At 42.2% G+C, this 144,179-nt stretch overlaps 3 protein-coding genes across 5 annotated transcripts in view; 2 read left to right on the top strand and 1 right to left on the bottom strand.

The window, feature by feature from the left end:
- The window catches only part of nms (neuromedin S), a 19,748-nt gene extending 2,138 nt beyond the window's left edge, over positions 1 to 17,610 (bottom strand). Inside the window, exons 1-7 of the mRNA XM_033022121.1 lie at positions 17,453 to 17,610; positions 13,574 to 13,632; positions 13,389 to 13,439; positions 10,786 to 10,845; positions 10,620 to 10,649; positions 10,483 to 10,530; positions 9,560 to 9,634 (exon numbers count right to left, since the gene is read on the bottom strand). Coding sequence (XP_032878012.1) covers positions 9,560 to 9,634; positions 10,483 to 10,530; positions 10,620 to 10,649; positions 10,786 to 10,845; positions 13,389 to 13,439; positions 13,574 to 13,632; positions 17,453 to 17,588 — 459 coding nt within the window. The 5' untranslated portion in view covers positions 17,589 to 17,610. The remainder of the gene's footprint in view (positions 1 to 9,559; positions 9,635 to 10,482; positions 10,531 to 10,619; positions 10,650 to 10,785; positions 10,846 to 13,388; positions 13,440 to 13,573; positions 13,633 to 17,452) is intronic.
- Positions 17,611 to 46,907: 29,297 nt separating this feature from the next.
- On the top strand, positions 46,908 to 101,548 carry chst10 (carbohydrate sulfotransferase 10). 2 transcript variants are annotated; one of them, XM_033022569.1, is made up of 6 exons: positions 46,908 to 47,017; positions 64,577 to 64,685; positions 68,911 to 69,005; positions 87,885 to 88,119; positions 97,616 to 97,721; positions 97,943 to 101,548. In XM_033022569.1, the coding sequence occupies exons 2-6, from the start codon at positions 64,610 to 64,612 to the stop codon at positions 98,478 to 98,480; spliced, it is 1,050 nt and encodes a 349-aa protein (XP_032878460.1). In that variant the 5' UTR covers positions 46,908 to 47,017; positions 64,577 to 64,609; the 3' UTR covers positions 98,481 to 101,548. The 2 variants fall into 2 exon arrangements, with proteins under 2 accessions (XP_032878460.1, XP_032878459.1); XM_033022568.1 differs by having other exon boundaries at positions 46,908 to 47,021.
- An 11,514-nt stretch (positions 101,549 to 113,062) lies between these two features.
- On the top strand, positions 113,063 to 138,343 carry lonrf2 (LON peptidase N-terminal domain and ring finger 2). Of its 2 annotated transcripts, XM_033022565.1 has the most exons (12): positions 113,065 to 114,023; positions 121,609 to 121,727; positions 121,825 to 121,947; positions 122,250 to 122,408; positions 123,440 to 123,647; positions 123,993 to 124,083; positions 124,313 to 124,427; positions 125,689 to 125,810; positions 128,150 to 128,308; positions 130,062 to 130,224; positions 133,176 to 133,325; positions 136,921 to 138,343. In XM_033022565.1, exons 1-12 carry the CDS (start codon positions 113,297 to 113,299, stop codon positions 137,083 to 137,085), a joined length of 2,301 nt encoding a protein of 766 aa, XP_032878456.1. In that variant the 5' UTR covers positions 113,065 to 113,296; the 3' UTR covers positions 137,086 to 138,343. The 2 variants fall into 2 exon arrangements, with proteins under 2 accessions (XP_032878458.1, XP_032878456.1); XM_033022567.1 differs by lacking the exon at positions 122,250 to 122,408 and having other exon boundaries at positions 113,063 to 114,023.
- Positions 138,344 to 144,179: the final 5,836 nt, after the last annotated feature.

Below are 144,179 nucleotides of genomic sequence, written 5' to 3'. Positions count from 1 at the left end.
AACAAAATACCTGCAATGGATAAGGCTATGTAAAGGCACATTTTGTAATAATGAATATTATGGCATAACATTAAGAAATAAAAGTGGAGATGCAATGGTGTATGCACAAAATGTCAGTAAGAATGAAGCTGCTGTGCGTGGTTTTTAAAGATACGAGAAAAAGAGTGGATAGAAATAGACTAGCATTGATTATCTCCCATCGTGATGAGTGTGAGGGAGTCTAAATGGACAATATCCAGAAGAAGAATGAAGAAGAAGAATTTCCTTTATTTTCATTCAGACCTTACGGTCTGAACGAAATTTCGTGCCTGCAGTCTGATAATAAACAACAATAAACACAAATTAACATCCACCACAGTGAGTCCTCCAAGTTGTGAATGAGGCAAAGTCCTGGTGATCTTTTAAAAGATAGGCGTTGTTTACACTGTTTAAATCTCCCCCTCTCTAAAGCTGGCTGGAATAATGTCCATCATAAATTCAATACACGGTTGAGTTTATTATGTAAATGCTAAATAGAAGATGAAGAGACTAGATTGGACTTAGGTTGGACCTAGGATCTCAAGAGTACACTTAGCTCTTCCTGGTCAATCTGAAAGTACATCCTTCATTGTCTGAAGAAGGGTTAACCATCCCAACGTGATAACATAGGGCTGAACAGGAAGACCAACAGATTGCATGCAACTTATTTGGCAAGGGACTGGAGAAAAATCCCTCTGGATGAATTTCCGACTTTAAATAGAGGCCCTATTCTATTGGTGCAGGATGTTAAAGATGCCCTGAATATTATCCCTGGAATTGTTAGCCAACATGTACCCATTATTAATCGCCACAAAATAAAGAAAATGTTTTTCTCATTGTCTGTAGCTTCTTATAAAATGGCTGCTCATTCCCCCCAATAATAGTAAACTATCAGTTAAAACTATTTGCATTTGTTTGTAATCAAGTAAAAGTTAAAAACTCTGAAGACTTGTTATAGTAGGTTCACAGACAAAATATGATAACAGGTTTTAGGACAGGTTTTAGACTAGCCCAAAAAGCAGCTGTGACCGTGAATCTGTGCAGTAAAGAAAATCATTGTTGCAGGAGAGGCCAGATTTCAGAAACAGTTCCTTCCAAAGAATATGGAAGTGGAAAAAAGCAGAGAGAAAGTCTCAGAGCAAGAAATAGTCGTAGAGATGCCCAGACTGTTGGCGAGTCAGGGTGAAAGAGAACCAGGGTGTTTTGGAAACAGAGAAACATGTGAGCCAGAGAGAGAGATAAAGTTAGAACCTGTTAAAGTTAGACATTAATGTGAAACTGTAATGCAAGCAACATCTCTGATGGAGAAGGCGTTAAAATTGGAGAAGTGCAGAGTTGACAAAAATTATAGAATTAGAGGAAGTTATAGAAATCAGAGAACAAAATGTAATGGAGGGTTTGAATTTGAACATTGAATTTGAGGCATTGCTTTGGAAGAGTTAATATTGGATCATGAGCACAAGGGAGATAAGTTGACAGGATTTGAATTAATTGCACCAAATACTGTATACACCTGTGCAAAGAGAGTGTTGAAATATGGCAAGGCTTTTATATGTTTAATGAGAAGAATGGGAAAACAGCAGCTAAGACTTCTTTACATAATGCGACAGCAGGGAATGAAAACCAAACTGAGATAGAATCATGTATTCGAGTTGTAGATAACACAGGCAATGAGCTGGAACTAATATGCAAGGGTAGTGAATAATAAATTTGTGTATTCTAGGTCCATGAAATGGTTAAATAATTGATTAGATGAAATGTGCAGTCGGCAGTAATTACTTTCTTAAATGACAAGATATTGAACAGGTTGCAGAATATCCAACAACTAAATGTAATGTAAAACTTAATTTAAAGGAAATTATTCAAGTGAACATTCGGATTACATCAAACTTAAAAGGCAGACTTCTGTTATAAGGCACATCTCATATTTCAGAGACAATATCATTGTTAAAGATAAATAGCAATGTGAAAAAGAAATTCATAAGATAATTCAAACTAGTCCATATTTAGAGCACAAGTTTAGTTCCCATCATCATATACTTAGTAAAAGTCTGATCTTGTACATGTGTATATGTGTGTGTAGATGTGGTTGTCTTTACATCTTCGCAAAAACACTACGCGGTAACGATGACATTTTTACATATTCCGATTGACATTATTCCCGTCAAGGCTGCGATCATCTTATCTGAACATTTAATGCTTTATTTCTCGACTTATTCTTGACTCATTACTGGTTAAAAGTCTTAGAAAGTCAAAAGTCATTGAAATTAAAACTGATGACGTCGCAATGGCTCAGCTAGCAGAGACCAGCCTCAATGAAGATTTCATCCTATATTTGACACGTTATTCGTGATTAAAGGCTTAAAAATGCCAACTTTCACAAAATGTTTAAATATTCCGATTCACATTTTTCCCCTCGAGGCAGAGATCACTTTTGCTGAACATTTTATGCTTTATTTCTCGACTTATTACTGATGATAGGTTTAAAAAAATCAAAATAACTTGAATTTCAAACCGACCAGCTTCAACTGATGGCGTCACAATGGCTCGACTAGCAGGGGGAAGGCGAATTGCTATTGCAACACGCAGGGCAAGTGCAATTGGAATTTTTTTTAAAGAGCACTGCTGAGGGAGGCAAAGGGAGTGCTGGAATCTTACGTTCGGGAACGGCTTGAGTTGGAGGACCACGCCTCCCGTGGGGGCTACGGGTAGGGAAGGGGTGTGTTGGCGGAGCACTTGGTCTAATTACAACTTAAAAAGCAGCAGGTTTAGTTTGATTTATTCACCTATCATTTGGCAGACCAGTGTGTCTTAACTTCTGTTAAATAGATTTATATCTCAGCTGCTGATAATTGTTACTCATTATTAACGCTGGAGTTTAAAAGCACAGTATGCATTTACTAACAAGCAGAATAACAATCAAAAAGTCAGTTTGATTAACTGGCTTGGCTATCTATTGGGAGAAGGATACAGCTCAGGGACTGGAACTCCAACTGGTACATTGGGAAAGGCTTCTTGCCCCAGGGCATTGAGACTATTCTTTTTTGAACCTTTGTGAGAATCTGGGCAATAGTGTAACTTGGTTGGAGGTCAGTAGGGAGTAGGAATGGCCATTGGTCTGCGGTGTATATGGCACACTCCTGTTCCTCCTGGCCAACAAGTATCCCCAATATAAATCTACAATCACAATTCACAAAGCAGAAACATAAAAATAATTAAATTACTAAATTATCCCCTGAAAATTGCTTGGCCATCTTTTCCCTACCCCATTTTAATTCTGTTTGTGAGCGGGCGAGAAATGATGAGCTGGAGCTAGGTTTGAGATTTAACACCTCCGTCCAAATCTTGATTCACCGATTTTTGCTGAGATACAATTACCCTAGTCATGTCCTGTCAAGTTTCTTGTCATATGCACAAGTATGGCAAGGTACAAGTACAATGAAAATCTTGCTTGCAGCAACATCACAAGCACATGGATGACGCACAAAACATACAGTATACATAAATGGAGTCTGAACTTGCAAATGCTGGTTGGAATAATTATTTCAGTGACAAATAATATACATTGTACAAAATAAAGAGGGACAGAGGATATACAAGAGAGAAAGAGAGAGAGATGCGAGGGGTGGACAGGTAAATTAAAATTTGTTTTTTAAATATCGTCAAAGCTGAGGGAATAAGATCTTGTTGGTAAAGATTCTTTTTATTAGCATCTGAGAGGTTCTTTGTCTGCAATTATGGGGAAAACAGATCAGCTTAGAGCCTGGAGCATTGTATGGAACTATGATAGACACAAAATGTTGGTCAGGCAGCATCTCTGGAGAAAAGGAATAGGTCAAAACCCCTCTTCAGACTCAAAGTTATGGAACTATGAATGTTGTGAACATTACAGAGCCGTGGTTGTGAGAAGAACAGAACTGGTAGCTCAATGTTCCAGGATTTTGATGTTTCAGATGTGATAAAGATGGAGGTAAAAGAGGTAGAGGAGTTGTATTATTAATCAAGGAGAATATCACAGCTGCACTTAAAGAGGACATACTGGAGGGTTCATCCAATGAGTCAATACAAGTAGAATTTAAAAATAAGAAAGGTGCAATCACTCTAATGGAATTATACCATGGGCTTCCCAACAGCAAGCAGGATATAGAGAAACAGGTAGAATTTGTTAGGTGCATCCAAGAGGGTTTCTTGAAAGAGTATGAGAATAGTACAACTAGAAGAGAGAACGTATAGCACCTTGTATTGGGAAACGACCCTGGCCAGGTGACTCGTATTTCAATTGAAGAGCATTTTGGCAACAGTGATCACAACTCATTAAGTTTGAAGATAATTAGGAATCAGAATAAGTGTGGACTTTGTGGGAAAGTACTAAATTGGGGGAGGACTAATTATAACATTATTAGGCAGGAGCTAGAGAGGGTAAATTGAAAGCTGCTTTTATTTGATAAATACACATCAAACATGTGGGGGTTGTTTAAAGACCAACTAATCAGAGTTCAGGACCAGAATACAGATAGACAGGGTACACAAAATTGCTGGGGAAACTCAGCGGGTGCAGCAGCATCTATGGAGCGAAGGAAATTGGCAACGTTTCGGGCCGAAACCCTTCTTCAGACCTGAAGAACCCCTGAAGAAGGGTTTCGGCCCGAAACGTCGCCTATTTCCTTCGCTCCATAGATGCTGCTGCACCCGCTGAGTTTCCCCAGCAATTTTGTGTACCTTCGATATTCCAGCATCTGCAGTTCCCTTTTGAACAATACAGATAGACAGGGACTGATTAGATTTAGTCAGCATGGTTTTGCACGTGGAAGATCACGTCTTACGCATTTGATTGAGCTTTTTGAAGAAATAACCAACAACATTGATGAAGGCAACGCCATAGACATTGTCCATATGGATAAGCAAGGCTTTTGATAAGGTGGGCTGCTCTGGAAGGTTAGATCGCAGGGGATCCAGGGAGAGTTAGCTAATTGGATACAGAATTGGCTTCATGAAAGGAAGCAGAGGGTAGAAACATAGAAACATAGAAAATAGGTGCAGGAGTAGGCCATTCGGCCCTTCGAGCCTGCACCGCCATTCAATATGATCATGGCTGATCATCCAACTCAGTATCCTGTACCTGCTTTCTCTCCATACCCCCTGATCCCTTTAGCCACAAGGGCCACATCTAACTCCCTCTTAAATATAGCCAACGAACTGGCCTCAACTACCTTCTGTGGCAGAGAATTCCAGAGATTCACCACTCTCTGTGTGAAAAATGTTTTCCTCATCTCGGTCCTAAAATATTTCCCCCTTATCCTTAAACTGTGACCCCTTGTTCTGGACTTCCCCAACATCGGAAACAATCTTCCTGCATCTAGCCTGTCCAACCCCTTAAGAATTTTGTAAGTTTCTATAAGATCCCCCCTCAATCTTCTAAATTCTAGCGAGTACAAACCGAGTCTATCCAGTCTTTCTTCATATGAAAGTCCTGACATCCCAGGAATCAGTCTGGTGAACCTTCTCTGTACTCCCTCTATGGCAAGAATGTCTTTCCTCAGATTAGGAGAACAAAACTGTACGCAATACTCCAGGTGTGGTCTCACCAAGACCCTGTACAACTGCAGTAGAACCTCCCTGCTCCTATACTCAAATCCTTTTGCTATGAAAGCTAACATACCATTCGCTTTCTTCACTGCCTGCTGCACCTGCATGCCTACTTTCAATGACTGGTGTACCATGACACCCAGGTCTCGTTGCATCTCCCCCTTTCCTAATCGGCCACCATTCAGATAATAGTCTACTTTCCTGTTTTTGCCACCAAAGTGGATAACGTGACATTTATCCACATTATACTGCATCTGCCATGCATTTGCCCACTCACCCAGCCTATCCAAGTCACCTTGCAGCCTCCTAGCATCCTCCTCACAGCTAACACTACCCCCCAGCTTCGTGTCATCCGCAAACTTGGAGATGTTGCATTCAATTCCCTCGTCCAAATCATTAATATATATTGTAAATAGCTGGGGTCCCAGCACTGAGCCTTGCGGTACCCCACTAGTCACTGCCTGCCATTGTGAAAAGGACCGGTTTACTGTCTGCCAGCCAGTTCTCTATCCACATCAATACTGAACCCCCAATACCGTGTGCTTTATGTTTGTATACTAATCTCTTATGTGGGACCTTGTCGAAAGCCTTCTGAAAGTCCAGATATAACACATCCACTGGTTCTCCCTTATCCACTCTACTAGTTACATCCTCGAAAAATTCTATAAGATTCGTCAGACATGATTTACCTTTCATAAATCCATGCTGACTTTGTCCAATGATTTCACCACTTTCCAAATGTGCTGCTATCCCATCTTTAATAACTGATTCTAGCAGTTTCCCCACTACCGACGTTAGACTAACTGGTCTGTAATTCCCCGTTTTCTCTCTCCCTCCCTTTTTAAAAAGTGGGGTTACATTAGCTACCCTCCAATCCTCAGGAACTACTCCAGAATCTAAAGCGTTTTGAAAAATTATCACTAATGCTTCCACTATTTCTGGGGCTACTTCCTTAAGTACTCTGGGATGCAGCCTATCTGGCCCTGGGGATTTATCGGCCTTTAATCCATTCAATTTACCTAACACCACTTCCCGGCTAACCTGGATTTCACTCAGTTCCTCCATCTCATTTGACCCCCGGTCCCCTGCTATTTCCGGCAGATTATTTATGTCTTCCTTAGTGAAGACAGAACCAAAGTAGTTATTCAATTGGTCTGCCATGTCCTTGTTCCCCATGATCAATTAACCTGTTTCTGACTGCAAGGGACCTGCATTCGTTTTAACTAATCTTTTTCTCTTCACATATCTATAAAAGCTTTTGCAGTCAGTTTTTATGTTCCCTGCCAGTTTTCTTTCAAAATCTATTTTCCCTTTCCTAATTAAGCCCTTTGTCCTCCTCTGCTGGACTCTGAATTTCCTTCCCCACTACCTTCAGAACTACCTTCCCTGATTTATTTTTTTGCCAAACTGGGATGAACAATTGTTGTAGTTCATCCATGCAGTCTTTAAATGCCTTCCATTGCATATCCACCGTCAACCCATTAAGAATCAATTGCCAGTTTATCTTGGCCAATTCACGTCTCATACCCTCAAAGTTACCTTTCTTTACGTTCAGGACCCTTGTTTCTGACTTAACAATGTCACTCTCCATCCTAATGAAGAACTCAACCATATTATGGTCACTCTTGCCCAAGGGGCCACGCACAACAAGACTGCTAACTAACCCTTCCTCATTACTCAATACCCAATCTAGAATAGCCTGCTCTCTCGTTGGTTCTCTACATGTTGGTTTAGAAAACTATCCCGCATACATTCCAAGAAATCCTCTTCTTCAGCACCCTTGCCAATTTGATTCACCCAATCTATATGTAGATTGAAGTCACCCATTATAACTGTTTTACCTTTGTTGCACGCATTTCTAATTTCCTGTTTGATGCCTTCCCCAACTCCCCTACTACTGTTAGGTGGCCTGTACACAACTCCCACTAGAGTTTTCTGCCCCTTAGTGTTTCGCAGCTCTACCCATATCGATTCCACATCCTCCAAGCTAATGTCCTTCCTTTCTATTGCGTTAATCTGCTCTCTAACCAGCAACGCTACCCCACCTCCTTTCCCTTTCTGTCTATCCCACCTGAATATTGAATATCCCTGGATGTTCAGCTCCCAGCCATGGTCACCCTGGAGCCATGTCTCCGTGATCCCAACTATATCATAGTCATTAATAGCTATCTGCACATTCAACTCATCCACCTTATTACGAATGCTCCTTGCATTGAGACACAAAGCCTTCAGGCTTGTTTTTACAACACTCTTACCCCTTATACTATTATGTTGAAAAGTGGCCCTTTTTGATTTTTGCCCTGGATTTGTCTGCCTGCCACATTTCACCTTGCTACCTATTGCTTCGACCCTCATTTTACACCCCTCTGTCTCTACGCTCACACATTTAAGAAACCCTTTCCCTTTAACTCCATCCTCAACTATCCCATTCGACACCCCACCCCCCTTATTCAGTTTAAAACCACCTGTGTAGCAGTGGCAAACCTGCCTGCCAGAATGCTGGTCCCCCACCTGTTAAGCAATCCGTCCCTTTTGTACAGTTCCCCCTTCCACCATTACACCATGTAATAGTGGAAGGGTCAGGAGGGGTGTGCCTCAGGGTTCGGTGCTGGGTCCATTGCTGCTTGTGATTTATATTAATTTGGTTGAAAATGTACAAGGCATGATTAGTAAGTTTGCAGATAACACTAAGGCAGGTAGTATCGGAGAGAGGGAAGATGGCTATCAAAAAAGGCTCTTGATCAACAGGGCAAGTGGGCTGTGAAATGGCAAATGGAGTTTAATGCAGATAAGTGTGAGATGTTGCATTTTAGGAGGTCAAATCAGGAAAGGGTTTTAGAGTGAATGGTAGGACCCTGGGATGTGCTGTAGAGCTGAGGGTTCTAGGAGTACAGGTACATAGTCCCCTGAAAGTGGTATTACAGGTTGATTTACGAGGATGTTGCAAGGACATGAGCAGCTGAGCTATAGAACGAGGGTGGGCTGGCTAAGGATGTTATTCCTTGGAGCGCCGGAGGCTGTTGGCTTTGAGAGGTGCATAAAATCACAAGGGGAGTAGATTGGGTGAATTCACAGTCTTTTACGCAGGGTGGGGGAATCAAAAGCTTGAGGCCATATGTTTATGGTGACAGGGATAAGATTTAATACAAACCTGAGGGCTACTTTTTCACTCAGAGGGTGGTTAGTATCTGGCACAAGCTGGCTGAGGGGGTAGTTGAGGCAGTAATGTAAAAGCATTTAAAGGACACCTGGACAGGACACCAAGGATAGGAACGTTTTGAGAGGGATATGCACCAAACGCAGGCAAATGGGACTTGCTTAAGTGGGGTGTTTTGGTCAGCATGGACAAGTTAGGCCAAAGGGCCTGTATGCCTATGTAAATAGAATGGACGGACGGTAAGATTAGGGAACAGAATTTTGGATGAGGAGAAATTGTAAATTTGGGTCCAACGTAAAAAGGAAGCATTTGTAAATTTTAGGGACATGAAAACCAGTCAAGGTCTATGAAGAATGTAAATAAAACAGGAAATAACTCAATCTATGAAGGGAATGGATGAATGACATTTTGGATCAGGACACTTCTTCAGACTATTCTGCATATCTTTTGTAGTTCAAGAATACAACATTTTATAGTTGGTTTGATTTGCACTGCATTTTCTTATTTTATATTTGATTTCATAAGCACTCTCCCATTTGTAATTTAACGTCAAAATTGAGATTATTCACATTCAATCACTATCCTGATTTTGAACATCACTGAAAAATGTGCTCCTACTCCATTGTCAAATCAGACTGATCTCATTCATGATTAATACAACATAGCTTTGTTGCAAAGTTAATGATTATGTTGTTATTAAAAAGCCATGCGACAAAATTTATATACTGCAGATTTGGGCAAACAAAGTCAAGGCATGTAAAATGAAGTTTACAAAGTAAGGAAGGAAAAAATGCATACTGAATAAAGAGTTCTATCCATTCTTCTTTCCGAAAGTTTTGGTGCAAGGTGCAGTAAGGGATGCACGGCAGATAGCTACATCCAAAAAGAAAAAAAACAGAAAATATCAATAGATTAACATACAAAATAGTATCAGTACTATTACTATGGTACAAATACCAGTACTAATGTTAGGACTATTTTGATCAGACAATAAATCTCTGGACATAATTATCCCAACAATAGATTCTCTAAAATATTTTATTGAAATCCAACTCTTACTTAAATCTAAACTCCACTCTTGTATTTAAATATTTTAACTTACAGATACTGGGGAAAATATATATAAACCTCTTTAAGCTAATTTGTTTCTTAAGGATTTAGAATACAGTTCTTTAATACCGATTATAAACTTGCACTGGAAAGTAAAATCATTTAATACCTTCCAGAAGAAGCCTCAAGGCACTGAATAAATATGGAGAGGTTTGGCCGGCTAGGAATTTATTTCTTGGGACATAGCAGACTGAGGAGTGATCTTATAGAGTCATAGATTTGTCCAGCACAGAAAACGGCCCTTCACCTCAACTTGCCCATGCCATCCAAGTTACCTCGTCTACACCAGCCACACCTGCTTGCCATATACCTCTCAATCTTTCTTGCCCATATGCCTATCCAAATATCTTGTAAATGTATAAAATGTAAAAATCATGAGGGGCCTAGATAGAATCCCCACAGCTCCCCCGCCCCAGTGTTAGGGAATCAAGAACTAGAGGACATAAGTTTAAGATGAGAGGGAAAACATTTCATAGGAACTTTAAGGGCAACTTTTTTTACACAGAGGGTGCTATGTATAAGCTGCCAGAGGAAGCGTTTTACCGGGATAATATTCATAATAAGACATATTTAAATACTGCAATTGTTTCATTTTAACTGAAAATAGTTACCGTGTTTTTCAGATGTGGACTTTGTGTTTTGGAGTAATGAAATAAAAACTGCATCAAAGAAAAACAAGATTTTAATAATATTCAGCAATACATACAATTTTCATTATTTTAATCTTTAAATAAGAAAGTATACTTACTCTTTTATACATGGCCTCATTATCATCACTCTAGAGAATAAAACAATGTAATGTTGAGTAAGTAAATAATTAACAGTAACATTTATGTGACTTTTATATTTAATGAAAACTAGTAAGAAAAAAAATGATTTAAATTATTTCAGGGGGATTAATGCTAAATACTCACCCCAGTTCTAGGCACATTTTGTCGGATGGCATTGCAAAAGTCCATAACAAATTTAGTCATCTGAAAATGGAAATAAACATTCCCAATTAACAAACTCATTATGGAAATTTTACTGTTCCAATGACATCTTGGTTTTGTGGGCTCTCATCTCTTTTACCTCAAATGCTGTCAATTTGGATATCTCATGTGGTGCATCACTGCCATTTATAACAAATCATCTTTGATTTCAGGATAAAACAGATCAATTAAATATCCTTTCCTTCTCCTTCCTTCTCAAGATACAAGCTCTTGCTGATCAAAGGAGATATATCTAATAGCCGAGACCTAGTACTTTTAGTGATGACGAAACAAGGAACTGCAGATGCTGGTTTACAAAAAAAGTGCTGGAGTAACTCAGTGGGTCAGGCAGCATTGCTGAAGAACATGGGTAGGTAACTTTTCATGTTGGGACTCTCAGCCGAAATATCGCAACCCGAAGCATCTCTTATCGATGTTCTACAAGGATGCTGCCTGACCCGTTGAGTTACTGCAGCACTTTTTGTCATCCTTTGGTGCTGCACATTCATGGAAATAATTGTTAATATGTGGAGGATCCAGCAACAGCATCAGAATAAGAGAAAAGCTTTCTTTGCTCTGTCCAAACTATACACTTCAAGTGTCACTGATCAACAAACCATTTTGAATTTTGTCAGCACCTAGCTATTTCTAAGTGACATTATGTCACTTTTAAGTGACATTCCAATGAGTTACTGCTTAATTAAAAATTGTGATGAAATTGTACCGTCCCCAACAAGAGAGACCTCATAGGTCCACAAGTTAATTGCTGGTAGATGTTAGTGCTATCATCTTGTTCTTGCCAATAACCTTACATTTTTATGACAATTTAGTACCAAGCCTCATTACAGGCTTGATGCAAACATACAACAAAAGGCAATTCCATTGTCTAAACAATGAACTACAGATGCTGGTTTACATAAGAAAAAGATGCTGATTAATACACAAAAGAACACAAAGTGCTGGAGTAACTCAGCAGGTCAGGCAGCATCCCTGGAGAACATGGATCGGTGACATTTCGGGTCAGGGTCTTTTTTCAGTCTGAATTCCATTGTGGTTGTTTGCGAGATCGAGACCGAATTTGACCGTGTTGGCTGCCCTGGTAAAAACTGGACATCAAAGGGAAAACACTGCAGTGGCTGGTGTCATACCTCGCACAGTTGTCAGAGGTCCATCGTCCCAGCCACAGGACATCTCTACAGGTGATCCTCAGACTAGTTATCTGTGGTTCAAGTATCTTAAGGCACTTTACCTTCCTTACATTATAATGCCACAAGTGGAGATGTAGTACATTCAGTTTTCTTGATTTGTAACTCCTCAGAATATGAAGTAATCAATGCCCATATGCAGCAAGAGCTAGACAACAACCAGGTTTGGGTTGAATAGAGGCAGGTAACATTTGAGTAACACAAGAGCCAGGCAAACACCTTCTCCAACAGGAGAGTGTCCGATCACCAGCCCTTGAGTTTACCATCACCAAAGACCCCACATCCTGCCGACTGACCATTGACGAGGAACTCAAAGGACCATTCACATTAAACCATTGGCCACAAGAGAAGGTAAGATATAATGTGTCCAGCAGTGTGCCACTAACTTCCTGACTTCCCCAAAGACTTTCTACCACCTACGAAGCACAAGTCAAGAGTATGCCCAAGTGGCCATTATGATAGATGCGGTAAAAGGCGTAAGCATCAGAAGACGTTTTGAACATGGTGTTGTCAAAGAAAAAGAAAAATTGTTGTCAGTCTTGTGCAGCCTTGGCCGAGTGAGTAAAATAGTATTTAAAGTTCAGGACCTCAAGCCTAGAACAAAGCTCAGCCTTTGAACCATGGACTACAGACTTAGAGCATCTCAATGCTCTGGAGAGATACTACTAATCCCATCGCCGCAAAATCCTCCAAATCCATTCATAGGAAGACTGAACCAGCGTCTGGGTCTTCTCTCAGGCTAATATATCAAGTTTGAGCCCCTAATTTCAATCGATCACCTCCAGTAGACAGACCGCATTCTTTACATTCTCAATACCAGAATCCTAAGTTAGCTGTTCTGACCTACATCAAGGTAAGAATACCAGAGAATAGAGGGAATAATTAAAGGTCATTCTGAACGCATTGTTGAAAAGAGTCTGAAACTGAACCATCTCCTGAGATTCCTACCCATTATTGTATTTAGAATAGCATTGAAATCTCAAAACCCTTCTTTGAGTGCGCCCACAAGCTCAGCATAAATGAAGGAAATGACACATCACTTTTCAAACTACTGCACACCTACCCTATCAAGCAAACCTTCCCTTATTGGAAATGTTTGTGGAACCTACAGTGGCTTTGTCAGCCATCTCAGAACGCACAGAAAAGGAGAGGAAACAGGGTATCTATAAAACAAGGGGCCGCCTGAGAGAAAGTGAGAGATTAATGATGAGAAACAAAATGTCCTTATTGTACTGCAATATCTGCCTGGAAGAATTCACTAACAAACAGCTCATCGATTAAACAAAATAATTAACTTCTCATCTATGTCTTCAAGAGATAAAGTTAAGATTGTTATTTTACCTGAGGCTGTATCTGAAGTGCTCTCAAGTGAGTGAGACACAAAGCCAAATTCTGCAGAGGAGAAACCAAAACCACAAGTACATTTAAATTACATTGCACAGCCCTGGAGAGTGTAATTTATTGGTGAAGTGAGGCAATATCAAATCTAACATCCACTAAACAATAACTTAAGTCATCAATATTACCTCTGCACTGTTATTGTCCCATTCGTCAGAATAATCTTGAAAGTAATGATGTGGGGATCCTGTCAGCAGGAGAAATAAGAATGACAGATGCAAATCACTAAAGAATGTGCATTTAACATTAAAATACAACAATATATGGAAACGTGGATGCTAGTGAGTAACCATCATTAAAGAAATTATTAGAAGTCAAAGATACCTCATAAATAACCAAAAGCTTTCATTCAGGCGGCATAGCTCTCTGGTAGCCCTTTTCAGGGCTCCTGCAACGGCGACTTCTCCCGCCCGAGTTGCGGGGTTGAAGAGCTCCTGGAGCGGGGCCTACATCACCGCCCCGCGCGGCTTGGAATGCCTGCGGGACTCTGCGAGCGCACGCCGGGGGCTCTAACACCAAGAACCCGGTGTGCGACCTTGCATCACCCGGCGTGGCTTTAATGGCCGCGGGACAATCGCCATCGCCAGCCGGGGGCTTTGACTTTGACTCTGACATCGGGGGGGAGAGTGCAGTGGAGAGATAAGTTTTTTTTGGCCTTCCATCACAGCAATGTGATGGATGTTTATGTAAATTATGTTGTGTCTTGGGTCTATTTGTTTGTAATGTATGGCTGCAGAAACGTCATTTCATTTGGACCTCAAGGGGTCCAAATGACAATAAATTGAATTGTATTGTAATTGTATTGTATATAGAGCCACTGCCTCACAGCATGAGGAATCGCAGGTTAGATCCTAACCTCAGGTGCTGTCCCTGTGGAGTTTACATATTCTCCCTGCGACCACCTAGATTTCTTCCAGGTGGTTTGGTTTAATCCCACAGATGTGCGCGTTTGTAGGTTAATTGGCCTCTTTAAGTTGCCCCTAATGTGTAGGGAGTGGATGCAAAAGTGAGATATCATAGATACCACACTATGATATCCAGTGAGATATCATAGATAATGTAATCAATGGTCAGTGTGGATTCATTGGGTCAAAGGGCCTATTTCTGTGCTGTATATTTCAATTAATTCAATTTGAAACTGCAATAAACATCGACAGGTTCCAGGTAAATGAGGCTGGGAACCTTTGGGGAAAATATGGTGAAGAAGTGAGACTATATTCTAGGGCGAGACCAATAGGATTTTGGATATTTAAAAAATCTAATGATTTGGGGATCAGGTTTCAAAATGGATTTGAGGTACAGGATCAGCCACGGTTCTAGCGAATCAAAAATAGAAAATACTGGAAATATTCTGCAGGGCAGGCAGCATATGTGGATAAAGAAACAGAGTTAACGTTTCCAATTGAAGACCTCACCTCAGATCTGGGCAAGAGAGAAACGATTGTTGAAAGTTACTGGGAGCGACGGGACTATCCCTATTCCATTTTACATAAGCAACAATGATAATTAAGAATCACCTACTTGAAACTACTTAGTGACTTCCTTGTGTACCTATTTTATTTGGGCCATTTTGTATGGTGGGTTATTTAAAATAGTTTTCTTTATCTTCAGGAGATTCAGAATGTCAGACTTCAGTGGAACCCAGTTTTTTTCCCCAATGGGCCTTTTCCCCTAGAAGGGCCGAGATGGCCTGTTTCCGTGCTGTAATTGTTATATGGTTATATGGTTATATGGAAGTCCGTTGACAATGAACATTGCAGGAAACATGGACTTCATACATGTATTTAGAATGTTTGGGGTGCAAGATGTTGGTATTGCACGAATCTTTAGGGACAGTGGCATAGTGGTTACACAATAGCATTAAAAAGTATGGATGCAGAGATGAGAGTTCAAAGCCCAGCAGAGCAGTTGGATAGTTTAAGTAACTAAATAAATGTGGATATTTCTGAACAAGTAACTTTGAAATCACAGATTTCTTAGATACAATAGTGGCATTTTAGAGACTTTCAGATAGGCACATGGATATGTATGAATGGAGACACTTAGATTATGTGCAAGCAAGAAGATGAGGTTAACTTGGCATCATGTTCGGCATGGACACTGTGGCCGAAGGGTCTGTAGTGTTCTATGTTCTATCTAACAGGCATGCACTTCACTAACAATGTAGATCTTCATTAAAGTGGTAAAATCCTGATTAGGTCTTGAACCCAACACTACTATCTCCGAAGAGAGTTTTATTACTAGGAAAATTTGACACTAAATTGGTTACATTGGGAAAATTATATAAATTCTAGCATCCTTAAACTGCAATGGTATTAAATGGGTACATTTCCATTGAGGAAGTCACCTACACATTCACGATTAGCAATGAAACCTTTAAAAAGGCCACATCATTAATGCCTTCAGGGCATGAGCATTCCTGATTTGTTTCCAACAAGATGCATGCACCCAATAGCTTCAACAACAGAATGTCATGATAATTTCAGTGAAAAAGTGGGAACATTTGTTTAAAATCATTTCCAAATTGATTATTAAAGTGAGAAAAATTTGCTCATTTATTATATCTTCCTATGTCATAATAATTTCACACAAAATAACTCCTTGAAAAACTACTGAGTGGAACAAATGATTGAGAAACTCTTCAGAACCTGGAAACTCCACCACAACAATCCACTTACCCACATCTAATGTATTTGTTTGTACACAAGATGGTACAATGTATATTTGGTATATTTGGTGAATAATGGTTCATCACACTGGTCCCATGATTGATGCATAATAGTGAGACCCTTCTTCAGACCTTCAATGCCTTCAGAGGCACTTTCATCAATAACTAATTATAAGCAATTCTGATGGAAGCATATACCCAGTATTTGCATAGTTTGGTATTACATTTAATGCAAAGCTGTTATAATAAGTTATGAATATAGTTTATGACAACTATCATAGCTTTAAAATGAGTAGCACTTATCTTAGACTACTGTAATAAGGAAAAAGGTTTAAAGGGAACCTGAGGGAAACAGGGTTTTCCACACGGGTGGCAGGTTTATGGGACCAGCTGGCAGAGGAGGCAGTGGAATCAGCCACAATAGTCGTGTTTAAAATACATTTTTCCAGCACATGTGTAGGATCATTTCGAAAGAATGGGCCAAACGGAGGAAAATTGGACGAGCATAGATAGGCATCTGGGACTGGACGGGACGGCACGGACGAGTTGTGTAGCGGCTGGTGCTGCACAACTCTATGAATCCAGGAAATATTACACTCGCCCAGAGGTTTGGTCACGTTCTCATAACCTCCCGCAATTTGACGGGTCAGATCTATAAAGCAGACGGCACAACCCTTAAAAAGTGAAACCCTAATCGTTTAAACACGGATATAATGTACTTTGGATTGATGGCAAAACCTCGCATCCTTCTGCTTGCCAATCCATTCCAAGCTCGTTTCTATCTGACATAACATCTACAATTATCGCCTCAACGAATTTTTATATTTAAACAGTTTTCCGAATTAAAGTCCCAAAATATTTGCACATGGGATTGGATCTGAGTACGGATGGGACTTTCAATATCAAGCATTAACGTCTTGTGTGGTACAACGATCAGCTTAGGTCCGTCTTCCCAGCGCTACGAATACTCTAGCGTGTCCAAACTTTAATAACATTCCGAATTTAGCCATGAAAGCTGTATTACTATGAACAAATTACAGTACAGGGGCTCATGCGATCCTGCCACACAGAAATGTCACAAATCAAATGTGAGTAATTAGGAAAGTTATACATTAACACTTCAATCTCAACAAAAAAATAGTGTGGGTGAAAGAGTGGAGTGCCTGTTTATTCTGTTATACCTGAAATCGTTGTGCAACCAAGACAAAGTAAAGTTTGACTTTTTTTTTTGTCGTGGAATATTTGCGTTTTAAGAACAATTTGGAATTTAAAATAAAACAGACTGCGACGTTTGACTGCGCACCCTAAACATTTAATTATAACTTTAAAAGCGACGCACCTGAACTTAAGGGTAAAGTGCACAGACAGCAGGCAACCAGGAAAATGTGCTTTGGCGAGCTGCTCTTCATCCTGTATGTCGGTGGTTTCTTGTTGGTCCCGGTAGTCCGTGTCTCGCCGGAGCGTTCGTTCAGCATGGTGTCACTCGCAGCAGTGTTGTGATCGCGCAAAACTCAGCGGCGAGCAAAGATCCTTTGGCGGCGAGATGCGAGAACCCTTCAATTTATAGGATTTCACTTCCTGTACCTCGGTTTCTCATCAACGCCTAGCGGGCATCCCAAATGCCGCGTAAATGTCACACTGCTTTCTTATTTATAAAGCAATATCCCCGCTGATCCACGGCACGCTTCAAAAAGTCGTTGCCTAAAAAGTTAATAAGTTTAGAATTTTTTTTTACTGCGCAGAAGGGAGTTTAATCAAATGCCATACAACATTGCACTTTTATGAGTCACATGAGTTTTGTTGTATAATGATGTGACTACACCACTTTTCCACAATCCCGATGCATTTCCAATCTATTCCATTCTCCCAAAGAAACAATAGGATACATTTAATATCGACGTACATGTGAACACCAAATGCATTATTTAATGTGATCTACCCACAAGGCACAGACTGGACAACAATTAATATACAGGTAAAAACAAAATACTCAGAATATTTCTGAATAAAATGAAGATTAAACTATTCGGGTTAATTATTCTCGACTACAAATTTAGGGGTAAAGCATTTGGGGAAAAAAAACCACGAGCCTTTAAAAAAAACCTGAAGTATTTTAAGAGGAGGGAAAAGCTGATTTTTTTTAAGGAATCTTCGTGAAATAATGTTTTACCTGTTTCCTCACGGAAAACAAAAATCTTCTCAAATAACGACTCTACTACAAATAATGGCCTTTAAAAAAGTATCAGTCACGTGATTAGTAAAGTAAAGTAAAGGTATTAATAAGCCGGAAAAAATGATACAATTCATAGGAAAAAAAACGGAAGAGGTGCCTAAAGAAACAATGGATGCTGGAATTATCATCTTCATAAGATCATTGTGGTCAAATTTGCACCTATGGTCCAGAGGTCTAGGTTACTGATCTGGAAACGTGAATTCAAATCCCATCCTAATTCCTTTGAAACTCAATTCCATCCAAGTAAAAAAAAAACAGAGAAACATAGAAACATAGAAATTAGGTGCAGGAGTAGGCCATTCGGCCCTTCGAGCCTGCACCGCCATTCAATATGATCATGGCTGATCATCCAACTCAGTATCCCGTACCTGCCTTCTCTCCATACCCTCTGATCCCCTTAGCCACAAGGGCCACATCTAACTCCCTCTTAAATATAGCCAATGAACTGGCCTCGACTACCCTCTGTGGCAGAGAGTTCCAGAGATTCACCACTCTCTGTGTGAAAAAAGTTCTTCTCATCTCGGTTTTAAAGGATTTCCCCCTTATCCTTAAGCTGTGACCCCTTGTCCTGGACTTCCCCAACATCGGGAGCAATCGTCCTGCATCTAGCCTGTCCAACCCCTTAAGAATTTTGTAAGTTTCTATAAGATCCCCTCTCAATCTCCTAAATTCTAGAGAGTATAAACCAAGTCCATCCAGTCTTTCTTCATAAGACAGTCCTGACATCCCAGGAATCAGGGGAAAGGTTTGAAGGAGACTAGAGGGACACGTTTTTCACTCAGAGAGTGGTGGGTTTTTGGAAAGGGCAGTCAGAGGAAGTGGTAGAGGTAGATATTTCTTTCAAAAGACGTCTGGACAGGTACAGGAAGGGTTTAGGTCCAAAATCACGCACGTGGGACTAGCGCAGGTAGGCATCTTGGTTGGTATGGACGTGTTGGGCTGAAGGTTGTTTCTGTACCGTATGATGCTATGATTTTAAATATATATATAGATTCTAGAATGATTTCTGCAGGTGTGAGGGTAACAAATGTGACCTCATTATTTATGGAAGAAAGGAGAGAGAAAGGGGAACTAACGATTCTTTAACAATTAGTCTGACATTCATTGTAGATAAATGCTGATGTTTACAAGAAAAGAATGCCACATCAAAGATTCAGAAAGTATACTAGAGAAACCGCAACATGAATATCGGAAAGGCTAATCACTTTAGACTAATCTCTTAGATGAGTTTCTTGTTTCTTCTAGAGAAAATAAAGGGAACCAGTATATTTGTAACATATATTTGCAGAATGTTTTTGCAAAGGTCCCATACAGAAGGGTATTAAAGCATATAAAATAATAACATGGACTGATAATTGGAAGAGCAGGAAACGTTGACATTCACTTCCATTGATGTCCTTGTGCATAAATCAAAGGTGCAGCAAGCAGTTAGGAAGGCAAATTACTTTATGGCCTTAATCAGAAAAAGATTTGAGTGCAAGAATAAGAATAATATATGACAATTATAATGGCTTTGCTGAGACTTCAGCAGGAGTGTTGTGAGCAAAATTGGCCAAAATAGAAGGAAACCTTTGGTCAGTTAGCTTAACATCTGATGTTAGAGAGGAGTGATTAGAGAACAGAGATCTAGTTTAGAAGAATGAGAAGTAAGTTCTTTGGGACATTGCAAACTATTAAAGTATAGATTTAGGGAGGATATTTCCCCTTTATAACTAGGTGTAACCGTGTCAAAATCAGGAGTAGACCATTAAAACAAAAAGCCAGAAGTAACCACTTCACTTGGAAGTTGGTGAATCTTTGGAATTTGCTTTCCTCTAGGGCTACAGTGACTCAGTCATCAAACGGATCAAAATAAAGGTCAATAGATTTCAGCATATTCAAGGAATGAAGGGATATGAGGATAGGGTAGAAAATGGTGTTTGAGGTTGAAGACTAAACATGATTTGGGTGGCACAGTGGCTCAGAGGTAAAGCTAATCAGTGTGGAAGATCACATTCTTCACATGAATTAAATCCGGATTCGAGATTTTAGTATAACTTGAAGAGGGTTACAATATAATCTTTTATGTAATTAGAATATTCACTCTGAAACTACCAAACTCAGTCTGGCAATTAAAATCTAAATGTATCAAAGTTAATTTTTCCCAGACAAAACTGGAAGAATATACAAACAGAGGACCGTCACAGCTATTAGTTTCATAATTACGGAGATTTTCACTCATTATATACTGCTACTGTATCTAAGACTTCTTCTGTGAATCAGTACTTACTCCCAATAGAGTTTATGTGAATAATATCTGATGACAGTTGGATAGAAATCTTTGTTGCACTAATAGCTTATTCTTATTTAATCGCTTGATCCTTGGAGAGTTGAAGAATAATCATTGTCAGAAAATTAAAAATAACGCCTACAAAGAAAATAAAAACAGTGCACAATGTACCTAATCATAGAATATTGAATCTATGCACAATTCCAAGTTAAAAGTGTTCAGCATTCATTCTGATCAATTCTACATCAAAACAAGAGTGCCTTGCTTATGTATGGGCTCAACCCCCTTATCATCTCTGCATTGCACCCTTGTTTAAGAGGGAAGGGTGACAAACAGGAGACAACTTTCAAGGGGGCAGTTAGCTCAGCATCTATTGTTGGGAAGATGGTGCCATCTATAATCAAGGAATATATAGTTAGTTGTTGACAAAAGCTAATGCAATCGAGGCAATATGTTTATATGAAAAGGAAATCATGTATGGCAAATTTACCATAGTTCTTCAAGGTTATAACAAACAGAATCAATAGAGGATAATCTTTGGATCTGATGTATTGAGATTTCCAGTTGGCATTTGATAAGGCATGACATATAAATAAAAAGGGATAAATGTATTGACGCAGATAGTGAACTAGTTATCACAGAGACAACAGAGAATTGGAATGAATGGTCTTTTTCAGACTGGAAAGACAAAACTTGTTGACTGTCATTCATTTATTTACTACCTATGTTAATGGCATGGAGGATAAACAGACTGTAAGACACCCAAGTTTGTTGATGATTTAAAAATCAGGCAACGATTTGACAAATGGGAGTTAATATAACAAAGTGTGAGGTTGTGCACTTTGATTAAAAGCCAGATCATTGTAAACATGGAGAGAGGTTGCAAATGAGTAGAGTACGGAAAGAGTACGGAAAGAGTACGGAAAGAGTACGTAAAGAATGCAGTGAGACAGTGAAACTGATTTGACAAAGTTAATCAATTGAAATGATCTGGGTAGAACTAATAAACAGCTTCTTAATGATGTACTAATTTATTTTCAAGGCCTCATGGGACCCAAAGTGATGGAAGTGAATATATAAAGTAGATTTTGAAGTGGGCAAGAACAGGCTAACTTACCTTGATGGATCCATACTAACCTAATTCCCTGACATGGACCAGTCACAGAAGAGAAGAAGAAATGAAAGTAATTGTTAGCATGTCTAACAATATCATCTATTAACAATATCATCTATTAACAATATTATCTGTTCAAGATGTACTTCTGTCTGAATGTCAATCAGGTCATTTAAATTACAATTAAATTTTCCTCAAGAGGAATGCGAATATTCATTTAAAATCTAACAAGGAGTATAGTCCCAGATCATTTATTCAAATGTGAAAAAAGGATGTAGTTATACTTGTAAGAAACAGATTTTCAGTCCTTTACTGAATGTTGTAGTTGGTATCAATGATTGGAGGATACTAGAGACGGCAGATGCTGGAATCCTGGGTGAAAAACAAAACTGCTGGAGGAACCCAGTGAGTCAGGCAGCACCTCTAGAGAGAAATGGACAGAAGACCTTTTGGATTGGGACCTTATTCGGACTAATGGTGTCGATGGGAAATAACTAGTAAAATGAGGCGAGGGGTATGATTCAACATGTAGATTATTGAAATAATGTGTGTTGTGTAATGTAAGGAGCTGTCTGGAATAATGCTATGTTTTGACCGATTCATGAATATAGGTTGGAATCATTCCAATGGGGAGATCAATGTCATTAGTAATAAATTAAAGAAAGTCTAATTAGAAGAGGAGACTCAGTATTGGGTGGAACTACTGAGCAAATAGGTAATGAATCAAGTATTAAGACATTAACTTCAGCACATTCACAACAATTTGAAAGGAAATTACATAGCTCTGAATATATCTTCGGTGAGGGGGAATAAAATAACAAATTACTAAGATATGCACATTATTATACACTGAAAACTTTGGTGGTGTACAATGATAGAATAGATAAATTATCAAGAGTGGAGTTCCTGAGCTGCGTCACTCAACCCTTCTCGGCTCTGAGTTCCTTCTCTTGAAGTCATAATATGTGTTCAATTTTCAGCACAAACTTCCACAATGCGCAATGCAGAAGTACATTGAATCCTCCAAGGTAGACAAAAATGCTGGAGTAACTCAACGGGTGAGGCAGCATCTATGGAGCGAAGGAAATAGGCAAAGTTTTGGGTCGAGACCCTTCTTCAGACTGATGTGAGGGTGGGGGGTGGGGGGGTGAGAAGAAGAAAGGAAGATGCGGAGACAGTGGGCTGAGGGAGAGCTGGGAAGGGGAAGAGAAAGCCGGGACTACCTGCAATTAGAGAAGTCAATGTTCATACCACTGGGGTGTAAACTGCCCAAGCGAAATATGAGGTGCTGCTCCTCCAATTTACGGTGGTCCTCACTCTGGTCATGGCCCAGGACAGAAAGGTCGGATTTGGAATGGGAGGGGGAGTTGAAGTGCTGAGCCACCAGGAGATCAGGTTGCTTATTGCGAACCGAGCGGAGGTGTTGAGCGAAGCGATCGCCAAGCCTCCGCTTGGTCTCACCGATGTAGAGCAGCTGACAACTAGAGCAGTGGATGCAATAGATGAGGTTGGAGGAGATGCAGATGAACCTCTGCCGCACCTGGAAAGACTGTTTGGGTTCCTTGAGTGGAGTCAAGGGGGGAGGTAAAGCGACAAGTGTAGCATTTCCTGCAGTTGCAAGGGAAAGTGCCAGGAGAGGGGGTGGTTTGGGTGGGAAGGGACAAATTGACCAGGGAGTTACGGAGGGAGCGGTCTCTGCGGAAAGCAGACAGGGGAGGAGATGGGAAGATGTGGCCAGTGATGGGATCCCGTTGGAGTTTGAATCCTCCAATATTTGTTTCGCTTATTGGCTAAGGTGAATTAAATTAGTTGGAGAGGAAGAACAGAATGGTATCCAAGGATAATTTTAAGGATGCTTGTTATCATTAATTTAAGGCCGTTTATTGATTTTTAATTTATTATGTTAAGGCAATTTAGTGACAAGATTGGGATTTATTGCTGATTGTTAGTTGGCTTTGGCAGGCGAGGGCCTTTTGCTGAACTGCATTGGCCTATTTACCAACAATTAATTATCCCTATTGCTTTGAATAAAATATGACTAACATCGATAAAGATTCACCAGTTTTCCATAAACTCTAAAGCATTGTTCATTTTTTTTAACTGAAGAACGCAATATTTTTCTGTTTCTTTGATTTATCAGTTTCCATTGGACATGAGGTATCAGTGTGTTGGCCCTTCTCTGCCTGGTTTCCAAGGTTTGAGTGTTTCTCCTGTGTCCAATAGTCTAAAACTTGATGCAGTTCTCAAGATGTCATTTGACTTGATTACTGTACAGTTTCAACATTATACCTTCTGATTTAGTGGCTTCGGATATATCAATGATTCCAGGAAAGATTACAGATTATCTGGACAGAATTAAGTCGAGTTCCGTGCAAAAATGAAAATTCTTCTTTCAGTATTGAAAGTGACGTCTGCTGTTATCAATTTACAATTACGGTAAAATGTTCATTTTAGTTTAGAAAATTCTTTGTCAAAATAATTCCCATTGATAAAAAATTATGTTCTCCCAGAACAAAAAACATGTTTCCACCAATTTTTTTTCTTCAGTGGGGAAGGGTAATGAGAATGGTGGTTCCTCTGACTCTCAGTCTTGGAGCCATGTTAAGGGGCAGTCCCACTGCGGCGACCGAATCTGCGAGTTTAGAAGAGTTTGCCCTCGACTCAAACTCGCAGCATGGTCGACACGTGGTCCTAGGATGTCCTATGAGGTCACTGGACCTCTCCTTCATGCTCGATGGAAATTTACGCTTACTCGCGGCCTCAGTTTGGTCGAGGAAAATTTTCAGCATGTGAAAAACTTTCCGCGAGTAAAATTTGGTCGGCATGGTTCTTTTGAACTCGTAGTGCAGTGGAGTGGGGTCGCTATGTAGTTACAGGTAGTCGAGGGCAGCCAAAGGTAATCTCCTTCGCCGACCAGGCATTTTAATTGGCTCATTGGAGTTTTCAAAACCAAGGAAAACCGACCGGTAATGTAAAATGTCCGCTAAACTTTATTATGTTGTCTGGCTTCTTAAAAGTGTCTACACTCCTTCTCCCCTCCTTTCTCCCCTCCTTCTCTCCCCTTCACTCCTCTTTTCTCCTCTCTCCTTCTCTCCTCTTCTCTCCCCTTCTCTCCCCTTCTCTCCCCCCCCCCCTCTCCGCGCTCTCTAAAGGACTTACCGTACACTGTGTAGTCGACTTCTACTTTCCTCTTCATCGCGGGTGTGAATTTCAGACAGCGCTCCCCCGCTTTCCCTGGCCCCCACCTTTGCGATGTGTTTGTGTGTGTGTGTGTGTGTGTGTGTGTGTGGGCAGTCGATCCAGCTCGCGGTTTCAACGCTGACGGTCGATCCAGCTCGAGGTTTTTCAGGCGAGTGCCCTCGAGCTTGTAGGTCAAAGACAGTCGCTGAAAGGTCGCGTCAATGGGACAGGCCCTTTATTTCACTACTGATCACCCGCAGTAACAAGTAACCAAATGATGCCATTGTTAAGGACTACTGCTCTGCGGCAGCAATTAATTTTAATAACTTTGCCATTCTTGTGAAACCTATGAGCAGTAGCCGTGAAACCACAGATGTGTCCTATTCTGTAGCTGAGATGTTAATGGAAGAGAGCAATGATCAGCAATTAATTGGACATAAAGATCAGTGCGCTGACTTTGTGATTTACTGCCTCTCTCTGAAGAGAAGTGGGGTTTTCCTTGCATTTAGACTATCCGGACCAGTATCCTGAACCCCATTGGCATGTCTAAGTTGCAAATTGGGAGGTCATGTTGCAGTTGTATAAGCCGCTTGTGAGACCTCATTTAGAGTATTATGTTCAGTTCTGGGCACCATCTTATAGGAAAGATATTGTCAAGCTTGAAAGGGTTCAGAGATTTTCAAGGATGTTGCCAGGACTAGAGGGTCTGAGCTATAGGCAGAAGTTGAGTAGGCTGGGACTCTAATTCCTTGGTATGCAGGAGGATGAGGGGTGATCTTATAGAGGTATACAAGATCATGAGAGGAATAGACAGGTATTTGCACAGAATCTCTTGCCCAGAGTGGGGGAATCGAGGACCAGGTGGTTCAAGGTGAAAGGGATAAGATTTAATAGGAATCTGAGGGGTAACTTATTCACACAAAGGATGGTGGGTGTATGGAACAAGCTGCAAGAGGAGATAGTTGGGGCTGGGACTATCCCAACGTTTAAGAAACAGTTAGACAGGCACATGGATAGGACAGGTTTGGAGGGATATGGACCAAACGCAGACAGGTGGGACTAGTGTACCCGGGACATGTTGGCTGGGGTGGGCAAGCTGGGCCGAATGGCCTGTTTCGACACTGTATCACTCTTTGACTCTAAATCAATTTTGTTCAATTACATTGAATTAGATTGCATTGATTCCTGGAGGATTTTGCCAATGTATTTATGGTATTGTATAGTGTGGAATGTTCAGCATTACTCTGTCCAGTATCCTGTGTTATCTGGATGCATTTTTGCCAAGGGTTCCCCCAGAAGAATCTCCAGGTTTTACTGTAGAACATAAAGTACTAGAGTAACTCAGCAGGTCAGGCAGCATTTCTGGAGAACCTGGACCCAAAACTTTGTCTATTCCATGTCCTCCAGAGATGCTGCCGGAGATGTTGAGTTACTCCAGCACTTTGTGTTCTACACAAGATTCCAACATCCTTGTGTATCTAGGTTTCACAGTGTTAATTTAACATTACAGTTCAGCTTCTTATTCATTTGGTTGCTTGCCATGACTAGAGCCCTACCACATTAGGTCAACTTTCACCTTCAATCTGATGGTGTTGATGCCAGATTATTATAAAACCTTCCTGTTGTTCAACCCATTGATTTTGACAGGTGACAGAAATGAAAATAATCCTCACACCATTTCAATATTTTTTTTTAGTGACTACAAAGATGGGAACTAACAGGACAGATTGGGTTAGAATGATAAGTTTGTCTCCTCTGGCCACAGGGATGGCTATGCAATTTTATTTAGACCATAGACCATGAGACATAGGAGCAGAATTAGGCCATTCAGCCCATCGAGCCATTTATTCATGGGTGATCTATTTTTCCCTCAATCCCATTCTTCCCATAACTTTTCACACCCTTACTAATCACGAGTCTATCAATCTCTGCTTTAAAAATACCCAATGACCTGGCCTCCACATCTGTCTGTGGTAATGAATGCCACAGATTCACCGCCCTCTGGCTCAATAAATTCTGAAGAAGGGTCTCGACCTGAAATGTCACCCATTCCTACTCTCCAGAGATGCTGCCTGGCCTGCTGAGTTACTCCAGCATTTTGTGTCTACCTAAAGAAATTCCTTGTCATCTCCATTCTGAAGGTACGTCCTTTTATTCTGAGGCTGTGCTATCTGGATCCAGACTCTCCCGTTTCTGGAGTCATAATTTCCACATGCACTCTATCCAGGGCTTTCATTATCCAGTGGGTTTCAATAAGACCCCCCCCCCTTCCCCCCCAATCCTTCTAAACTCCAGCAAGTACAGACCCAGAGCCTTCAAACGCTCCTTATAAATTAACCCAATCATCCCAGAGGTTATTCTCGTAAACGTCTTCTGCACTCTCTCCAAATCCAACACAAAACAACAAGGGCAGAGTCCCCCTAGTCCTCACCTTTCACCTCACCAGCCGTCACATACAAAAAGTAATCCTCCGTCAGTTTCGCCACCTCCAACGTGATCCCACCACTCGCCACATCTTCCCATCTCCCCCCATATCTGCCTTCCGCAAAGACCGCTCCCTCCATAACTCCCTTGTCAATTCTTCCCTTCCCTCTCGTACCACCCCCTCCCCGGGCACTTTCCCTTGCAACCGCAAGAGATGCAACACTTGTCCCTTTACCTCCCCCTCGACTCCATTCAAGGACCCAAGCAGTCGTTCCAGGTGCGACAGAGGTTTACCTGCATCTCCTCCAACCTCATCTATTGCATCCGCTGTTCTAGATGTCAGCAGATCTATATCGGTGAGACCAAGCGGAGGTTGGGCGATCGTTTCGCCGAACACCTCCGCTCGGTCCGCAATAACCAAGCTGACCTCCCGGTGGCTCAGCACTTCAACTCCCCCTCCCACTCCGTCTCCGACCTCTCTGTCCTGGGTCTCCTCCATGGCCACAGCGAGCAGCACCGGAAATTGGAGGAACAGCACCTCATATTCCGCTTGGGGAGTCTGCATCCTGGGGGCATGAACATCGAATTCTCCCAATTTTGTTAGTCCTAGCTATCTCCTCCCCTTCCTCAGTCCCCCTGCTGTCCCCTCCCATCCCCCAGCCTTCGGGCTCCTCCTCCTTTTTCCTTTCTTGTCCCCCCCCCCCCCCCCCCACCCCCGATTAGTCTGAAGAAGGGCTTCGGCCCGAAACGTTGCCTATTTCCTTCGCTCCATAGATGCTGCTGCACCCGCTGAGTTTCTCCAGCTTTTTTGTGTACCTTCTTCAGATATGGGGCCCAATAATGCTCATAATATTTATTTCAAATGTGGCCTCACTAGTGCCTGATAAAGCCTCAGCATTACATCCTTGCTTTTTATATTCTAGGTCATTACAAACGACAAATGCATTCAAATGTGTTCAGGATGGATGAAAAAATGGATCAGGAACAAAAGCCGTCAACTTTGGTTATGTGAAATTCATTTGCTTATCAAATGACGTTGAAGCAAATGAGTCAATTAAATATCATCAGGCCAAAGCTTGAAATCCATGCCTGGATTCATTTGTCATCTCACTGCTTCACTACCTGAGAGGGAGAAATAGCAGTAGGTGTATTACAAACTGTGTTCCAAATTGTTTGTTTCATATAAATTAAGGGACACATCTTTGTGCTATTGGTCTTTTATACGTTTGTTTTTGGAGGAAGATAAATAAGACTGGATAACATGTGGTAGTGTGACATTTGCATCCATTTGCACCAACTTTGATTTTATTTGACAAGCCTTGCTTCAGACAGAGGTGAAAATGGATGCATGGAACTTGTCTGCCCAGTAAAAGTAATTAAATTGAGTGCATCACATTATTTTTCAGGGAAGGTGAGTTCTTGACCATTCTCCAATGACTGAACGCTGGAACGTTACTTGTCAAGGTATCAGATTTGTTCATAGAAAATAGAAAATCTGTAAATGCTGAAAACCTGAAATAAAAACAGAAATTGCCAGAAACTTGGCCGTTCTAATGAAAGGTCATGGATCTGAAACATTAACTTTGCTTCTCTTCCCATAGATGCTGCTTGACTTGCTGAGTGTCTGCAGCATTTTCTGCTCTTATCCAAGAATAATGAGATGAGGTTGTGAATGGAGAGAATCTGGATCTGGAGCAAGCGGAGGAGAGAAGATGATCACTTACAAATTCATGATGCACGGTCTCCAAGGTAACTAGATGGGAAGACTATTCTTAATGCTTAAATCAATATATATCTTGAAAAGGAGACAGGCAAGAGAGTGAATGCAGCAAACAGATATTTAAACAGAGTTCATAGGTGCTTGAAAAGAAAGGTGTTGCCTAGATTGTAAAAAGTGACACAGGAAGTACAAAAATAGACAGAATAAATGCATGGATGTTTGGCTCAGTCTCTTTATCTTTACTTTCATTATCCATTGCAATCAAACAGTATATATTTGTTGAATCACACATCAAAGGAATTTAATATACATGTCCAGATGGGGAAGTAATCTGTTGTAGCAAAATAATTGAGAACAGAAATTGGGTTATTTTCAAACCAGCTTTGAAAATGGAGTTATTTATTAAATATTTCACACATGGACAGCTTTTTGTTTAATGGAAAACAGGAGCTGTTGCCAGTGAGAAATTTGAACAAAATGAAAGGTTCAAAATTTTCAAAGAATATGATAATGGGACGTTGTCTCTGCAGAGATGGTTACTTCTACTATTGTGTAAGGAAGTATTGGCAACAGTTTGTTAACTCCTTGCTGATCATGAGTGGGATATCGTTAGTTAAGAATGTCAAGGGTAATGGGAGAAGACAGGAGAATGGTGTTGAGAGGGAAAGATAGATCAGCCATGTTGAATGGCGGAGTAGACTCGGGCTGAATGACATAATTGTGCTCCTATGACATGAACTTAATGCCTTTCGCACAGCCAGTTGGCATTTGGGACTCAATGGTGCTACTTTTGATGTGGAGTCTTGATCCTGTAAAGCCCCGTGCTGTCTGGACAAACAATGGAACATAAACATTTGACTTATTACAATGCAGCATCCTCCTGCAGTTGATGAGTTAATGATCCTCAGCCCTCGGCATCAGTCGTGCATAAAGATAATTTTGCAAAGACCAAAGGCGACTTTGCTGTGACAAAATCCATTGCCATGATTGATGATCTGTCCCATTTTACTTATTCTGTTTAAGACAAACACTTGCTAAGCCATGTGAGGGCAACTAAATGTCAACTGTGGTGAAAAAGGAGATGCTTTCTCTGAAGAGCATCAGTGAATCAGTTTAACCAATACTGATGGCAATGTTGAGCGAGGATTGCTTTTATAAACAACCACGGATTATTAAACTACCTGTCTTCATATTCTCAGCTACCCTGAAGGAATTGGAAAGCATGTCCAGACCTCTTGATTACTAGTCTACTGACTTAAACACTAAGCCACCATACATCGTTGCACTGGCTAAAGGTAAAACAGCACATCATTTTCATCATGGCTATCGAAAGCACTTGAAAGGATAAACGAGCAGTAGTTTGACGCACAATGCTCAAGTAACACTGAAGAGATCACTGGAGAGATGGAATGGGTGACGTTTCGAGTCTAGAACCTTCAGTCTGAAGATGGGTCTTGAACTGAAAAGTCACCCATTCCTTCTCACCAGTGATGCTGCCTGTCCCACTGAGTTACTCCAACATTTTGTGTCTATCTTTGGTGCAAACCAGCACCTGCAGTTCCTTCCTACACAATGTGGGCGCTGTCCTGTGCACGGCTGCCCTGCCAGCAGTTGTCTGTCTTTTCACAGTTTTATTTTTATTTTTAGTTAGTTAAAGTGTTTTGTTTGGAGGTCTAGACTTTTTATGTGGGGGTTGGGGGGGAGGGGGGGGAAGGGGTAAACTGCCTTTCAGGGTCCCTACCTGGTCGGAGAGGCAGCTTTTCTCCGGGCTGCAGCTACGACCCGTCCTCGCGGCCTACCAGCGGGCCTGGAGCGGCGTTTCCTGTCGGGGATCGCCCAGAACCTCAGCTTCGGCGGCGGCACAGCGCTGGAGCGCTATCGTGGAGCGGGCGATGCCTTCCCTGTGTCGCCGCGCTGGAGCTCCGGTGAGCTGAGACCACCGGGAACAACATCGCGGAGCTGCGGGACTGTGGAGCGGGCAGCTGCGGGCGGCGGCGCTGAACTTTACACCAGGAGCCTGGGATCTCGCGACGAGATCGCCAGTTGTGGAGCTCCAACCGGCGCGGCCTTGTCGGCTTCGGAAGCCGCGGCCTCCAGTACGGAGGCGGCCGTTCCAGGGTTCCCATGCCGCTGTGAGGACTCTCACGACGCCGGAGCACCACCACCTGGCGAGAACGGCCAGGAACATCGGGCCTCCGTAGAGGCAACTGTGGAGGCCTCAATAGGCCCGACTATGGGTGAACTGGGGTTGGGAACTGGACTTTGTGCCTTCCCTCATGGTGGGAGCCATTGTGGGGGGATGTTCTTTGTGTTTAAGACTCTCATTGGTGTTATGTCTGTATTCTTTTTTTGTGTGCTGCAAAATGGCAAAAAGCATTTCACTTCACTACACCTCGGTGTATGTGAATGTGACTAATAAAATACCTTTGATACCTTTGATACCTTTGATACCTTTGAATGTGCAGTAGTTTTCCTGACAGTGACTTCAGTGGGATTCAAGGGATTTTTTAAAATGTGTTATAGTCAGGGTCTCTGATCAAATCCAAATTTTAACAAGGAAAGTACACTGAAAATAAAGTTGTTAATGCACTATTTAAAAGACAATATTGAATTAATTTGAAAACAATTTTGTGAAAAAGCAGCAGTTAACGAAATTCCTCTTTCAGTATTTGTCAGAATTTGAATCTCTGCTGGTAGAGGTATTTAAAATTAAGGTATTATCAAGTGCTGCCAACACAGAAGCTCCAAGATATACACAAAGTGCAGGAATAACTCAACAGGTCAGGCAGCATCTCTGGAGAAAAACAGGACCCTTCTTCAGACTGCCTGACCCGCTGAGTTACTCCAGCACTTTGTGTCTATTTTCGGTATATACCAGCATCTGTAGTTTCTTTCTACACACAAGATCCAAGCATTTTTCTGATGGGAAAAAGACTCATGTTCGTATCCATCATTTTCCCTGGATTCCGATCTAGAAATCTTACCTGATGGGAAAAACATATAGATTTGTACTTAGGATTTTTGATTGAAAGATACAGCATGGAAACAGGCCCTTCAGCTCACCAATTCCATGCCAACCACCGATCACCTGTTCACACTATTTCTACATTATCCCATTTTTGCATCCACTCACTACATACAAAAGACAACTAAGGGCCAATTAACCTACAAACCCACATGTTAAACTTTAGACTTTGGACTTCATAAATACAGCATAGAACAGATCCTTCAGCCCACCAAGTCTTCATTGACCAGTGATAACCCTGCACACTAGCACAATCCAACACACTCGAGACAATTTTACAATTAACAAAAGCTAATTAACCTACAAACCTGTATGTCTTTGGAGTGTGGGAGGAAAGCAAAGCACCCGGAGAAAGCCCACGCAGTCACAGGGAGAATATACAAACTCCGTACAGACAGAACCCATAGTCAGGATCAAACCTGGGTCTCTGGCACTGAAAAGCATCAACTCTACCACTGTGTTGCCCACACGTCATAAGGATGTGAGAGGAAACTGGAGCACCAGGCGTAAACTCCACCAGGCGTGGAGTTTGCACATTTTTCCATTAAAAATGTGCAAACTCCACATAGACAGCATCCGAGGTCAGGATCAAACCCAGGTCACAGGTCCTGACAGGCAGTGTAACCACTGTGCAGTTAAAATTGCTGTATGTTCCTGATGACATTGTAGGGACCCAACCCAACCCCATACAGTAAAGGACCCACCCTCAGGTTCTTATTAAATCTTTCTCTCTCACCTTAAGCCTATGTCCTCTGGTTCTTGATTCCACTGGTAAAAGACATTTAGGCTGTGGGCCGAGTAGCTTTATTCCAGTGTTTCATGACCCAAGTCACAGAACTACATGACATTTTCACATATTGTGTAAAAAAATTATATAAATCACTCCTGAAACTCGCCATGAACAAGACTTGCACATTTTTATTAAATTAGAGAAAAAACTGTAAAATTTTGGGTATTTTTAGTCCAATCAAAGCACGTTTAACATTGAGTTGTCTGCCTTGAGGGGGGAGGGGAGGGGGGAGGGGGGTGTACATAGTGCCGTCCGTAGCGGCCGTTTCCAGGAAAACGGAGGAATATATCTATCTGGAATATATATAGACATAATAATATTATATCTATATACCAATATATAATATTATACCAATATATAATAATATATTATATTATTATATTATTATACCTATATTACTATCTGGAATATATATAGGTATAATGATATATAGTTTAAATGGACTGCAATACGGAAATAGGCTGCCCATCGTGTAATATGGGCATTGGCCACTAGATGGCGCTTACTTTCCCGATCTTATTTTCTAATTAGTTTAATTAATTAATGTGCAACTTTCGGCAATGACGAGTTATGACTTCCTTCTCAATTATATTTCATCTAAATCTGTGGAAAATTTCATGTAGTTTGGTGACTTGGGTCACGAAAACTGATTTCTAGACACATTTTTGATGCTCGGCCCACAGCCTAATTCCCCTCATGATTTTATACACCTATATAAGATGATCCCTCAGCCACTTGTTCTACAAGGAATAAAGTCCTAGTCTGCCCACCCTCCCTATAGCTCAGCCCCTCTAGTCCTGGCATCATCTTCATAAATCTTCTCTGCACTCTTTCCAGCTTAATGACATAATTTCTATAGCAGTGTGACCAAAACTGGACACTGTACTCCAAATGCAGCCTCACGAATGAGTTATAACTTTACATACTAATGTCTATACTCATTACATTGACTAATGAAGGCCAATGTACCAAAGTCTTCTTTACCACCCTATTCACCTGTGACACCACTTTCAGGAAACTATGTACCTTTACTCTTAAATCCTTCTGCTCTACAACACCCCTCAGGGACCTACTACTCGCTGTGAAGGTCCTGCCCTAATATGATTTCTCAAAAAGCATTACCTCGCACTTCTCTGCATTAAACTCCGTTGGCCATTCCTCAGCCCACTTGCCCAACTGATCAAGATCCTGCTGTAATTTTTGATAAACATCCTCAGTATCTAAGACACCATCCACTTTATTGTCACCTGCAAACTTATTAATCATGCCTTGTACATTCTCATCCAAATTGTTGATGCAAGCCAAAAACATCAATGGGCCCCACACCGATCCCTGAGGCACACCACTGGTCACAGACCTTTGGTCCAAAAAACAACCTTCCACCAGCACCCTCCACTTCCTTCCACATAGCCAATTCTCTATCCCGTTGACCAACTCTCCCTGGATCCCATGCAATCTAATATTCCAAGGAGCCTACCATGCAGAAACGTATCAAAGGCCTATTAAGTACAAAACTGGATAAGTTATATTTGGGAGTGACCGGTTGTCAGTGATCTATGAAGGGAAACTAAGCTGGACAATATGAATGGTCTAACTACGTGGTTTACTTTTGGCTGAATGTTACCAATATCACCTCCTGATCCATTGTTTCATCGGAACATTGAAAAAGATGAAGAAGAGATATAGTCTTTTCAAAATGCATAGCCAATTTAAAGGCATGGAGGTGAATTGTATTGAGAAGGTGTTGTATTTGTTGCAAGAACAGCAGGAGAAAGTATTAATAAGGAACTTAGAATAAGGAGCTTAAATGTGATAACTTGAATTAATTTAAAAATTCTTAAGATCCAAAATAAAATTATACCCATATTGATTCTCATTTTGCAATATTGATCCATTCGCATATTATACATAGTTGTAACTATGAAACTTAATTAATCCGCTGTATTTATCAAATTATTTCCATTTACATTCCGAATCTGCAATTTTTTTTTAATTTCCTCAAAATTTACAGAGGTCTATTGCTATAAAAAGTAATGTTAAAGGCTTCTAAATTCACTTTTAAGGGATCGAGGAAAGGTAAATATTTATAGGCCATTCGTAATTTGTAATTGCCTTTGAAAAGGAAGCAAAGTGCAACAATATGCCCAAGCATTATTAGGGTGTGATACTTGAAACAAGACAAACTTCTTTGCAAAGCACACTTATTGTAAAAAAATAATTGGTGCTGCATAATGTGCAGTGAAGATTTAATTAATATTAACTTCTCACTGCTAGTCTGTGATTCATTAATTATAACAAAGCAAAAATATAATCTTATTTGAAGTTTGAACAAAGAGTCAGAATGATGAGCAAATACAATTGATTCATATATCAATCCCTCTGATGGTGCATGAACAGAATACCATGAGCAGCTGTAAAACTCATGTTCCATTTGTACAAATGCTCAATTTACAACTAATTAAAAATCCACAGAAAAAAGGAAGATGCGCAAATTGGCTACCAACCAAGAAAATATGACACGATGTGAAAATGATGCCGCTTAATACCACTCCGGGATGAATAAGTATTCTAACCATTCTAGGTCAGATCAGCATTATGAGTGTTGCATTCTGTTTTAGATTTGTTAGAGTATCATATTGCTCATTCTTTTCAAAATTGAACTATTGGATGTGGGAATCGGCAAAGGTTTCATTCCAAACCTTAGATATAAAAGTAGATTAGGATGTACAAATCCCAATGATGTGGCTGATACCAATATGCGTCAGCGAATAGTGTATTTTATAGAACTGACGGTGCCATGGGAGAACGTAGTGGATGAGGCTTATGAAAGGTAAAAGCTTAGATATGTAGAGTTGGCAACAGAGGTTGAGCAGCGAGGATGAAGAGCAAGAGTACGTCCGGTAGAGGTGGGTTGTAGAGGTTTCATAGCGAGATCGATCACGTCGCTATTTGGAGAGCTAGGAATTTATGGACAGAGTTTGCGTCAGGCCGTAATGCAGGTGTGTGAGGCAGAAGAGCAGGGCAGTAGGTGGATTTGGTGGAGAATAAATAATGTCAGGTGGCAAAAATTAAGAGTCAAGGTTGTTTTATTATCACCTATCCCGAAAAGGACCAATGAAACTCTTACTTTCAGCAGCACACCAGGAGCATACAGAAGCAGTGTGTGGGTAATGGCAGGAACACGCTACCTCACAAACCAACACCTGTCTGCCCAGTCAACCCTCTCCTGATCCAATATTCGTACCAAAGGACTCCCATACTAATAAGAAATAAGAATTTTATTTTGACCTGACGTGTAACATATGCATTTACAAAGCTCTTGAAAGTGATTCTACCACTTTACAATCCATTTGGGAAGAATGTTCACTGTCTGAAAGAGATAGGGTAATAGAAATCCTAATGACCTCCATTATCACCATATCTAACAATTAACATCTTTAACACTTTCAATGGATGGCACGATGGCACAGTTAGTAGGGCTGCAGGTTCACAGCTCCAGCAACCCAGATTTGATCCTGATTTCCAGTGCAGTCTGTGTGGCGTTTGCATATTCTCCCTGTGTGGACATGGCTTTCCTTCAGGTGCTCTGGCTTCCTCCCACATTTCAAAGCTGTGTAGGATTGGTAACTTAGTTAGTGACTGTAAATTATCCCCTAGTGAGTAGTTGAGTGATAGAATACCATGGGAGTCATATGACATGAATTATTGTGGATCAGTGCTTGATGGTATGCATGGACTCAACCGGCTGAAGGGCCTCTTTCTGTGTCGTATGACTATGACTTTCAAAGGAGTATGCATATTCATGGTACCATTTTTAAAGTTAATTAATTAATTGGACTCAAGAATTTCCAAATACCAGTAATTACTCAACCTTTTCCCTCAGTTTTCCATTTCTCAAGACATATTTCCTTCCCACCTATCCCTTGCACTAATTTATTTACTTGAGCCCAATACCAAAAGAACATCCTGAATTGGTTACAAAAAGATTGCTGTTATCCAATTTTACTAACCTTAGTTTCCTTTCAAGTGTGTAATCCTCTATGTGTACGTGGTCCCTAGTGTATAAGTGAGAAATTCTGCTCAATTATCGTGAAGTTAGTCCCTCTAAGATTCGTGACTGCTTTGTCTCCTTATTTCACCAGTTTACTGCACAGAAGTAATTTCACACTTGGTTGGGTGCCGGTAGAAATTGTGTTGTTGAATTCCAGGTAAAGGAGATGACCTAATTTCAAACTTTAGAAATGAATATATCAAATTGATAAAACATTATCTTGCCATCCTTGACCAATTTCCGTTTACCCCAGGCAAATAATACGAAGTAGCAACTTTATTTGTGTTGCTTCCTTCAGGGCAAGACTTGGCCTTTCTTTTTTATCCGTATTTTATGTTGGCAGAGTGCACAGGAGCCTGGAGGGAATGGGGAATAGATTCAACACATAATTTACAGAAAGCGATCAAGCAAAAGAGTATGAAGAAGGGTCCCCACCTTATAAGTTGCCTATAAAATATAAAATGTCCTCCTGAGCTGCTGCCTGACCTGCTGTGTTATTCCAGCACTTTGAATTCTGCTAAAGATTGCAGCATCTGCAATTCCTCATGTCGAGTCTGAAGAAGCATCCCAACATGAAATGTTGCCTATTCATGTCATCCAGGGATACTGTCTGACCCACTGAGTTACTCCAGCACTTTGTGTTCTGCGCAGAATTCCAGCATCTGCAGTTTCTTGTGTCTCCCAAACAATTATGTTCTCGTGTTAGATAAGATGCTTTGCCCAATGTCTCCATTTTGTCTTCTATCTGATTCCAAATATGTTGTCATCTATTGCATTATCTCTCGAAGCCACTGCACCCTAACCTTTCCATCTTTGGTACACTACACTCTTCGATTCTAGTATGCTGCATCCTCAACACCCAAGACTCCGCAGCCATGTACACACCCAAGACTGTGCAGCCTCGTACAAATCTAATTCAATTTTCAAATTCGCAGACGACACCACCATTGTGGACCAGATATCAAATAATGATGAGACGTACATGAAGGAAATTGAGAACCTCGTGTCCTGGTGTCGAGACAACAACCTTTCTCTCAACGTCAGCAAGACAAAGGAGATAGTGATCGACTTCAGGAAGCAGAGCAGTACAAATACCCCAGTTTGCATTGACGGCGCCGAAGTAGAGATGGTCGAAAACTTCTAATTCCTCTGAGTCAATATCACCACCAACTTATTTTGGAGCACCCATATTGAAGGTATGTGTACAAGAAGGTACACCAATGCCTCTACTTTCTTAGAAGGCTTAGGAAGTTTAGCATGTCCCCTACAAATCTCACCAACTTTTACAAATGCATCATAGAAATCATTTTATCAGGATGCATAACAGCTTGGTTTGGGAACAGCTCCATCTAGAACAGTAAGAAATTGCAGCGAATTGTTGACGCAGCCCAGGCCATCACACGAACGAACCTCCCATCTATTGATTCCATTTATATCTCAAGCTGCCTCGGCAAGGCTAGCAGCACATTCAAGGATGTATTGCACCCTGACCACTCCCTCTTCTCCCCTCTCCGATCAGGCAAAAGGTATAGGTGTGAAAATGCAAAAGGTATAGGTGTGAAGATGCAGGGACAGTTTCTTCCCAGCTGTTATCAGGGAACTGAACCATCCTAGTACAACCAGAGAGCAATGCTCAACAACTATCTACCTCTGATGTCCCTTGGACTATCCTTGACCGGATTTTGCTGGCTTTACCTTGCACTAATCGTTATTCCCTTATCAAGGGGTTGGACAGGCTAGATGCAGGAAGATTATTCGTGATGTTGGGGAAGTCCAGAACAAGGGGTCACAGTTTAAGGATAAGGGGGAAGTCTTTTAGGACCGAGATGAGAAAATCATTTTTTACACAGAGAGTGGTGGATCTGTGGAATTCTCTGCCACAGAAGGTAGTTGAGGCCAGTTCATTGGCTATATTTAAGAGGGAGTTAGATGTGGCACTTGTGGCTAAAGGGATCAGGGTGTATGGAGAGAAGGCAGGCACAGGATGCTGAGTTGGATGATCAGCCATGATCATGTTGAATGGTGGTGCAGGCTCGAAGGGCCACATGGCCTACTCCTGCACCTATTTTCTATGTTTCTATGTTTCTATGTATTATACACTGTAAATGGATCGATTGTAATTATGTATTGTCTTTCTGCTGACTGATTAGCACGCAACACAAAGGGTTTCACGCAACACAAAGGTTTTCATTGTACATCGGTAAACGTGACAATAAACTAAACTGAACTGATCAAGGAAAATCATCTTATTTTTTCTCTCCAACATTCTACACGTGGCTTGAATAACAGTTCATCCACTCCACTTCCCTTCACATTCTTTATAATGGTAGATTCTGATGATATAGGACAGATGTGTCAGCTTAGGGAGGTAGGAGCAGAGATGGAGAATGTTTGCTGGCACGATAAGTTAATAGAGGAATATGGCTCCATTTTGGTGTTGTGTATTTCTTCTCTTTGGATGTCAGGTCCTGCTCTGCATTTCCAGTTATTTTGTTTTAATTTCATTTACTTACCCTGCCTCAGCTATTCATAAGCCTTTAATTTTTGTTTGTTCTCATCATCTGAGTTGAGCCATGTAGTTATCTCCGTTTTATATCCTAAATACATTTGTACTCACATTCCTTTTAATGAAAGCCAGCATATCATTTGCCTTCCTAACCTTTGTTTGCATGTTGAGTTTCAGTGACTTATGTTCAATTTTCTGATGTAGGTTGTGTGATGCCCAGAAATGTGATGGAGCTTCATTAATTATAATTTATATCAATGATTTGGATGAGTGTGTGCTGATGAGAGAAATATAGGTTGGAAAGCAATATGTGTAGGAAGGAACTGCAGATGCTGGTTTAAACCGAAGATAGACACAAAAAGCTGGAGTAACTCAGCGGGTCAGACAGCATCTCTGGAATAGGAGAAGGAAAAGGAATAGGTGACATTTTGGGTCGAGAAGCAAGTTGTGAAGAAGACATACGTGGCTGCAAATGAATATACAGATTAAATGAATGGGAAGAGCTCTGGTAAATGGAGTATAGATTAGATTAAACTTTATTAATCCCCTTATTCAGGGGAAATTCTGATGTCCTTGCAGCACACTAATAAAAATACAACATAGATTCAAAAAGAAGCTCAACACAAAAACATCCCCCCACAGTGATTCCCACTGTGGGGGAAGGCACAAAGTCCAGTCCCCATCCTCTTGTCCACCCAAAGTCGGGCCTATTGAGGCCTCCACAGTCGCCGCCACGGTGCCCGATGTTCTCGCCGGGTGATGGTGCTTCGGCATCGGGAGAACCCCCAGCGGCTTGGGGTGCCAGGAACGGCCGCCTTCCCACCGGAGCCCGCGGCTTCCAAGCCAACAGACCGCGCCGGACGGAGCTCCGCACACTGGCGATCTCAGCAAGAGATCCCAGGCTCCGGGATGTAACGTTCAGCGTCGCAGCTGGCCGCTCCACAGAACCGCGGCTCCACAATGTTCTTATCGGCGGTACCAAGCATACTGGAGTTCCAGCGCGGCGACCCAGAATAGGCATCGCCCGCTCCGCAATAGCGCTCCAGCGCTGCGCCGCCGCCAAAGCCGATGTTCTGCGCCGCCGCCAAAGCCGATGTTCTGGCCAGGTCCCCTCAGGGAAACGTCGCTCCAGGACCCGCTGGTAGGCCACAAGGACAGGTCGAAGTCGCTGCTCGGAGGAAGGCAACCCCTCCGACCAGGTAGGGACTCGAAAAGCAGTTTCCCCCTTCCCCCCCACCACCCCCCACACATAAAAAGATTAGGCCCCCTGACTACACACTCAACGTACTAAAAATAATTAAAAAGAAGGGAAAAAAAACGGACGGCTGCAGGACAGGCAGCCGTTCAAGACAGCGCCTCCTCCGGAGGCTGCTGTACCCACATAATGTGGAGAAATGTAAAATTATCTATTTTGGTAGGAAAAATTAAAGAGAAATTATGATGAGAAATTGCAGAGCATTAAGATGTAGACGGATCTGCATGTGCTTGTTCATGTTGTGCAAAGAGGTTATATGTGGGTACAGCAGCAAATCTAATGTAATGGTACACTTTTTCAGTGAGGGGAATTGAATGTAAAAGGAAGGAGGTTATAGTTCAATTATAAAGGGCATTGGTAAAACCATATCTGGAATACCGTGGATAGTATTGCTTGCCCTATTTAATGAAGAGTATTAATGCACAGGATGCAATTAAAATAAAGTTTACCAGGCTAATATCTGAAACAAGCAGATCTGAACAGATTAGACATGTATCTGGTGGGGTTTATAAAATGTAGTAGGCTTACTTGAAATATATAAATTCCTGAGGGATTTTCACAGGTTAGATGCAGAGAGAATATTTGTTCTTATTTGAGAATGTAAAACTAGGGAGTATTGTTTAAAATGAAGGGTTGCCCATTAAAACATAAATTTTTGCTTAGAAAGTTATGAGTTTTTGGAACCTTCTCAAAGAGTGGTGGAAGCAGAGTCTATCAACATTTTTAATGCAGAGGTAGATAGAGTCTTGATAAGTACGGAGAAGAAAGATTATCAATGGTGGGTGATAATGCAGAGCTGAGATTAAAGTCTTCTCAGCACTCAATAGGGGACCAGTCTTATGAGGCTGAGCGGTCACTAGCTTGCTTCCACTCGTAATTTCACATGTCCATAAATTCTAGATTTTCATCTTTAACCATGTGTGGTTGCTGCAAGCTGCTGCCTGAGTTATCTCAAAAAGATAATGAGTACCGATCTCTAAGAAATAATGAGTGCTACGACATTACTTGAAAATAAGTTATCAAGGTTTCAAATGTGTGAAACTAGGTGAAATCATGTTTAATTCAACTCAAGATTAATATTCCCTGGAAAAGAGTATGTATTTTCTTTATATGAGATGAGGGGAATAAATGTTTAGACTGCCGAACAGAGCTGGGATAGGAAGGCAACCAGGTGGGCTGCTTTGGCCAGGATGGCATTAATTTTCTTGGGAGTCATTGAAGCTGCATTCATCCAATATCCCATCATGTGCTTGACTTAAGGACATCAAACACAGAACAATACAGCCGAGGAACAGGCTCTTTGGTCCACATTGACCACTTCAAAATTGATGCCAAGGAATCTTCTTCAACTGCATGTGATCCATATCAGTCAATTCCCAGCCTAGCCATGGGCTTATCTAAAAGCCTCTTAAATGCCCCTATTGTATCTGCCTCCACCACAACCCCTTGTAGTGCATTCCAGGCACCCATCACTCTCTGTGTAAAAAAACCTGCCCCACATATCTCCTTTAAACTTTGCACCTCTCACCCTAAAACCATGCCCTATAGAATTTGACATCTTCACTCTGGGAATAGTTTCTGATTATTTCCCCTATCTATATCTTTATTAATTTTACACACTTATATCAGGTCTGCCCTCAACCCCAAATGTTCCAGACTCGTGCCTGTGCATTGTAAAAAAGTCTCTGGGGTGTCTGGAGATGAGTGTCTTACAAGAGGTTACCCCAGCTTTTGACCATCTCTTGCCACCAGTGTTCGTAGAGCTGGTCCTGAAGAAGGGTTTCGACCCGAAACGTTGCCTATTTCCTTCGCTCCATAGATGCTGCTGCACCCGCTGAGTTTCTCCAGTATTTTTGTGTACCTCTGGTCCTATTCAGTTCTGGTCATTGACGACCCTTACGTTGTTGATGGTGGAGATGGTGCTGACGTTATATGTCAATGGTAGGTGGTTAGACTGACTATTGTTGGAAGTAGTTATTTCTTGCCATTTTTCTGCCATGAACATTACTTTCCACTTATCTGTCTGTGCGTGAAAGTTGTCAATGTGCTGCTGCTTGTTGGGATAGACTGTTTAATTTGGTGAGGATAAATATTGTGGAATCAGCAGAAAACATCCTACTTCTGACCTCATGGTAGAAGGAACAATCATCGATGAAGCAACTCTAAACCGAAACACTGCCCTGAGCAACCCCTGCGACGATGCTCCATGCTGTAACGAAGATGATTGTCTTCCTTTGAGTTTAATTATTTTCCTTTCAGGGCCATTGATGTCGCTTTTACAAGAACTCCTTGACACCGCACTCGATCAGATGCCACCCTGGTCAAATGTTTCTGTCGTTATGTTTGCGGACAATTGAATTTCCTCATAATTCTGAACACAAATTTTATTTTGTTGATCAGACATTACTCCTTCAGAAAGAGTTAATCCACGATCCCACAATGTAATATTATTCATGGGCTTTAGTTCCCCTAATCAAAGACACTGCAAAATTACAGTAGATCTTTGGAGAATTGCAATTAACACATATTTTCACATTCCTAAGGCATGTTGGTAATTGGACCTCTTATTAACTCAATAAGGTCAAGAGAGAGCAGGTAATAGCACATTCATATCATTATTATTATCTCCATGCTGTGCCTAAAATGAAGACTTATTCTGCGTGAATTAACTTTGTCTGACGGCCTTTGTCATGATCTACTTCTTTATTCTGGGCTCATCTTAGTGCCAATTTTCAAAGAATTAAGTGCGGAGATAGTACTTAATCTTGTTTTGCTCTGCTAAGCTTGTGTTGCTTTCAGTAGCTAATGTCCAATCAGTCTCTCAACAAAATGATATTGGCCAAGAAGATAGTAAAAGCAGTGCTCTGGTTATTACACCCATAGTCATGGGATCTTCAACAAAAGCTTTTCACTAGTGGGAGAGTCTAGGACCAGAGGTCATAGCCTCAGAAATAAAGAAAATTCCTTTACGAAGATGAGGATAAATTTATTTAGTCAGAATGAAGTGAATCTGTGGAATTCTTTGCCACAGAAGACTGTGGAGGCCAAGTCCATGGATATTTTTACGGCAGAGATAGATAGATTCTTGATTAGTACAGGTGCCAATTGTTATGGGGAGAGGCAGGAGAAAAGGGTTAGGAGGGAGAGAGATCAGCCATGATTGAATGGTGGAGTAGACTTGATGGGCCGCATGGCCTAATTCTGCTCCTATCACATGGCCTTATGACCTAATGAACCTGCTTCACACTATCATCAGGAACGATATCAGACCTTCAATGAACATTATAATAATAATATATTTTATTGTCATTGCACGCCAGTGCAACGAGATTTAGTAACATCAGCTACCAGACAGGCTTCACAGAACATGGTCTTAACCCAGCGACAAGGGGGCCGGAGTCAAGATGACAGGAGATCAGGCTCAGCTACATGCGCACTATTACTTACACTTAAATGTGGACTAATGTGTAGACGACATCCAGCACACATCAAGATACATTTATTTGTCTCATGTACCAATTGGGACAGTGAAATGTGTGGTCGCCATACAGCCATACGAATAATAAAGAGCACAGAACACGATCGTTTTTAACACAGACATCCCCACACAGCGGAATCAAAGTTTCCCACTGTGAGGGAAGGCTCCAAAAATGCAGTCATCCTCCTCTGTTTTCCTCCCGTGGCCGGGGGGCTCCCGAACCCCCGCTGTCGCCGCTATGGGCGACCCGATGTTCAGGCCCGCTCGGCGGGGTGATGGAAGTCCGACGTCGGGACTGGAGGACATCCTCAGTTGCTTGGACATCCGAATCGGCCACCTCCTACCAGAGTCCACGACTCCTGAAGTCCACAGGCCGCGCTGGGCAGAAGTTCAACGCTGGCGGCCCTCGGCAAAGGGTCCCAGCTCTCCGCGATGTTGAAGACAGCGCCACACATGCATTCATTCACTCAAATGCATACAGACATACATAAGCACTCACACACATGCATGCATGCACGTGGGGCCTCAAGCACACGAGCCTTTGCCCACTACTTCCCTCATCACACAGTCATCAGCACCCAGGCTTGGCCACATTCCGAGCCCCGTTTATGGTCCCGGCATTGGCTACAAACCTACTCTCATTCTCAAGTCCTCACGTCGACTGCACATGTGCCGAGGTTCCTGACCCTCGTTTCTGGCCACACACTCCCGCATGTTGCTGAACCACCATCCATCTAAATGCCTGGCCCACAATCTCCACCTGCCTGCCACACAGTCAGACTGTGTACCCTCTGAAAAATAAGTAACTTGTTTATTATAAATTATATGTTGCTCCAATATGCTCCCTTACTGATGAGTTTGTCGCAGTGAGTTATTTGATCACATCATCAATCAGTGACATTTTCCAATTGGCACTTAAATGGGTAAAAAACTGAAAAATATTTGATGTGGTCACAATGTTTCAAAATGTAAAATGTCATTGTATTTGTCATGTTCCTGGATCGAACCATGTGTACTAAAACCAACAGTTCTGTTACTATATTCTATTTGATATATCATATCCTGGGAATCTTGTTTCCACAATTTGTTTTCTGTCTTTTTCAACAGATCAACTTTTGAAAAAAACACATGATAAAAGAAAGCATTTGTCTGAAGCATCACGAAGCACACCAATGGATAGTTAGAGAAAACTTATATCGTATGTTGAAGATTGTCAGGCAGTGTGATTGATGTTTGAATATGATTCAAATGATTTTTCAAAGATGCAAAGCCGGTTCACAGGGAAGATGAGCACAGGATTGAGAGTCGAGCTATCATTCATTTTGTTTTTATTTAATTTTTATTCTTTATACATTTCCCCTTTGCTTGATTTAAGTTCAATTAAATCAAATCCCTCCCATTATTTTTCTCATACTCTTCTGCAGTTTTCAAAAGACATCCAAAGTCATCTTGTACTTCTGGTAATAGACACAAAATGTTGGAGTAACTCAGCGGGACAGGCAGCATCTCTGGGGAGAAAGAATGGGTGGCGTATCGGGTTGAGACCCTTTTTCATACTTGTACTTCTGGTTACATGGCTAACAATATTCCTTGAGCTCGTTCCATTGAAATACAAACATCTGGGAGAGAAATTATCAAATTCAGAGCTCCATCAAGTTGAAGTTGCTTGTTGTGGAAGACCCTGTCTGGTGGGGGACAACCTTCAGATGTCAACATTACACGTTTTACTTTTATGACAAAAGAATTCTAACTTTTCAATATTTCAGTCATCTGATGTTGACTTTAGCTGTTGCAATAGAGAATAGCAGTAATAACATACTGGTCCTAACATTTGCAGAATGACAACCGTCAATCGATCAATCTGAAAGGGCTGGAGAACATCTTTGTTAGAATATAAAGTGCTGGAGTTAACTCCTTGTGTCTCCATCTTTGTGAGAATGATGCCCAAAGTAGCAAGAAACATAAAAAAAGACAGTAGGATCAGGGCCGTCTTAACAGTCCTGTACACTGGGCTGCAGTGCCGGCGCTGCCCATTGGAGGATGCACACTGTGGGGTGTACACTGGGCTGCAGTGCCGGCGCTGGCCACTGGGGGATGTACACTGGGCTGCAGTGCCGGCGCTGGCCGCTGGGGGGGTGTACACGGGGCTGCAGTGCCGGCGCTGCCCACTGGGGGGGAGGGGCACACTGGGCTGCAGTGCCGGCGCTGCCCACTGGGGGGTGTACACTGGGATGCAGTGCCGGCGCTGCCCACTGGGGGGTGTACACTGGGCTGCAGTGCCGGTGCTGCCCACTGGGGGGGTGTACACGGGGCTGCAGTGCCGGCGCTGGCCACTGGGGGTGGTACACGGGGCTGCAGTGCCGGCGCTGCCCACTGGGGGGGGTACACAGGGCTGCAGTGCCGGCGCTGGCCGCTGGGGGGTGTACACTGGGCTGCAGTGCCGGCGCTGCCCATGGGGGGGTGTACACTGGGCTGCAGTGCCGACGCTGCCCACTGGGGGGGTGTACACTGGGCTGCAGTGCCTGCGCTGGCCGCTGGGGGTGTACACTGGGCTGCAGTGCCGGCGCTGCCCATTGGGGGGGTGTACACTGGGCTGCAGTGCCGACGCTGCCCACTGGGGGGGTGTACACTGGGCTGCAGTGCCGGCGCTGGCCGCTGGGGGTGTACACTGGGCTGCAGTGCCGGCGCTGGCCGCTGGGGGGTGTACACGGGGCTGCAGTGCCGGTGCTGGCCGCTGGGGGGTGTACACGGGGCTGCAGTGCCGGCGCTGCCCACTGGGATCGGCTCGATGTCGGAGGGTCGGACGTGAGGAGCGGGGCGGCTGCGAGCTGACGGCGGCTCCCTGGGCCCGACGCCGAGGTGGGTGAGGTGGCAATGGGCGGTGAATGGGAGAAGCTTCTGGTCGGTGTCGCTCCGGTTCCCGAGTCTCAGGCAGCCGGGGGCGATGGAGGCTCGCTGCCGCCTCCTCGTCCCTGCAGCCGGGGGGCGGGAGGGAGGGATGGAGGGGTCGGTCGGTCGGTCGGTCGGTCGGTTACCGGAGCCGCCCGGCTGCCGGCGGGGTGGTGTCCGCGGCCCGGTACCGGATAGAGGGGAGGGGAGGGAGGGAGGTGTCCGTGACCCGGTACCGGTGGGAGAGATGGAGGGGAGGGGGTGTGGGGGCGCCGCCTCCTCCTCTGCTCTGCTCTGCTCTGCTCTGCTACCCCCTCCTGCGGATGGAGCCGTTGCCCCGGCCGCCACCTTCACACGGGGCAGCGCCGTACGGGAGGCCGGGCATCGCCTGGACACGGCCTGGACATCGCCTGGACACGGCATGGACACGGCCTGGACATCGCCTGGACATCGCCTGGACACGGCCTGGACATCGCCTGGACATCGCCTGGACATCGCCTGGACACGGCCTGGACATCATCCCCTGGACTCAGGGGTCACACCTTCAGCCCAGCTTCAGACCTAACGGTTCGCATTACACCTGCGAGGAGATTTCATTTCCAGTATAATTTGACGGGAGGGCTTCAATTTAGACCTTTCTGATGTTTTTTTCCCTTCATACACAATACTTATGAAGCAAGGCAACGATCCGAAATAAATCGTGGGCAATTCTTACAAGCAGCAAATAATGCATGGCCAGATAATGTTGGTTGAATGTTGCTTGGCAATCTCCCCTAATCTTTGAAATGATAGCGTGAAATCGCTCACGTTCTAATAAGCAGGGGTCTTGTTTTAAAACATTTTACTTCGGAGAATCCAAGGAGTATCAACCTTGCAGAAATACCCGTGTTTTTGAAATGAGACTTGAATCTACAACGTTATAGCTGAGCAGCAACTGGTAGCCAATTGTTCCAATCTGCTTCAGAAGGGCAATATCAAACAAAACTTGTGAAGGGATATCAGATAAACTGGCCAGATGCACTAAGCAAAAAGCTTTGAACTGTATCTTAAAGTAGGCAAAAACAAATAGTGATATAGAGGGATTTCGGCTCGAAATTCTGGTGCTCAAGACTTTGACAGTTTAAGGCATTGCCTTAAATTCAATAAATTGGGATGATCTGGAAGTCAGAGTTAGAGGAGATAGTGTTTGGCACTGGATAAAATCTCAGGTAGAGAAAGGTGTGGCTGTGGAGGGGTTTGGAAATACATTTTAAATTAAGGCTTTACTTATATGGGAGTCATTGTAGGTCATCAAAAATAGATCATGGGGTTAATGGTACTTGGTGCAGGTTAGGGCAGTCTGCTGAATTTTGTTCGGCTTCAAGGTTACAGAAGCAATATGAAGGGACGTGTCAAGACGGGTAGAACAAAGAAACCCTGTGGAATAGAACATAACTATTCATACTTCTCTCCCACAGCTTCAGAGACATGCTTTTACCTTGGGTTCTCTCTGTGGGGAATTGGCAAGATTTACTTTGATTCTCCCCTTCTCCAGTGCTTGGGTTTCCTCCCATGCGCAAAAGACATGCTGGTTGTTAACGAGGTTTATTGGCTACCATAAGTTACCCCGAGTGTTGGTGAGTGGCAGGAGAGTCAAAGTGCAGGGTGCAAAGTTGCTGGGGATGCAAAAGGATATAGTATTAGTGCAGATGTGGTGGACCAAAGTGCCTGTTACCCAGATGTATTATTCTGATGTATTATTCAAAGTGTGGATTCAAGCTTTGTCAACAAATGAACAGAAATAGAATTGGGTCATTATAAAAGTGGAAAAAAGCAGTGTATGTATGAGTGTAATTTAGAAGTTCTTTCAATGAACCAAGCCTTGATATTTCTGTAAGGATTCCGTAATTTATTACACATTTATGTAAAATAATTTGATTAAAATCCTTTTGATTAAAATGTATTTATCTAACTTGAGCAGAACAAGCATGTTACTCATTTGAAGAAAGAAAATATTTTTTCTTTTTATATACATACTAGACTAAGTGGGACCCATTGGGTCCCAGCATCATACGGGAGGGCTGGTCACCAACGCAATATTCCACCTCACCACCAAATCCAATATTGCTTGCCAGTGGGGGGGGGGGGGGGTGCACGCATTCTGGTGCGTTAGTATGGGTGTTGCGGGCCAAAGGCACTGGTTTCCAGAGGGCTAGTATAGACATTGTGGGCCAAATGGATTCTTGGGCTGGCATCCAACTGTTGCAATGATTTTAAAAGCCAAGCCAAGGCAAATAATTGAGCTGCAGCCACCTGACAACCAAAATTCATTTTGTGAACACATACTTGTTAAAAAGGCGAGGCAAACAATTGGGCTGCAGCCACCTGGCAACCAAAATTCACTTTGTGAACATAAACTTTTAAAAAAGGCGAGGCAAACAATTGGGCTGCAGCCACTTTACAGCCGCATCGAGGGGACTCACCATGGAGTAGACGTGCGTTCAGTGTTATTCGCAGCTCAGAGAGCCATGACCCTCTCGCTTCCTGGGTCTGGCAGAGACTGAGAGAGGTACTATACTTCCTGGTTTTATAGTCCCTCCCCCTGCCGCCAGCGGGGGCAGCAGAGAGAATGGGGAATTTAAAAAAAACATTAATATCTCTCTGATTTTTCATCGATGAGAAAAATCCTCTGGTCCCGGAAGGCGGAGGGGGGCTCTGAGCGAGGTGGCCAAAAATGACGGCCGTAAATGGCGGCGTTCTCTCGGAAATCGCAGCACAGTGGGCCAAAAGCGGTCAAGATCAGACTATAGTAATATAGATGTACAGAGTTTTATATATGTACTAGACCAAGGGGGACCCGTTGGGTCCCGTCCCCTCAACACGCAGTTGTGTGGGGGGGGGGGGCTTCGGCATCACACACACACTAACCCCCCCTTGATATTATATTAATATTATTAATTCGCTGCTTTTACCCCATTCCCCGCCCTATCCACTCACGCATAACCCCCAACTGCGCAGGCGCGGCTAGAGGGGGGGGGGAGGGGGAGGGGGTAGAGAGGGAGAGTGGTAGAGAGGGAGAGTGAGGGGGTAGAGATTGAGGGGTGGGGGGTAGGCGCGGAGACACAGGGGAGGGCTGGTTCCCGAACGCAATACTCCACCACTCACCCATAGGTCCCAATAGGCAGAGAGGGGGGGAGCAGAGAGGGACAGAGAGGAAGGGGGGCTGGCAGAGAGGGAGGGGGGGCAGAGAGGGAGGGGGGCAGAGAGGGAGGGGGAGCAGAGGGAGGGCCCCTTCACCCCCACACTCTCCTCCCTCTCCCCCTCTCCTCTCCCCCTCTCCTCACCCCTCTTCTCCCCCCTCTCTTCCCCCCCCCACCTCCCTCTCCATCCCCCCCTCACCTTCCCATCGCGCTGTCCCGCACCTGCTCGGCGATAACGGCCGCCGCTGCAATGTTCTAGAACTTCAAGGAGCGGAGCGCGCAGCATGCCCTGAGCAGCAGTTTAAAAATGCTAAGTGACAAATTTAAATAAGTGAAAGTTAAGAAGCCAAGAAGTACAGAAGACAGACAGGGGTCACGTCACTCGCAGCGCGAGCAGAGGCAGGCAGGCAAAGCCATTGTGACGTCATCAGCGAGACTATCTCGTTTATTTACCAAGATATTTGAAATTTTTGAACATTTTCATAAATAACTTGGGAAATAATGCATCAAATTTTCAGATGAGGCGATTTTTGACATCATGGCGTAAATCTCTACCGGAATATGTAAACATTGCACCATTAGCGCGTCATGTTTTCGAGGAGATGTGAAACGCAGACGAACATGACACAGACACACAAATAAATACACACACATCCAAGACCAGAGTTTTAATAGTTACTAGACCAAGTGCAGACCCGTTGGGTCTGTTTCCCCAACGGCGTTTTGCAGGGGGGGGGGGGGGGGGGGGGCGGCGGCATCAAACTCATATTAACCAACCCCCAAACACACAGGGGGGGGGAGGGAGGGGGGATGTGAAGAGGGGAGGGAGGGGAGAGGAGGTGGAGGAAATGGGACAGATTTGGGAGGGAAAGGAGAGCGGGGTAGGGGGTGAGAGAGGGGGATGGGGAGAGAGATGTGGTGGAGGGGGAGGATGGGGAGGTAGGGGAGGAGGGAGGGAGGGGGAGAGGGGTGGGGGAGGGAGGGGAAAGAGTGGGAGGGAGGTGGAGAGGGGTAGGGGGAGTGATGGAAGAGGGACAGAGGGGTAGGAGGAAGGGGGTGGCGTAGAGAGGGAAGGGGGGTGGGGGAGAGAGGGATGGGTGGGAGAGGGGTGCGGAGAGGGAAACATAGAACCATTGAAATTAAGCGCAGGAGTAGGCCATTCGGCCCTTCGAGCCTGCACCACCATTCAATATGATCGTGGCTGATCATCCAACTCAGTATCCTGTACCTGCCTTCTCTCCATACCCCCTGATCCCTTTAGCCACAAGGACCACATCTAACTCCCTCTTAAATACAGCCAATGAACAGGCCTCAACTACCTTCTGTGCCAGTGAATTCCAGAGATTCACCACTCTCTGTGTGAAAAATGTTTTTCTCATCTCTGTCCTAAAAGATTTACCCCTTATCCTTAAACTGTGACCCCTTGTTCTGGACTTCCCCAACATCTGGAACAATCTTCCTGCATCTAGCCTGTCCAACCCCTTAAGAATTTTGTAAGTTTCTATAGGATACCCCCTCAATCTTCTAAATTCTAGCATGTACAAGCCGAGTCTATCCAGTCTTTCGTCATATGAAAGTCCTGACATCCCAGGAATCAGCCTGGTGAACCTTCTCTGTACTCCCTCTATGGCAACAATGTATTTGAGCATTGGGCATTGTGACATCACACGATGGAACGTTCACCAGGGGCTGGTGCTGATTCTATGGGTGAGAAGCCAGTTTATTTTTGAAATATTGGGGGGGGGGTGGGTTAGGATTTGATTAAAAACGTGCACTTAAACACGACGACCAATGGCAAACCCGTTGGGTCTGATCCCCCAACGCAGCCGTTCCCTACCCGTAGCCCCCACTGGGGGGGGGTGGGGGGAGGCATCACACACACTAACCACCCCCACACACAGAGTTGGAAAAGTGTAAAAAGACCGTTCCCTACCTGTAGCCCCCAGGGGAGACGTGGTCGTCGAAGTCGGGTTCCGGCCGTCTTAAAATAGCGTATTTTGAAGTCGTCGAAGTCGGGTCCGTCTCGGCAACGCGGGGGGGGGGGGGTGTGGCGGGGCGGCATCACACACACGAAGCATCCCCACACACAGAGCCTTAAAAGTGTAATGCCCCAACACAGCCGTTGCCTACCCGTATCCCCCACGGGAGACGTGGTCCTCGAAGTAGAGCCGTCACCGAAAGGCCGTTTTTAAATGGCGTCGCTTGAAGTTGTGCTGCGGGCGCCAGCAGCCGTTATGGTCGCTGGCCAGCAGGAGGCGACAAAATGAGTGAGGGGGGGGGGGGGCGAGGAGATGGTTTTAATGAAAAAAATGGACATAAACATAACGAAATGTAATGAGGAGTGGATAGCTGGAAGGGAAAGTGAAATGTCTACCGAAATGGCTGCTTGTATGGGGGAGAAGCCAGTTTGTATTTGAAAAACTGGGGGGGGGGGAGAAGGCATTACACTTTTGCGTATGTGAAGATTGGGCATTGTGACATCACATGATGGAACGTTCAGCAGGTGCTGGGGCTGGTGAAGCTTCTGTGGGTGTGAAGCCAGTTTAGTTTTGAAATATTGGGGGGGGGGGGGGGAAGGATTTGATTAAAAACGTGTACTTAAACACGACAAAATGTAATGAGGAGCGGATACTTTGAAAGAAAAGTGAAATCTCTACCGAAATGGAAAAGATGTCGGCGAATCTGCTTTACCCCTTATCCTTAAACTTTGACCCCTTGTTCTGGTCTTCACCAACATCCGGAACAATCATCCTGCATCTAGCCTGTCCAACCCCTTAAGAATTTTAAACGTTTCTATAAGATACCCCCTCAATCTTCTAAAATCTAGCGAGTACAAGGCGAGTCTATCCAGTCTTTCTTCATATGAAAGTTCTGACATTTCCAGGAATCAGCCTGGTGAACCTTCTCTGTACTGTCACTATGGCAACGATGACTTTGAGCATTGGGCATTGTGACATCACACGATGGAACGTTCAGCAGGGGCTGGGGCTGAATCTATGGGTGAGAATCCAGTTTAGTTTTGAAATATTGGGGGGGGGGGGGGAAGGATTTGATTAAAAACGTGCGCTTAAACACGACGGAATGAAATGAGAAGCGCATACTTAGAAAGAAAAGCGAAATCTCTGACGAAGTGGAAAAGACGTGGGCGGTCCTGCGGCCCCCAATAGCCCCCAATGGGGGGGGGGGGGGGGGGGCCTCACACACACTAACCACCCCCACACACAGAGTTGGAAAAGCGCATAAAGACCGTTCCCTACCTGTAGCCCCCAGGGGAGATATGGTCGTCGAAGTCGGGTCCCTGCCGTCTTAAAATAGCGTATCTTGAAGTCGTCGAAGTCGGGTCCGTCTCGGCAACGCGTGGGGGGGGTGGTGGGGGGGTTCGCGGTGCGGCATCACACACACGAAGCTTCGACACACACAGAGCCTTAAAAGTGTAAATGCCCGACCTCTTTTCCGTTTTTCTCTAATTTAATTAAGATGTGCAGGTGGTGTTCTTATCGAGGTTCAGGGGTGAAAATATTTTCACACACACAATATGGGAACATCTCATGTTGTTTTGAAGGCTCCTCGGCCCTCATCTGACTCTCTGTACTGTCACTATGGCAACGATGTCTATGAGCACTGGGCATTGTGACATCACACGATGGAACGTTCACCATTGGCTGGGGCTCCTGCTTTGGCATATGTAAATGGCTCCATTCCGATTGGGCATCTGTGAGCATTGGGCATTGTGACATCACACGATGGAATGTTCAGCAGGGGCTGGTGCTGGTGAGGCTTGTGTGGGTGAGAAGCCAGTTTAGTTTTGAGATTTTTGGGGGGGGGGGGGGGGGGGGGGGGGTGGGTAAGGTTTTGATTTAAAACGTGCGCTTAAACACGACGGAATGGAATGAGAAGCGCATACTTAGAAAGAAAAGCGAAATCTCTTCCGAAGTCGAAAAGACGCGGGCGGTACTGCGTCCGGTTTCGGAGTTGCGGAGAATCACAGGGAGCGCGCCAGCAAAGGGAGTGGGCCAGGGTGCCGGACGGACGGAGTTCCGTTTTGGAATCTGGGGCGAGAGTTTTATATATTATATGATAAGACATTGTAATATTGTGATTTGATTAAATTGATATATTAAGCTCCCCTTTGTTTTCATAAATATTGCAATTAGGCTTTATAATGTGTGATTTTTGCAAAGGTAATTGGGGTCTGACGTTTTGACCACATTTTTGATCATTTGTTCAGATGTGCATTTTGTCTGTTGCCGGTGTGAGGCATCTTGGAACATTCTGCTGAGTTGGAAGTATTATGTGTAGTAGCTTGTAGTGTTATTATGCCAATGGACTTACAAAGTTGTGCAAATGTCGATTCTCCAAAATCTGAGGGAATTCAAAACTCTGCTATCTTGTCCTAATTTAGTCGTCTTCACTAATCAACATGAGGTTTGCATGCCTTCATGTAAGGCTTGATTTTTTTTCAGTTTTAATATTAAAAAATTAAACTTGGAAAGTTGTGTTTTCAAGAATAGAAGCCTTGCAGAAATGTTGCTTTCAGAATGCTGTGTGAAAGGCCACTAGGGGCGCGGCATGATGGCAGCCTCTGCCTACAGTTTCCCAGTCACTTCCTGGCGAGGATGCGACTATTCTCCGTGTCCCGTCCTCGCCCCCCTCCTCGCGGCCTACCAACTGGATTGGCGCGGCCTTTCCTGCCGGTGACCGGACCAGAGCTTCAGCAGCGGCGCAGCGCTGGATACATCGCGGAGCTGTGGTTGCAGAGCTCCCAGCCGCGGGCGGCGCTGACCAACATCGCGGAGTCTTGGGATCCTTTGCCGGGGGTCGCCAGCATTGAATCTCTGCCCAGCTCAGCCTGTGGACTTCGGGAGCCGCGGTCTCCGGTAGTAAGTGGCTGATTTGGAAGTCCAAGCCGCTGAGGATGTTCCTTTCCGACGTCGGAGTTCCATCACCCCGGCGAGAGGGCCTGAACATCGGGCCGCCCATAGCGGCGACTGCGGAGGGCTCGGGAGGCCCCGACCACGGGTGAACATCAAAGAGGAGGATGACTGAACTTTGATGCCTTTCCTCACAGTGGGAAACTTTGATACCGCTGTGTGGGGATGTTTATGTTATAGACTATCGTGTTCTGTGTTCTTTATTTTATTCGTATGGCTGTATGGTGACCACGAATTTCATTGTACCAATTGGTGCATGTGACAATAAATGTCTCTTGTCTCTTGTCTTGTCTTGATTGCCAACTACTCCAATTTGCCTGGATGATGACCTTTCAGTGATATGACAGTGGCGGGATAAAGTGAAAAGGGTGAAAGTATGGGCAGAAATGGAGCAGGAAAGTTCAGGTGTACATGGTTGTGTAAAAGAAAAAGGCACTTTTGTTAAAGTTGTTTAGTGTGAGGGAATGATTCCTAGCAGATTGTTATGTGTGCAAAGAGCCATAGAGCACTGAAACAGGCCCATCAGCCCAACTTGTCTATGCTGACTAAGATGCCCATCTAAGCTAGTCCCGTTTGTCCATTTGACCCATATCCCTCTAAACCTTTACTATTCACGTGTGTCCAAATGTCTTTAAATGTTCCTGCATCTGGCTCAGCAACTTCCTCTAGCAGTTTGTTCGATTTATGTATTTCCCTCCGTATGAAGAAGTTACCCCTCAGGTTCCTGTGAAATCTTTCCCCTCTCACTTTAAATGCATGCCGTCTAGTTTTCATCCTCGGTGCCCCTTATGATTTTATATATGCCAATAAGATCACCCTTTGATCTTCTACACCCCAAGTTCCAGCCTGCCTAACTTCTTCCTGCAACTAAGTCCCTTAAGTTTTGGCAATATATGTATGCTTTTCGGCACTCTTTCCAGTTTATTGGCAGCAATACAATATGCAGTCAAGCAGTTAACAGGTTCAATAAAAGAAAGTCAATGAGGCATTGTGACCAATGAGATCACTTTTGATGCTTAACTCACATCCTGGAAGATTGCAGATTAGAGTAATTTAAATGTGCATGCAAGACATGATTTTCTCAACCAGGGGGCAAGTGAATTTTCCATTTAAAAGGGGATATGAAGAAAGAAACTGATAGCTTTTGAAGTTTCCATGCAGGAAAGTAGCCCTAGGTGCAGAAACAACATTTTTTGTGGCCCACTAGTACAAACAGGAAAAAATAAGTCCACAAACTGAACCAGAAATAAAGACTTTTAAAAAAAATCAAGTTTAACCTACATTGACATTTGGTTTTATTATTCGCAGCCTTGGGAACTAGGGAGAGAGAGAGAGAGAAAGCAAGTTAGTTTTTTGTAGCAGAGGGGTGGGAGTTCTAAACATATTTTTTGGAAAATATGTTTAGAATAAAACAAAATAACCTAAAGGGCCTGTCCCACGAGCATGCAACCTGCATGCGGCAAGTGCGACCAAACTAGAAGCGCGGAGGTCGAGTGAGTGATGTGAAGTTCGCGTGTGACGTACGGCATCTAGACGCTGCGTCCGGCATCGAGACGCTGCGCACGCCCGTCGAGGCGGTGCGTACGGCGTCGAGGCGGCTGCGGGCCGGCAGGCCATTGCCGCGCGGAATTTTTGAACACGGTCAGTTTTTCGGAGCCTCGCGCGATGTCGGGACCAGTTCCGCACAACTCCATACAGCTCCGCCGATCGAAGTGGGATCAGCCCCGCGAGGCAGTATGGCTCAAGCGACCACGTTAGGTCGCGCTTGCCGCATGGAGTCGCATGCTCGTGGGAGTGTCCCTTTAGACTGTCCAGTGTTCAAAGTTTAGTTAGTATTTTGGAGTGTTTCAAGAGCCTGATGTTTGCTGGGAGGAAGCTATTCCTGAACCTTATGGTCACGGTTTTCAAACTCTTATACATTCTTCCCATGGTAGGAGTGAAATGAGGGCATGGTCAGGATGGTGCAGTGCCTACAATAGATCCTTTCAATGGTTGGGGAGTTCAGTACACGTCATTGACCAGGTGATGTCCACCACTCTGTCTCCCATTTTAGAACAAAAGTGTCTCTTTGCCTTTCTGATGTCATGATCATATCTGGACTACTTAGATGAATCTGCATCATCAGATCTGAATCAGTAGATTGTGGATCTTTTGGTTAATCCAAGGCATCTGGTTGGGAAACACTCGGCTGTTTATTTTGGGAATACAATGCTCGATACACTGCATTTGATAACGACTGTGCCATATTCATTCACGTTCGTTGTTGAATCCTTGACCATCGGCCACTCGTATCGACTTAACGTGCTCACTGCCAGGTTTTATTTACGCTATTGCCCATGACCCGAGTATACTCGGGGGTGGCACTGAACAGGTTAAAGTCATTGTGGAGTCGTCCCGCTGCCTTTCCTGACCAGCTCTTTGCAGTCCTCACCACTGGAGCTGCACTCCAGTGCATGCCTGTCGAAGCTAAGTGGTCTGATCTCCTCAAGCAAGGGCAAGGAATTGTGCGATAAGCATCTTTGATGGTGGAACTGCAGTGGGCAATAGTGTTTGATCCTCCAGTGCTGCAGGGCACATGCTGGTGGGAGATAGGAAATTACTTCTTCAGTCTTGTTGAAATCCCCGGCCATGATGGGAAAGGTGCGGAGGTACGTCGTCTGGTGTTTGTTGACTACACTTGGTCATCTCTTCAAAAAAAACTCCATCAAAATAATGACGTGATTTTATTCCTTGCACAAATCTATGTATCTATCCCTAATCAGTCCTTACTTTTCTAAATGCATGTAATGTGGGAAGCTCCTGGAGAGGCACGTGAGGCAAAAGCTTCCGGAGGGCCGCGGACCGCTGCCAGGCAGCAGGCCTGACTCACCCGTTGCGGAAGTGAGAACCCTCCCTGTGTGGGGGCCTCGTCCAAGTCTCGTCTCCTGCTCGATCCTGAAAACCGGGAACCAGAGAGGAATTGGTGGTGACAGCGGCGGACACTGGGCATAGAGCCGGTAAGAAGAACTGAGCCCTCAAGGTTGGCTGCGGGAGGCGACCCCAGGGCACAAAGACAGAATGCAGCCAGGCGAGTAGAGGGACAATGGTTCGTGAGCAATCCGGATCATGGCGACAGCAACAATAGCCCTTTATGGCCAGCTGCAGCTGGGACATTGAACATGGTGCCAAAACCTGGTGACTCTTGCATATGGACTCGGTGGGCTGTTTCTATGCATTCTGTACTTAACTGGGGATTGAACGTGATCTTACTGATCTGTATGCAAAAAATTCACTTTACAATTACAATGTACAAAAAACAAAAGAGCTCATCATCGACTTCAGGAAGAAGCAGGGTGACCATCCCCCACTGCACATAAACGGAGAAAGAGTGGTTAGAGTCTCCAGTTTCAGGTTCCTGGTTACCCACATCTCAGAAGACCTCACGTGGTCAACCAACTTAAACACTTTGGTTAAGAAGGCTTCACTTCCTAAGAACACTCAGGAAAGTCAACTTCCACAACAGCTGCTAGTGTCCTTCTACCGTTGCTCCATTGAGAGTGTCCTGACACATGATATCCTGGTGTGGTATGGCAACAGTTCTGTGGCTGACAAGAAGGCTCTGCAGAGAGTCATCAACACAGCCCAGAAGATCACCAACACACATCTGCCTGCCCTGGAAGACATCTATAGCTCCCGTTGCCTGCGGAAGGCACCTGCATCCTAAAGGACCCATCTCACCCCGCCCATCACTTGTTTGCCCTTCTGTCCTCAGGAAAGATCTACAGGTCCATCAAAGCGCACGCCACAAGACTAACAAACCCTAAGGCCATCAACACACTGAACTCTGCACTGAGTCAATGGACCATAGTCAATATTTATACTGTGTAATACTGATATATTCATTTATAATAGTTATTTTTATAATACTATTCTGTGCAATATCTTATATTCTGGACAATTACCTTCTGAGTGCAATATATTATATTCTGGTGATGGTGCATACGTAGGCATAATGTGTATGCGTTTGTGAATCTGTGTGCATGTGTCACAGTATGTGCACGTGAATGTATGAACAATTTTTATTTTTCTCACTTTTTACTGTTATTTTATTGTTATTTTTTATCTTGTACATTTGAGCTCCGCTCAGGCAGTGCACCTGAATTTTGTTGTAAGCACCACTAAAATGTCAATAAAGTAAAGTAAAAAGTAAAGTAAAGTGATAATAAAAGAACAATTTTGAGCCATGTAGTTTCTGTGTCTGAGTTCCCTCCAATATCCTACCTACCTCTGCTTTAAGGATCAGCTGTCGGTAGTTCCTAGCCTTTTTCAGCTTTTCTGAAGTAGGGCAACTTCATTAGCCACCTTCTAGTCTTCTGGCATCCCATTCTAGCAATCGATGATATAAACATCTTTGCCTGGGGGGGGCGGGCACACAATTTATTTGCTTCCTTCCCATAGTGTCTCAGGATAGACTTGATTAAGTCCTGGAAATAAAGGGTGGTGCAGCAATAGGTCTGCTGCCTTACATTTGATCCGGACTAGGGGTGCTGTCTGCATGGAGTTTGCATGTTCTCCCAGTGTTCGGGTGCTCCGATTTCCTCCCACATCACAAAGACGTGTAGGTTTGTAGGTTAATTGGCTTCTGTGAATAGTCCCTAGTGTGTAGGATAGAACCAATGTACAGTGCATTTAGAAAGTATTCAGACCCCTTCACTTTTTCCACATTTTGTTACATTACAGCCTTATTCTAAAATGGATTAAATTATTTTTTTATTATCAATCTACACACAATAAAAAAAGCGAAAACAGGTGTTTATATATTTTTGCAAAGTAATTAAAAAGAAATAACTGAAATATCACATTTACATAAGTATTCAGATCCTATACTCAGTACTTTGTTGAGGCACCTTTAGCAACGATTCCAGCATCAGCAGTTCTTTCTTAATCGCAGCCCCAAGTCTTCTTGGGTATGATGCTACAAGCTTGGCACACCTGTATTTGGGTAATTTCTCCCATTCTTCTCTGCAGCTCCTCTCAAGCTCTGTCAGGTTGGATGGGGAGCGTCGATGCACAGCTATTTTCAGGTCCCTCCAGAGATGTTCGATCGGGTTCAAGTCTGGGCTCTGGCTGGGCCACTCGGCATTCACAGACTTGTCACGAAGCCACTCCTGTGTTGTCTTGGCTGTGTGCTTAGGGTCGTTGTCCTGTTGGAAAGTGAACCTCCACCCCAGTCCGAGGTCCAGAACGCTCTGGAGCAGGTTTTCATCAAGGATCTCTCTATACTTTGCTCCGTTCATCTTTCCCTCAATCCTGACTAGTCTCCCAGTTCCTGCAGCTGAAAAACATCCCCACAGCATGATGCTGCCACCACCATGCTTCACCGTAGGTACGGTATTGGCCAGGTGATGAGCTTCTGATGCTTAGCATTCAGGCCAAAGAGTTCAATCTTGGTTTCATCAGACCGGAGAATCTTGTTTCTCATGGTCTGAGTCTTTTAGGTGCCTTTTAGCAAACTCCAAACTCCAAGAGGTGTGGCTTCCGTCTGGCCACTCTACCTGATTGGTGGAGTGCTGCAGATATAGATGTCCTTCTGGAAGGTTCTCCCATCTCCACAGAGGAACTCTGGAGATCTGTCAGAGTAACCATCGGGTTCTTGGTCACCTCCCTGACTAAGGCCCTTCTCCCCCGATTGCTCAGTTTGGCCGGGCGGTCAGCTCTATGAAGAGTCCTGGTGGTTCCAAAGTTCTTCCATTTAAGAATGACGGAGGCCATTGTGCTCTTCGGGACCTGCAATGCTGCAGAAAATGTTGTATACCCTTCCCCAGATTTATGTCTCGACATAATCCTGTCTCGGAGGTCTGTTTGGAGGCTGTAGACTGGGCAATGTTCAAGGACTCTGCAATGGACTTGAACGAATACGCTACAGTCGTTACAGACTTCATAAAGAAATGTGTGGAGAATTGCATCCCTACAAAAACCTTCCGAGTGTTTCCCAATCAGAAGCCTTGGATGAACTTTGAGATCCGCAATCTTCTGAAGTCCAGACACCGGGCATTCACGTCTGATGATACAGTGGCCTACAAGAGGTCCAGATACGACCTTGGTAAGGCCATCAAAAAGGCCAAAAGGGACTTCTGCTCCAAACTGGAGGATGAGACAGATGTTCGGCAGCTGTGGTGGGGCCTGAATGCAATCACCTCCTACAAGGCGAAAGCAGGAGGCAGCTCGAATGTCGGCGAAACATCACTCCCTGACGAGCTCAATGCTTTTTACGCATGCTTTGATTGGGAGAATACTGATGTGCCTTCCCGAGCCCCCATTCGCTGTGATGGTATTTCAGTCTCAGTCACAGAGGCCGACGTCAAGAAATCCTTCAGAGGGGTGAACCCTCAAAAAGTGCCTAGACCTGATGGTATACCCGGTCGTGTTCTAAAAACCTGTGCGGACCAACTGGCTTGGAGTTTTTACGGACATTTTCAACCTCTCACTTCTGAGGTCTGAGGTCCCCACCTGCTTTAAAAGGGCATCAATTATACCGGTGCCCAAGAAGAGTAAGGTGATGTGCCTCAATGACTATCGACCAGTGGCACTAATGTCTGTGGTGATGAAGTGCTTTGAGAGGTTGATCATGGAGCAAATCAACTCCTACCTCGACAAAAACCTGGACCCACTGCAGTTTGCTTACCACCACAACAGATCAATGGTCGCTGGCCCTCCACTCCGCTCTGGAAGACTTGGACAACAAAAACTCATATGTCAGGCTGTTATTCATTGATTACAGCTCGGCATTTAACACAATCATCCCCTCCAAGCTGGTTACCAAACTCACAGAACTGGGTCTCTGCTCATCCCTCTGCAATTGGATCCTCGACTTTCTCATTCACAGACCACAGTCTGTTCGTATTGGTGGAAATGTGTCAGCCTCGATAACAATCAGCACGGGAGCACCTCAAGGCTGCGTGCTCAGCCCCCTGCTATACTCACTCTATACTCATGACTGCGTAGCCGGTCATAGTGCGAACTCCATCATCAAGTTCGCTGACGACACCACTGTTGTGGGACGTATCACTGATGGGGATGAGTCAGAGTATAGAAGAGAGATCGAGTGACTGTCCATATGGTGCCAGCACAATAACCTGGGCCTCAATACCAGCAAAACTAAGGAACTGATTGTGGACTTTGGAAGGAGTAGGATGGGGACCCACAGTCCCGTTTATATCAGCGGGTCGATGGTTGAAAGTGTCAAGAACTTCAAATTCCTGGGCGTGCACATCTCAAGATCTTTCCTGGTCCGAGAAAACTGATGCTATTATTAAGAAAGCACATCAGCGCCTCTACTTCCCGAAAAAATTACGGAGAGTCGGTTTGTCAAGGAGGACTCTCTAACTTCTTTTATATACATATATATATATTTTTTGTTTTTGTTTATTTTATTAGAAGTTAGTACAATACAAAACAATACAGTGGGACCTAATTTTAGGTGCCAACTATGTCATAACGTAATTATACATTCTATGTACAACCTCTAGTTTTATGTTTTTGAAAAGAAAATAAGAAAGACAAGAAGGGAAAAAAAAAAAAAATTGGAGAAAACTCTCTCTACAGGTGCACAGTAGAGAGCATGCTGACCGGTTGCATCGTGGCTTGGTTCGGCAACTTGAGCGCCCTGGAGAGGAAAAGACTACAAAAAGTAGTAAACACTGCCCAGTCCATCATCGGCTCTGACCTCCCTTCCATCGAGGGGATCTACCACAGTCGCTGCCTCAAAAAGGCTGGCAGCATCATTAAGGACCCACATCATCCTGGTCATGCACTCATCACCCCGCTTCCTTCAGGTAGAAGGTACAGGAGCCCGAAGACTGCAACAACCAGGTTCAGGAATAGCTACGTCCCCACAGCCATCAGGTTATTAAACTTGGCTCGGACAAAACTCTGAACATTAATAACCCATTATCTGTTATTTGCACTTTATCAGTTTATTTATTCATGTGTGTATATATTTATACAATGGTATATGGACACACTGATCTGTTTTGTAGTTAATGCCTACTATGTTCTGTTGTGCTGAAGCAAAGCAAGAATTTCATTGACCTATCAGGGACACATGACAATAAATTCTCTTGAATCTTGAATCTATGGACAATTCCTTCATCATTATGGTTTTTGCTCTGACACGCATTGTCAACTGTGGGACCTTATATAGACAGGTGTGTGCCTTACCAAATCATGTCCAATCAATTTAATTTACCCCTGGTGGACTCCAATCAAGTTGCAGAAACATCTCAAGGATAATCAATGGAAACAGGATGAACCAAAGCTCAATTTTGAGTGTCATAGCAAAGGGTCTGAATACTTGTGTAAATGTGATATTTCAGGTCTTTCTTTTTAATTACTTTACAAAAAATTTTAAACACCTGTTTTTTGCTTCTTCACTCTGGGGTATTGTGTGTAGATTGATGATAAAAAAAAAGAATGTAATCAATTTTAAAATAAGGCTCTAACGTAACAAAATGTGGAAAAAGTGAAGGGGTTTGAATACTTTCTGAATGCACTGTACGTGTGCGTGCTGGTTGGTGCGGTCTCGCTGGGCCGAAGGGCCTGTTTCCTGGCTAGATCACTAAACTAAACTAAAGAGCTTGTTTTATATGGCCCATTTACTTTCTCAGAGTATGCAAATATTCTTTGGATTAAGTATATTACATTTAACATGCAGTCATTGCTGTATGTAAATTTTGGATCAGGTAATTATGCAGTAAAGTTTTGCAGGTAATCTAATGATTATAGAATCTACTTTGGTTATGTCTGTTAGATAACATTCCCCTGCTTTATTGTTGGAATTTTACATCTGTTTGAAATCTTATCTCATTGATGTATCATTGCATGCATGGCTTGGTTTTGCTGTCAACGGCAACGGGTAATGTGGTTAGTTACTCTCATACTTATTGGTGGGCATTGTCAGGAAAGATTTCAAAGTGCCTTTTCCAGAATGATGGGCTCTTTAGGTTACACCTGGCATCTCTAAACCGGATAGGCAAGATAGATAAAAATTAAACATTAACATAGTAATAGCAGCAAAAACAAGTTATTCAGTGTGGTAAGTCGCATTTTGAGAGCTAATGGACTAAAGATGTAGTTCAAACATTGTAACATCTTTCTTTGGATTCCCGTCTGTACCTTCCTCATGTGAACTTGTATATTAATACTCTACATTTACCAGTTTGTTAGTAAAGCACAGACGTTAACAAATTTAGTTTTTTTTAAATTGCATTGTATTAACAAATAAGGTTTCTTTCATTGCATAAATAATTTGAATAGGTAAGATTGAAAAGCTATTCAATTGAGGCAGTACAAATGCGGGAAGTGTACTTAATTTCAGAGAACCTATTGGTTGGGGATTTGAAAAACACTCTAACTTTGAACTGTTGTATTTTATTGAACAGAATACGTACAAGAAATGGCTTGTGTCTGAAACCATGCGGCGTCAGTGTTTGCTGCTAGTTATATGTGGATGGGTGTTCTTCACGTTACTGTTTGTTCTACGTCTCAAAGGTAAAGTAGGGAAGGTACCAATGATTATTATTTCTGCCAGTCTTTGAGATTTAACCTGTGTTATTTTTTCTTTTTGTCGCAGCAACTGTACGGTCAAGAAATGCATGAGATGAAATGTTTAATTTGATAGAAATTAAATCAGGTCCAATCTTCGAGTTTTGCGCAGCAAGTCCCCCTCACTCATCCCACCATTAATACTTCCAGGATGGATTGATGCCATTGTAATCAAAATACCAGACAGGCTGGTGCATCCCAAATATAGCTCTTGAAAAGCTGAGGTAGCCCCAGTGCACTTTGCATATCTCTGCTGAGTCCACCCTGTCTTGTTCAGTTTACGGACTAATATTGTCAGCTTTCTGGAGTAATACAAAAAAGAAAAAAAGCCATGCAATAGATGTACTTGTCCTCAAAATGCTACTTTGCTTATATACCATTAATATCAATATGAAAAAATGAAATTAGTTTCCTCATTTTTAAATTTGAAAGAAACATTTTGGTATTGTGAATATTAATGCTTAAATGTCTGCCAATTTTTCTCTTTCAATTTGTAATCTGTTGTATTAAATGGGTGGTGGGTTTTAAGTATGATCATTTTTTTGTAACAATGTTTCAATTCTCACATTTAAGCAATTTAATTAGTGTGATAACTTACATTCAAATCACACTTCAGTAAGTACTTAAGTACTAATAACGTATATGAACTACTTGCATGATTGCAGAATAATGTTGATTACTTCATTAAAGTGGTTTCTAATATCAGAAATCTATATTACCAAAAGTCTGATCTTGACCACTTCCTGTTGTTCTGTATATTGATTTTAGAAAAAACGCTGCCACTTACTGCTGTGATTTTTGGTCATCTTACTCAGAGTCCCCCTCCGCTGCGCAGGACAAGAGGATTTACCACATCGATTTAAAAATAAAAGAGTTATTAGTCTTTAAAAAATGTTGAGATTCTCTCTCCTGAAGGCCACGCCCCTTCCGGAGGGACTATAAAACCCGGAAGTGTTGAGTGCCTCAGTCAGTCTCTGCAAGATGAGGGAAGTGAGAGGGTCACATCTCTCAGTCTGATCTGTGAATAACACCTGAACACATGTCTACTAAACTGTGAGTGTGGTTTTACTGACCTTGAGTGCCCTTAATGTGGTTAGAAAATGAAAATGTGGTTGGTTTGAAATAAAGCACAGCAAATGGTTGGTGGTGGTTGGTTTGAAATAAAGCACAGCAAATGGTTGGTGGTGGTTGGTTTGAAATAAAGCACAGCAATGGTTGGTGGTGGTTGGTTTGAAATAAAGCACAGCAAATGGTTGGTGGTGATTGGTTTGAAATAAAGCACAGCAAATGGTTGGTGGTGGTTGGTTGAAATAAAGCACAGCAAATGGTTGGTGGTGGATGGTTTGAAATAAAGCACAGCAAATGGTGGTGGTGGTTGATTCGAAATAAAGCACAGCAAATGGATGGTGGTGGTTGGTTTGAAATAAAGCACAGCAAATGGTTAAAAGTCTAAACTTGACAACTTCCTGTTTGCACTGTATATTGATTTTAGATAAAACGCTACCATTTACGGCTGTGATTTTGGTGATCTTACTCAGTCCCCCTCCGCTCATCAGGTGCAGAAGATTCTTCCCATCAATGAAAAATAAAATGTTATTAGTGTTTATAAAATGTTGAGAATCTCTCTCCTGTCAATCACACCATGAAGGCCATGCCCCTTCTAGTGGGAGGGGGAGGGATTATAAATCCTGGTAGTGTGGGTGTGGCTCAGTCTCTGCAAGATGGGGGAGGGAGAGGTCACGACTCTGAGCTGTGAATCAACTGAACACACTGAATGTCTACTGAACTGTGAGTGTGGTGTTTATGTGGTTTTATGGTGGTTTCACCCTGCTTGAAATGGTATGAAACTGCATTTGAATGTAGTGGCCTTGCACCCTGCATGAAATGGTATGAAACTGCATTTGAATTTGGTGACCCTTCACCCTGCTTGAAGTGGTAGGAAACTGCACTTGAGTTTGGTGGCCCTGCACCCTGCTTGAAGTGGTATGAACTGCACTTGAGTTTGGTGGCCTTGCACCCTGCTTGAAATGGTATGAAACTGCACTTGAATTTCGTGGCCTTGCACCCTGCTTGAAGTAGTATAAACTGCACTTGAGTTTGGTGGCCTTGCACCCTGCTTGAAGTGGTATGAAACTGCACTTGAATTTGGTGGCCTTGCACCCTGCTTGAAATGGCATGAAAATGCACTTGAATTTGGTGGCCTTGCACCCTGCTCGAAGTGGCATGAAACTGCACTTGAGTTTGGTGGCCTTGCACCCTGCTTGAAGTAGTATGAAACTGCACGAATTTGGTGGCCTTGCACCCTGCTTGAAGTGGCAAGAAAATGCACTTGAGTTTGGTGGCCTTGCACCCTGCTTGAAGTGGTTGGAAACTGCACCTGAATTTGGTGGCCTTGCACCCTGCTTGAAGTGGTATGAAACTGCAGGGGCTAGTGGAATCAAGGGATATGTGGAGAAGGCAGGCACGGGTTATTGATTGGTAACGATCAGCCATGATCACAATGAATGGCCTCCTCCTGCACCTATTTTATATGTTTCCATGTTTCTATGAATTTGGTGGCCTTGCACCCTGTTTGATATGGAATTTCAAGGAATAGCTGTGAGTCAATTGCCAGTCCACCACCCGTGAGTGAGCTGCCAGCACATCAGGCTTGAGTGACTGAGTTGTCATCCCAAGAATCCATTTGGCCCACAATGTCCATACTAGCCCTCTGGAAGCGAGTCCCTTCAGCGCACAACACCCATACTAGCGCTCCAGAAAGCCCCCCCCCCCGCTGACCACCAATATTGGAATTGGTGGAGAGGCGGAATATTGCGTAGGGGGACCAGCCCTCCCGGGTGAACATGGGACCCAACAGGTCCCACTTAGTCTAGTATAATTTTAAAAGTTTTAAGGTAAATTATTAAATCTGCTTATTAAATCTCGTGTATTTTCATTAAAGCTTTAGGATGTAGATGTTAATCTTAATTTAAAACACACGGAGGAGCATATGTATTCCTCTGCTTCATACTTAGCACTCGGCCTGTCTTTCCCAATGTGTCGGTTAATGTTTTGAATGGAAGGCTGTAAGAAAGGTTTTCTGAGTTCCATTATTTTGGCAAATGATTTTCAAATGAATTTTGATCTTTATCCAAATATAGTAATTCACACAAAACAATGTCCTTCTTGGCTTGATGTTTTGCCTCCTGATAGGGCAGACAATGTCCCTAGGAGAGTGCAGAAAGTTGTGGTGGGGTTACAAGGAAAATCCAGAAGTTATAGCATCATATAGTTATACAGCATGGAAACGGGCCCTTTAGCCCAACTTGCCCATGCCAACAAAGATGTCCATTCTGCAATAGTCCCTCCTGCCCATGTATGGCGTGTATTCCTCCAAATCTTTCCTATTTATGTACTTGTAAGTTTTGAAAATTGTTTGATTAAATGACATGCGAAGAAGCAGCAGTCTGAGCTTCAAACATATGGAGCTCAAAGGTAATAACCCTGGATCGCTCCCATTATTTTGTTCCAGTAAATGTTAGAATGGCAGAATATAATACATTTTTATATGGCTTGAGTTGTGCAGGAAGGAGAGTTTAAAATTCTCGTAGCACTGGGTATAGTTCTCGGGCTACAGAGATTTGAAGGTAGACTAAGGTAGACTGATATACATTAGGTTTTGGTTCCTTATGTGGTGTGCTTTGCTTCAGCATAGGCCAGGGTTACCTCTACAATTTTCCAATAGATAGTTGCCTTTTGTTTATCTTGTAATGAAAAGTTTTTTGCAATTTATTTTAAAATGAGCTTTGGATTGTATTGCTTTGACAGACCAATACAAAATTAAACATTTTTGTTATATTAAATTTGCCGCCAAAGGCAGACAAAGATTAAAAGAAAACATTTTATATGATCACTGAGAAAAATGTATTGTTATAATGTTACACAGTGCTAACAGCAAACATTAAAAAAATTTGAGTTGGAAGAATCAGTGCAGTGATTTTTCGATTTGATAAGCTGTATTGTTTAGGACAGTGCAGAGAGTACCTCAATGCCCAACATCATTAATTTGTACGTTACAACAAAATGAACGATCACACAAGCTGATGTTAAACATCCGAAGTAATTGGCGATGGTGGTTTTATTGACAAATTATATTGTCTGGCATATCTGAGTTGATTATTGTGTTTTACAGAATATGATACTAAACCACCAACTTTGGATAATACTGTGACCACATACATTAAAAAACTAAAGCTTCAAGATGAATCTTTACTAACAGATAACCAGGTAAGATGAACAGCTTTTAGTTATTTTGAGATTTTGCAATAGAATTTCTATTGTCGATCTACTCTCAATCACTAAAACTTATCAAAAAGAGAGTGAAAAGGGAAAGATTGAGGAACAAACATTGCTGCAAAACACCATTAGAAAACAAGTCCATGGTAATGCAAGAGATGATCTGCAATGCTCCATTGATAAAGTAGGATTAGGGTTGTGCAGGTCAGTTTAAGAACCTGATGGTTGTAGGAAAGTAACTGTTCCTGAACATGGTGTTGTGAGAATTCTTGACTTCTGTACCTCCTGACAGATGGCTGCAGTGAGAAGAGGGCATGGGCCAGATATGGGGATTCTTGTTGATAGATTCCACCTATTTGAAGCAGCACCACACATAGATGCTTTTGATGGTGGGGAGGTTTGTGCCCATGATAAACCAAACTCTGCATCCTCTTGCATACCTGTGCATTGGAATTGCAGTACGGAACTATGGTGCAACCAGTCAGAATATTTTCCATAGTACATGTGTAGAAATTTGTTCGAATATTTGGTGGTGCCAAATCTCTTTAAACTACCAAGAAAGTAGAGGTGTGGTGCACCTTTGTAAACAGATCTGTGTGCTAGGTTTAGGACAGATGATCAGAGAGGTTAACACCCAGGAATTTGACACGGCTAACTCCCTCCTCTGCCGACCCATCGAAAGAAACGGCATGTGGTCTCCCCTTTTCTGAAGTTAACAATTGGTTGCTTGGCCTTGAGATAGACAAAAAGTGCAGGGGTAACTAAGCGGGTCAGGCAGCATCTCCACAAACAATGGATGGGTGATGTTTCGGGTTAGGACCCTTTGTCAGACTGAAGGTAGGGGGTGGAGGGAGAATTGGAAGCCATCCAATATGTCTATGTGAGACAGTCTCATTTGTAGGTATGTTGCAAAGCCTACCTGAAGCGTCTTTGAAAATCTGCCGCTACGGGTGTGCGCGATTTTGGCGCCGTTTAGAGGGGGCGGGTTTAAAACGCGATTTTCTCTAGGCTGTTCAAATCGAAGATGTTCAGCCTAGTTAATTATTAACGAAAAATCGCTGGAAGACCCCGTCGCAAAAGCTATTATTAGGTTTAAAGGCCTTGAATAATAGTTATAGTAGTTTAAAAATCAATCTCTAAACCCGCGACCGCCAGCAACCGCAGGGTCTCATAAAGCAGACAGCTGAAGGAAGGTTGTATATTTTTACATTAAAAAGGGCTTCTAAAGATCCCGTTATACAAAGTTTACTATTGCGAGTAGCTCATTTTGGCCCCATTATATCGCGCAGTATTTTTCTGGGCATTTGAGGGCACAAATCTACCGCAATGTGAACGTTCTAAACCAGCGCGTTCCACAGGGACCCACTGGAAAGCTGATTTAAATGGGCATTTATTTACAGCAATTGAACACTGAATTCCTTCCATTTGGCCTATAAATTAATGTAAATGAGATTTAAAAATCATGTTTTATTGTGAATTATTTGTGAATATTTGGACATTTAGGCTATTTAAAAATGTTAATCATTTATTAAGAAATGGATAGATGTTTAGATCTAGTAATTGAAGTCTGAAATTAGCTACAATTAGGTAACTAACTAATTATATGCTTTAACTTCAGGTCATCCAAGTAAGATTATTTTATATTTGTTTCAGAATGCTTCAATCTATGATAACTGAAAATTTCATTCAGTTCTCTTAATTTTTAAGAAAGTTATGGGCTTTTGACTGTTCACGATCACAACTTTTTTGTTATGTCCATAGAAAATCAATAGGGAACAAGATGCTCATTTCCGAGTATGAAAATGGCCATAACTTTTTAAATACTTGAGATATGAAAGTGAATTAGGTGTTAAATTAAACTTATTTTATGCTTTATCTGATGGGATAAATTACAGACTTGATTTTTAAAATCTCAAAATTTTGTAACATTGCTATCATTTGTTTGCTTTTGACCCATATCCCTCCATATGTTCTCTATCCATATGGTTAATCCCATTTTATTTTCTCCCCATTCCTGTTACCTCTTTTTACAACACCCCCCCCCCCCCCCCCCCCCCCCCCCCCCCCCCCCCCCCCCCCCCCCACCTCCCAGTTTCTACCACTCATCTACATGGTGGGTATAATTTACAGCAGCCAACTAACCTACAGACCTGCACATTTCAGGGATGTGGAAGGAAATGAGCACATGGGGAAACCCACACATACTTGGGAACCAGGTTTCCCTGAATTCTTCAGTGTTGTTGTTGTTCCTGTAGCTGGAGTCTATGGCTTGAATGGTCACAGAATTAGCTAAATATAGAGCTTCAGGGCTAAAAGGAAGCCCCATGAGGAATCCAACATTGCAGCGGAAACAGGAAATTCCTGGTGACCAGCGAAAGAGAAATTTAGGTTTGCATGTTTGCCTGAGAGTCCTGAACCTCCACACAGTTGAATATAATTGGGGCATTTCCACAAGGAATTGCTGGTAGTTTTGGAGAAGATATGGGATATTTTTATTAGTTTATATTCCCATAGATAAAATAGTATCAAAAATAGTCTTGTTTGGAATATTATTCGTGCAAAAGAGTAGCTTCTTCTTCTTCTTCTTGCGTATGGCGTGCACAGCCTAAAGTTGTAGGACAACTTGGTCTATTTGATCTTATTTGAGAGTGCACGCCAGGCTGATTGCATTCGTCGAAACAGGGCGGACCACGTGAAGGTTGCAATCTTCCACCCAAAAGAGTAGCTAGTGGACTGCATAAAGAAAACCGTTTACCATTTGCCGGAATGACAAGCAAAATTCAGATGATAGAGACATTTCTCCAAAGAGCATGAAATTGTGAATAAAAACAATTTGGAAGTGCTGTGTGAGGGTCTTATGGAGTTTAAACACTTAATTATTTAAAAAAAAAAAAAAGTAATCAAGGATTATTCCTTCGAAAATGCTGGGTAAATGATGTTGAAGAAGATTAAATACATCAAAACATTGTTTGAGAGATGGTGTTTATAGAGGCTTTGAGGAATTACACAAAAGTGGGAAAATATAAACCAGTTCAATGGACTACACATATAATGAACAGATAAGATTGAGCTGAAACTTATTGGGAAAAGTCAACAGTTTAGTACAGAACTGCCAGTTTCTTCACATATTATCATATTTGCAGTCATGCTTGGGATTCACCTATAAACATGAAAGGCCCATAGGTACTCTTCACTGATCTTTTATTAACACCGGTCTGGAAACGACAAAGTGGAAAGTTGGTGTAAATCCCAGTTTAAATTTGTTTTAATTATTTCTTTGAATTTTAAATAGTGTTAGGCAAATTCAAATCCATTTGGAATCTCTTGATTTGTCATTTGGCTAAACTTAGAAATATGAGTTCGTAGTTGGTTAGGATTGGGACAGTTTCGGGTAGTAAAGCTGTGCTACATCCAAAACAAAGATAAGTTTGTATTTACCATGTATGGCAACAGCGAGCAATGATAGTCTACACTCGGCAGCAAATTGTAGCCTGGTGTCCTCACTTGAGAGCTTTGGAGAACTTTGTGCTATTTGCAAGAGGGCAGAGAAATCCTGACTGAGTATGGTTGAGGATAAGTACAGCGAAGTGACAAAATAGATCAGAGATTAAATGTATGGTGGGATTTACCTATGATCAGTTAGGAGGAAGCTCAGTGCTGAGTCTTGCGGTTTGTTACATAAATTAACAACATGCATATGGACTGATAGATATATGGAACGTGCATATGGATGTGATAGATATATGGAAATCCTTAGTGTTGTGGATATTGGGAAAGATAGTTGTAGATTACATAATTATAGTGATCATTTGGTAAAGTTGGCACAGCAATGGCAGGTGAAATTAAATCCTGGTGAGTGTGAGATGATGCACTTTGGGAGGAAGAATAAATGTAGAAGATATGAAATTAATCATGGGGCCCCAGGGAGACATGCAGAAGAATACCTGAAGATGGAAGCATAGGCGGTAAAATAGCCAAGGCATAGCATATGAAACCAGTGTGGTCATAGTACAACTCTATAAAACATTGGTTGGTCATAGCAAGAGTACTGTGTACAGGTTTGGTTGCCATACTATAGGATGGACATGATTGAACTGGAGAAGATGCAGAGGAAATTCACCAGCATGTTGCCCGAGTTATTTTTTTTCAGTTATACGGCGAGACTGGATAAACTGCTTTATTATTATTCGATAGAGGTGGTGTGGGGGAATCAAATAGATGGCTACATGATAATTATCAGGGGCATAGAAAAGGTAGGAAAGTTTTTCCCATAATAGTTGTAAAAAAATAGAGGAACAGTTCAAATAGGGAGTAGGAGTAAGGAATAGGGATTCCGAAGAAAAAACGTTTGCACCCGGAGGCTTTCTGGAGCACTCTACATGAGTGAATGGTGGAGGAAGGTGCTTGCAACATTTAAGAAGTATCTGGTTGAGCACTTGAATCACCAAGGATAAAGGCTTTGAACCAAGTGCTCGTAAATGGGCTGCTTCTAGCTGGGTGATGGCTGGCATTGGCATGGTGCGCTGAAGGACTAGTTTTTTGGTTGTGTGACTGTGATTCTAAGATAGAATATCAGAGAACTGGATTGAGGTTTCTCAAATGTACATGGGATTGTTTAATTCATCAGTAAATTGTTTGTAAAATGAGGAAGAGTAAAGTGATAGGCCCCATTTAAGTGATCTAGAAGAAGGATAATATTTGAGAAATAATATTCGGAGTCACGTTTGCTGTACATGCTATTTACAGATCTTGGACAGAAATTAACCAATTTCACTTGAGAATGCAAGTGTTGTATTAATGTATTAATGTAACTTGGGATAGCAGATTGCATCTAATGATCGTGAGGTTGTCTCAGCAGAATGGCCGTGCTTTCTTTACCTTCAGAATCTAGAGTCCTTTATTGTTACTCCTATCAAATATGTTTACTACATATGGTGTGTACTCCCATTTCCATGAAATTATTTTGTATAAGTTGTCACAATTAGGAATAAGCTTTGATTCAAATAGAAAGTGTTTCACCGCCCGACTCTGCCCAGTATGTCATAGTAGTTCAGTTCTCATTTCAAATTGAAATTTACATGACATTGATAATTCTAATTGTAATTATTTACTGATTTGTATAAGAATGAGGATCCATGCAATTTGTCCAATGTTTCTTTGTGGAACTGAAAAAAATAATTTAAATAGTTAGTTTAGGATTTACCAGATGATACCTCAATTGCAATTTAAATTTTAACCCACAGCTGCTTCTCTTGTCCTGGAACTGGTAGCCTCACCAGAGATTACATTGTCACGCACCTCATTAATATTGGTTTGCTTGCCAATGCATCCTTGCTATTATCGTTGTGTAGATAAATGAGGGAGGAAAAGAGGAGAAATTGCAAAAGCTTGTAAATAAAATTTCATTTTGTTGAGCTCATATAATAGGATAACATTTAGATAATATCTGATGCTTGTAAATCCTTTCACAAATTGGACATGAACATATTTGAAATATTCATGTTTTATGTTTTTGCTGTGATGGAAATAGATTAATGAGGTATTTATAAAATTGCTACATTTAGTTTAATCCTTTTCAAATTGATAGAAATAAACTTGATGTAACCTTTGTAGAAAAAACATCAGAGACTGTTTATACTGCAATGCATTTATCAAATCATTACCAGGTTTTGAAATTGACATTTGCTTTAGCTTTACAAAATATCTGAAAGAGGATAAGAGACAGCTGTGTTTTGTTCCAGGTTGTTAACTATTCCTTTTATATTAAGTAGAGCATCTGCAAAATGTATTTCATTTTGAAATAGGTATTCCAACAATAAATCTTGAAAATAAATCATCTCATGATGCAAAATCTTTGCTAATGTTTTTGGAATATATATTCATTTTCCTCATGTTACCTGACATACTTATGCAGCATTAAGAGATTTGTATATAAAGCTACCACAACAAAAATTTGATGATGGCAAATTGGCTATTATTTGAAATAATAAAACTAAGATACATTGTAAAATTACATTTTCCAAAGTTGTATTGTGCACAGGTACTTTTCTGTGCTCCAGCATGTCACGTTAGCACCAAAATGGTGCACATTTTTGCTTTCAGAAATAAAAGCAGAAAGTACAAGAAATACTCAGCAGGGTAGGCAAGATTTGTAACGTGTTCATCATCAATCCAAAATGTCATTATAATTATTTTTCCACAAATGCTGTTTGACCTGCCAAGTATTTCCAGCATTGTTTTTATTTCAAGATTTACATATCTGCTTTCAGATTTGCCTGCAAATCTTTTCCCTTGATTTACATATATATGGTCCACTCTAATGCCAAACATCACTTCATTCCTCTCTTCTTTAAACACAGGCATTTTTTGTATCCAATTTGCACACTTCCATTCTCTAAAATGTACTAATCAATTCAAGCTGTTCTCATCGTTCTCATTCCCTATGCCATTGCCATACTGTGGTGCAGTGTGTACCATCTACAAAATGCATTTACTTGTCTAGTTTATTTTGACTAGACCTGCCCAACCCACAGCCTGAATCACCATTAAGAATAAGGATGGCAGATGCACGGAAACCCGATATCTGGTTCCCCTCCAGGTGGAATACTATCCTGATTTGGAAACACAGTGCCATTTGTTCATTATTACTAAGCCAACATTGTTGAACTCCTACCCTGTATTGTGAATGCACCTTCACTAGAAGAATTGCAAATTTCCAGTATTGGCTCAGCACCATCTTCTCGGGGGTCAAGGGCAGTCTCTGAGACACTCCTATTCTGAGAAATGAATAAATAAAACAAATAACAAAGATTTGGGTCTAATACCCTTTTGTAGAATGAAATTTACAAAATTGTATTTATGTGTTTATTCAGGTAGGCTTATATTAACATTTAAATTATTACTCAGTAGCTGTGCTTAAGAATCATGCTATTGATATTTGATATGACAGTGGTGAGGAATTACTTTTTATTTGTTCATTGGTTTAATATCACCTTGCTTTATACCGTAACCAAATATTGCTATCTATAGTTCATAAATTACACATGCAGAATTAGGCCATTTGGCCCATCAAATCTACGCCAATCAATCATCGCTGATCTGTCTTTCCCCCTCAACCCCATTGTCCTGCCTTCTCCCCTTAACCCCTGACGCCCATACTAATCAAGAATATGTCAATCTCCGCCTTAAAAATATCCATTGACTTGGCCTCCACAGCCATTTGTGGCAGTGAATTCCACAGATGACTAAATAAATTTCTCCCCATCTCCTTTCTAACGGTACGCCCTTTTATTCTGAGGCTATTGCCTCTGGTCCTAGATTCTTCCACTATTGGAAACATCCTCTCCACATTCACTATCCAGGCCTTTCACTGTTCAGTGAGTTTCAATTAGGGCCCCCCCGTCCCCATCGAGGGGAGGAGCCATCTTGGTGAACGGCTGCTAGCCAGCAGCCGTCCGTTTTAATTTGTTTTTTTTATAGTTTTTAGTGAGTCCTGTTTTTTGTTTGTAGGGGATATGGACTTTTTAATGTGGGGGGTAGGTGTTAACTTTATTTCTAGGTCCCTACCTGGTCGGTGTGACAGCCTTTTCTCCGGGCTGCCCGTCGACCCGTCCTCGTGGCCTACCAGCGGGCTTGGAGCGCCGTTTCCTGGCGGGGACCGCCCAGCACCTCGGCCTCGGTGGTGGCACAGCGCTGGAGCGCTATCATGGAGTGGAGTGGAGCGGGCGATGCCTTGCCTGGGTCGCCGCGCTGGAGTGACGCGCTGGAGCTCTGGTGAGCTGGACCGCCGAGAGCAATATCTCCGGGCTGCGGGTCTGCGGAGCGGAGAGGCAGCAGTGCGGAGAGGCGGCAGTGCGGAGAGGCGGCGCCGACTTTATCATCGGGAGCCTGGGAGCTCCAAACCGGTGCGGCCTTGTCGGCTTCGGCAGCCGCGGTCTCCAACCAGGAAGCGGCCGTTCCAGGTGGCCCAGCCGCCGAGAGGACTCTCCCGACGCCGGGGCAAGACCACCCGGTGAGAACGGCCAGGGACATCGGGCCTCCGTAGAGGCAATTGCGGTGGCCTCAATAGGCCTGACTGGGGTGAACTTGGGGTTGGGACTTGGACATTGTGCCTTCCCCCACAGTGCTATCCACTGTGGGGGGATGATTTTTTTGTCTAATTGTAATCCTGTAAGTCTGTGTCCAAGATGGCTGCCGTGAAGAGAGCGTGGACGCTGGCGCGCTTTGGCTGCCGCTGCTCTCTCTTCACATTGTGTTTTTGATTTTCTGTTTTTGGATTGAATTATGTTTTTAATTTGTGTCTCTGTGATGTCTTTATTACTTCTTTTATTCCGATTATATGTTTTTATTCCGATTATCTATGTAAGGTGTCCTTGAGATGTCTGAAAGGCGCCCATTAAATAAAATGTATTATTATTATCCTTCTAAACTTCAACGAGTAAAGGCCTAGTGCCGTCAATATTCAACATAATTTATACTGCGCTGGACAATTCTATAATGTTGGAAGTATTAGATATTCCTTTTTAAAATTCATGTACTATAATGGTTTAATGATAGTTAAATCACTAGCCCATTAATATTTTCAATTGTAATCGTAGGATATAGGCTTGATATTTACCAGTATAAATATCACTACTGTCCTTTAATCACTTTAAGTCAATGTAATAAGTTGTTTTAAAATAGACATAAGTAACTGCAGATGCTGAAATCTTGAGCAAAATACAAATGTTGGAGGAATTCAGCAGGTCATGCAGAATTATTTGAGGGAAGGAACAAGCGACGTTTTGGGTCTCTTTCAATCTAAATGTAGAAACCAGGAACTGCAGATGCTGGATTACAAGGGAAAAACGCAAAATGCTGGAGTAACTCAGCAGGTCATACAGCATCCTTGGACAACATGGATAGGTAATCTGCTGCCTAATCACTGAGTTGCTCCAGCACTTTGTCTTCCAATAAAGAGCTTTACCTATTTGTATGGCAGAACTGTAGTTAGGTTCTGAGCAAGCAACCAGAGATCTTAACTATTGATAATAAAATGGGAAATAAAATCCCACCTTCATGATGAGGGAATTCAAATTTGAGTAATTAAGTACGGAAGATAACATTTCAGTAACACTAATTGTGAAATGTTAGCACTGTCCTTCAGAGAAGGAAATCTGATATCTGTGTGATTCTAGAAATGCAAAAGGCTTCAGAAGCTGAAAAATGGAGCATAAAAAAACAACTGCTGGACGAACACAGCTGGTCAGAGTATCTATGGAGGGAACTGACATTTTGAATCGAGACACTTCCTCTAGTCTTTTTATGTGGGGGGGGGGGAAAGGGGGGAAACTGTATTTCTCAGTCCCTACCTGGTCGGAGATGCGGCTTTCCACCGAGCCGCATCTTCGCCCCTTCCTCGCGACCTACCAATGGGACTGGAGCGGCGTTTCCTGCTGGGACCGGCCAGAACCTCAGCTTTGGCGGCGGTACAGCGCTGAAGCACCATCACGGAGCGGGCGATTCCTTACCCGGGTCACCGTGTGGTAAGCTTCGGAGTGCTGAGACCACTGACTCCTACATCGCGGAGCTGTGGTCGAGGAGCGTCCAGCTGCAGGCGGCGCTGGGGAGCTTGGGATGTTTCGCCGAGATCGCCATTGTTGGAGCTCCGACCAACGCGGCCTGTGGACTTCGGGGACTTCGGTAGCCGCAGTCTCCGGGGAGGAAGCGGCCGTTCCAGACACTCCAAGCCGCTGAGAGTGTCTCCCGACGCCGGAGTTCCATCATCCGGCGAGAGGGCCTGTAACATTGGGCTGCCGTCGGGACTTTGTTGCCTTCCCTCACAGTGGGAACGGAGAGGCGACCATTTCCTTGTCGTGTCTCCGTTTTTGCTGGGACCTAACATCGTGGAGCTGGCGGCCTCCAATCGGAATCGACCCGAGGGCTCCAGTCGCGGAGCCTGCGGACTCACCTACCATTATGGAGCTGGCTGACTCGGTGTAACTCAGCATCAGGCAGCATCTCTGGAGAAAAGGAATAAGTGACGTTTCTGGTTGGTGGCGGCGACGGCTGTAGTGCGGGTGTCGGAGGGTCGGAGGCTGAGGTGGCGCAGCGGCGGCGACCCGACTGCGGAACCTCGGAGGCCTTACCATCGCGGAGCTGGCTGACTCGGAGGCTGAGGTGGCGCGGCGGCGGCGACCCGACTGAGGAACTTCGGAGGCCTCAGCCGCAGGCCCTGTCTACGGTAAAATTGGGAGCTCGCAGGTTCCTGGAGACCGATTTCCAAGAGCTCCCACAACGGCAACTTCGCCCGCCCTGAATTGCGGGGTTTGAATTGACCCGTCGCAGGGCCTTACATTGCCCGGTGCGACTTAATTGGCCGCGGGACTTACCAACGCCCGCCAGGAGCCCCGATCACCTCGACACGGGAGAAGACCAAAGAACAGGGAAGAGATAAGACTTTTGCCTTCCATCACAGTGAGGAGGTTGGAATTGAATTGAATTGAATTCCTTTATTGTCATTCAGACCTTACGGTCTGAACGAAATTTCGTGCCTGCAGTCATACATACAATCATACAATAATAAACAACACTAAACACAATTAACATCCACCACAGTGTATCCTCCAAGCACCTCCTCACTGTGGTGGAGGCAAAAATCTTAGGGCTGCAGTCTCTTCCCTCCTCTTCTCCCTCTGTGCTGAGGTGATTCCCCACCGGGCGATGGCACAAACAGTCCCGCGGCTCACCGAACCCCGCAAACGGGCCGGCTCAAACACCGCGGCCCGGAGTGGTCGAAGCTGCCGCCCTCCAGTCCAGTGGTCGCAGCCACTGGCCCGCGGCTGAACCCAGGACTCGGGTCATAGCCGCCAGAACGCCGTCCCAGCCACCCGAGCACCGTTCCAGCCCCGAGCCGGATCGCCCTCACGTGAGTGCCGTTCCTCCCTCGAGCTGGGCCGCTCCGACGGGAGTGCCGTTCCTCCCTCGAGCTGGGCCGCTCCGACGGGAGTGCCGTTCCTCCCTCGAGCTGGGCCGCTCCGACGGGAGTGCCGTTCCTCCCTCGAGCTGGGCCGCTCCGACGGGAGCACCATTCCACCTCGGGCTGGGCCGCTCCGACGGGAGCGCCACAGTCCCCCCGGGAGAGTCTCAGCCCCTCGCCAGGCCGCCCTCACGGGAGCGTCACAGCCCCTCACGGGAGCGCCGTTCCAGCCCCGAGCTGGGCCGCCCTCACGGGAGCGAGCCCAGGGTGAGTCCTGACTGGCTGCCTCCGGAGTCTCGAGGTCGCCAGCTCCGCCATTTAGGTCTCAGTGCAGACGGAGGCAGAGAAGGGGGATACGACAAAAAAGTCACATTCCCCCGAAGGGAGAGACAGCAAGCCCCGTTTCAACCCCCCACCCCCCCACATAAACACAACCTAAAAACCAAAAACTTAACTAGACAAAACGAAAAAAAACAACACAAAAAAGTAAAGACAAACGGACTGCAGGCGAGCCGCAGTCGTTCACCAGCGCCGCCACTTCCGGATGGTGGTGTTTGGAGATTCACTGTGATGGATGTTTGTTTGAAACTGTGCTAATTGTGTGTTATGTTTATTTTATTGTTATGACTGCAGGGAAAGAAATTTCGTTCAAACCTCTGTCTGTTTGAATGACAATAAAGGCAATTTGTATTTGTATACCCCCCCCCCCCCTCTTCCACTGCTCACCCCTCCCTGTCCCATCTGCCACCACCCCTCATTCAGTTCCACTCTTCACCTTCCTATCAGATTCAGCAGCCTTTTGCACTCTACTTATCATTTGCCACAGGGCTCTCACTTAACTTTTTTTCCCTGTTGCCAGCCGGGCAACGCAGGCAGCTTTTTAGGTTGCCAAATGACAGTCTAGGTGGTCATTTAAGACTGCTTGCATGACGCGTGCAATAATGTGCTCGGACGAAGTGAGTAGTTACCAGTTATATATTATGCTCAATGAAGCATTCACATATTATTTCTGCTTCAAATAGAGTCACAAACTAAACATACTCACCAATCAAGACATGATATATACCACAATGACACGCAGCAAAATTATAATACAGTATCTCAATTCTTTTTACACGTTGCAATGAATGCAATTTCTATTATTTCTTTCCACTTCCAAACAAAAATGTGGTTGGATTATTCAGCATATGATCAACCTAAGTCAATAAATCCTGAACCATGGTAACATATATGCTTAACCATGCACACTACGGATTGATGCAAGCATGTTTTTTGTGAAGGACCAAAAATTATCATGACATGGCCATAGCATGGGTCGTTATTGCTATTGGTACATAAACACTCTCGCTTCCTACATAATTTATCCAAACAAAATATACAGGTTGCAAGGAAATTTCTAAAGGATAATAGCTGTTAAAATTGACTATACCCATCTGACAGGTTAAACATTACACTAACTGACAAGAGACAGCCAAAGGACATAACTGCAGCAAATGTTCTTTTGGCAATATGTTTAAAGGTGTCAAAACGCCACATTACCGGACATTCAGATTGGATGTATGTGTTGTGGATAGCAATGAAGATACCCAGTTTGTACGCACCAGATTTTTTTAAATTATTGCTAAACGCTGTTTCCATCATTCCCACTTCAGAATTAACGTTAAAATTTCAACTGAAATATCTCCTGATATCTCACAATTTGTGATGAGTATGTAGAAGTAAAACCTGGATAAATCCAACGTTCTACTGCAGTTGTACAGGGTCTTAGTGAGACCACACCTGGAGTATTGCGTACAGTTTTGGTCTCCTAATCTGAGGAAAAACATTCTTGCCATAGCGGGAGTACAGAGAAGGTTCACCAGACTGATTCCTGGGATGTCAGGACTTTCATATGAAGAAAGACTGGATTGACTCGGTTTGTACTCGCTAGAATTTAGAAGATTGAGGGGCGATCTTATAGAAACTTACAAAATTCTTAAGGGGTTGGACAGGCTAGATGCAGGAAGATGGTTCCCAATGTTGGGGAAGTCCAGAACAAGGGGTCACAGTTTAAGGATAAGGGGGAAATCTTTTAGGACCGAGATGAGGAAAACATTTTTCACACAGAGAGTGGTGAATCTCTGGAATTCTCTGCCACAGAAGGTAGTTGAGGCCAGTTCATTGGCTATATTTAAGAGGGAGTTAGATGTGGCTAAAGGGATCAGGGGTATGGAGAGAAGGCAGGTACAGGATACTGAGTTGGATGATCAGCCATGATCATATTGAATGGCGGTGCAGGCTCGAAGGGCCGAATGGCCTACTCCTGCACCTATTTTCTATGTTTCTATGTATTGTTGTGAATGTTGCTCAATAAATAACTACAGTATTGATACACCATATTAAGAGCATTGATTTGCCGTAAAAATGAATTCTGTAATACCGTGTCAACTAGCAGTGACAATCGAACACTGTTTCACGTTTAATGTTTCACGTGTTGACAATTTAATTAATCCATCGTTATGGATTAAAACAAATAATAACATTGGGAATTAAACACATTTGATTGCATTCCGGTATCAAACAGTCAATGTTCGCTCTGAAGACATTTCCGGTGTATTATGGTCGGGGGGGGGGGGGGCGGGTTGAGAAGGCAATCGGTGGATGGATTGAGGCAGGGGAATTATTATATGTTGGTTGAAGTAGGTAAAATTGTGAGGGGAGAGTGCGGTTGGGGGTTGAATGGGGGGATCAGTGCGGGATGGATGGGGGGGGATCAGTACAGGATGGATGGGGCGATCGGTGCAGGATGAATGGGCGGCTCAGTACAGGATGAATGGGGGGGATCAGTGCAGGATGAATGGGTGGTTCAGTGCAGGATGAATGGGGGAGATCAGTACAGAATGAATGGGGGGCAGTACAGTGTGGATTGGGGGGTCTGTGCAGGATGAATGGGGGGCTCAGTACAGGATAAATGGAGAGATCACCACAGAATGGATGGGGGGGATCAGTGCTGGATAAATGGAGGGGGGTCAGTACAAGATGGATCGGGAGATCAGTGCAGGATGAATGGGGGGGGGTCGGTACTGGATGAATGGGGAGAGCAGTACAGGATGGATGGGAAGGGGGGTAAGTACAGGATGAATTGGGGGACTGCAGTACATGATAACCATATAACAATTACAGCACGGAAACAGGCCATCTCGGCCCTACAAGTCTGTGCCGAACAACTTTTTCCCCTTAGTCCCACCTGCCTGCACTCATACCATAACCCTCCATTCCCTTCTCATCCATATGCCTATCCAATTTATTTTTAAATGATACCAACGAACCTGCCGCCACCACTTCCACTGGAAGCTCATTCCACACCGCTACCACTCTCTGAGTAAAGAAGTTCCCCCTCATGTTACCCCTAAACTTCTGTCCCTTAATTCTGAAGTCATGTCCTCTTGTTTGAATCTTCCCTATTCTCAAAGGGAAAAGCTTTAGGATGGATGAATAGGATGGATGGGGGGTGGCAGGAGAATCAATGCGAGGTGGATAGGGTGAATAGATGGGGGGGTAGATGGGGAGTGGAGCACAGAGGATGTCAGTGAGGACTGAATAGGGGCGGGAATGGGGATCAGTGCAGGGTGGAGAAGAGGGGTCCCAGGATAAGGGGGGTGGCGCCACCGCCTCCGCCAGCCAACAGGAAGGTGCGGGCCGAGCGGTGCAGGCGCTTCAGAAGGTGGTAGGGGGCTTCACTTATTCCTTTTCTCCAATGATGCTGCCTGACCCGCTGAGTTACACCAGTTTTTTGTTATATCTTCGGCATAAACCAGTATCTGCAGTATCAAGCCGGGCAAAATGACACGGCTTTTAGGTTGCCCAGCGGGACTTTAGGTGGCCATTGGCAACCGGGCAACTGTTGATTTCGAGCCCTGACCCTTTGTCACTACCTCCACTCTTCCACACCCCACTTGACAGTTATCTGCCTACTAACTCCTCCACATCTGTATCTACTCACTAGCTCTTGCCCCACTCACACCTCCATCATTTATACTGGATATTTTCCCTCTATTCTTTCAGTCTAGATGAAAGGTCTCAACTGTAGAGCTATTAACACATACTCCAAGCAACGATCTAACAGGATTATTGGCACATAATAAAGTTACACTGCATGTTGACACCACTGTAACTGCGCCTCGACTGGCATCTAGTGTCTGGAAGCGTTAGTAATAAATGGCAACTATATGGTAAAACCCGGACTGGATTATAGATCCGAGTGGTGTGTAACATAGGTGTGTTAGTATTGGTGAACATATAGGTAGAGCAGATCTACACAACCCAAAATGTTGGCTGTTCATTTCCCTCCACATATGCTGCCTGACCCACTGAGTTTGTCCAGCTGCCAATGACCTATCCAAGTCGAGTCAAGTCAAGTCAGCTCTTGCCCCATCCCTTCACACCTCTATACTGGCTATCTCCCCTCCAATGTTTCTGTCTAGAGGGTCTCGATCTAAAACATCGACTATTCATTTCCTTCCACAGGTGCCACTTGACCTGGCGAGTTCAGGAAGCTGTTTGTTTTTGGATGCTTGTGTTTTCTCAGTACAGGACTATTTGAATTAAAAGATAAACACTTGCATTATCAGTGACATGAATGAGAAAAAGAGTGTTGCTATTATTCCCATTTATCTTGTCTGGCCTGTGGACTGTTCCAGTAGCAGCAACAACTGTTAACTATTTTGTCATGTCAGGAGATTAAGAGCTGCACCATTTGAGTATATAATTTTTGGATCTGAAATTTGCCAAATAAACTCCTTTAATTTTTGACCTGAAACTAGTTTGCAGTCTTGGCCAATATTTTGTTGAGATAAATGTGACCCTGCAGTTCACCACTCCAAAAACCTCACCTATCCAAATCATTCTAATCAAAATCTATTCTTCCTGGCTTTTCAACATCTGCCATTCTGTGCCTGAGCAGCAGCCAATTTTGGCTTCTATTTACTCCAGTAAGTACATGGTCATGTTTTAACTAATTAAGTGCCTATTGTCGATTCCATATCTGCAGATAAATTGGATGTGGGTTGGGGTGTATATTGTTTTCACAACGAGCAGTCAATTGCTCAGCTAACAATATTGCTTTCAAGTCATACAGTCATTAGACACAAGCGCAAGCCCTTTGGCCTACTGCATCTGTGCCATCTCAATAGTTCAATGGAATTTTATTGTCACATGTACTGAGTCATAGTGAAATTCCTTTTTTGCATACAGTTCAGTAGAAATCTTATTATATAGGCACAATCATACTTGAGTAGAGGAGTGTAAGAATGGTAAAAAGAAGAATGTAAGAGACAGAGTGTATGATACTAATCCTAACACTCATTTCTTTCTTCTTCTGATATTTCCATCAATCTCTCATCCCCACTGATTCTCTTGCTTTCTTGTGGGAACAGTTTTACTGTAGTCAACTAACCTATCAACCTGTGCATTTTTTGGGGGCGTAGAAACCTGGAGGAAACCCGTGCAGTTAAAGGGTGAATGTACAAGCTCCACACAAATGCACCTAAGGTCAGGATTGAATTTGTGTCATTGGAGCTGAAAAGCTGCACTAACCATTGTTTACTCAGAAATTATTATTTTTAAGGTGATGAAAAAACAACTTACAATAATGTATGGCACTTTCTCCCAACATAAGCAGGGTATTTTCATCAAAAATATATGGCAGGGGCTAAGTACACCAACTATCATGAGTGATAGCTGTAGAATTAGGCTATTTGGCCCATCAAGTCTACTCCGCCATTCAATCATGGTTGATCTATCTATCCTAACCCCATTCTCCTGCTTTCTACCCATAACCTCTGACATCAGTATTAATCACGATTCCATCTATCTTTGCCTTAAAAATATCCGCTGACTTGGCCTCCACAGCCTTCCGTGGCAAAGAATTCCACAGATTCACCACCCTCTAACTAAATTATATGCGTAAATTCAAGCATTATGGTTAACTGGCTTAGCTGATAGTGGAGTTATCCCATTGGACTCTGTCTTAATGGCATTCTTATGAAATTATATAAATTTTAAATTTAGTGAATGGCGAATGTTCACATTTTCCAGCATTTATTAAAATAAAGTTTATGTTCTTTAATTTTGTTGTGCGTCGGAAGCTTCTGATTCTGCTCTTGAAGTATTTCAATTTACCTTTGGGAATGATTTGAAATGCAGGCTGGACAGTGAATTAAAGCAGGTTTTCAACGAACCTTTGAGCAAAAGCCATTGGTCCAAATCGTGCTAGACATGTCCCATAATTTAATGATCTTCACTTACCAGCACTTATCAGATATGATGCGGTAAGGAGCTCTTGCACGTCCTTGTGGAGTTGACAGGTGGGCCTTAGATGGCGAGGCTCAGAGGCCCTGCCCTCAAATACTCCTCAGGAGACTTTGACAGACACGGAAGCTGTTGCTTTGTCTTCTCTCAGTGCTTCATGTGTTTTAAGAGATTTTAAATGTGTCAGCTCAAAAAATATTAACATTTATTAACATGCAAGTGAATGATAAACGAGTAAGCTAATTAAAACACGGAGATAATTCAAAACATTAAACTATAGTGAAGTATTCAAAAAAATAGCTTCCCCTTTGTCTCCTAATCTGCAGGCCTGAAATCAATAGAGTTTCTGATCCACCACAGTTGCTGAGGGCTCCAATAAGATTGGGCCCTGCCATAAAGCTCGTGGAGTCCAGTTACAGGCCATATGTAGCTCCGGCAAGATTAATTTCATTGTTTTCCTCCGTCTCAAAATATATGCCAAGTTGTTAAGGATCATCCCAATATTTACACTTTGTGAATTATATAAGCTTTGTTTGTGCAACTGTGTATCGTAATTTTTGTGATTTTACTGCTGCTTGTGGTGCTAGTTTGTAGTATCTGGGCTGTTTCTCAGTTAAAGGAAGGGGTGTTACACAAAATAAACTTGACTTTTACAGGAACTAACTATTGTACTATTACAAGAACGACTTTTAAGGTAGCATAATTGTTGTATACATTGTCAAAAAAATTATATTTTCCTTCCCAGTCAATATTGTTTTAACGTTGCTATTTTCTTCTGGAAATATGCAGCTCGGCACTAGACCCAACCCTTTATTCAACCATAAATCATTCCCTCCACACCTTTCTCCCATTACGCCCCCTTCAGCACAAGTGAAACTCCATGCTGCTTTCTGATGAGTTAAGGGCCTGTCCCACTTGGCCATCATTTGCGCCTCATTTACGCGTCATATGTAAAATAGGTCAGCGCGTCGTGACGTGTGGGGTGCGCGTGGGTGATGCACGCATTGCGCATGGTGAGGTGTAGAATCGCATGCGGTGGCGCGCAGTATCGCGCGGCGCTCCAGGATTTCGCAGTGTAACGAAATCCTCGCGTGCCACCTGCGTGGCGTATTGCGTGCGGACGCTGACGCATTGGCATCGCACGCTGGCGTCCCGACATCTCACATGTATCACGTGGTGACGCATGGTTACGTCACCGTGCGTCGACGTCCGTAACCATGCTTCGGTGCGCGGCAGGGTATTCGAATGACATCACGCGCACCAGGCGGCTGTGCTGATGCGTGATTTGCGCGCGACGTCGCGCATCACAACGCGCCGACCTATTTTACATATGACGCGTAAATGAAGTGCAAATGACGGCCAAGTGGGACAGGCCCTTAAGACTTCCCTGTTTCTCCTTTCTTCTGCATCTTAAAAATCTTCTTTTACCTGACCTTATCCTCTTTTGCAAGCCATTAAGATCATTACAGTGGTTGTACAGGTCTTTGATTTATTTTTCCCTCATTCAATGGAAACCACCATGTGTTCTATGCCCCTCACTTCACAAAAAGTACATTTGTGAAATCAATGAATGAAGAATTGCTGGTGTACATTATCAAAAACACTATTTCTGTTTTTCCTATCAGCCTACTGAAAGTCCTTGGAATGAAGTGGATTCACACTGGGACGCAGTACACAATGAACGCCAAAGTCTTCTTGAGAACGTGTGCAAAAATACTTCTTTAAGTAATCTAGCACATACTTCTCTAACAAAGTTTGTCTTGGACCGTATATTTGTGTGCGATAAATACAAAATCCTATTCTGTCAAACCCCAAAAGTTGGTAATACACAGTGGAAGAAAGTTCTCATTGTTTTAAATGGTAATTATGGATTTTTTATGACATATCTAATATATATTCAAGTGTTTTGTTAACGGCAAGGTAACAATAATTTTCCAGAGCACCTTTGTTAGTTTGTAACACCTCAAAGAATATTTCATTCTTACTGCTAAATGCCATTCCAATGTTTTAATTATGTTTTTTGCTGATGACCTAAGAGTTTAAAAACAGTGACTTTATTCTAAAAGTAATGACGAGGCACAGCTCAATTGTTCGTATCAATTTGACACTTTAGCCTAGAAATTAGATGGAATGCCCCAATTGCTCAGGTACCCAGGCATCCAAAATTGAGAGTGATGAACCACACCATGTCAAAAATATTAAAACTGCAAATGAAAATATTGACTTGTTATAGTGCAAGACCTCTTTCTGATCCAGTCAGTAGCTTGACATGTGATAAACCTACCCAGTAGTATTAACTGACAGATACAAACTTTCAGTGTTACTTGCACGATAATTGCTGGTTTTCCAATGTGAGATTGCTGATTAACATTGGAGCAATTTGTTTTAAAGTGTGCTATTTCTATAGGAAACCTTCTTAACCAGTCAGAACTGCTTTTAATATGCTGTTGGCAGTCTTTTTAAGATTGACAGCAGTCGTGTCGTCTGGTGAGATTGACATTGTGGCTTGAGAACGAGGAAGAACAGTAGGAGGAGGACAGCGCAAAGAAGGTCATACTTGAGAGAACCTCCTGCATAACCTCTTGGCAGAGCAATGTTTGAGATGCCTTTGTTTCTCAAATGAGGCTGTCGTTGAATAATAGCACTGCTACAGCCACAACTCTAATTGTCTAGGAAGGCAACTGTTATCTTGACCAGGGTAGATGGTATCAACATTTGACAAGGTCCTTCATGGTAGACTGGTCCAGAAGTTTCACTCACACCGTATGCATATGAAGTAGTAAGTTGGATGCAAAATTGACTTTTTTAGAGGAAAAGGGGTAATGGTGGAGAGATGTTTTTCTGACTGGAGGTCTCTGACCAGTGATGTTCTACAAGATCTCTGTTGTTTCTGACATTTATAAATGATTGGGATGAAAATGTAGGTGGTTAAATTAGTAGGAGATAGATTAGTGTTAGATAATAGACAATAGGTGCAGGAGTAGGCCATTCGTCCCTTCGAGCCAGCACCGCCATTCAATGTGATCATGGCTGATCATCCCCAATCAGTACCCCGTTCCTGCCTTCTCCCCATATCCCTTGACTCCGCTATCTTTAAGAGCCCTATATAGCTCTCTCTTGAAAGTATCCAGAGAACCGGCCTCCACTGCCCTTTGAGGCATAGAATTCCACAGACTCACAACTCTGTGTGTGAAAAAGTGTTTCCTCATCTCCGTTCTAAATGGCTTATCCCTTATTCTTAATACTTTGGCTTCCCTGGAGGAGTTTCAGGAACTAAGGAGTAAACTAAAAAAGGAAATCAGAAGGTCAAAAAGGGACTAGGAGATAGCTCTGGTGGGCAGCATTAAGGACAATCCCAAAAGATTTTATAAATACATAAGGGGGAAAATGGTAACTAGAGAGAGAGTGGGACCTCTCAGGAATCAAAGAGGTCACCTCAGTGTGGAGCCACAGGACATGGGCAAGGTCCTAAATGAGTATTGCTCCTCTGTATTTACTGAGGAGAAAGACAGTAGGACGTAAGAAATTGGAGCAGTCACTGGAAGTGGCTTGAGAGCAGTCAGGGTTACTTTCGAAGAAGTACTGAAGGTACTCTCGTGTTTGAAGGTAGACAAATCTCCAGGGACTGATCAGATATATCCGAGGACATTGCGGGAAACTGGAAAGGAAATTGTGGGAGTCCTGGTTGAGATTTACGAGTCGTCCTTAAATACAGGAGAGGTGCCGGAAGACTGGAGAGTGGCAAATGTTGTGCCTCTTTTCAAGAAGGGCTGCAGGGGAAATGCTGGGAACTATAGGCCGGTGAGTTTAACATCTGTAATTGATAAATTACTGGAGAGTATTCTGAGGGATAGATTATACAGGCATTTGGATGGGAAAGAGTAAACATGGATAATCATCATGGTTTTGTACATGGAAGATCGTGTCTCACAAATCTGATTGATTTTATGGCGTGTCCAAAAAGGTTGATGAGGGCAGAGCTGTAGATGTTGTGTACATGGACTTCAGTAAAGCATTCAACAAGGTTCCGTGTGGTAAACTGCTCTGGAAGGTGAGGTCGCATGGGATCCAAAGAGAGATAGTTGAATGGATAGCAAATTGGTTCCATGGAAGAAAGCAGAGGGTGATGGTGGAAGGTTGCTTCTCAGACTGGAGGCCTGTGACTTGTGGTGCACTTCAGGGTTCAGTGCTAGGCCCGTTACTGTTTGTCATCTACATCAATGATTTGGATGAGAACAAGATTAGCAAATTTGCTGATGATACAAAAGTTAGTGGTTTTGCAGTGAAGGTGGTTGTGAAAGCTTGCATCAGGATCTGGATTGATTGGCCAGGTGGGCGGAGGAATGGTTGATGGAATTTAATACAGAAAAGTGTGAGGTTTTGCATTTTGGGATGTCGAACACAGTAAATGGTATACCTCTGGGTAGTGTTGTAGAGCAGAGGGATCTAGGAGTACAGGTGCATGGTTCCTTGAAGGTTGAGTCACAGGTAGATAAGGTGGTCAAAAAGGTTTTTGGCACTTTGGCCTTCATCAGTCAGAGTATTAAGTGTAGACGTTGGGAGGTCATGTTGCAGTTGTATAAGACGTTGGTGAGACTGCATTTAGAATATTGTGTTCAGTTCTGGGCACCATGTTATAGGAAAAATATTGTCAAGCTTGAAAGGATTCAGAAAAGATTTACGAGGATGGTGTCAGGATTAGAGGGTGTGAGCTATAGCGAGAGGTTGTGTAGGCTGGGTCTCTATTCCATGTAGTGCAACAGGATGAGGGGAGATCTTATAGAGGTATACAAAATCATGAGAGGAATAGATCGGGTAGATGCACAATCTTTTGCCCAGAGTAGGGGAATCGAGGACCAGAGGACATAGGATCAAGGTGAAGGAGAAATGATTTAATAGGAATCCGAGGGGTAATGTTTTCACACAAAGGGTGGTGGGTGTATGGAACAAGCTGCCAGAGGAGGTAGTTGAGGCTACGACTATCCCATCGTTTAAGAAACAGTTAGATAGGTACATGGATAGGATCGGTTTGGAGGGATATGGATCAAACGCAGGCAAGTGTAGCTGGACATTGTTGGCCACTGTGGGAGAGTTGGGCTGAAGGGCCTGTTTCCACACTGTATCACTATGACTATGGCTTTTTTAGTTGAGTGCTTATCCTGGAGTCATAGTACAAGTACTTTGTGTTTTAATTGTAATTTGTCAGTTTGCAGATTACACAAAACCTGGTGGAATTGTGGACAGTTAGGAAGATTCTCAAAGGATAGAGCAGGATAGATCAGTTAGAACTTTGACTAGTGAAATGGCAAATGGCGTTTAATCCAGAAATGTGTGAGGTGTTGCATTTTGGGAGACAGAATGCAAGAAACATACACAGTAAATGGCAGGACTCTTAGGAGCATTGAGGTACAGGGGGACCTTGGGGTGCATGCCCACAGCTCCCTTAAAGTCCCAACACAAGTTGATAGATGGCAATAAGATATCTTCAACAGTCTGGGCATTGAGTATAGAAGTTGACAAAGTCACGATGCAGCTGTATAAAAGTCTGGTTAGGCCAATTTGGAGTATTATTTGCAGTTCTGGTCGCCACACTAAGGGAAAGATGTAGAGCTTTGGAGAGTATGCAGAAGGGGGTTACCAGGATGCTGCCTCCTTTGGATTAGGTACTAGGAGAGATCAGAAAACATGGATTATTTTCTCTGGAGTGTCAGAGGCCAAAATAGAGTATTTTATTCCCAGGAAATATCAAATACTAGAGGGCAAAAGTTTAAGGTGAGAGGTGAACGTTTAAGAAGATTTGAGAAGTTTTGTTTCCTTCGAGTGTGGTTGGCGCCTGGAACATGCAGCCAGCCAAAGTGGTAGCAGCATATGATAACAACATTTAAGAGGCATTTAAACAGACACATGAACAGAGGGATACAGACCATGTCCAGGCAGATGGGATTAGTAATATTGGCATCACAGTCAGCATAGGCATGGTGGACTGAGGGTCTGTTCCTATTCTGAATTGCTCAATGCTCTATGCTCTAAATTCTAAATGAGAGCTGCAGCATCTGAGAGTTTGTAGCACACCATCGTATTGGTTAAGGCACCATGCACATACTGCAGCCGTATTTTTCCAATGATGAAGGAGTGAAGCAGTGTAAATGGGTCCAAGGCTTTATGTGCATGCAAGAATTCCTTATGAACTAATGTGTTATATAGAGCAATCATACTGCCTTTCATGTACCACTTTATCAGCCTGATGTTGCTATAATTTGAAAGGTATTCCACTTGGAGTGATGTTAAACAAGAGATATAGGCAGGTTAAAATTTTGGCAATTGCATTGGTGGAGAGGATTTCAGGAAGTTTTTTCATGGACCCAAGGTTACTCCCAAAATAGTGTTGCATTTGATCTCCCAAACTGCACCACCTCAAACTTGTCTGAATTAAGCTCCATCTGCCTTGACACTGCAGCTCGCTATTTTACCAGTAGGTAAGAGTGGTGTATTGTAACAGGAAGGATGAAACAAGCGTGCCTGTCATAGGATACAATAGAATTTTATTTATCCTAGGAGGAAAATTGATCTGCCACCAGTCATAAAACACAAGATACATGAAATTAAAGTGATGAATGGAAAGGATTGGGGATGCGCAAAGATTTGGGGATGGGGGGGGGGAGGGGGAGGTAGGGGCATCAGTCTACCTCACGACAGAAGGGGGGGGGGGGGGGGGGGGGGGGAGTTGTACAGTTTGATCTTCTTCTTGCGTATGGCGTGCACAGCCTAAAGTTGTAGGACAACTTGTTCTATTTGATCTTAATTGATTGTGCACGCCAGTTTGATTGCATTCATCGAAACTGGGCGGACCACGTGAAGGTTGCAATCTCCCACCCCTACAGTTTGATAGTCACAGGGAACAATGATCTCCTGTGGCGTCATCATTAGCCCTCAAATTCAAGCTGATAACTGTTTGCAAATCTGTCACAACTGCTGGAGAGACTTCTTCACAGTTTTCTTCTCCAATTGTGGAGCCACCATTTAATCCAAGCTAAGCCGAACTGGGACACAGTAAATACCAATGCCTTCAGTGAGGAATAGAAAAGATTGACAACAACCAAACTAGTCATGTTTTTATATTCTATATTTCTAGGTCCTATTAATTCCATTTAAAATGGAACAAAATGTCACTTATTTGAAATTTGAGAAATGCATAGCAAAAATTATTAAGGACAATTAATGTGATGCACTTTCCCATAAGTAATTCTGAAACTACCAGTAAATGCTAGGCAATAGAATCTATTTGTTTCAAATATTAATTTTGTGGTTAACATGAAAAATGCTGAGGAATATACTTTATGTAGATTACTAGCATAGTTTTATATTTGAGTAGGTTGAGTTTATATCCATCCTGTTTGAAACACCTTTTGAAGAAACTCGCGTTTTGGGGCAGGATCTTAAATGTATTTAGAGTTTTGTCATACAAAATACAAAGAAAATCTTTTACTTTCAGTCTCAAATCTACTTTCAGCTGTGAGCATATGTATTTAACGTTATCAACTTTTATATACTGGTCTCTCCACTGGACTAATTAAGGAAAACAAATTGAGTAATATAATTTTAAGCAAAATAAATTCCAAAAAAGCAACAGTCAATCTGACTTTACAATTCAATTCAATTCAAAGCACTTTATTCGTCCCCGAGGGGCAATTTAAAAGGGCGCATTACAGTAGCTTTTAAAAAAAAGAAAGGGACACAATCAACAAACATAAGCAGCACGCATACTGCACAATCAACCAACACACACATTTCACAGACACACTGCACAATCACACAACACACACCGCACATCAACATTCAACACATAGTAATAGTTTTTAAAGTGCTTCCTTAGTGCTTCAATTAAAAAGTGCATATAGAAGGTTATTTCATTTCATATGTTCATGAGTCAGTGATCAGCATTAAGAAGCTGGACAGCCCTGGGGATGAAGGTTGCCTTCCTCCTCTGTGTCCGGCAACCCGGACAGCGGAGTCTGCGTCCTGAGGGGAGCCACTCAAACTCAGGAAACAGGATGTGAGAGGGGTCCTGAAGAATCCTGCGTGTTAACTTTACAGACTGTTGGTCGCATAGGGCAGTGAGAGTTCGGACGGGCTGCTCAATGATTTTTGAGCAGACCTTGACCACATTCAACAGGCGGTTTCTGTTTTGCAGGGTGATGGAGTGGAACCAGCTAGTGAAAGAGAAGGTTATTACATTTTCAATGAATGCGTAGTAGAATGTGGTGAGAATGTCTTTATTAATCCCAAATGACTTCAGCTTCCTGAGTAGGTACTGTCTCTGATGGCACTTTTTAAGGATTTCCTCTGTGTTAGAGGAAAACCTTAGCAGGTTGTCGAAGGCTGTTCCCAGGTATTTGTATACCTCCACTATCTCCACTGGCTCCTGCTGGATGATAGTAGTGGCTGCCTCAGCCATCTGTCTCTGTTGGGGGGAAAAGGTCACAATCATGTCCTTGGTTTTGCTTATATTTAGCTCAAGACAAGACTTTTCAAACCATACTATAAAGTCCTGCAGGGCTGAGCTGTGATGTTGTGTATGGCTGGGAAGCAGAGACAGGAGGACTGTGTCATCAGCAAATTTTACAAAGTGGCAGTTTGGCTGGGTGGATCTGCAGTCATCAGTGTAGAGAATGAAGAGAAGTGGGGAGAGGACACAGCCTTGTGGAGAGCCAGTGAAGGTGAAGAGGGTGTCGGACAAGGTGTGGTTCACCAACACCCTCTGTGATCTGTTGGTGAGGAAGTCTATAATCCACAGAATGAGTTGGTGGTTGAGGTGGAAGCGAGTGATGAGCTTCTCAGCCAAAATATGTGGCTGCATGGTGTTGAATGCTGATGAGAAGTCTGCAAACAGAAGTCTGGCTGTGGTCTAGGGGATTTCCAGATGCTTATGGATGGTGTTTAAGATGAATATTTTTGCGTCATCGACACCCCTGTCAGCCTGGTAAGCAAACTGCAATGGATCCATCATCGAGCCAGTTGCCTTGGTGATGTGCTCCTTGATGATCCTCTCCATGGCCTTCATGACCAGGGAGGTGAGAGCCACCGGTCTAAGGTCATTCAGGACCTTGGTGGTGCCCTTCTTTGGGATGGGAATCACTGTTGAGTTCTTCCACATCGCTGGGACTGTGCTGCTGGTCAAAGAGCCCTGGAACAGATGCTGGAACACACCTCCCAGCTGCTCAGCACAGTGCCATAGGGTCCGCCCACAGATGTTGTCTGGCCCTGGAGCTGTGTTCTTTTTAGTCCTTTTGAGGGCTCTCACCACCTCTGATGTGTTGATGTTGAGGCCGGAGTCATCAGGTCTGAGTGTGGAGACGATTGATTCTAGCTGGGTGCTATTGTCCTTTTCAAATCTGGTGTAGAAGGAGTTGAGATAATTCGGGAGTGAAGTGAAGCTGCTTCCTGCTACCTGAATGGACTTGCGACTGGTAGAGACAAAGTTCACTGCTGCCATGTTCTTGAGGCCCTGCCAAGCCGCACGGAGGTTCCCTTTTCCAAAGGTCTGCTCCACTTTGTTCTTGTATTTCAGCTTGGCAATTTTTATGGCCCGCTTGACCACTCTGTTTACCTCCTTCTTCTCAGCTTCAGAACCGGTAAAAAATATTCTCTTTTTCTTATTCAATATGTTTTTTAGATCTTTAGTCACCCAGGGTTTATTGTTAGGGAAGATTGTGACCTTCTTGGAGGGGATAATATTGTCTACACAGAAAGTGATGTATGCTGAGACTGTATCCGCTTGCTCACTGATGTTGGTGGAGGAGGATGTGAGGGTATTCCAGTCTGTGGTTTCAAAACACCCTTGAAGCCTGTCAATACTGTCCGGTGTCCACTGTTTGATGTCCTTGATGACTTTCTCTGTTCTCTTTACCACAGGTGTGTAGGCAGGAGCGAGCAGTATGCTGCTGTGGTCAGCAGAGCCTAGGGGAGGGAGAAGGCTCTGTAGGCGTCTGGGACTGACCCATAGCATTTGTCCAGTGTTTTCCCTAGATGGGTGGTGCAGTTGACATACTGGTAGAATCCTTTAAGTGGCTTGTCAATTGAACAGTGATTGAAGTCACCCATGATGAATTTGGGGGCGTCCGGAGATATCAGTTCGAGTCTGTCGAGCATATTTCCTATATGTTCCGTAGCAGTGGATGCATTTGCTCTGGGGTGGATATAAACCAGAATGAAAAACAGTTGTGGGAATTCCCTGGGAAGGTAGAAGGGACGCAGGGAGACAGCCAAGAGTTCAATGTCAGGGTTGCACAGTTCTTCTCTGACAACAACTGTTTTGCACCAGCGTGGATTGATGTAGAGGCAGACACCACCGCCATGGTGCTTGCCAGTCAGTTCAGTGTCACGGTCTAACCTTACAGGAGACCCGAAGCCATCTATGTGCATGCTGTCACTGTTGTCACTCCCAGTCAGTCATGTTTCAGTGAAAGCAAGAATACATGTGAAAAACATGTGAAAAACATGTGAAAAACGTTGTTTTGTACCCTTTTCATTAATTATGGGAATAACTTTACATTAACTCAGTCAGTACTTACAAAAATCTGGACATTTTGTAGTTTTGGGATTTTGTTTTCTTTTAAAACAATTTTTAAAATGCTGGCAAGCCCTCTCGTGGACAGTGGCAGATTTACTTGTCAACAATTCTATGTTCTCAAATCCAATGTCATAAACTTTGGTTTTACAAAGGCCAAGTTCTTTTTTTGCAATTGGCACGTCTTTGTTATGATTTTAAAGTAAATTGAGGCCCTTATTATACCCATCAAAAACAAATAACTTCACAGGTATATGTTACTCTTTCTGGACACACAAGATTGAAGCTCAGGTGTTGTGCCCAGAGGGGGAAATAATCTGTTTCTTGATGTACCATTGTCATATTTTAGAAAGTTTGCCTCCACCCATTTGTGATTGCCTTTCTCAGTATCATCATTCCCCACTACTCTTGCATCTTCTGAATAATATTCCCCTAACTTTGGAGATGATTTCTCCATGCTCTTCATTAGCTCTGGCTAATCTGTATCCCACCTGGCACTAAAGCCTGATTATCTTGTTCGCTGTTTGCCTTCTTTGGCTTAACTAAAATTCCAGATTTATTTGTGCATATCCATGGTCGTGTCTACTTTTGCATCATTACTCTGAAAAGGTAATTCCTGAAAACATCGAGGACACATTTAAGGGGAAAGTGTATTGGGCCAAATCCTTTTTTTGCTGTATATGCTATGCAATATTATGTACTCAGAGTAATAACAATATTTGCATGCACACTTAGTTTAAAGATCACTAAATTTTGGAAGAATTGAATTTAACATTTTCCTCAATACAGGTGAATTTAAATCCATTGAAGACATACCGGAGGCTTTGGTCCATAATCATGAGAAGAATGGCCTATATCGCTTATCATCATACAGTGCACCAGATGTAAAAAAAAGGTTAGAGAAAACCTATTTAAAATCTATTTAAAACCTATTTTGAATGTTACTGTGCAAAATGTATCCCATTCAAATTATCCACCTGGATTTTTATTGAACATAGTATTAACAAATCTACTGGATCACAGCTATAATGTCCATACTTTCCTTGGAATTTTTTTTAATGTGTTTTAGTGGCATACTGGAAGAATTATAATTCTATTTTCGTTGTTTTCTTTCAGATTGAATGCATACTTCAAATTCCTCATCGTTAGGGATCCATTCGAAAGGCTGATTTCTGCATTCAAAGACAAGTTTCTAAAGAATCCTCGATTTGAACCATGGTATAAATATAAAATTGCTCCCGCAATTATTCAAAAGTATAGGAGGAATCGAACAGAGACCAAAGGACTACAATTTGATGATTTTATTCGCTATTTAGGTGATCCTAACCACAAATGGCTTGATGTTAAAATAGGAGAATCTATTATTCATTGGGCTACTTATGTTGAGCTTTGTGCACCTTGTGAAATCAAGTATGATGTCATAGGACATCATGAAACACTGGAAAAAGATGCTCCATACATAATAAAGAGAGCAGGAATAAATAATTTGGTGTCCTATCCCCAAATCCCACCTGGCATTACAGCGTACAACAGAACTAAGATTGAGCAGTATTTTGCAGGAATCAGCAAACGAGATATAAAACGCCTTGCTGCTCGTTTCCAAGGAGATTTTAAACTGTTTGATTATGCCGAACCTGATTTTTTGTTAAATTGATATTCCTAAGTATTGTGCCCGTTATGTGGTAGTACAATGCATATTTATATTTTTTTAGGGCTTTTTGGTTACACTGTTTAATGCTATCACCAGCAGAGGTCCATGAAACCACTGAATGAAGGAAACCCAAAGCCTCTTAACAGTTTAATCCATGCATGTTTGCAGGCATAATGTGATCTTTAGTAGTAGATAAACAGTAGTTTGATGCATGGAGCCCAACAAAGCAACATTATATGTTGTCAAAATGTAATGAAAATATTTCCATAGAGAAGAACAGAAAAAGTCAATTGAATTTCTGAACAAAACATCAGTTGTAAGATGTGTAAGAAAGAGCTGCAGATGCTGGTTAAAATCGAAGGTAGACACAAAATGCCGGAGTAACTCAGCAGGTGAGGCAGCATCTATGGAGAGAAGGAATGGGGGATGTTGCTGCCCCCATTCCTTCTCTCCATCAGTTGTAAGATATTTGTTTATTGACCCCAATGATGCATTGTCTTTGTCACATGTTCAGTCACAGATATTGAAAATTTGTTTTATCATTTAATTTAGTTAAAGTTAAGTGTAAACATTGCTGCTTAGAAAGTATTTTAATACAAAGGATAAAATAGGATGTGTGCATTTAAAGCTGCCACATTTATTTGCAAACACCCTTGTATATCAGTTTTATCAATTGGTACATTTTGTGAACTTAAATTTCAATTATTTCTACCTTCAACTATCCCGTACACCAATTATAGGAATGAAATAAAGGAGTCAGTGAGAAAACATTATTGCCCAATGGAAATTATGTCTTTTTTTTAAACCAATGAATATCCATCATTTGTGGTGGTGGAAATTGATAGAAACTCCTCAAACATGCAATAAACAGGTCTGAAATAATTAAACAATATGCTGGAGTATCAAGGAGCTAATTGTCTAAGCCACTAAACAACCGTTGGTTTGCAACCTTTATCGCTGATAAAAGCATTATACAAACCATATAATTAAAAACATTAATTTCATAGAATATACTTTTATTTTATAAACCTATTTAGAAGGTACTTGAATTTCTGTGTATCCTGTTTCTGATATTTAAGTATGATAATTGATAATATTAAATAATCATTTAAGTAATGGTCCATAATTGCATTAAAAATTATTTCACAAATTACGTACAAACCTTTGTTTTAACCCCTCAGATGTCAGGGCATTAGCATTTTTCTTCGGAAAATGCATTATTTTAGTATCTAAAATAACATATAATAATACATGAATGGACCAAACTTTTTGTGGCAAAAATTGTTAATTTCCAGTTCTTTCATTTTGCTTCTCTTTACCCAGGCTTCAGTGTTTCAGCAGCCAAAACTTCAACAGTCACTCTGAAGTATTTGCTTTGGTGATTCTGGCTGGTTTCATCTTACACTACTGCTATCTTACACTTTCTAAAACTTCAGCTCATTTTATAACTTTACTTCCAACTTCCTGCCCCATATCAAAACCTATTCAGTTATCACCTTTCCCCCAAGTTTACGATTTTTCATCTCGCCTTCCCTTGTGTGTATAACTATTTTTCACAATTCAATTTGTTTTGCAAACTATTTTTTCAACTTCAGCCTCCTGAACATACTTTGTGCCTTTTGCTCCACCATTGAATGCATTGGCTTTATCCAACTAGACAGTGTCTATATTCATTTTTATAAACACCCTCTCTTGCCTGATAGTTATTCCGAAAATCCACATATTTGACCAATATCTTCAATGATTGAATTCAAATAAGGTTGTTTCAATTGGAGCAGTTTAGAACATTTTATCTGTGATAGAAGTGCAAAATAAATACAAGTAATTATTGTTATAAAGTGAAGCTTTATTGAACTAACCTTAAAAAGCTATCGAACTCACCTGAAAAAGAGGGTGACGAATGGTGGGCAGAGGAATGTTCACCAGGAATGTTCAGAGACGGCAATTTTTAAGTCTAAATGTCATGATATATAATTTCTACACTGACAGAAGCAATGTGATTATTACTATATAGTTACATGGTGCTTAACAATATATTTTCTACATTAAATATCGGTCTTCCAGTATTTCTTTAATGCAACAGGTTAAAAGAAACTTTCACATAGAAATAATGTTGCTTTCTGTGATAGTATATTCAGAATTTTGAATTTCAATGTTCAAATAATTACTGCCAGGATCTCTAAGATAATTATCTAGTACAAAAGTAATATTGAGGAGATTACATTTTAAAGATGAAAGATGCTTGAAACATTCAGTAAGATATTTGCATACCCGTGATATATAGGAGAGAAATAATTATTCCACAGGTAGGAGAGAGTTGGCAACCACCAAAAGCAACCACTATGAACAGTCAATAATTAAAAGTAAATCAATTTTATATAAAATGTATTTACCTTTCATTATTGACTGCTCATTGTAGTTGCTTTTGGTGGTTGCCAACTCACTCCTACCTGTGGAATAATTATTTCTCTCCTTTCAGTCAAGTTTGATATAAAACCTTCGTTAACCATAAGTCTTTAATGAATAGGGAGATCACTGACAAACCTTCATAAACTTTAAACCTGATCCAGTTAGTGATTCCCATAAGTGATTTGGTGCTTAATCTTCAATTAATTTAAAGTAGGAAACAAGTATTAGACAAGATTTATGAAATGTAGTTTGTTCAATAACTGCAAATATTGTAAATGTGAGAATATAAGGTACTTAAACTGCTTTGAAGCTTAGGACTAAAATCTTATTACAGGATAAAATGGAATTTCCAATTAAAGGCCTAACACCATAGAGAGAGTCTGTTACTTTTATGTATTCACATACACATTTATTTTAAGAATATACCTGGTCAAAGGAGTATATTTCCCATTTGAATTTTGCTTTTTTTACAAATTAGTTTCATCCTTAAGCTAGTCATTTTCTTGTTGTACACGTTCTGAATTCAGCATTTTGGGACACCACTATGGCATACATTAATGCTAATTATTCATTCCATTAGTATTTGCACTAACTTCTTTGGTTTGATTGTAATTCTCAATTTTGAGATTCAGAACTGTTAATAAATGCCTACTGAAACTTGGTCTGTGAGTTATACTGCTGTCCTTATGGCTTTGTAGACTGTCACACCATGAATAAAAATTTTCATATTTCCAAAATGTTGAGAATAACTTAACAAACCTGAATTATAATATTCAAATGATGCAAAAGCATGATTTACTTAAAAATCTAAGATTCCAGAATCTTCATTTTCATTTAAATATCCTTTAAGAATTTCTTCTGCTTCATTTTTAGTAGATGAAGTTTTCAAAAATTATGTACCTTTCAGAATTTCACATGTTCAAAAGCAATGTGTGGTCAATACTTCTTGCATTTTCATTTAATTCTGTTATTTTATTTCCACATCTTTTTGGTGTCTTTCCTAGCTCTTTTATGGTCATTTTTATTTGTTAATAGCTTTTTTTCATTTATCTCCTTAAATATATAAGCTTTCATCTGTTTCAGGCCTTCTATAAATCCTGTTTTGGTGTTCACCTCATTATATTCCTGTTGCCCTTGCCCGGTTTCCACATCTTAAAAATAAACTACAATTGAAAATTAAACAGGATAAAAAGCAGAAAATTATTATTTGGAGAAAGGAAATCCATTTTTAAGAACTGCAAGTTATGATCCTTATATGGATGAAAATTATTTTTGGAGTTACATTGGCAACATGGCTTTGAGATTATGTTCCATGGTCAAAATGTTGTGAACACAGATGTTCATTCTAAGTAATGGACGGTATTGTTTTTATCGATGTTGACTTGAATTGGTTGGAAGTGGCTGATATAAAGCACAATCCTAGAATCCCTTATATACAGTCAATTAGCTCCTGGATCTCTAATTCATACACATCAAACCAGTCCTGGTGATTTCTGATGGCAAAGCTGTGAGTATTTTAAAGGCATTAATTCTGGTGGACAACAATCCAGACATGAAGCAGGCTTTGTTGATTTGGGCTCTTGGGTTGTCTTTGAAGTAATGAGAGTTATTTTTATGTGGCATTTCAAACAAGCAATATTCAGGTAAGTTTTCTGGGGAGCAGACTAATGGAGATAGTGGTCAGTCATCAATAACAGATAGAGCACAAGTGATATGGACACAGGCCTCTCGCTTCAACAATCATAATTAGTAAGTGTCAATGCCTGGATTAGAGGTATTGTCATGAGGTCTTGCTTTTCTAACAAAATATAATCTTGTTTGTGACAAAGTGATCCAAGCATTTTGTGAGTAATTTCCTACTGCTTCCTTCCCATTCACAGCTTGCTGGTCAATTGCGTTTTTTTCAAGTGTGGCCTTGAAGTCTTCCAGAAGAATTAATTTGTCTTCCTCTGGAATGAGAGTTCAGGTTTCTTCAAACTTCCTGTAAAACCTTTTGGATGCAATAGCATTCAGATATTGTTGAGGATGGAGCCATTAATTGACAGAGAGACTGGAGAAGTTAGGTTCGTTTCCCTGAAGACTAGGAGGTTAAGCGAGGATATGATTGAGGTATATAAATTAATGAGGGATAGATAGGGTAGACTGCAGGGAACTTTTCGCCATATCTGGAGAACATCACTTTTGGGCAAGGGATATAAAATTCTTCACACAGAATTCTGAACCATCATCTACAATTTTTCCAGGAGATCTGTGTATGGTAAAAATGGATACATACCCCCTCTATCATGCGTTGTAAAGCAGTGCATGATCCTTCAAGCTTTTCTTCCAGCTACAATATATCTACATGTTGCAGACAGGGTGGATTCGTGGAAGACTTGCAATTTTCCATTATCATGTGAAATATTCTTATGTGAAAAGAAAGAGATTAGTTAAAACAAATGTAGGGCCCTTGCAGTCAGAAACAGGTGAGTTGATCATGGGGAACAAGGATATGGCGGACCAATTGAATAACTACGTTGGTTCCGTCTTCACTAAGGAAGACATAAATAATCTGCCAGAAATAGCAGGGGACCGCGGGTCAAAGAAGTTGGAGGAATTGAGTGAAATCCAGGTTAGCCGGGAAGTGGTGTTGGGTAAATTGAATGAATTAAAGGCCGATAAATCCCCAGGGCCAGATAGGCTGCATCCCAGAGTACTTAAGGAAGTAGTTCCAGAAATAGTGGATGCATTAGTAATAATCTTTCAAAACTTTTTAGATTCTGAAGTAGTTCCTGAGGATTGGCGGGTAGCAAACGTAACCCCACTTTTTAAGAAGGGAGGGAGAGAGAAAACGGGGAATTACAGACCAGTTAGTCTAACATCGGTAGTGGGGAAACTGCTAGAGTCAGTTATTAAAGATGGGATAGCAGCACATTTGGAAAGTGGTGAAATCATTGGACAAAGTCAGCATGGATTTACAAAAGGTAAATCATGTCTGACGAAACTTATAGAATTTTTCGAGGATGTAACTAGTAGTGTGGATAGGGGAGAACCAGTGGATGTGGTGTATCTGGACTTCCAGAAGGCTTTCGACAAGGTCCCACATAAGAGATTAGTATACAAACTTAAAGCACACGGCATTGGGGGTTCAGTATTGATGTGGATAGAGAACTGGCTGGCAAACAGGAAGCAAAGAGTAGGAGTAAACGGGTCCTTTTCACAATGGCAGGCAGTGACTGGTGGGGTACCGCAAGGCTCGGTGCTGGGACCCCAGCTATTTACAATATATATTAATGATCTGGATGAGGGAATTGAAGGCAATATCTCCAAGTTTGCGGATGACACTAAGCTGGGGGGCAGTGTTAGCTGTGAGGAGGATGCTAGGAGACTGCAAGGTGACTTGGATAGGCTGGGTGAGTGGGCAAATGTTTGGCAGATGCAGTATAATGTGGATAAATGTGAGGTTATCCATTTTGGTGGCAAAAACAGGAAAGCAGACTATTATCTAAATGGTGGCCGACTAGGAAAAGGGGAGATGCAGCGAGACCTGGGTGTCATGGTACACCAGTCATTGAAAGTAGGCATGCAGGTGCAGCAGGCAGTGAAGAAAGCGAATGGTATGTTAGCTTTCATAGCAAAAGGATTTGAGTATAGGAGCAGGGAGGTTCTACTGTAGTTGTACAGGGTCTTGGTGAGACCACACCTGGAGTATTGCGTACAGTTTTGGTCTCCAAATCTGAGGAAGGACATTATTGCCATAGAGGGAGTGCAGAGAAGGTTCACCAGACTGATTCCTGGGATGTCAGGACTGTCTTATGAAGAAAGACTGGATAGACTTGGTTTATACTCTCTAGAATTTAGGAGATTGAGAGGGGATCTTATAAAAACTTATAAAATTCTTAAGGGGTTGGACAGGCTAGATGCAGGAAGATTGCTCCCGATGTTGGGGAAGTCCAGGACAAGGGGTCACAGCTTAAGGATAAGGGAGAAATCCTTTAAAACCGAGATGAGAAGAACTTTTTTCACACAGAGAGTGGTGAATCTCTGGAACTCTCTGCCACAGAGGGTAGTCGAGGCCAGTTCATTGGCTATATTTAAGTGGGAGTTAGATGTGGCCCTTGTGGCTAGGGATCAGAGGGTATGGAGAGAAGGCAGGTACGGGATACTGAGTTGGATGATCAGCCATGATCATATTGAATGGCGGTGCAGGCTCGAAGGGCCGAATGGCCTACTCCTGCAACTAATTTCTATGTTTCTATGTAACCCCTGAAAAAAATTGACAGGCTTGTTTCTTTCATAATTCGTGTTATTTTATACTCACGTAAATTTTGTAAGAGCTGATTTTTATTCTGCATTTCAAAGTGATTTGCCAATTCTGTAAGGATGAATTTGCATTATTCAAGCTGTGAAGATATTAATGGTGCATAATTATGTCTGGAGTCGTGCTTTAGGAGGAAGCCTCTACAAGCCTGAAATGTGGACTAGATTTTCCATATAGTTTTTGAAGCAGGCCAATAGACAAATCTAATCATAGTTTTTGTAGCCATGTGTTCTGTGTGGAGTTCTTCCATGATCTTCATTTGTGCCTTCGTCAGTATCACTATCGTGTGACCCTAGTTTGTACATAAGAAGAAGAAGAAATAATGGAACAGATACCAATCAGCTAGTCGATTATTCAATAAATCCATGACTGACCTACAATCAAAAATGTCCCTTTTCTGCTTCATATCCAGAAATCTTACTGATATCAGTTTTTAATGCAATTATTGACTGAGCTCAACAGATCTCTGGGATAGAGAATTCTAAAGATTCATTTGTCCTTGACTGAAGAAATGTCTCCTCCTTTAGCTCCTGGATACCCTACGTTTTATTTTCTGACTGTAAACCCTGCTTGTAGGCTCGTAAGCCAGGGGAAATATCATCTCTGTATCTAACAAGCTGAAGCCTCTAAGAATGTTGTATGTTCTGTTGTGTTGCGGCTGTCCAAATAACTGAAGCCTTACACCATGATAAAGGTCCAAAGACTTTATTAACGACATAGCATTGGTATGTTCATGCTAGCACATTTTTCTAATAATGCGGGATACAGGCAGGGAAGGTTACGGTAAAACTAGTGGGCGTAACTACAAAAGCATGACTCATAACATGAGTTACACTGATCTACATCCTCCCTCTTAAAGAATCAACAACAGTACAAACCCATTAACTAAGTAAGGCATGCATAGCAATTGATAATAAACTGGAGGAAAGTCAAACATAGTCCGGGTACTTCACAACTGGCTTACAAACACGACCAGCACGTGTACGATAAAGACCATCTCCGTTCTTTCTCCCCGGGGACAGAGCAGGTGGCTGCACAGGTGAAGGAGACTGAACCAGCATTCCTGGAGACGAAGCAGGAGACAGTGGCACAGGCAGTAGTCACTGGCAGAGGAGCCATTGCAGACGCGGGCTGTTGTGCTGGTAGAGGCGGAAGAGTGCCGCTAGACACAGACGGAAGTGCACTAGTATGGTCGATAATACGGAGGAGGAACTGGCTCGTTCACAGGCAGGATATGTTGTCTGTTACGCCTGTAGGTTCTGCCATCTGCACTGATAATATACGAGCGTGGCTCAGAAGCAATTCCAGAAATCACACAAATACGGTCATGGCCTTTGTCAGTCTGTAAACGGAACACCTGCCCCTTGGTCAATAGTGGCAGTGTCAAAGCATTCTTTTTGAATGTCACGCTTCTGTTGTAACCTGGATTGAACCTCCTCAGGTGGAATCACCTGTGGGATCAATGCCTGATCCACCACAGGCACCGTAGCACAGGTCTGCCTCGACAATAAACGTTCAGGGGGTGAACCCAAAATGGTGTCACGAGAGATGTTGCGTAAGTTGAGCAGATCCAGGAATACATCGGATTTAGCTCTGTGTGAACGTTCCATGCGCTGTTTGGCACTTTTGACAGCTCGTTTAGCCAGCCCATTAGACTGTGGATATTCAGGACTGCTGGTATTGTGGCGAAAATTCCAGCGTCTAGCAAACTCCCTGAAGTGTTGGCTAGTGAATTGACTGCCATTGTCAGTTAGCAGTCTGCCCGGAGATCTGTGGACTGAAAAATGGTGAGATAAATTTGAAATCACTCCGCTGGAAGTGGGGCTGCTAAGAAAAAATGTAAAACCATCCTGAATACGAATTGACGAGTACCAGGTACTGCTTGCCATGCCAATCAAATATGTCAGCTGCCACTGTAGACCACAGAAGTGCAGGTACCGGATGTGAAAGAAGTGGTTGCTTTTGTTGGTGAGGTGCCAAGCTGTTGCATGCTGCACAGGATGTCACATTCTCGGTGATGTAGTCGGCCATGCCAGGCCAGTAAAACATGCTTTTTGCCCGTAGGACAGTAGCATCAGCGCCTGGGTGCCTTGCGTGGACAGCGTGAAAATACTGGTTGTGCAGCGAAGCAGGAACCACAGCCTTGTGTCCTTTTAAGACAATGCCATCCCGTAGCACTAACTCATCACAGATGGCAAAGAAAGGCCGTACTGGCAGCGGAACGTAGTGTTTATCTGGCCAGCCGCTCTTAATGACTGAGGTAAGCAATCATAGGATACTGTCAGCAGCTGTATGGGTCAGCAGCTGTATGGGCAACTAAATCCTTCATCCAGGACGAGGGGATAAAAGACACGGCCATTACAATAAAGTCATCATCCGGCAAGGGCAGATTCTCGCAGGTCTTCCGGGGTGCGCGAGAGAGAGTGTCAGCCAGGTGCATATCCTTACCGTGTTTGTGGATCAGAACAATGTCATATTTTTTCAAGTTGCAGCAACATCCGCTGTAGGCGCGCCGGAGAGGCATGGATCGGTTTGTTGAAAATGCTGATCAGAGGTTGGTGGTCAGTTTCAATCGTGACCGTGTGACCAAAGATGAAATAGTTGAATTTCTTGCAGGCGAAAACAACCGCCAACAGCTCTTTCTCAATTTGGGCATATCATTCTCTGTCAGTCATCGTGCACGTGGCATAGGCAACAGGCTTATTGCTGTTGCCATCATTTTGAAGACATGCTGCGCCTAGTCCGTATTGTGAGACATCACAAGTCAGTGTAACCGGTAGTTTAGGATCAAAGTACGCCAGAGTAGGAGCACTAGACATCTGCTGCTTAAGAGTGTCGAACGCTTTCTGTTGTTGCTCGTGCCAGGTCCAAGCAGTGTCTTTGTGTGTAAGCTGGCGCAATGGGGCTGATATTTCGCTGAAACCCGGAATGAATTTGCTCAAATAGTTAACCATGCCAAGAAATCTCTGCAAACTTAGCACGTCTCTGGGTGCTGGGAGCTCGTTGATAGCACTGGTTTTCGCTGGATCCATTTTTAGGCCGTCTTTGGTAAATATATGGCCTATGTATTTCACCTCATTCACTCTGAATTTGCATTTTTGAGGGTTCAGCTTGAAATGGATGCCCCTGGCACGATCCAAGACCTTTGTCAGATTGGCATTGTGTTCATCGACCGTTCTTCCAGCAATGAGGATATCATCCACTACGATGGAGCATGGGTAGCCTGCAAACAATTGCTCCATAGCTTGTTGAAATACTTCACTAGCAGAACTTATTCCAAAGGGCATGCAAAGAAATTTATAACGCCCGAACGGAGTGCTGAAAGTGATCAACTTGGAGGAGTTATGTTTCAGTGAAATCTGCCAAAATGAACTCTTGGCATCTAGCACTGTGAATACAGTTGCCTCAGCCATCTGCGCAGCAATCTCATCCACAGTGCGCTTGGGATAGCGGGGTCATTTAATTGCTGTGTTTAAGTCCTTGGGGTTGATACAAATCCGTATCTTGTCTTTGTTCTTCTTGGTAGCCATGACCATGGTGGAGACCCAATCCGAGAGGTCAGTTATGGGAGTAATCACACCTAGAGACACCATTCTGTTAAGTTCACTTTGAACACAGTCCCGCATAGCGTGGGGAATCTTTTGAGCCGGATGAACAACTGGAATTGCCTCAGGGTCAATGGTAATCGTGTACCTGACAGGCAACCTGCCCAGCTTATCGTCAAACAAAACCTTGTATTGTGTCAGGATTTAATGGTTAAAGTCACAGTCTGTAGTCAGAAGACAGCCAGAAGGGTTGAAAGTAATGAGACCCATGTCTAGACATGCGTGGGCACCCAGCAGAGACGGTACATTTTCACGTACCACATAGAAATCCAGGTTGTGGACACATGAGTTGAGACAGCAGCGCAACTCAACTTGACCGATAGGGTGCACTCGACTTCCAGCGAATGAAACAAGGGATGCTGTTTTTCTAGGCTTTTGGAGCACAGCCAGGCAAATCACATTGCACCGAGCACCTGAATCCACTTTCAGATAAAGAGTTTTGCCATTAATGAGCAAAGCGACCTTGGGGTCCAGTTGTTTATGCACTAAATCAGACAAAGAATGTACATCAACATCAACACCTTCGTACACTGCCGCATCAATGTAGATTGAGAAATCTTCTTCAAATACACACCATTGTTCTGCGAGATCCTCATCAAATACCAAGACTTCTGGTTTTCTGAGAGCAGAATCCATTGCAAAACAATAAACTAAAATAAAAGCAATAGAATTAAGGAAAGAGTGAGTTTGTATACTTCTGACACCATGTTGTGTTGCAGCTGTCCAAATAACTGAAGACTTACACCATGATAAAGGTCCAAAGACTTTATTAACGACATAACATAGGTAACTTCATGCTAGCACGTTTTTCTAATAATGCGGGAACCAGGCAGGGAGGGTTACTGTAAAGCTAGTGGGCGTAACTACAAAGGCATGACTCATAACATGTGTGACACTGATCTACAGTTTGAATAAAATTACCTTTCATTCTTTTAAAGGGGTGGGAGATTGCAACCTTCACGTGGTCTGCCCTAATTCGACGAATGCAAATAAACCTGGTGTGCTCAATCAAATAAGATCAAATAAAACAAGTTGTCCTACAACTTTAGGTTGTGCACACCATACGCAAGAGGAAGAAGATTATTTTAAAGGTTAGAGGGCTAGCCAGTCAGTCTCTTATTCCAAAAGCCTGCGCACTCAGTTTTTTCCATAACCTCTTGAAACCTCTTGGCACCCTCATCACTGCTCACATTCCCACTTAGTTTGGTGTCATTTATAAGTTTGGAGCCTGTTCATGTCAGTCATCTATCTCAATACCACATACTCACTTTTAACCTACACCACTTGATACCTTTTACATCTGGAAATGTATTTATTCATTTGCATCTTTTTTTTATCAGGGACCTACCTACTCACTTTCAGAATCATTTAAAAAAATTAAAAATGTCACTCCTCCCTTCTCATGAAGCATCTCATTGCAATGGTTATCCCAGCAGTGGCTGGGACTATTTATTTCCACTTTTACCCAATTCACTCTGCCTGTAACTTGTAATATAAGTACTTACTTTACGAGGGAATTAATTCAGTAAATCTGTGGGCTTTCCAAAATGACACATTGTAGCTTCCGAATATCATCCTTGACATTGCTGTAAAATTTTGACTCCTACCAGACTAGGCTGTGGAAAAAGCATGATTTATTATTTCATAGAGCAGTGGTGGTAACTGTAACTATTATAATAACACCACAAAGTTGACTACTGTAAATATAACAGATAAAATGAGATGGCTCACACTAAGCATCTCTCGCTTGTGATCTAATTCTTGGTCATCTTCTCAAGCTGCTCAAAATGTTAAGCCAAGGCAAAACATAGCTTACATGGGATATAAATCGAAAAACTAAATTGTTTGATATCCCCTTCCCTTCCTGTTTTACTCTGTGCAGTTTGCTTTTATGGTTAATTTTTGCAGCAGGAAAGATCCAGTCATCAATTGTATGAAGACAGTTAGTAATAATAATAATGGATGGGATTTATATAGTGCCTTTCTAATACTCAAGGCGCTTTACATCGCATTATTCATTCACTCCTCAGTCACACTCGGTGGTGGTAAGCTACTTCTGTAGCCGCAGCTGCCCTGGGGCAGACTGACGGAAGCGTGGCTGCCAATCTGCGCCTACGGCCCCTCCGACCACCACCAATCACTCACACACATTCACACACAGGCAAAGGTGGGTGAAGTGTCTTGCCCAAGGACACAACGACAGTATGCACTCCAAGCGGGATTCGAATCGGCTACCTTCCGGTTGCCAGCCGAACACTTAGCCCATTGTGCCATCTGTCGTCCCTAGTAACATAGATTTGTCCAAGCCTGAAACCTACCCAGGGTCATTATTCTTCCTGTTTCGTTATCTAGTTAATTTTTAGTTAAACAAAATGATCCAAGCAAGTCTACCCATCCCTTTAGAAACATAGAAATTAGGTGCAGGAGTAGGCCATTCGGCCCTTCGAGCCTGCACCGCCATTCAATATGATAATGGCTGATCATCCAACTCAGTATCCCGTACCTGCCTTCTCTCCATACCCTCTGATCCCCTTAGCCACAAGGGCCACATCTAACTCCCTCTTAAATATAGCCAATGAACTGGCCTCGACTACCCTCTGTGGCAGAGAGTTCCAGAGATTCACCACTCTCTGTGTGAAAAAAGTTCTTCTCATCTCGGTTTTAAAGGATTTCCCCCTTATCCTTAAGCTGTGACCCCTTGTCCTGGACTTCCCCAACATCGGGAGCAATCTTCCTGCATCTAGCCTGTCCAACCCCTTAAGAATTTTGTAAGTTTCTATAAGATCCCCTCTCAATCTCCTAAATTCTAGAGAGTATAAACCAAGTCTATCCAGTCTTTCTTCATAAGACAGTCCTGACATCCCAGGAATCAGTCTGGTGAACCTTCTCTGCACTCCCTCTATGGCAATAATGTCCTTCCTCAGATTTGGAGACCAAAACTGTACGCAATACTCCAGGTGTGGTCTCACCAAGACCCTGTACAACTGCAGTAGAACCTCCCTGCTCCTATGCTCAAATCCTTTTGCTATGAAAGCTAACATACCATTCGCTTTCTTCACTGCCTGCTGCACCTGCATGCCTACTTTCAATGACTGGTGTACCATGACACCCAGGTCTCGCTGCATCTCCCCTTTTCCTAGTCGGCCACACTTTTGTCTGTTTTGCTGTACTACATCAAAGCCTGTTACTCCATTGATATGTCCTGTAACGATTTTCAGACTTACCTGTCAGGCCCCATAGAAACAAATTTAGTCTTTAAAAGGGAAATGTTGGTCTGACATGATTTTCACTTTAAAACCTTTCTTAGAGTAGATAGGTGCCAAAGGAATTAAAGGGAGTTGATGAGCATGCAAGAGAGAATAAGGTGCAGGGCGGTGGGGAAATGGGACAAATTGGATTGTTCTGTTGGGATCCAATGTGGACATGATAGACGGAATGTCCACTTCGACAGTAACAAAGAATAGCAGGACGGGTTCCAATAGCCTAGATAGCCTACCTCTCTTCCTATCAATGCAATTTGGTGAACTACTTTTATCACAGTCAGATGATTTCAGGGTTCTTCTTTGCCAACTATAATCAACATGTCTAACTGTCGCAGTGCAAGGTAAAACTTGCACATTGATACAAATAGATTATTGTTGTACCTTTTTCCATGTGATCTTGTACTTGTTCAAAACATTACAATAACTCTTTTCCATAGATGCTAGGATGGTTCTCGAAAGGAAAACATGAGATGTTCCTCTACCGGTGCTACACAAATCAAGTAACTTAGTTCCCTTTTGCCTTTTTGATGGTTAATTTTATTATGTGTTCCTCTTTAAAAGAGGTTACATTTGTTTTAAAATTGAAGAAAGTGATCCTCATGGAGTGGCTCAGGTTACCTGAACAACTCGACAGTCTGAAGAAGGGACATGAAGTGCTGGAGTAACTCAGTGGATCAGGTAGCATCTCTGGAGAACATGGGTAGGTGATGTTTCGAGTCAGGCTTCAGACTCTGAAGAAGGGTCGTGACCCGAAACATCCACAACCATGTTCTCCAGAGATACCTTATCCGCTGAGTTACTCCAGCACTTTGTCATTTTGTGTAAACCAGAATCTGCAGTTCCTTCGTTTCTGTTGTTTGAAGGAGGATCCCAGCCTGAAACTTCGCCTGTCCATTTCCTCAACAATTACTGCCTGACCTGCTGAGTTTAAGTGTTTTGCTCAAGATTCCAGCAACAGCAGTTCCCTGTGTCTGCATTTGTGGTTCTCAGTCTGGTTAATTTCCAATTTATTGGCTTTTCGTTGCTGTGTCCCTGACTAATCAACTTCACCACCGCCCTGATAAACGCCGTGAGCCCGAGGCTGTCGGTTAGTGGCCCTGCCCAGCCGACTGCTATTTACAGAAGAGCTGCTTAGGTAACAGCCCGCAGCCCAATGGTTGTGCGGGGGCTGTGCCCTTGTGTCACAGTCTAGATCGCAGTCCCGGGACTTAGTTATCACTGAAGCCTCGGCCGTTGTTAGTGATGGAGGTGCCAAGCGCTCGCACTGAAATGCTGCAACTGGCCGACGAGGCTCTCCGGGTGAAGAACGACGAGCTGGCGGCCGGCATGTACGAGTTCAGGTTGTTGGAGCTGGGCCCCGAGCGGCGCGTCTGCCTGCGCCAGGCCGACGATCTGTGCCGCTGCGACCGCTTCAGCGAGGCCCTGGAGGCCTACCAGAAGGCAGCGGAACTGGGCCGACTCCGGCCCGAAGACATGCAGACCCTGCTGGACAGCATCACGACCAGTATCCGCAGCAAGGAGATGGAGGGCAGCGGCGGACCACAGGGCCCAGGCCAGCTCCGGCCCAGCGACCCGCTCGGTCCAGGCGACGAGGAAGAGGACGCTGCCGGGCGGTCGCCGCTGGGCTGCGGCTTGTGCTTGCGGCTGCTCTTCGAGCCCGCGTCGCTGCCGTGCGGACACTCCTTCTGCCGGCGGTGCCTGGAGCAGGCGCCGGCAAAGTGTCGGCTCTGCAAGCTCCCCGCTGCCGTGCTGCCCGGACCCAGGGCCGGGGCTGGATCCACGGCCTCCTCATCCCCGGTCTCCCCCACTGACTCTAGCTTCCGCCCCAATGTGGTTCTCTGCAAATTAATGGAGAAGTGGTTCCCGTGTGAGAGCCGCGCTCGGAGGCTGCAGGCTGAGGCCGAGGCGCTGCACCAGAGCCGCGACTTTATGGGCGCCCTGAAGCTCATCGGACAAGCGCTGTCGCTGGGTAAGAACCGCAAGCTGCCACTCGGCTGTAGAGTAGTTTAGTTTATTATTATCACGTGTACGAGTTACAGTGAAAAGCTTTTGTTTGTTTGTTTGTTATCCAGTCAATGAAAAGACTATACTCGAATACATCAATACAATCAAGCCCTCCAGAGTGCACGGATACAGGAACACCATCTAGTGCAAGATATAATGTTGAAATAACTGTGGTAGGACAGTTAACAGTGCAGACATAAAATGTTCGAGTGGCAAGAAAAAGGGTCTCGACCCGAAACGTCACTCATTCCTTTTCTCCAGAGATGCTGCCTGTCCCGCTGAGTTACTCCAGCATTTTGCGTCAATCTTTGGTTCAATCTGGAGATCCTTCCTACACAGTTAACCGAGTGTCTTCCCCACCCCCTGGTCACATTCACACACACTCTCTCTCTCTCTCTCTCTCTCTCACACACACACACTCCTTAATAGACTGTAGATTAATGCATATATTTCATGCATTATCGCAGCCAAACATCTTGTAGAGATACTGCAGATGCTGGAATCCTGAGCAAAATACAAAGTGCTGGAGTAACTTGGCAAGTCAGGCAGCATCTGTGGAGGGAATGAATTAAACTTTATTCAGAAAAAATATATACGTACAAACAAGACCTGTGCAAAAACTAATACATTCTCGGTTGTACATTCAATATGGAGGGAATGGACAGGCGATGTTTTGGGTCGGGACCCATCTTCAGACTGAAACGTTGCCTGTCCATTCTCTCCAGAGTTTGGCTGACCCTTTGAGTTCCTCGAGCACTCTGTGTTTTGTAAATGAACACTTGCACTCAGTGATTTGCGTTTCAGTGTCTTGAGGTCCGAAGAAGAAGCTACTACTAACCACGTCAATCCATATTTAATGTTAATTATGTGGCGATGTTATTTTGAATGATGTTTAAAGCATTTTATTAACGGGGATCGGAGTATTACTGCGTAGCTGTGGTTTGTTACCTGTTCTTGCCTCTTGAGTCAGTGGACTCTAGTCTTATGTGCTCATAAATCTGGGCTGATGAGGCAGAGGAATTGGGGACTAGAGCCTTTCTGATCTATCTGGCAAATATAACTGATCCCATGGGCACTGTTTTGCTCGGAAATAAGTTCTTCCAATTACTTTGTTTAGGCCAATATTTATTTCTCAATCAATATTTTTTTTTAAACAGATTATCTGCTGATTATCATGTGGGAAGCTTGATGGCTGTTTTTAAATAAATTCTTTAATGGCTGCAAAATGTTATAGCAGAGCATTTTGAAAGCAGTGACAGGATCAGTCAAGTCAGCATAGGTTCATGATGTTTATGAAATCTTGCTTGACTAATCTGGAATTTTTTGAGGATGCAACAAGTAGAATGGATAAGGGAGAGCCAGTGGATGTGTATCTGGACTTTCAAAAAGTATTTGACAAGGTCCCACACAAGAGATTAGTGTGCAAAATTAAAGCACACGGTATTGGGGGTAGGGTTTTGACATGGATAGAGAACTGCTTGGCAGACGAAGCAATGAGTAAGAATTAACGGGTCATTTTCAGAATGGCCGGCGGTGACTAGTGGAGTGCCGCAAGGCTCGGTGCTGGGACCCTAGTTATTTATATTAAAGATTTAGACAAGGGAATTAAATGTGACATCTCCAAGTTTGCGGATGACAGAAAGCCGGGTGACGATGAGGATGCTATGTGGCTGCAGGATGACTTGGATAGGTTGGGTGAGTGGGCAGATGCAGTATAATGTGGATAAATGTGAGGTTATCTACTTTGGTGGCAAGAACAGGAAGGCAGGCTATTATCTGAACGGTGTCAGATTAGGAAAAGGGGAGATGCAACGAGATCTGTGTGTGCTTGTACATCAGTCTGAAAGTAAGCATGCAGGTACAGCAGGCAGTGAAGAAAGCTAATGGCATGTTGGCCTTCATTGCGAGAGGATTTGCGTTTAGGAGTAAGGAGGTCCTACTGCAGTTGTACAGGACCCTGGTGAAACCGCACCAAGAGTATGTGCGCAATTTTGGTCTCCTAATTTGCGGAAGGATATTATTGCTATTGAGGGAGTGCAGCTTGGGTTCACCAGGTTCATTCCTTGCATGGTGGGACTGACATATGATGAAAGAATGTGTCGGCCGGGGTTGTATTCACTGGAATTTAGACGGATGAGAGGAGATTTTATAGAAACGTATACAATTGTTAAAGGATTGGACAGGCTAGTTGCAGGAAATTTGTTCCTGACGTTGGGGGAGTCCAGAACCAGGGGTCACAGTTTAAGACTAAGGGGTAGGCCATTTAGGACTGAGATGAGGAAAACCCTCTTCACCCAGAGAGTTGTGAATCTGTGGAATTATCTGCCACAGAAAGTGGTGGAGGCCAATTCACTGGACGTTTTCAAGAGAGAGAGTTAGATTTAGCTCTTAGGGCTAAAATATTCAAGGGATATTGGGGGGAAAAGCAGGAACGGGGTACTGATCTTAGATGATCAGCCATGATCATATTGATTGGCGGTGCTGACTCGAAGGGCCGAATGGCCTACTCCTGCACCTATTTTTTTTCTGTGTTTCTATGCCCCGAGAACACAGCAAATAGCTTTTCTCTACTTTCTTGGATATTAGAATATTTGTTACTGTGACTTAGTTTTGCAGAATTTTAAAATTCAATTTAAATATTTTGCTGTTTCGATTGAAAGGTTTGGCTTTTCTGTGATGCAAGGTCCATCATGAATTGCTTTAAATTAAACTAAGATCTAAAGTCAGAATTTTATTTTTCTGCAAGAATAGAGATGTGTTTTAGGTTGCATGGCGTTGAATTGTTTTAGTTTGGAGCAGGTACTGAGAAGTTTTTCTTCTTGGTATCTTGAGACTTTGTAATGTTTTGTTGATGTAATTAGTCTAACATACTGGTAGAACAGGTTCTGAATAATTAAGTTTGGTTCCCGTAAGTTACTGGTTTTTTTTTATCGTATAACAGTAACTTGCAGAAACAGAACCAAATTATTCAGAACCTGTTCTACCAATTTAATTAGGTCACGGTTGATGTATAACACCATCAACCTCTTTGCCCTAACAAAAATTTGTACGTCTCAGCATTAATATTTTAAATGGACTAACCATCAACAGTTAATTTGGATATCTTGAATTACCAAAGTTTATATCCCTCATTCTGGAATCTGCTGCTGAAATAAATAGTTAAAAAAATTCTGAAATCTTTCAATCATCTTAAGATCACCATTTTAAAGTATTATAGTTGAAGGAGTGAAATTCTAATCCATAGTATTTTTTTATGACTTTATTAGACTTGGTATCATTTTTGTACCCCTTTCCAAGCTAATATTAGACATCGTTTTATGGAATGGCAAGGCAGGCTTGAGAGGCTGAGTGATCAGGGGGCAGAGGTGATGAAAGTATGGGAGCATGGAGGTCCTGCTGTACTTGTACAGAAGTTTTCCTTCTTGGTATCTTGAGGCTTTGTAATGTTTTGTTGATGTAATTAGTCTTACATACTAGTAGAACAGGTTCTGAATAATTTAGTTTGGTTCACGTAAGTTACTGTTTTTTATCGTATAACAGTAACTTACGGGAACAGAACTAAATTATTCAGAGCCTGTTCTACCAGTTTAATTAGGTCACGGTTGATGTATAATGCCATCGCCTCTTTGCCCTAACATGATTGGCAGCCTCGCCCACAGTCCATCTGTTTTTTCGTCTTTTTTGTTATTTTTAGTGTGTTTAAAAAGTTTGTGCTAATGTTCTCTGGTTTATTTTATGTAGGGGGAGGGGGTCAGGGGAATCTTTTTTTTTTTTTCCAATCTCCTACCCTGCCAGAGATGCGATTGTTTTCCGGGTCGTATTTCCGGTCACTCTGCGGCCTAACATAATGGAGCTGGAGGCCTTGCTCGGGACTGACTGAGCCCCAACGCGGGACGTGGACTTACCTGGGGTCGCTTCAATTGCGGCCTGTGGACTTTACCATCGAGAACTCGCAGTCTTGGGTAGAGACCATAGATGTTGAGAGCTCCAACGACGCAGAAGGTTCGACAAGTCCCAACCCGGGGTCAGATCGCTCGGTGCGTGGAGCTGAGATTCCCCCCGATGCAGGAGCTTGATCTCCCTGACGCGGAGGGCCCGACCACCGGCTACGGGAGTAAGATTGTCCCGTTAAAGGAAGGCTCATGGCCCCTGACTGCAGGAGAACAAAGAAGGGAAGAGATCGAACTTTATTTTCAACTTCCATCACAGTGAAGAATGTGGAGGAGTCATTGTGGTGGATGTTTATGTTAAAATGTATGTTGCGTGTTCTGTTGCTGACTTGGCAAATGAAATTCCTCGTATGTTGTAAAACATACTTGGCTAATAAAGTATTATTGTATTGTATTGTATTATTAAATATGTAAGTCTCAGCATTAATATTTTATATGGACTAACCATCGACAGTTAATTTGGGTATCTTGAATTACCAAAGTTTATATCCCTCATTCTGGAATCTGCTGTTGAAATATAGTTTTAAAAAATCTGAAATATTTCAATCATCTTAATATGTATGATGAATAACAGTGAACTTAGCATCAGCCCCTGAGGCACACAACTGGTCATAGGCTTCAACTGTGAAAAGCAGCCTTTCACCGCCCCACCCTGTGACCTGTAGCACCAAGCCAATATTGTATCCAAATGGCCAATTCCTCCTATATCCCATGTGATCTAACCTTCCAGACCTTGCTCAAGTCCTTGTAGACATTAATCCTAATGTTTTGCATCTGGCTTGCTCGTATGGTGTTTAGTTATAGAACATTGATCATAAATTCAAGGTTTCTTCTGCCAAAGCTAGTGTTTGGATGCTGACATAAAGCAAGCTAATGCTGCTGGATTTGCTATGACTGGCTTTTTGTTCTCAGGTATACATTTGCTTGCCTGCTGTTTGCCTTGGGGGGAAAAAATTAACAAACTATTACTGCTTCTACTCACGAGTATGGATAGTTATTTGTCCCTAAGCGTAACAATATTGAGGTCAAATAGGATTTCGTAACTTGTGTTTGCATAATGGAAGTATGTATAAAGCCTTAAGGCAGGGTCCTTCATAATCTGTGTCACGCCCATTCTTAGCTTTGTCATCCTCTCTGTCAGGTGTACTGCACAATATTACATGTGACTTTTTGTTAAACTGATAATAAGTTAGACAAGGTGAAAAACAGAGGAAAGATATGTCTGGTAGACACAAATTGCTGGAGTAACTCAGCGGGACAGGCAGCATCTCTGGAGAGAAGGAATGGGTGACATTTCTGATCGAGACCCTTCTTCAGACTGAAGGATATCTCTTGACAGGATGAGTGCCTCAATAAGAAACATGATGCTGTAAATCAACGGATGTAGTATTAGGACAAAATTCTTGGTTGGGGGGAAGAAAAGCAAGCTGTTTGGTTAACTTGGCAATGGCAAGGCTATTAAGAGTTTGGAGAAATGGGAACAATTATTATGACGTAATATTCCAAGCTTCTTTTTCCATCTATGTTAACAGACCAACTGATTATTGTTTATGGATTATGTATGCTCTTTTCATATAATTTGCAACTTTTAAACAGATCCCTTTATCCAAATTATTAGTATCTACAATTTTGTAGACTCTGAACTTTCCTCTTTCTGCGTCCCACATCTGTGTTGGTTTTCCTCTTTGGCTTGCTATCAACATTTTCTGTTAAGTAACGAGGGGCATTTTGTTTCATCAGAAGCGGACATACATTATATTTGGGTTAAATGAAAGTTCAATTTGTATACAACATATTTCCAATTTTGCGCACAACTGCCTCTGTTCAAAGTATAGAAAACATTGTCTGCAATTGTTTTTTATTTTGATATTCATGGTAAGGCTGTTCTTTAACATTTTTCTTCCTCTTGCAATTTCGAATTGCACGTTATCATTTTTAAGGGGTGCTGTGTTAAAACGAGAGCTGCAGTTTTCTTTACATTAATGCTCAGCTCATTTACTGGACAGGAAAGTATAAACTGATTTTCATGATTTTTCTAAAAAATGGAATACTTTGATACTTAATCTCTAAGTATAATTGGTCATATTAAAACCCAGCTGGTAATACGTTTTCTTACACACATTTCAAAATTAACAGAATTAAAAACCTAAAGTTGATTCCTTCATTGTAACACCACAGCAAAAACCAAAGTAATTAAATTTGGAATTAGGCTAAATTCTTGCATAACGACCTGAATTGCAGATCTCATCTATTTTGCTGCAGTTTCAGACAGCGAGGGCCTTGATTGGTCAATTCAATCCTATTTGTGCTTAATAAAGAGGGCACAATGGCATAGCTGGTAGAGTTGCTGCCTCACAGCATTCTGGGTTTGATCCTGACCTCGGGTGCTGCCTGTGTGGAATTTTGTAAGTTCTCACTGTGACAGCATGGGAATCCTCCCTATGCTCCAGTTTCCTGTCACATCGCACAGACGTGCGGGGTTGTAAGTTTATTGCCCTCGGGTAAAATTGCCCCTGGTATATAGGAAGAGGATGAGAAAGTGGGATAACTTAGAACGAATGTGAACGGTAGATCAATGGTCAGCTTGTACTTGGTGGGCCAAAGGGCCTGTATCTCAAAACAAAACTAAATATTTTGATTGTTCTTTAGCGATGCAATTTCTCTGTTGATGGATAAATCTGTATCAGCAGCTTTATGCAGATACAAATTAACTTCAGAGATAAAAATTATAGTAGAGCCTTGTCATATTGGATTTTGGTAATGATGTAGTTATTTTGTCTCAATTCATAATTTGGGTCACTTAGTTTTGCTTACAGCTTGGGTGTTAAAGTTGTCCCCAACTCCTACATTATGTCAGGGTTACACTGCATCAAAAATATGGATTTTTAATTTATTGCATCCTGTGAAGCGATGTAGTGGACAGGAAAGGTTCAGAGAGATATAGGCAGGTGGGACCTATCCATTTTTTGGATGCGAGTAGTGACCTAAGTGGGTAAGAAATTGCCTTTTCAGCAATGAGTTGAATGAATTGTAAGAAATGTAGAAACTAGGAACTGCAGATGCTGGTTAATACCCAAAAGACTTAAAGTGCTGGAGTAATTCAGTAGGGCGGGCTGCATCTCTGGAGAACATGAATAGGTGACATTTAGGGTTGTGACCCTTCTTTAGACGGGGGAAAAGGGTCTCGACCCAAAACATCGCCTATCCATATTCTCCACAGATGCTGCCTGCCCTGCTGAGTGACTTCAGGACTTTGTGTCCTTTTGTGTAAGAAGTGGATAACTTTAGAACATCCCAGTTGGAAGACCTTGCGTAGTCCTAGTTAGCTGCACTCGGCATAATCTAGATCAATTTTATTTAAAATAGTCTGGTTGTTATTTTGGAAAACCATCAGCTTATTTTTAAAAATCATTGTCTGCTGAGGGAAGATGTATAATTGGCCTTATTAACACTGGGGAATGAGAATAATTGGAATGTAGAAGACATTGGGCAAAGATACAAGATGTAGGAGTCATTTTAAAATAACATGTTTGACAATATTTAATTTTATTGCTAAACTATTTTCTGCAAGTGACTTCTATCCTTCATTTATTTCCACAGTACCCCATGACTACTCTATGTTGTGTAAACGTGCAGAACTTTATGTAACTCTTGGAAAATATGAAGAAGCACGTTGTGATGGGGATAAAGCGTGTGCAATGAAACCTCTAAAGGCAAAGGTAATCCATTGTGTTCTGAAATGACATGAGAACCTGCATTTTTGAATGTTTGAATTGGCAACGCTCACACAATGTTTTGTAACTGTTTTCCTGGCAGGGGCATTTTTGGAAAGCCGAAGCTCTTGCTAAAATGGGTAGAATTGAAGAAGCTTTGAAGGAATATTTATACTGCTTTGCTCTGAGACCAGAGTGGAAAGCTGTAAAAGTAAAAGCTCAAAAGGTAATTTATTTTCTCCTTTGACCCTGTACCTCCCACCTCCCAAAACTATGAGTATCTACGTTCTTGGATGGCTACAGACTAGTAACTTTATTCGGTGTTCTTCTCTGACTAACTAGCACATGAGGGAGAGTGTGACTTGGAGAGTGAAATGTATTCTATATGCTTTATGGCTGAAAGTTGCTCACCAGTCATTTGACAAATGGATCAATATGACTGGATATCCCAAAGCTTTCAAGTATCGACTTGTTTATTGAGAATCTTCATTTCTCAATTTAAGTGAGATATTTGCTTTCATTTCCTAGATCATGTGTGATATTTTTGCTCCTGTTGTGGAAAATATGGAGGACGCCCTAATAACCAACGTGCGGGTGCAGTCATCTATTAGACCCAAGCCTACTTTTCTCAGCACTCTCAATTCTGCGCCGGTTCTCGAAGCTGGAGCAGTTAATGGACCTTTTGAGGTACACGTTAACTCTAAACATCTTAATCATTTTGTTTAAATGCAAGACTAGCTCATTAAGTTAAGACCAAACAAATGATCTGAAACTTGATTTCTGGGACTATCTATTTTATTCTGGATCATAACATATATCAGATTCATGGTATAATGAAATGTAAGTACACGCATGCATGGTAGAGTAAGTCAGCAATACAATAAGTGAAACAATATACACAATCACAAATGCAAAGCAGTAGAATGCTGCATGGATTGTAGTACAACTGAAGTAGTAAAAAAAAGCGCAACAATGGAAAAACTGAATGATGAAGTGCACGGCAGCCCCTCAGGGAAGTGAGTGTGAAAGAGGTGATTGGTTCAGGAGTCTGATAGCCGTGGGGAAGAAGCTGTTCTTAAATCTAGGTGTTGGAGCGTAGTAGATTGAAAAGGGAATGGCCTCAGTGGCAGACAACCTTGATAATACTCCCAGCCTTCCTGATGCAATGGGCCGTGAAGATGGACTGGATTCAAGAAAGTAACAAGCCTGAGGTGGACTAGGCAACGCTCGTCATTCACTCCATGTTCAGGCAGTCATGAGCATAGAATCTTCCATTTCATCCAATATTTCTGGTTAGGATAGACCCTTAACATTCTTGGTTCATACTGTCTGTGATCCTATCTGTTTCATTGTTAATTGAAAAAATAAAATGTAATTAACGTTGCATGATGTAAACAAAATGCATACTGCTCTGTAGGTTGGCCAAATAGAACATGTGATGGCTTGTACAATGACTAGCAGATAAAAATAAACCTTGTTTCGGCTTTGTGGAAACTCATTGATTTTGAGACTATACAAAGATTCAAAGACCAAGTACATTTCGTCAGAAAATCTTGATAAAGAGGATTTTTGTAGATTAATATAAATGTTTGTAAAAGAGTCTTGATATACTACTAATCAACCTTCTTTAATATACTATTAATCAAATATTCTTTAATACATCTGTAGATGAACATGAGGAATATCACTGTCTAACATGTTCGTTCTCTCCTTGCCAGTCTTTGGTCAATATGAATAAATCTGTAGTCGAGGAGCCACATGAATCTAATCAAACATTGACTAAGTCCAAGATAACACTCAGAGAAAATTCTCTGTCGGTTGAACTAGCTCCATCCAGTTCAATTCATGACAGCTGCAAGAGAAAGCTATCAAGTGAGGCAGAGTTCTGCGAAAACTTCAAAAGACCCAACAAAATGGCTAAAAAAGGTTTGATTTTTTTTAAATCGTTTGTCCTGCATGAAATGTCCAACACAATGTAACTATTTACCCTTCACTCTATCCCTCACTGATGAATGGTAGATAATTATTAAAGCATGATATGAATATTGCAATTCAAGTCGAGTGGATATGAAGTACATGAGAATTAATATTTAAAATGTTAAATTTTAATCTGATCTTTCCTTTGCCTGAGGGCACCATTTTGCACCTCTTCAACTGGTTGATGATTACTCTACTAAAACCAATTCCTCTAAGGCAGCTTTGTACTTGTTCTGTATTTTTTTTTTTTTTTTATCAGTTTTTAAAAAAACAAACGTTTTTTCCTTCATTCAGACGAATTTGCACCTTTTACTTCCAAAGCACATGGGGAAATTCCCGTTCACCTTGTGGATCCATCAGATTTCGAATGTTCTCTTTGTATGAGGTATTTATATTTTTAATCTCTTCTGATTCATGTCTAACGAAGACTTCCTTTTGAATTTTTTTGATTTGCAGTGTAATTGGTCAGTGTAACACCACATCATATTGCTCTGTTAGAAGATTTCATATAAATACTATCTCCAGCTTGTATAATTTATGAGCATTAAAGCTCTTATTTAAGTAATGGAGAGATTTATATCAACATAAAATGTGTTCCTTTTTTCTCTCCACAGATTGTTCTATGAACCTGTCACCACTTCCTGTGGGCACACCTTCTGTCTGAGGTGTTTAGAACGTTCTCTGGATCATAATTCCAGATGTCCACTTTGTAAAGAAAATGTAGCAGAGGTTAGTGTGCAAATTCAATGGTACATAGTATTTTGAAATGGCCTAAATAGTTTTTTACAGGCTGTGGTTCTGTTAATTTTTAATAATGTTGGTGAAGTTTATTTGTTACAACTTCCATTAGAGAACATGTACACCATATGTAAACAAAAAACAATTGAAGGAACTTTTGGAATAAATTATGTACTTGCACTCCCAACAGAAGCATACAACTTGCATGTGTCCATTTACACACAACGGTTCATTGTGACTTGACACTGAGTCTCGTAAAGAGATATTAGGACATCTTACAAATTTTTTGGTCAAAGAATATTAAAGAGGGACAGAGATGTAGAGATTTAGGAATTTCAAAGTTTGTGATCATTAAAGTTGCAGCCACCAGTGCTGGGGCGATTCCATTTGGAAAACTTTCAGATTGCCAGGATTAGAGGATCAATGATATGTGGGAGTTGTAGGACTGGAGGAAATGAGAAGCAAGGATGATGGAGCATTTGGAAGATGTCTGAAATAAAACCAGAATGTTGTGATCTTGGTGTCATATTTAACCCAGTTTCTGATCACACATCCCCACTATCATTAAGACAGTTCAATGTTGTCCAACTTCACCAGCCTTAGCTCATTTGCTGCTGAAATCCCTGTCCATGCCTTTGTTACTTCCAGATCTGATGATTCCAGTGCAATGTTGAGTGGCCTTGTTCTACTGGCCACTTGCATCCGATCCTGTTCACCTATTATTGTGGCTTGAGAACTGAGTTAGTTGAAGACACTGAAGTTGTAAAAATGAAAGTCTTTATTCATTGGGGAAGCAGACGTTCCCAGCAGACTCCAAACTCAAAGCATCTAATTTTTAAATATTTTTAATCGCAGATGACAATAAACAATTAACTCGTTTCAATGGCTATAACTACGTACTTGGCCGTAACATTTGTGTAGACTAGTAACATTGCAGAGTTACATTTTACAAAGAGGGTACACTGTATCTGCCTTAACAGTATTTGGAAGATGGGAGATAGAAGTGAATGTTAGCTGAAATGAAATACCACTCCTGATAATGAACTAAAAAGTTGATAGACAGGTTTTGTATGCAATTGCCGTCTGACCGAATAAAGACCAATATACCTCATTTAATAACTATTTCGATTATCACACCAAGCACTAAATAGCCCAGGATTTTGCACATTTTTCAAACTGTTTTCTGTCTAACATTTTAAGATGTGCTTTATTTATTTAGATTTAGTGTATTTTTTTTTGCTTTTTGCTACAGTATTTGGAAACAAGGGCTTTTGGTAAGACGTTCTTGATAGAAGACCTGATTGTTCGAAACATGCCTGAAGAATTAAAAGAGCGAAAGAAGTTTCATGAAGAAGAAATGGAAGAGCTGTCCAAGTATGTCAAACTTAATTTGTGGTCTGGAATTTGTTTTTAGCTTTAGTTAATTATTGTATAACATTGGTCCGAAAAGTCTGATTAAATATAGTTCAAAGTTCTCCAATGATATAGATGGGAGATCAGGATAACCTAGCTGATGACAGAGCTGTTCAGTTGCCTGATAACAGCTGGAAAGAAACTGGATCTGGAGCTATGCGTTTTCAAATTTCTGTAGCTCTTCCCTGATTGGAGAGGGGAAAAGAGGGGGTGACCAGGTTGTGACTGGTTCTTGATTATGCTGGCAGCCAAGTGCATATGGTATTATTCCTGCCCTTGTGTGGGTTTAAAAATAAAAATCTAATCTCATCCCTTAAGCAATTGTGCAGATTCAGGAAATGTGCCATTAATTATATGTGAATTTCTTGAACCGTCTACTTAACTCAACAGAAACCCTTGCAAACTGTTTTCTATTTCACCCCCATCAAGACAATGGGACGTGAACTTCCAAAATAATTACTATTTTAATTGTTGGTGTAAATTAGTGATGTCTCCAGAATAGCAATAGAGAGCATTTACTCAATTGCTTAACAATGAGATAACTAATCATTGGTTTGATTTGAAACCCAGAAAGAGGATTATCTATATATTTTTGTAAAAGCATTGTGGTAAGTTTAAAATAAACCTTGATTATAGCATGTTTTTACTTGAAGCAAGTTAATTGAAGTCTTAAATCTTGCTTGAGTAATAATGTTTTTGATGGGCAAGTGTTTGCCTTTCCCCTCCTGCTTAGGAGCAACTAGATTAACCTGCATTAGTCTGCCCAATCCAAGAGCTCAAAATTATTTTAAAAGTTGTTATTTTTTAAATATAATCAAGTCTAAAGAAAGGTGATAAAATAGAGATTCATCATGAAACTCTAGTCTTTTTTTAAAAGTGCTGGTAGTTTTACCTAGTGTTAGCAAGCAAATGTTGGTACTGCTCAGGAAATCCATATCCAGTGAATGAATAAAAAGCATTAATGTGGAGCTTGCCTGTGTGATGCAAGGCATAAGTGAAGTTTCTCAGAGATTGGTGGCAAGTATGAATGGCTAGCACTGACAAGTTCCTGGGATATTATGCAATTGATGCAACAACGATTTGTAACACTGTAAAGACCAGTTGAATATGTCCCCTCCCAAGTTCACAAAAGAGTGTTAAGACATGGGAGTGATGCCAAAAGATTGGAGGATTGCAACTGTTAAATTTAAAAAGATTGATGGTGTCAAATCTTTCAATAAGATAATTGGGACCAAGAGATTATCATTTGGAAAGTGAAAGATCAATAAATGCAATCAATGCGGATCTATTAAAAGAAATTTAAAAAATAGGTCGCCCAGACCTATCTGACATCAACGACTTGCCATAGAAACGAGGCACTGTAGATGCTGGTTTACATGAAGGGCCACAAAGTGCTGGTATAACTCAGCGGGTCTGGAAAACAGGTGAAGTTGAGGATAGGTGATGTTTTGGGTCGGGGCCCATCTTCATACTCGACAACTTGCCATTTGTTTGTTACACACGAAGAGGAAGTGCCATTGTCAAATGTAGTAGCAAAGCACAAGAAGTAAAATTGTTTAACTGGTATGGTTTGCAGTTGCTTCAAATGCTACTGTAAAGGTGTGTAAACTTATCTGGAGCAGAGGGCTCTCGCAGATAAAAATATCTGGGTGATCTCAGTAAACAATGTTGCCTGATTTGTTCCTTTTTTGATTTAACACCGAGATGTATCATGTAAAGACAATGAAGTAATTGCAAGCCTCTAACATCTTCAGAGTTCTGTGCAAACTATTGAACTCCATTTTGAGGAAATGTTGGAGGTTGAGGATACACTGTGGGTGCTGCAGCATTTTGCCTAGTTTGGGAAAATAATTGAGGCTGTAAAAGGGGGAAGGTAGGAACAAATTATTTTCAATAGTTCTGAGACCAAATAGAAATGACTTGAAACTCCCATTAGAGATCTGAAGGTAGTTTAGGGATTTACTTCTAGGATCAAATGTCAAAGCAAGATTTCAACTTTTAAATTGTCACGGGTATGAAGAAAGGAGAAATATAGAAACAGGAAAATTTGAGTTTTCTTAGAGACCATCTAGTGTAGAATTATTTCCATCTGTAAGTGTTAAAATTCATTTTAAGAATGCTGCATCACGGTTTGATAATTAAACGCACTTTAATACTTGCAATTAAGAATTGACTGATGGCCTCTTGACTTCCCAATGAAATGTTTATATATTGCTTTGGCCCTGATGTTTCAACTAACCATTAAATCACCAACAGAGTGAGCAAACATTGAGCGAATGCATGTTTATTTACTTTTGTAGCCTCACTGAAAATGTTCCGATTTTTGTCTGCACCATGAGCTTCCCAACTATTCCATGTCCTCTCCATGTTTTTGAACCACGATATCGACTTATGATCCGCATGTGTATGGAAACTGGCACCAAGCAATTTGGAATGTGCGTTGGAAATGAACTTAAAGGGTATGTACGAAGGCAACCTAAATATACACACTGGTGCCATCCTTGGCTCAGTGGTTTCACTTTTTAATTTGCATATATGGGATTGAGAGCTATTTTCAGAAAATGATTTTTGAGACTGGAAAATGCTCCTGCATTTCTTTGAACAGTGACTAGTATTTAACACTCATGCAAGGTGGATTACATGTTAACTGTTTTGTTTCGTGACCTTGCATCTGCCAACATTTGAACAATGACTACACTTAAAAAATAATTTGTTAGCTGCAAAGCTTTTTTTAGTGTACTAAATGTGAAGGACACACTGTCTGGCCGTGGCCAAACAATAATACTCAAATATTGAATAGTATTATTTGGCAGGGTCTAGATCAAAGAGATTGTTTTAGCAACATTTTTGATGTTTTGCATATTTAGTTTATTAAAATTTGATTGCCTGTAAGATGCAATATCATTAATAGTAGATACAAACATTTTACATAAAATATTCTGAGAACTTTAACTCGATGCTTTCACTCCCTTCCCACCACCAGGCAAAGTTGAGGAAACTTGTTAAGCAATTCACTGTGGGGGATATCTGAGCAAGTTTGTTTTTTTTTAATTTTATGGTGATTGCATCTATAACTGAACTGATATAAAAGCAGTGAATAAAGAAAACTGAGTTACTATTAAAGTATGAATTGGTCTACATAACTATAGGGTGAGATGTTTAAACCATGCTGGTAGTTATGTCATAGAAACATAGAAATTAGGTGCAGGAGTAGGCCATTCGGCCCGTCGAGCCTGCACCGCCATTCAATATGATCATGGCTGATCATCCAACTCAGTATCCCGTACCTGCCTTCTCTCCATACCCTCTGATCCCCTTAGCCACAAGGGCCACATCTAACTCCCTCTTAAATATAGCCAATGAACTGGCCTCGACTACCCTCTGTGGCAGGGAGTTCCAGAGATTCACCACTCTCTGTGTGAAAAAAGTTCTTCTCATCTCGGTTTTAAAGGATTTCCCCCTTATCCTTAAGCTGTGACCCCTTGTCCTGGACTTCCCCAACATCGGGAGCAATCTTCCTGCATCTAGCCTGTCCAACCCCTTAAGAATTTTGTAAGTTTCTATAAGATCCCCTCTCAATCTCCTAAATTCTAGAGAGTATAAACCAAGTCTATCCAGTCTTTGTCCCAGGATAACCTTTGTTGTGGGTAGTATTTTTGAGATGAAATGGGGTGGACTGATAGGACAGCTGCCAATTGGAAATGGCGGTGTCTGGTAGGTATTGAGTAAATGCTGGAAAGCTTCCCAATGTTTTAATGCAAAGTTATGTAATCAATTCAAAGTGCAAAAGGAAAGTGTGACCATAACAGTTAAGAGTTAGGAAGAAGAATGAACACATTTCAGACGTGGAAGGATTAAAGAGAGGCTAAATAATAGTGTGACATTGAAGGAAAGTATTGATGTGGTCCTGATAATATACAATGAGGTTCCAATGAAGTGTAGCACTATTTGTGCAAGGTAAAGATACACCATGCTTGTTCATGGTGATGGTCATTCTTGTACTGACATGATAGCTCAGCCATTCGCTTTATTTCAATGCATTGGTGGAAAATATATGGACTTAGAAATTGTTGACTTTTGGATGCAAAAGGAAATTAAATTTAGTTAGACCATTTGAAACGCTTGGTGTATAGTATATTAACTATTTTCAATTGAGATTATACAACCTTTGCTTCTTAACCTCACCACCATTTGTGCCCTTTTTTAATTTAGATTTGCTGATTATGGCTGCATGCTAGAAGTCAGGGATGTGAAGTTTTTCCCTGATGGACGCTCTGTAGTTGATACAGTTGGCAAACGTCGATTTAAAGTGTTACACCATGGACGGAGAGACGGATATAACACTGCTAATATTGAATATCTGGTAGACAAGAAGGTAAATAGATTTAACTTTGTTTTCCTCCTGGGTCTTAATGTAGCAATCAACTTGTCACAGCATGAACTAAATTAAATATTTTTTTCCATGTAGACACAAAAAGCTGGAGTAACTCGGTGTCTCTGGAGGGAAGGAATGGATGATGTTTCAGACTGAAGAAGGGCCTCAACCCAAAATGTCACCCATTCCTTCTCTCCAGAGATGCTGCCTGTCCCACTGAGTTACTCCAGCTTTTTGTGTCAGTCTTCGATTTAAACCAGCATCTGCAGTCCCTTCTGACACATTTTTTCCATGTGTTAGTTAGTCAATTACCCCTGAAAGCAACTAAAGGAAAAGGTGATGTTTTCCATTTAGTTTAATCTCTGAAGTAATTTGGTAGAGCAATAAAGAATTTGCTATTTTGCTTGGGATATCCATCCATTCCATCATCACAGTGGTTTCCATCACTGAACTATCTTTGCAAGACCAATACAGGCCAGAGAACACATTGCTGGAGATTAACATATCATTCTTACGAATTAGGAGCAAGATCTAGCCACACAGCCCCTCAAGCCTGTTCAGCAATTTAATGAGATCACGACTAGCCGAATTACCATTCATAAGACATATGAGCAGAATTGGGCCTGCCGTTCGATCATGCCTATCTATTCTTCCCTCTCAACTCTGTTCGTCTGCCTTTTCTCCATAACCTTTGATGCCTTTACTCAAATAACTTGGCAACCCCTTATTTTTAACATTCATCCCCAGTTGTAGATTCTGTGACAGGAAAAAAATCCTCCCCAAGCCCATTTTATTAACATCTTTTGGGATCTTTTTGGTTTCAGTGGTCTTTTGCGTTTTTAAGTTCCAGTGGATACAAACCTAGCCTGTCAACTCTTTCTCATAAGGCAATGTTCCCATTCCAAGTATTAATGTAGTAAAACTTGTAATTACTTCTAATGTATTAATATTGTTAAGATCAATGCTGTCACTACAGTCCAAATTTGGTCTCTCAAATACAAGCATGACCATAATTCTCCAGTAATAATTAACATTATAGAAACAAAGAACTGTAGATGCTGGTTTATACCAAAGAAAGACATAAAGTGCTGGAGTAATTCAGCAAGTCAGGCAGCATCGATGGAGATTCTGAATTCCAATATGTCTATTATTTTCCCTGTTAATCAGACAATTTTCTGTCATTGCCAGTACATTACCTCTTAAACCACAAGCAAACAATATGTTTTCTTTCCTAATTATTTGCTGTACCTGCATCCAAGCCCTTTTGCCACCCAAACCTTTCTGCATCTCAACATTCTACAATCTCACACCATCTTGGAAAAGTATACAATATCATATTTTCTACTAATATTATGCTCTATTTTCATGATATTTGCCTGCTCACAACTTATCTATATCCCTTCTGTAGCCTCCTTATGTTATCTTCACCTACTATATTTTACATCCATCATTATAATAAATTGAGGTTCATGACACATCTATGTGGCACACCATGCGTTACCTTTTTTGCCAACCAGAAAACAATCCCAATATATGTCTATTCTTTGCCCTGTTAATTGGACAATTTTCTGTCAATGCCAATACACTACCTCTTGCACCACAAGGTTATATTTACCACAATAATATTTGATCCAACAAATTATCAAATGCTTTCTGGAAATCAAAATATTATATATTTTCCAGATACCCTTTATGCAAAACACAGGAGCTGCCCAGGTTCACAGCTTTGTGTGCAAATATGAAATTGCTTTTTCAGATGCACCATTATTAACTTGCTGCCTGAAGGCATCCCAGTTTAAAATGACAAACTTAACATGTGACTTAACTTTCATGTGAATTGACTTCACGTAGATGGGGTAGACAAGCCCTGCCCGGAAACCGTCTGAATTAAAAAAAAAACAAAAAAAAACTTCTAAAGTCTGATGTCAAGCCTGTCATGAATTGTGAATGCCTTTGAATGTCCCAAACATTCAAACTATGCATTAACGTGCTTAAGAAGGAACTGCAGATGCTGGAAAAGTGAAGGTAGATAAAAATGCTGGAGAAACTCAGTGGGTGCAGCAGCATCTATGGAGCGAAGGAAATGGGCAACATTTCAGGCGGAAGTAGGATTTCGGCCCGAAACGTTGCCTATTTCCTTTGCTCCATTGATGCTGCTGCACCCACTGAGTTTCTCCAGCATTTTTGTCTACCATGCATTGACGTGCATTTGATTTACTTAAATCTTGTTATTTTAAAATATTTAATAACTATGCTTAAATTTAATCAGACTAAATTGAAGAAAGTAAATTAATACTTTGTCTCCTATTATAAATATTCCATCAGTAAAATGTTTTAGATGTATCTATTAGTGCTGTGCCTGAGAAAACAAACATTTCTCTCTTCTGGAGATTTGTTTGTGTGAATCAGGCCTGAACCAGGAAGATTACATCATGTACCATGAAAGGCTTTGAACGAACGTTATAATTTTGGATTAAGTACATCTTTAAAATTGTGTGTGCTTTTCTATGTTCAGCCCGTTATGTTGGCATCTCTGGCCCAATGTATTTGATAGTTTTCCATAAAGATTCAAATACAATTGTGTTCTCACAAAACTGGAGATAGTGGTATCGTGGGGTTTCGTTTTTGGAAGGCAGGAATAATGATTCTGACTGTGATGCATCTAATACCCACTAAAAGTTATTGAAAGTATAGCAATCTTGGGAATATTTAATGCACAATTGAGGACTAATAATTTTCCACTCTCAGTATGTTTCACTACTTGTTGGAACTGAATTTGAGTTGTAGTTATTTTATGATGTGACATGATGCTTAAAATGATTTTGTAAATTGGGATTTGCCAATGTTGTAAAAAAATATGAATGAGTGAATTGTGAAAAAAATTACCAAAAGCTTGTTCTTTTTTTATCCTGAAGTTTCCTTTAAGCAATTAACTTTTCTTGTTTTAACAGGTGGAAGGGGAAGAGTATAATGAACTTGTTTCTCTGTCTGACTCTGTGTATGACCAAGCCTTCAATTGGTTCAAATCTCTCAAGGATGATATGAGAACTCAAATCCTGAATCACTTTGGACCAATGCCGGGAAAGGTGCCAATACCTCAGGTAACTAGGATTGTGCAATAATATTGCAGGCTCAGTTAAGCTGGTGACTTTATTGGTAGTTATTTCCTGCATCTTTCAAACCTGAATGGTGCAATACATACATACACACAAAATAATCAGACATAATGGGTTTTCCAACCAATTGGAAAGATTTTTTTTGAGGCAACAAAGGGTGATGTACACTTTCAACCATACTAACAGTTAATCAGTTTCTATATTTTGAGCAGACAAATTGCTGCATTATTGGATCTGATCCAAAGTGTGCCGTCCACAGGGAACCTGTGATACCTTTTATGGGGAAGGGGGAGGTACAAGAGGCAACATGGTTTTTCAATCAAATTGTGAAAACCCCACAAAGATCAGAATTTCAACTGGAAGGTTAAATTAGTTTTGCTCATCTACAGAAAACAAATGAGATTTACATGGGTGTTAGTGAGAGGAGTCAAAAAATACATATTTTTAACTTGCACTATTAGTAGTGTTAAATTTCATAGTTGAATTTTCAGAATCCAATGTTGTTTGACATTAATTATCACTTGCCATGGGGTAAGATGTTCACTATCTTTAGTGAGCAAGCAGAGTTCATGCCATTACATTAACAGGATGGGTAAATCTTCTGTTGATTCCAAATTTGCTGGTCTTCTGTACTTGGAATATGTTGATTCTTCTGTGGTTCTGAGAACAGTCTTACACTAACAGTTCAGCTCACTGCTGTCAGCACTGTGTCTTTCCGAGTACCCGTGGCTGGCTGTACTCCCACAATGGCTTTCATAGCCAATAAGGCCTCCTTCCATTCCTCGTATTTGCCTGACGTTTGCAAAGAAGCTCAATCTGAAAGGGAAATGTTTTTAAAAATTAAATCATTAACACATACCACTTACAATAAATTAAATATCTTAACTGATTGACTTCATCATGTAAAATTATGTTTTTATCATTCTCCCCGCTGCCATTTCTTATCATTAATTTCAATGAAGCTGCTGCAAGTCTAAGCCAGTGATGGGCCCCAGGGCAGATTTACTACTTACATAGAAACATAGAAAATAGGTGCAGGAGTAGGCCATTCGGCCCTTCGAGCCTGCACCGCCATTCGATATGATCATGGCTGATCATTAACTCAGTATCCCATCCGTGCCTTCTCTCCATACCCCCTGATCCCTTTAGCCACAAGGGCCACATCTAACTCCCTCTTAAATATAGCCAATGAACTGGCCTCAACTACCTTCTGTGGCAGAGAATTCCACAGATTCACCACTCTGTGTAAAAAATGATTTTCTCATCTCGGTCCTAAAAGACTTCCCTCTTATCCTTAAACTGTGACCCCTAGTTCTGGACTTCCCCAACATCGGGAATAATCTTCCTGCATCTAGCCTGTCCAACCCCTTAAGAATTTTGTAAGTTTCTATAAGATCTCCCCTCAATCTTCTGAATTCCAGCGTGTACAAGCCGAGTCTATCCAGTCTTTCTTCATATGAAAGTCCTGCCATCCCAGGAATCAGTCTGGTGAACCTTCTCTGTACTCCCTCTATGGCAAGAATGTCTTTCCTCAGATTAGGAGACCAAAACTGTATGCAATACTCCAGGTGTGGCCTCACCAAGACCCTGTACAACTGCAGTAGAACCTCCCTGCCTTTATACTCAAATCCTTTTGCTATGAATGCTAACATACCATTTGCTTTTTTCACTGCCTGCTGCACCTGCATTCCTACTTTTAATGACTGGTGTACCATGACACCCAGGTCTCGTTGCATCTCCCCTTTTCCTAATCGGCCACCATTCAGATAATAGTCTACTTTCCTGTTTTTGCCACCAAAGTGGATATCCTCACATTTATCCACATTATGCTGCATCTGACGTGCATTTGCCCACTCACCCAACCTATCCAAGTCACCTTGCAGCCTCCTAGCATCTTCCTCACAGCTAACCCTGCCCCCCAGCTTCGTGTCATCCGCAAACTTGGAGATGTTGCATTCAATTCCCTCATCCAGATCATTAATATATATTGTAAATAGCTGGGGTCCCAGCACTGAGCCTTGTGGTACCCCACTAGTCACTGCCTGCCATTCTGAAAAGGACCTGTTTACTCCCACTCTTTGCTTCCTGTCTGCCAGCCAGTTTTCTATCCACATCAATACTGAACCCCCACTACCATGTGCTTTAAGTTTGTATACTAATCTCTTATGTGGGACCTTGTCGAAAGCCTTCTGAAAGTCCAGATATAACACATCCACTGGTTCTCCCTTATCCACTCTACTAGTTACATCCTCGAAAAATTCTATAAGATTCGTCAGACATGATTTACCTTTCATAAATCCATGCTGACTTTGTCCAATGAATTCACCACTTTCCAAATGTGCTGCTATCCCATCTTTAATAACTGACTCCAGAATTTTCCCCACCACCGATGTTAGACTAACTGGTCTGTAATTCCCCGTTTTCTCTCTCCCTCCCTTTTTTAAAAGTGGGGTTACATTAGCTACCCTCCAGTCCTCAGGAACAACTCCAGAATCTAAAGAGTTTTGAAAAATTATCACTAATGCATCCACTATTTCTGCGGCTACTTCCTTAAGTACTCTGGGATGCAACTCATCTGGCCCTGGGGATTTATCGGCCTTTAATCCATTCAATTTACCTAACACCACTTCCCGGCTAACCTGGATTTCACTCGGTTCCTCCATCTCATTTAACCCCCGGTCCCTTGCTATTTCCGGCAGATTGTTTAGGTCTTCCTTAGTGAAGACAGAACCAAAGTAGTTATTCAACTACTTTACTACTAGCCTGTTAGTTCACTCAAATGTGCAAAATGGCCGTGCGTTGGAAACTGGAACCCAGAAGGCTATTCTTTAGCACTGGCCCAGTTATCCTGAACTGCCTGGTTAAGTGTTTTAAACCCTTACTCCTTGTTTGATCCTTTTTACATAATTTTTGATATTGGATGCCACATGGTAGATAGGAAGAAATAAAGCTACCTTGCCCAATCTTTGCAATCATCACACTTTAGTGGAGGCCTTGGTACTCATGGCTGGTAACAGAGAGAAGAATTTCAGTTGAAAAAGAATGTAAACTGTAAATGTTTTTAAGAACTAAAAGTTTAGTACATGATCTGACTAATTTTCAAAAGGTCCAGTATTTAAAATTAACCATCAGATTCATGTGGTTTTTAAAATGCATATTCCAATTGTTTATACCTCCTTCAGGGCAAGGTAAAGTACATGGGGTTTGTGATGCAACTGGTAGAACTGCTGCCTCACAGCGCCAGAGACCTAGGTTTGATTCTGACCTCAGGTGTTGTCTGTGTGGAGTTTACATATTCGCTCTGTGACCATATGGGTTTTCTCCGGATGCTCCGGTTTTCTCCCACATCGTAAAGACCTGTGGATTTGTTGGTTATTATTTGCCTCTGTAAATCGCCCCTGGTGAGTAGGGAGTGGACCAGAAAGTGGGGTGATATAGAACCAGTATGAACGGGAGGTCAATGGTCATCATGGATCAGGTGGGCCGAAGGGCCGGTTTCCATGCTGTGCAAAAATAATAAAAATGAAGTATTGAGCATAAAGAACAAATGTGTTAATTGTTGTATTTTTTTGTATTGCAGTTAAGTCAAGATGGCCCTGCCTGGTGCTGGTGGCTGTTAGCTGTATTACCTTTGGAAAGTCGTGCTCAGCTCGCAGTTCTCTCAATGACCTCGCTCAAAAATCGCCTTATTGCTATTCGCCGTGTATTGGTATTTGTGACCCGAAAACGGTTCCGACCATTGTGATGATGATTTATTGGGATTCATATCTGCCTTCCAAATGTATTACTTCTTGGTTGTTACTTTTTAGTTGAATCTACATATGGAAAACTCATCATGGCCCAGTCTAAAGCAAAATCATGTAGCTTTTGAAAGGAGAAATAAAACTGAACAGCGAGTTGCCCTTTCCACATGAATCAGTCAAAGAAAATGTGCTGATAAACAGTTACATGTTTAAGTAGAGTCGACCTCTCTTGGTAAACAAAAAATCATCATGCAGATGTAGTGAGGACCAAGTGGGGTCAAATTAAACAGTGCTGTGTAGACTTGAAATAATATGTTTAATGTCCATAGATTGTAGGTCTTTCATCTTTCCAAGAAATCAGGAGTGGCATAGCTGGTATTCAGAACTTGGAATAAGGGCAGTGTATGTGGAAAGCTAATTTTAACTGGTCATCGTGTCTGAATGGATAAAACATGGTCTATTTACACTGCTGAGATCTGAAAAAAACAAAAACATCTAAGATTTACTGCCAACTGTAAATATGCAGACAGTTGGCAAATCTTAGACGTTTTTGTTTTTTCAGATCTCAACAATCTAAAATATCTCAACTCTTACGTTATTAATTATTTTCAAAGCTCAGTAATTCTTAAGAAATTACTTTAACTGGTACAGGAAAGTTCTGTTTCCTATCCTTTGCCTATCATCACTCTGAGTGCTATTTTTCAGGCAAAAGTTGATTTAACTTTTGATTTATTTTAGATTCCTCCATTCACTGCATATAAATGTTTAATCCATTACTGTATTGGAACCAGTTTTCTTTGATTTCCCAGTAACATTGTGCCATTCAACCATCTAGAATTCATTTAATTCCTAACATCATGGCAAAAATTATGTCGACTTGCCTGTTAAAAATGTTGCACACTTGTAATGGGAAATACTCATTGTGTGTTTGGAAAAATGTATTGTTGCTGTGAATTTTACTGTTTTTTTTTGTTTGTAACGTAAAAAGCATTCACTGATTTGTGGTATTGCCATGGTTGAATTTGTACAATTTCACGTGCATTTTCAAATTGTAGTACTGCTTGAACACAATAACTTCTTTGCGTTTGTTGAAGTTGAAACCAAAAAGAGTAAGGTTATATATTTGTTACTAAAACATGACTCATGAAAAAGCATTGTCCAAATATTGTCAACTTTTGATTCAATTTGTATCGTCTTTGATATTGTTCCTGGCATTTATTGTGACTTATGTGGAGTGTATATACAGACGCAGAATTTGTTTTGCAAACCCCAGATCAGTTTACATTCCGATTATAAATGCACATGGTATGCTACCTCATTGAACTTGAACCGGAAACTGACGATCTTTTAAGTTTTTAATGTAATGGTCCGTACAAAGCATTTTTCATTAAAATATATTTGACCAGAGGCCTTGTAACCTAAAGTCTGTGGTTGAAATTTGTTCTCTGACACTTGGCACTAAATAAATAATAAAGTAGCAGTTCCACATTATAAATCCCTCAAATCTTGAATTTAGTGCAAGCAAAGAAGGACTCATTTCTGGCCCTAGATCTTTTTACTGTGCAAATTTTTTTTTTGCGCCATTGTGTGATGTGTTACCATGTTTTGATTCTACACTTTTTTTTCCACGATTCACAATCACAGTGTTCAGTACAATATGCTGCAATTTCTTGTGTAAATATGTATTATACAAAGTACAAAATATATTTATTTGGATTCAAACGTGTTTCAATGTCTTTTGTTACTCTTACATAATGAACACCTCAAAATTTTCCATTTGTTCTCTGAGGAAGCTCGAGTTTTTAGTTTGTGAAATGCAACTAAATTCTGAATAGCAGCACAATGCTTTTTCTGAATTAAGCTCATCCCGTGGCATTAGGGAGGTTTTGCTGCTTCATCCGTTAGTTAATACATTCACAAATTGTTTTCCCATACCAGGTATGAGTGAAGGAGATTGCAATGTAAGTTAGACTTGGCAAAAAAATGGTATGATTGACAGCTGATTGTTGATCAAATTGCATGAATCGTGAACATTCCTGTAAGAGAAGAAGGATTCAGATTAGTCGGGTGGGAGGGAGAAGGGTGGAGAAGGCAAAAGGTTGCAAATGTTGGAATGTACAATCAGAGGGAGGGGTGGCAGGCAGAGAGGAATTGGGGCGAAGGTGGGAGTAAAGTTGGGGGCCTGCGTAGGAGGTGGTGGGAGTGGAGCTGATTAACGGGGGGGAAGAAAGGGGTGCGCAGGCGTGGGTGGGGTGGGGGGCAGTTGGGTGGATGGAATGGAGGGAGGCTGAAATTGGAGAATTTCATGCCCTTGGCTTGTATGCTACTTGAGTGGAATATGAGGTGATATTCTTCCAGTTTACACATGGCCTAGCTCTGCCAGTGGAGGAAGCTGCAGATAGAAAGGTACGTGTGGGAAGTGGAATTTAAAATGGCTGGCAACCAGGAGCAAGTGTACAGCGATGCAGTTACCTAGTCTGTTTGGTCTCGCCAATGTAGAGACCAAATGCAACAGATGAAGTTGTAGGTCTTTTGATTCAACCTTTAATCTCACCTGGAAAGGCTGCAGGGGTCGCTGGATGGAGGTGAGCTTCCTCCACTGGAAGATTGCAACCTTCACCTGTTTCGACTAATGCAATCAACTCGACGTGCACAAAGGGAAGATCAAATGGAACAAGTTGTCCAGCAACTTTAGGCTGTGCACACCACACGAAAGAAGAAGCAGATGGAGGTGAGAGAGGGGGTGTAGGATTGGGTTGTTGATCTCCTGTGGTTGCAGCGCTATGGGTCAGACTGCAAAATTCTCGTTTAACAGGAATACATCAGATATGTGGGAAGTGTTAGCTTTTCGCCAAGGATTGTTATAACAGAACACTTAGAAAATATCGAAGGTTGACACAAAGTGCTGGAGCAGCTCAGCCGGTCAGGCAGCATCGCTGGAGAAAAGGTACAGGTGACGAAATGTCACCAGAGTTGCTCCAGCAGTTTGTGCCTATCTTCGGTGTAGACCAGTTTCCACAGTTCCTTCCTGCACACTTAGAAAATATCAGTGGGATTAAACACAGTCCACCTGGATATACACAAGGATATTTTTGTAGTTTCTTTAAAGATATAATTGGTAGAATAATTATGGGTGATGCATTTGGATCTTGGTCATCCTTTGATAAACTACTTCTTCAACATAAAATGTTAATGTGCAAAATTAAAATCCTAGTATCCAGGATTACATATTGGCATGCTTTGGAAATTGCTTGAAGTATAGGCAATGCTCTGATTAAGGTGGCAGGTAGTTACTTGAGGAGTATCACAGGGATCAGTGTTTTGGCCCTACTACACATGATATATACCAATAATTTGGAAGACTGGCAAAAATAAATATTATTTCCAAGTGTGCTGATAATATCAAAATAGTTGAGATTGTGAGTAGATGGCAAAGTCTGCAAAGGTAACTTAGAATAATTAATGTGCAAATGTGATCACAGACTATTGAGGTAGGCGGCGCGACCGACATCGCAGCGACCTCTGCAGTCTGTCTGTGTATTTTTTATTTTTTTGTCCTGTTGAGGGTTTAGTTTGTAGTGTGTTTTTAAATGTGTATGTGTGGGAGGTGGGTGGTGGGTGGGGGAAACTTTTAAATCTCTTCCCTGCATGGAGACCCGACCTTTTCCCTGTCGGGTCTCCGTTGCCGTTGGGGCCTAGCGCCGTGGAGCGGCCTCGAACCGGAGCGACCTGGGGGCTGAAGTCACGGAGCCTGTGGAGCTGTGGACCTACGGACCTACCTCCGTGGAGCTAGCCAGCTTCGGAGCGTGGAGAGCTGCGGCGGTGAGCTGCTGCGACCCGACTTGGGTGGATGGTGACACCGGGAGCTCGCGGGTCCCCGGTGGGAGACTGCTTTGCGGGGCACCAGCAACGGCGACTTCTCCCGCCCGAATTGCGGGGTTGAGAGTGACCTGGAGCAGGGCCTTACAAAGCCCGGCGCGGCTGTAAATTGCCGCGGACTTGCTAGCGCCCGCCGGGGGCTCCAACATCAAGACCCGGGGCAGGGCCCTACATCGCCCGGCGTGGCTTTGAGTGGCCGCGGACTTGCTAGGAATGGAGAGCAGGGGAGAGACAAGTTTTGCCTTCCATCACAGTGAGGAGGACTCACTGTGATGGATGTTTATGTGAATTGAATTGTGTTGGTGTGTGTCTTGGTTCTTTTTTTGTATGGCTGCAGAAACCAAATTTCGTTTGAACCTCATGTGAGGTTCAAATGACAAATAAAAGGTATTGTATTGTATTGTATTGTATTGTACAAATGTGGTCATCCATTTTGGTAGGAAATGCAGGAAGGCAGACTGTTAATTAAATGGCAATGGTTGAGGAAACGTTGACTGCAAAGGGATCATCAGGCACTGAAAGCAAATATGTGGGTACAATAAGGAAGTAAAGACCATCAGCATGCTGACCTTCAGGGATGTCATGACAGTTATGAGATATGGCCTTGATGAGTTCTCAGTTTAGAGCATAGACCCATAGTGTCAATGCTGAATATAATGCCAAGGCCAACTCTTCCTGCACATAATCCATATCTCTCCATTGGCTCATGTACAATTTGCATGTGTACTCACTGCAACTTGGTGCTAACCATGCCAGTTATGGTAAGTTTCTCAAAGATGTTTTTAAACTGCTGAGCAATCAGAGATTTGGCATCATGTTTCTCACTCATTCCTTGTCAGTAAAGTGATGGAATACGCGGTGCATTGCTGGAAGAATGCAGCTTCAACAGTTGAATTGATGGTGGTAAAACGAATTGGCACATATTTTGCTTCTGTTTCTTGCAGTTCAAAGAGTGAGTACAAAGAAAGTTACTCAAATTCAAAGTTGATCACTCGGATTTACTTGAGAAAAAAGAATTTGCATATAAAGATGCTGTCACAACACAGCAAATCTGACTCCAAAAAGGCTAATTTTAAAAAGATAAAGCCGCTTAACATTAGTTTTTATAGAATTTCAATTTAAATTGAAAACTAAATACTGAGCTTCTAGTCCACACTTTTTTTCTTGAGAGGTCGTAAAGTGCTTTAGATTCAAGGATAGCCAGTGTTATAATAATAATAATAATAATAATAATATATTTTATTGTCATTGCACGTCAGTGCAAGGAGATTTAGTATGCAGCTCCAACCGATGAAAAAGAAAAGTAAAATAAATAAATAAGCTGTGTGTCGTGACCATCCGAGGGAGACAGTCCAGGGGGGGGGGGGTGGGGGGCACTCAGCAGGGCCGGTTCAAAGCCGCTATAGCTCTTGGAATAAAGCTGTTTCTGTCTGGAGGTTCGGGCGTAGAAGGCCTTGTAACGTCTGCCGGAGGGAAGTAGTTCGAACAGACCGTTACAGGGATGTGATGAGTCTTTATGGATGCTGACGGCCTTCCTGAGGCACTGTGTGTGGTAGATGCCCTCCAAGGCTGGTAGCTCTGTCCCAATGATCCTCTGCGCTCTGTGGACGACGCGCTGAAGAGCTCTCCTCTCCGCCTCCGTGCAGCTGAGATACCACACAGAGATGCCATACGTTAATATGCTCTCTGTGGTGCAGCGGTAAAACGTTGTCAGCAGCTGTTGGGGCAGACCAGTCTTTTTTAATGTCAGGAAAGACAGTCGTTGCTGTGCCTTCTTGACCAGCGCAGCGGTGTTGGTGGACCATGTGAGGTCCTCTGAAATGTGAGTGCCCAGAAACTTAAAGCTGGACACTCTCTCCACACTTTCCCCGTAAATGGAGATTGGGGCGTATTCTCCATTATGGGACCTCCTGAAGTCAATAATCAGCTCCTTGGTCTTGGAGGTGTTTAGTGACAAGTTGTTACGTGTGCACCAGTCCGCCAGGTTCTGCACCTCCGCCCTGTATTTTGTTTCATCACCGTTGGTGATCAGCCCAATCACTGTTGTGTCGTCTGCAAACTTCACGATGGTGTTGGTGTCGAATGCAGGAACACAGTCGTGAGTGAAGAGGGAGTAGAGACTAGTGCTAAGTACACAGCCCTGTGGTGTGCCGGTGCTCAGGGTGATAGTGGAGAACACGTGCGGGCACAGTCTCACTGCCTGCGGTCGCTCCGTCAGAAAGTTCTGGATCCAATCACATATCGGCGAGCTGATGCCTAGCTGGTGGAGTTTGGTGGTGAGCTTGGTGGGGATGGCCGTATTGAATGCAGAGCTATAGTCAACGAAGAGCATCCTCACGTACGTGCCCTGTCTGTCCAGGTGAGTCAGGACAGTGTGAAGAGCCAGAGAGATGGCATCCTCTGTTGATCTATTTGCCCTGTATGCAAATTGATGAGAGTCCAGTGAGGCAGGGATGCTGAATTTGACATGGGAGAGGACTAGCCTTTTGAAGCACTTCATTGGGATTGGAGTTAGGGCAACCGGGCGGTAGTCGTTCAGGTTGGTGACTTTGGACTTTTTCGGCACCGGCACTATGGTGGCTGTTTTCAGGCACTTGGGGACCGTTGCCAGAGATAGAGACAGATTGAAGATTCTCGTGAATGCCTCCGCCAGCTGTACAGCACAGTCCTTTAGTACCCTTCCCTGGACTCCATCCGGGCCTGCAGCCTTGCGTGGATTGATCCTACGCAGAGCGCACTGTACCTCCTGAGTGCTCAGTGTTAAGGCCTGTCCCTCCGCCATGGCCGGGGTTATTCCACTCCTGGTGGTGTTGCCAGTTTCGAACCGGGCAAAGAAGGTGTTCAGTTCGTTGGCCAGTGTGATATCACCGTGGGGGCAGGCGGGGCTGCTCTTGTAGTCAGTGATGTCCCCGACACCCTGCCACATGCTTCTGGTGTCCGCGGCATTGAAGTGTTCTTCTACCCTTTGCCTGTGGATGTCTTTGACCTTTTTTATGCTTTTGTTCAGGTTCGACCTGGCCGCACTGTAGGCAGAAGTGTCCCTGGATTTAAAGGCATTGTTGCGTGCCCTTAGCAGATCATGAACCTCCTTGTTCATCCAGGGTTTCCGGTTTGGGAACATCTTTATTTGCTTGTCCACTGTGACAGTCTCCACACAGCAGTTGATGTAGGAGAGCACAGTGGATGTGTACTCCTCCAAATCTACCTCTGTACCACT

The sequence above is a fragment of the Amblyraja radiata genome, chromosome 6 (assembly GCF_010909765.2).
Source record: "Amblyraja radiata isolate CabotCenter1 chromosome 6, sAmbRad1.1.pri, whole genome shotgun sequence".
Lineage (NCBI taxonomy): Eukaryota > Metazoa > Chordata > Chondrichthyes > Rajiformes > Rajidae > Amblyraja > Amblyraja radiata.
Note: the sequence above shows the minus strand (reverse complement) of the source record. Positions and strands in the feature narration are given on the sequence as shown.

What these genes read in the sequence shown, in the direction of transcription:
- chst10 (XM_033022569.1), top strand. Translation starts at nt 64,610, where the DNA reads ATGCGGCGTCAGTGTTTGCTGCTAGTTATATGTGGATGGGTGTTCTTC. An exon ending in CTTTACTAACAGATAACCAG is followed by an intron (nt 69,006 to 87,884) that starts GTAAGATGAACA and finishes TTTTCCTATCAG; the next exon opens with CCTACTGAAAGTCCTTGGAA. An exon ending in AGTTCTCATTGTTTTAAATG is followed by an intron (nt 88,120 to 97,615) that starts GTAATTATGGAT and finishes TCCTCAATACAG; the next exon opens with GTGAATTTAAATCCATTGAA.
- lonrf2 (XM_033022565.1), top strand. Translation starts at nt 113,297, where the DNA reads ATGGAGGTGCCAAGCGCTCGCACTGAAATGCTGCAACTGGCCGACGAG. An exon ending in CAACAAAATGGCTAAAAAAG is followed by an intron (nt 123,648 to 123,992) that starts GTTTGATTTTTT and finishes TCCTTCATTCAG; the next exon opens with ACGAATTTGCACCTTTTACT. An exon ending in AATATCTGGTAGACAAGAAG is followed by an intron (nt 130,225 to 133,175) that starts GTAAATAGATTT and finishes TTGTTTTAACAG; the next exon opens with GTGGAAGGGGAAGAGTATAA.